The sequence below is a fragment of the Dendrobates tinctorius genome, unplaced genomic scaffold (assembly GCF_039654945.1).
Source record: "Dendrobates tinctorius isolate UK_male_01 unplaced genomic scaffold, ASM3965494v1 ptg000003l, whole genome shotgun sequence".
Lineage (NCBI taxonomy): Eukaryota > Metazoa > Chordata > Amphibia > Anura > Dendrobatidae > Dendrobates > Dendrobates tinctorius.
The window spans coordinates 68119113-68263291 of NW_027361671.1; the positions used below are offsets into that span (position 1 = coordinate 68119113).

General features: G+C 44.7%; 1 protein-coding gene and 3 long non-coding RNA genes across 6 annotated transcripts; 3 read left to right on the forward strand and 1 right to left on the reverse strand.

Annotated features, from left to right (window-relative positions):
- Positions 1-21761: 21761 nt before the first annotated feature.
- On the forward strand, positions 21762-25202 carry LOC141091169 (uncharacterized). The gene is made up of 6 exons (XR_012232445.1): positions 21762-21829; positions 22070-22126; positions 23005-23026; positions 23643-23661; positions 23906-23962; positions 25128-25202. It is a non-coding gene; the product is annotated as an uncharacterized lncRNA (long non-coding RNA).
- Positions 25203-33504: 8302 nt separating this feature from the next.
- On the forward strand, positions 33505-43041 carry LOC141059829 (uncharacterized). The gene is made up of 3 exons (XR_012222610.1): positions 33505-33585; positions 36708-36754; positions 41825-43041. It is a non-coding gene; the product is annotated as an uncharacterized lncRNA (long non-coding RNA).
- Positions 43042-52060: 9019 nt separating this feature from the next.
- Positions 52061-85852, reverse strand: LOC141059753 (uncharacterized). 2 transcript variants are annotated; one of them, XR_012222596.1, is made up of 3 exons: positions 85716-85852; positions 52989-53208; positions 52061-52607 (listed from the first exon to the last, which is right to left on the reverse strand). It is a non-coding gene; the product is annotated as an uncharacterized lncRNA (long non-coding RNA). The 2 variants fall into 2 exon arrangements; XR_012222601.1 differs by lacking the exon at positions 52061-52607 and adding an exon at positions 52623-52843.
- Positions 81702-119850, forward strand: LOC141059633 (zinc finger protein 474-like). 2 transcript variants are annotated; one of them, XM_073555741.1, is made up of 4 exons: positions 81702-81820; positions 95470-96544; positions 110267-110447; positions 119516-119850. In XM_073555741.1, exons 2-4 carry the CDS (start codon positions 95651-95653, stop codon positions 119665-119667), a joined length of 1227 nt encoding a protein of 408 aa, XP_073411842.1. In that variant the 5' UTR covers positions 81702-81820; positions 95470-95650; the 3' UTR covers positions 119668-119850. The 2 variants fall into 2 exon arrangements, with proteins under 2 accessions (XP_073411842.1, XP_073411921.1); XM_073555820.1 differs by lacking the exon at positions 81702-81820 and adding an exon at positions 85748-85863.
- Positions 119851-144179: the final 24329 nt, after the last annotated feature.

Consider the following 144179-nt stretch of genomic DNA (forward strand, 5'->3'; position numbering starts at 1 on the left):
GGCACATCGCATATCAACCTGTTAACTGCCATGGACAAAGACCTCTGTATCGATGCAAGTCGATGACCTGAGGGGTACGAATGGCATAAGTGAGCACACAGCTTCCGTGCTTTCTGCAGCAGCATAGTCAGGCCAGGATAGTGGTGAAGAAAATGCTGTATCACCAGGTTGAGGACATGAGCCATGTGTGAGCTTGCCTCGCTGTAGGGCCCCCCACTAAGTTCGCATCAATATTGGACAAGGCCTTCCCTGGATGCAGGCTCAACGGAGACAGCCATTGCTCAAACTTGGTCTGGAGAGCTGTCCACAATGCTTCAGCTGTATGACTGTGATCTCAAAGGCATATCAATTTTAACACTGCCTGATTGCGGTGAGCCCTGGCAGTGCAGTAAGGATGTGGTGGGGATTCGCTCTGCACTTTTGGAACGCATGTCTCATTAAGGCAGAGGTTGAGAGCGCAGGTGGAGGCCTTAGGGGAGGTGAAGGAGGCAGAAGCAGTTGAGGAAGTATGAAATAGAGGCTTGTTCTGCAAGCCTTGAGGATTCTAAGACTTATAGAGCAGCCCCTGCCCCCACAGCCACCAGAGTCACCCAGTGCCCAATCAGCGAGATGTAACGCCCTTGACCATGCTTACTCATCCAAGTGTCTGTGGTGAAATGCACCCTGGCAAAGACTTAGTCAAGGAACGGTTGATGCTGTCTGCCACCTGAGCGTGGCTGAGCATGAAAGCAGGTTGAGCTGTTGCATGTGGTATCAGGGCTTCCAGCACAGCAGGTCTACACCGATCCCTTACCCACCTTGTCTTACTTTGACGTTAAATTCAAAGCTGTAAATGCTATCCCAGACCTCGATACCTCATGCACGGCTGATTGCTGCTGTGCAAAGCTACAATTTGCACTGTGGCTGTAATGAGGCCACTTTCCTGGTGTCTGTCCCTCATTTGATGTGTTTTGGCAGCTTTTGGGCCCGTTCGAAGGTGTTTAGCATGCGTTTCTTTTTGCCTCCCATTGATGCATCTTTGTGCTCTGCTGGGGATCAATTTCCCTTATCATTTGCAGTCTGCAGGGATAGCAGAACGCATGAACAGGACTGTAAAGTCCAAATTGTCTAAAATGATTCAGGGAAAAAGCAATGATTGGAATAATCATTTACGGGCTATTTTGTTAACCATCCGATGCTGTAGAATCCAAGTCCACCAGGATTTCCCCATTTGAATTAATGACAGGGAGACAGATGCCAAGTGACATTGTACTTTCTAGTCTGCAACAAGCCACTGTACAGAGGGAGCAGAGGTTGCAGCAAGTACAGCAGCACATTAGGCACCTTCAGCAGTATGCTGCTTTTCAGATTGGAAAGAGCTGTGCAGATCCTACTGAAAAATTCCTGTGAGTCTAAATTTGTTAGAAGAGCTCAGGTTAAAAATTTCAGAATGGTAGGACCCTAGGAAGCTAATTGGGAAGGTCCCTTTGTTGTTACTCAAATAACTGGTCCCACAGTTTTGGGAATACGTAGAAGTAGCAAACCAAGGGGCAAGGATGTTAAAATTGTTCACATTGATCAATGTAAGCTTCTTAAGAATTCTAGTGTGAAGTACAGTATTCAGATGTACGGTACATCTTGTTCTCCAAGACTCCATTTTTGTGCTTGCGACGCCATTTTCTTGTTTACCAGATAAATTCTGTAACTAGGGTAAAATTCACGGCTGTAATAAAACCAGACTGTTCCAGTCTGTACAAGATATAAGATATGAGACCCTGATGAATGTGCTATTGTTCTATTCTCTATGCCACATAACTAGGGACATAAATGTAGTTTCCGGTTTTCTTGCAATACTATTGGCTTATAAAGTAAACGTGTTATGATGCTATTGGTAGCTGTATACTTTATATAACTAAGCAGAATGCTATGTAATGTGTGACTCAATAAACGGGGTTAGTGATCTGCCTTGATCCTCCCATACAGAGACTCATCTCCGTCTGGTCATTCTCAGTTGCTAGCAACACCCTGTGGATTAATTTAGAAATCACTTGGTCAACCGTGAAGGATCACTTGATCCTCCCTGACATCTGGTGTCCAACGTGGGGCCCCCAAACAGGGACGCCTCTGCCCCCGGAGGACAACAAGACAAAGGACCCTCGGACCGGACACAGGCGCTGGAAAATTGGGACTGATCATCCCCCATGACAACCACGGTAAGTTGGCAGTTACACTGTTCAGACTGACCATTTGGTGTGGGTTTTTCCTGTGCTTGTTACTGCAAAGAGGATCTGAGGTTTGTCCTTGATGGTGGGGTTATTCTTGGGTGGAATCATATAGAGTTGCAGTCCCATTGGGGGCCCAGTGTTCGAACCGTACCTTATAAGGGACGGACACCCCGGATTGACCAGTGATTGTGGCTCTCTTTATAGTCAAAATATCCTGAAATCCTGATCACTGTTAGAATCAGGCGTGGTGATGTGATTGAAGATTGGGTAGGATACGTAACTCAGGAATAGATATACATATATATGTATATATAACCCGAGGTGTCCGGAGGGATAGTCTGAGACACCCTCCTCCTTTCACTGAGTACCGTGTTGGAATTTTGGGCATCCCAGAGGGAGATAGACCCGGTGGAACAGACTGTACGGCCGCTCCAGTACTGTGAACAACTGAAGTAAGGATATTTAGCTCTAAAGGAGAGAATCATGTTTCCATGGAAGAAAAAGAAGAGTTTGGATTTGTGTGTAGGATCGGATACTGTTAGTCTTATGATTCAAAGATGGGAAAAGAAATCTGTCAGGAATACAGAAAAAATATTTTCAATTATGGGATTCCCTAAGAGCGGGAGGCTGCAGCCTACGCTATGGGACGAAGGTGTTAAAAAGAATAAAGGGAGGTTGACTGATGGTGGATTACTTAAAGACGCTGAAGAATTCCGTGGCTTGGCACATTAATTATGTGATGAAGGTTATGTGGAAGTTGAAGAGGAAGTGAATTCTGATTGTTTCTGTTATTGCCATGTTGAAAAAGGAAAATTGTCTACCACTGTGACAAAGACTGGATGTTTTGTGGTGCAAGAAAGAACTGAGATTGAGTGTAATATGCCAGGAAGACAAACAGTTAAAAATGATGATCTGAATCAAGAGGTCTCCCTGCTAGATAAGGTCCCTCCCCAGGAAATCAAGCCTCTCCTCCCGACTGTAAGCTCTGTGCACCTTAACCCCAGGGCACCAATATATCCTGGGCTGCCAAAACTCAGTGCGCCCCCACCCTTTGATCCTGCTGAATGGATTTGTGCCGTATGCAGAGTTATTAATCCTCAGTGGAGAGAGATCTGTTACAATTGTGGAGCAAGGAGACCAAGAGTCGCAGCCCCCACCTTTCCCTTGTTAAACGCTGACGGCATCTATTATCAGCCACCGCCAGCCTCAGTCACTGCTATGTCTAGTATTGTTAGTGGTTATGAGTATCCACCCCCTCCTATTTTAGTCACTCGGTCAGAGACAGGATACACAGAGGAGATAGATTTCCAGGAAATATATTCCAATGTTATTCCTGGACCCCACTGTTATGATGTGCTCTTTAGGATAGGGACAGGGGATCTCACGAAGCAGCACGTTGGGGCCATAGTAAATGCCGCGAATAATCAACTCCACCATGCTGTAGGGCTGGCTGCAAAAATTTCACAGAAAGGCGGATCCATGATACAGGAAAAATCTAATTCGTATATACAAACGTATGGCCAGGTAGAAACAGGACAGGTCGCAGCAACCAGAGCAGGACAGCTGCCGTGTCAATATGTAATACATGCAGTGGGACCACGATATAATCCTACCAACATTCCTAGGTCCCAACAATTGCTTACTGAGGCTGTCCAGAACGCAATCCTGTATGCCTCCTCTGTCCCCCCCCGGGACGATGCCTCAACGTACAGTGGCCATACCATTAATCTCTGCCGGTATCTTTCAATATTCCAGGAATGATGCCGCCATGGTCATAGTATCATCAATAGAGTGGTGTATACAGGAAAACCCCATAAAATTGGAGGAGGTCGGATTTGTCCTCGACAGCCGCCTAACGGCCCATCAGGCAATACAATCTCTAACTGTAACAGAGCCTCTTGCCCCGCTTCTGCAGCAGATGCCTATTGTGCCCGTACTACCACCACTTCCTCCTCCCGCCCCCAAGTCAGTAATATCTGAATTTGAAGAGGATAATGTGGAAACTACTCTTGACAGGCCAAAGTATACCCCCTTTACCCCATTCCAAATAGATACCCTTTGCAATCAATTACCTGATCCAGAGACTTCCCCCATGGCCTTCTACAGGCAAATGGCAGCAAATCGAAAGATTTATTCCACTTCCTGAAGAGATCTATTACACATACTTCGAGTAAAAGCTGGGGAGGGGTATTTTCCAATAATTGAGGGTGGCATAATGTATAATGTGAATCTGGATGGGGGAACCCTTGAGAGTGGTGTCGATTTCTGCAATGCTTTAAAGGTTTGGGCACTAGACTAGCGGATCAAGCTACCTCTCTCACAGATGTCACACAGGACAAGGGGGAGACTGCCAAGAAGATCTTTGGGCATCTTATGGTGGTATTTAAAGATCTGGGATTCTCATTGTATAATAAAGCCCATACACACCTTTTTGTGGCAGCTTTGATGTCCAGCCTTACACCCGAATTGAAAGAGGCAATAATGTCAGTTAGACCTGACATCGAGAATTCCACTCCGGACGATGCATTAAAAGTAATAAAAAGTTTTCAGAAGAATTTAACCCGCTCTGTATCAGCAGGAAAAAAAACAGCAGCTGCAGAAGCTCCCGCCCCCACCGCAGCTGCAAGCACACAACTTGTTCCTTATCAGTGGACCACACAGCATACTCCAGCTCCCGCCCTCCAACCATACACAAATTACAGTCATCGACCTTGCCAATGCCTTCTTTAGCATTCCGCTACACCCAGATTGCCAGTTTCTGTTTGCATTCACTTATCAGGGTTGACAGTTAATATGGACAGTTATGCCACAATGGGCCCAAAACAGTCCCAACCTGTCATGTGGACCCGTCCTGTGTGACGCGACTCGCAGGCCGGTAACTAAAACAAGACAATGGGAAGGGAAAACAATTACAACGGTGGCCCCTGCGAGGGAAAGGGGACGAGAAGACCTCCTGCACTCCCCTGAGTCAGTGTCCCTAACGCTCCAAACGTTTCCTATGCCGGTTCCTCACCGGGCGCCGATCAGGAACCTGTCGCCCTAGCACACCCTACACCTATCCCTTGCTAGGGAGCTGGGTAGCGCAGGCACTGGCCCCACCGCTGTACCATTACACACTAAGGAAAAACACAAACAGGGAAACACCACTTAGCTTTACTCTGTTGCACTTGCTCCTGGCAACAGAGTCCACCACCAGAATGCAGCTCTCCTCCTGAAACGCTGCCACCAAGCTCTGTCAGAGCTACAAGGAAATCCCCTATGACTCCTTCCACACCAGGGCTAAGACAGTGCTGCAAGGAACGCTCTCCAGCTCCTTCCTCCACCAAGGATGGTTGAAATGAACACTATCACCAACACTGATTGCAACACCTGTGACTCTTTTATAGCTGAGTCAGCAATCACACCTGCATTATAATCATGTGCACTTAACTAAAGAAACTAGAGTGCAATGACGCTCAACACCACCGGAGAACAAACGACACCACTGTGCAATAATCCTAATGGCCACCGGAGGAAAAAACCAAACCTAAGCACAGCTTAGGGAAAAAAAAAAAGGTTACCTGTGCTTTTATCAGTCCTGATCCAGCATAGATCATGACACAACCAGTTTGCAAAAAATATGAGCGAGTGTCTCTTGCCCTGGCAGTTAAAACTGCTTCAGTATGTGGATGATCTTTTGTTGTGTGCACGAACGAAGCAGGAAGCCATTGCTGCCACTGTTAGCCTCCTCAAGTATGTGGCAGATCTGAACTGTCGGGTTTCGGCCTCGAAACTTCAGTTCTGCCTTGGTCAAGTGATATTCTTGGGTCACTGTCTCCTTCAGGGTGTCAGACACATCACAGAAGAAAAAAAAATAGCTGTCAGCTCCCTTCCTTTCCCAAAAGATGAACCTGAACTCCAGCGTTTTATTGGACTGTGTACTTATTGTCGTCAGTGGATACCGGATGCATCCCGCATAGTGCAACCCTTTTACAATGCCTTGAAAGACGGCATAATGAGCTCCAAGGAAAGATCACCGGTTTGTATGGAAAGCCTTTATCATGCCATCTCTGAATTAAAGCGGCTCATTGCTTCCGCCCCTGCCTTGGGCATCCCGGACTATACTCGACCGTTCCATTTGTATGTGTTTGAGAATGAAGGACACGCAGCAGGGGTACTTACACAATCAAATGGCAATAGGCAATGACCAGTGGGCTATTATTCGGCCAGCTTCGACCCCGTGGCCCGAGCATCACCAAGTTGCATGAGGGCAGTTCACGCCACTCACTCGTTGCTTGACAAGACTGCAGACATAATTCTTGGACATGAAACGCACATTTTTGCCCCGCATGACATTGCAGCAATACTGACACTTCAGCAACCAAGACATTTGACTGTGGAACAACACTTACGGCTGCAGTGTTCACTCCTTTTGCCTATGTCAAGTTACATCACTGTACTACAATCAACCCCACTACTTTACTGCCGGTCCCCAAGAAAGATGGCAGTGATGAAGATTACCTCCAACATGATTGTTCCCAACTTCTGACTGAAGAAACAGCTACTCCATCAAATGTCAGCGAAAATCCACTTCCAAATCCTCATCTGGTGTTATAAACAGATGGTTCAAGATATGCTGATGAGTTTGGTAGATTCCACATCGGATACGCTGCTACCACAGAGGACACTGTAGTGTACGTAGCTACGCTCCCGCCCTCACAGTCAGCACAAGAGGCAGAACTTCAGGCTCTGTCTACTGCATGTATTTTGGCCAAGAACAGATGGGCTAATATATACACGGACTCACAGTATGCATTTGGTATTGATCACGATTTTGGGGCTCTATGGGCCAATCGAGGGTTTATTACTACTGCCGGAACCCCAGTGAAAAATGCTGAAGCTGTTAAAACCCTCATGGATTCGATCAAATTACCTACTCAGGTGGCCATTATCAAGGCGCACAGTCCTAGGAACAGTCCACAGACTGTTGGTAACGCATTTGCGGATATGCAAGCAAAAGCCGCCGCTCTTTTACCCATTGAACCAACCATACTAGCTATGGTGACCACACGCTCTCAGCGTAATCAGTTACAAGAAGCATTGACCCTACAAGAACCTGATGATCTACAACAGACTGAAGTTCTCTGTTGGACCCTGCGAGACCGCTTAATGACGATGCAGAGAATGTCTCCAAAGGAAGAGGTGAAGCAATGGAAGACTGATGGGGCACGAATGGATAATGGTCTCTGGAAAAAGGACCAACTCATGTGTCTCCCTAAGCGGATGTACCCTGCTATTGCCACATGGGCACATGGAACTACTCATCGAGGAAAGAATCAATCCCTTGCACTGGTGCAAAAATTCTACTGGGCCCCAGGAATTTCCAGTTTTGACAGCGCTCAACCGTGCCTGTAATATCTGTCAGACCTGCAATCCCGGTCAACTTCAACGTGTACCCCCGAAGCATCTTGCTAAGCCCGACTATGCTTTCCAAAGGCTCCAGATGGAACATATTACGTTACCCAAGTCTGGAAGGTATGAATACTGTTTGGTTGTTTTGACATGTTCTCCAGTTGGCCAGAAGCATTTTCTGTTACCAACATGACTGCAAAAACCACAGCAAAGAAACTGGTGATGGAAGTCATATGCAGATATGGGGTTCCAGAAGTTGTTGAAAGTGATAAAGGTCCGGCCTTTTCTTCTCATGTGTACCAAGAAGTTCTGACAATGCTTGGATCCACTGTAGCCCTCCATACTCCATACCATCCCATGGCCTGTCCCAATATGAGATATTGTTTGGTGCTAGGCCCCCAGTTGCAAATTTCCAGCCTCAGTAGTTATCAGAAGAAACTGACCGTGCTGTTCAATATGTTATTCAGCTTAGTAAAAATCTTGCTAACACCCACGCTCTAGTTTCTTCTTCTCTTCCAGATTCAGCAGAAACCGACACCTGTCATAACCTGAAGCCTGGTGATTTGGTAGTCGTGAAAAGGCATGTCAGGAAGCACGGACAAGAACCCTTGTATGACGGTCCCTATCAAGTCCTCCTCATCACAACTACATCAGTGAAACTAGAAGGAAGACCCACTTGGATCCACGTATCGCACTGCAAGCTGGTTAAACAAGCCAATAGCAAATAAAGGGGGCATAATGTTTTGGTTTTTCGCATTTTCCATATTACTACTGGTAACCGCATGGGACAGCCTAAATTCCCCAACGTCCTTGAATAACAAGTTTATATAACATCATGAAAAATTACTGAGAGATTTGTTGGACATTTCCTAGTCTCTGGAAGACTGTTGGATCTGCACGTATTCACCAGTGTCAGCCACGAGCATCCCCTTTTTGGCTATCCCTGTTCCACCTGAGGAGTTATTTGCTTGGACTAACTGTTCTGACACACTCGCTAATAATGCCACAAACAATGCTAAGTTATGGAATATTGCTGTTGGTATACCTATTGTGGGATGGGTGGGATACCTCTGGTTGCAAGGTAACCTTTCAGGAAGCAGTACACACCTTCAATATTTGGCCTATAAAGGAGGGGCTTGGGTACCTAAGAATAAGACTAGTCTAACCAATCTAGGGCAAGTTCCAACGCATGGTTTACAAGTCAGTTTCAATGTAACTTCACACTCTACTGATGCCTTCAAACCAATGTTGTTAGAAAGAAGGTTACATAATATGTCATGGAAATTTTCTAATTTGTTTCCACATGGTTCTAACGAGACGTGTGCCAGTATTCCTGGCAATATATCTTGTAATGAGTCCTCTGAATATGTACCAGGAACCCTCACTTGTGGAAATCCTGATGCAGGTTATTGTAGTCCTTTAGGACAATCTCCAACTTGGTGCATGCTTCAGAATGCATCTGCGTTCATAGACTTAGTTCATAGATTGGTACTGCAACATTCAGCCCTATGGGAGTTACCTAATGATATGTTCTGGGCTTGTGGAGACAATGCTTATAAATGGTTGCCAGTAGGGGTAAGAGGTACTTGTACTCTGGGTCGCTTGACCCCAGCCACCTTTGCTATTCCAAACAAACAGTTGGATACACAGGCTATACCCAAACATACATTATATAAAAGAGCTGCGGACAATTCACCCCGCCCTTCAGGGAGACCACATATAGTACAGATGAGTGTGGCCAATAAAATTGTCAGTTCTATTTTCATTTACCCTATGATTACACAAATGTGGGATAAATTGGTTAGGGCCACAGACTATCTAGATGATCAAATTTGGGATATATTGGACATACTGTTGCTGTCCAAAATCAACTTATCATAGTCACTAATCAACATACTATAGTGATGTATTACATAAAGCAGCACAAGGTGGCATGTGTCAGGTTATTGGACCCGCTTGCTGTCATTATATAGATCCTAACAGTACCATGAAGTTAAAGTTAAAAGACATTCAAAGACTCAGAGATCAATATGATAAAGACAATGATCGTAATAAGGACAGTGGTGGTCAGACACCTTCTCCTTTCTCAATCCAGCCAATTGGTTTAAGGGAATTGGGGGTTGGATAGCTGGGTTCTTTCAAAGCTTGTTACACATTGCTACCTGTATCCTTGTTGTATATGTGATCCTAAAACTTGTTCTTTGGTGTATTTCTGTATGTATTAGGAAATTCTGCACTAGGACAGCTAATGAGGATACCAAAGGCGTAGTCACCCCTGCTCTTCTCTACACCGATCTCAAAAGGTTACTTGATGAAGATGTTGAAGCCAAGCGCATGGCTACCTTCAAAAGATCTCCACCACTGTCATCAAAAATTGTTAGTCGTAAATTGCAGCATACAGGAGGGATGGGTGCGCCGCAACAGCCATGACTGATAGCACGGCATCAGCAATGTGAAGACCAGTACCCCTCAAGCTTATGGCTTGGGAAAGCACCTCTGATGCTGCATATTAGTTAACAAAATTTATCTAGGGAGATTGTGAAGTACAGTATTCAGATGTACGGGACATCTTGTTCTCAAAGACTCCATTTTTGTACTTGCAACGCCATTTTCTTGTTTACCAGATAAATTCTATAACTAGGGTAAAGTTCACGGCTGTAATAAAACCAGACTGTTCCAGTCTGAACAAGATATAAGATATGAGACCCTGATGAATGTGCTATTGTTCTATGCTCTATGCCACGTAACTAGGGACATACATGTAGTTTCCGGTTTTCTTGCAATACTATTGGCTTATAAAGTAAATGTGTTATGATGCTATTGGTAGCTGTATACTTTGTATAACTAAGCAGAATTCTATGCAATGTGTGACTCAATGAATGGGGTTAGTGATCTGCCTTGATCCTCCCATACAGAGACTCATCTCTGTCTGGTCATTCTCAGTTGCTAGCAACACCCTGTGGATTAATTTGGAAATCACTTGGTCAACCGTGAAGGGTCACTTGATCCTCCCTGACACTAGCAAAGGCTACAGGTAAGAACTGAAAATTCACTTTTTTTGTTTTTCACAGATCCTTGACTGTAGCCATGGATCCAATGGAGTATCTGGAGATGAACTCTGATAGTGTGACAGAGGGAGAAGAATCCAGAGACTAGCAGAGATGAGGAGCAGGAAACATGAACCAGAAGATTCAAGGACTCTTTTGGGAATCTTTATTACTTTGGGACTCAAACCTTGATGAATTCTATTGTACTTTCATGTCTTTTACTTGTTTGTCCTCCCTATACATGCCTAGCAGTCGGTCTTTCACTACAGTAGGCGAGTTATGGAAAAAGATCTATTTTTTGATGACAGGGCATTCCCAAGAGGAAAGGAAGGCCTTGTTTCTTTACTTGCCCAGGACACTTGTTTCTTTGTTTTTGGTATTGATGGAATAGCTTCTAGATGTGTAGGTCTTTCAAGTAGAAGGGATTATGTTACCTCAGTATCCGTATGTGTTAAAGAGTGTTATACAGTGAATAGAGCATTAAGTATTAATATTGCAGTGTCTCTAGACAACTCTACATTGACCCTACACCTAGGAAGACAAAGTGGGCTACTATTGTAGACATTCTGACCCCATGGTGAGTTCAAATGCTTACTCCGTTTATAAATGAGTCTACACAGGGTAATTGTCGTGTCATGATTGGAAAAGAGTGGAGGGATCCCTTTGGTGGGGAAATGCCCTGGATGGGAGAAATGGGAAAGAGAGACATCATGGAGCTGTGCTGCTCATTTTACAGTGTACCCTCTACACCCCAAGACCTTGTTCCCAGAAAGTACTACAGACTACCTTGATTTTTTTTTGTATTGTTTACCGATTACACACGGTCCCACAAAGATCCACTATATCCAGCGTGGATCAGTGTAATATGCCCTCTTAGAATTAAAACTCCAGTACCATAACTGGACTAAGGCTAGCTTCACACTAGCGTTTTGGGCCGCAGCGCACGGGCACCGCTAAGCCCCGCCCCCTGCCCGCCCCCTCCAGTAATCTCCGCCTAGTATCGCACACTGCTGCATGCGATCTGCACACCCTAATTGTAGCATAGGGTGCACAGACCATGCGCTAACCATGCGCTAGTAGGATTTTGCGTGCGCTGCGCCATTTTGACGGTGCTCTGAGCGCACCAAAATGCAACATGGTGCGTTAGATGCACATCGGCGTACCGTCAAAAGGGCGCAGCGCACGCAAAATTCTACTATCGCATGGTCTGCGAACTCTATGATAAAGATAGGGTGTGCAGATCGCATGCAGCCGTGTGCGATACTAGGCGGAGATGACTGGAGGGGGCGGGGCTTAGCGCCGGCCGTGCGCTGCGGCCCAAAACGCTAGTGTGAAGCTAGCCTAAGACCTCAGGAACTAGTCCAATATGTAAAAAAAAACAAGAGTTTTCACCCAAGTATCAAACCCTATCCATATGATCAATACTGGCCCTTTTGTCTCTCTGAATACTCAGTATGGCTTGTATACATGGCACCTCAATATGTCAGTCAGGGATTTAGCAAACCATATTCCAGCATGTGCCCCTTATCTACATGGGTTTATCATGAATTTACAAAGATTGTTGACAGCTAGGCCTGTATCCACTTGGAACTCCAGGGCTTCAAGACACAGCATGATTCGTAAATCAGGAATCAGCTTTGGCCCCGAAAATGGTTCACAAAGAAAGAAAAGAGAATGGTATGATACTCTTCTTTTTTTTTTTTTTTTTTGGGGGGGGGGGGTAGGGACAGCATCAGGTGTTCTTAACACAATAGATATCCAGACCCTTAGCTGTAGATTGTATTCCCTTGCAGCGCTATCCTAGGCTAAATGATCCTTAACAATCAAAAGTACCCAAGCCCGAGTGATGGTTTATCTTAAAAGTCAGAATAGAACTTTGTTCCAAGTCACCTGGGAAATTAGTAACGTAACCCAACATGCCCTTGCTTGTATTGCTCTCCAGGGGAAAATGCACACTAATACCAAGATACTTCTCCAAACTATCCTTAATGGTCACTGGCCACGGAAAATGGGCCATACATGGCCAGGTATAACTGAATTTGCAAAGAAACATGCTGACTGGTGGAAAATTGAATGGATGGGATGTCCTAACCTTGATATGGAAGATTGTACCTTCGGTGCCCTAATACCCATCCGAGGTACCGTCCACCCTTTCCTGAGCCAAATTGATATGGGCCTAGTCCACCAGATCTCACGAGTTAGGACTCAGACAATGCCTCTAAATACGTTCAAACTCCAGGTGGTATTGTAAAAATTTCTACCACCTTATGTGGACAGGAACGCTCTGATTTGGTGTGTCCCTATGGGGTCACTAATATCATCCCTCTTGGGAGAATGAGGAAACTACTTGCCCCTCATTCTCTAGGAGCTTAGATGCCCTTTGTTTTGGCAGTTTAACAATGGAAGTTTTAAACATCAATAATTTATAAGAACATAAACTAGAAATTTATCTCTGATTTAAATGAGTTTTCACCTATATTAATCACCCAGGATCAGACAGAGTAACTGGCAACTTAGAGAAGCAGACATTGAACATGGTTTTTAACAAATGTAACAAGAGTTCTAGACCATAGCAAAATTCTTATGCATTTTTCCCCACTTCTCCTTTCCTATACTATATCCTACATGTCGGATTATCATAAGATGTCATGTACTTTGATTATGCCCTAGACATATTTGTATCATTTCTATGATATACCTAAAATAAAGAATTTAAATTGAAAAAAAAAAAAAATTCTTATGTATTTTAACTATTTTTGAACTTTTAATCCCTTTTGAACCATTTTAACAAACACTTGCAATTTATTCTATGTGAATTTGTATTTATTAATCTTGCATATACGATACAATAAGACCAGATACGCTTACATTGAACTTTGCAGCAACCTGAACTATCAGGTGGTGTCTTTTTGCCACCTAGATTCAAAAAGTGCTTCTATAAGAATCCACCGTTGTAGCTTCTATGTACATGTGACATAGTAACATACATAGTAACATAGTTTTGAAGGCTGAAGGAAGACCTTATGTCCATCTAGTTCAGCCTATTTTTAGTGCAGCTGTTCTGCATTGTTGATCCTGGGGAAGGCAAAAAACTCACAGAGTAGAAGCCAATTTTTTCCATAGGGAAAAAAATTCCTTCCCCTAAGCTGGGTCAACCATCTACCTATAATATTATGTTATTCGTAACCTTCTATACTGTTACTCACAAGAAAAGCATCCATTCCTTTCTTAAATTCATTCAGTGAGTTGGCCATCACCACTTCCTCAGGAAGAGAATTCCAGAGCCTCACTGCTCTTACCGTGAAGAACCCTCTTCTATGCTGGTGCAGAAATTGTCTTTCCTCAAAACGAAGAGAATGCCCCCTTGTTCTTGTCACAGTCCTTGGTACAAACAGTTCATTGGAGAGATCTCTGTATTGCCCTCTGATATACTTGTACATATATATATTGTACATATATATATTATTATATATATTAAGTCTCCCCTAAGTCTTCTCTTTTCTAGAGTAAATAGACCTAATTTTGATAACCTTTCTGGGTATTGTAGTGTACCAACTCCATTTATCATTTTAGTAGCCTGCCTTTGAACCATTTCAAGTTTAGTAATGTCTTTCTTGAGCACCGGTGTCCAAAATTGCACACAATACTCCAAGTGTGGTCTGACGAGTGATTTGTACAGAGGGAGAATTATGTTTTCATCTCGTGTCCCCAGACCTCTTCTAATGCATCCCACGACCCTATTCGCTTTGGTGGCATCAGCCTGACACTGGGCACTCCAATTTAGCTTCTTATTGACTAAGATGCCTAAGTCTTTTTCCATGTCTGATTTCCCCAGCAGTTTCCCATTTAGTAGGTAATTGTAGCATCTGTTTCTCCGTCCCATGTGCATAACCTTACACTTATCTGTGTTAAACCTCATTTGCCATTTTTCAGCCCAGTTCTACAATTTACTCAAATCTGTCTGTAGTTGCAAACTGTCCTCCTTTGTGTTAACTACCTTACATAGTTTTGTATCATCTGCAAATACTGATATTTTACTGTGTAAGCCATCCACTAGATCATTAATAAATATATATTAAACAGTAGAGGGCCCAATACAGAACCCTGTGGTACCCCACTAGTAACCCTGGCCCAATCTGAGTATGCATCATTAATAACCACTCTTTGTTTTCTATCACTAAGCCAGCGACCTACCCATCTACACACATTTTCCCCTAGCCCAAGCTTTCGCATCTTACTTACCAATCTTTTATGTGGGACAGTGTCAAATGCTTTAGAGAAGTCGAGATAAATGACATCCAATGATTCTCCTTGGTCCATTTGAGAGCTTACATCCTCATAGAAGCTGATCAGGTTTGTTTGACAGGAGCGATCCTTCTTAAATCCATGTTGATATGGAGTTAAACATTTATTAACAAGGAGATATTCCATAATGGTATCTCTTAGAAACCCGTCAAAAATTTTACCCACAACAGATGTTAAGCTTACCGGCCTATAGTTTCCAGGTTCCCTTTTACACCTACACCCCTTTTTGAATATTGTTACCATATTTGCTTGCCGCCAATCAAAAGGAACAGACCCTGTTTCTATAGAGTCTTTAAATATAAGGAATAGAGGCCTGTCTATCACATTACTTAACTCCCTTAATACCCGAGGGTGAATGCCATCAGGGCCTGGTGATTTGTCAATTTTAATCTTGCTAAGGCGGTTCTGCACTTCTTCCTGGGTTAGGCAGGTAATACTTAATGGGGAGTTTACATTATCACTCTGCATTTCCCCTGCCAAATCCTTTTCCTGTGTGAACACTGTTGAGAAAAAAGTATTTAAAATATTTGCTTTTCCCACATCGCTCTCTATGATTTCACCCTCATTGTTCATTAAAGGGCCAACACCATCAATTTTAATCATTTTACTGTTTATATAATTAAAGAATAGTTTGGGGTTTGTTTTACTTTGCTTAGCAATGAGTCTCTCAGTTTCCACTTTTGCTAAATGTATTTGTTTTTTACACATTTTATTTTTTTCTCTATAACTTTTTAATGCTTCTTCATTGCCTTCTTGTTTTAGCTTCTTAAATGCCTTGTTCTTGTTATTTATTGCCCTTTTTACATCCTTATTTAGCCACATTGGTGTTCTCCTGTTCCTAGCCCTTTTATTTCTGTACGGTATGGCTAGCTCGCAGTGGGTGTGTAAAATTGATTTAAATATTTCCCATGTGGTATTTCTTATTCCTGAAGAAGTTCGTGTAACATCAAAACACGTAGAATAAAGCCACAATTTATTAAAAAACCATCCACGGACTGATGTCTCTTCAAATCATCCAGCAGCGCAGAGGATCTCCACTAAACATTTCTTCTGGATAAGATGTTTCTATCAATATTACTGAATTAAACTGATGTTTGTGTCATCTGAGTGTGGTTCGATTTAGAAAAAAATTTGGAGGTTTTGCTTGAGGTATCAGGTCTCCCAGCTAAGAAGGCTTACACTGCTCTCTTAACCCCCAGGTACTCATTGAAACTTCAATTCCAAGCTGTAAATGCTGGGCCGGACCAGGATACTTCATGCACGTGCAGCGCCCGCTAGGGCCGGGGTTACTTGGCACTGGGCTGGTCAGTTCTTAAAGGGGATGTCACGGCAGCAGTGACCTAGTCCGTAGCCCTGGGAGTTCAATGAAAATAAAGATGATGATTTTTAGGGAATAAAGATGGGGAAAATTTGTGATGCCACCCGTAGTGTTCGGCAAGAAAGGTGATAGCCGACGCTGCAGTTCAGAGCCACTGGGGCAGTTGGTAATGCAGCAAAGTTGGTACAGCTCTCCACGGGTAGAGCTGGGCCCCAGGGCAGTTATAGGTGTTAGAGATGTGATGATGGTGGATGTAGTCATGGTACAAGGCAGGTGACGCTGTAAATAAGTCAGAGGACACAGTGGAGTGCAGTCTCCACACCTTTACTCACAGTTCTTCCAGTTACAATCCCCAGCCAGGGTGCTGTGTCCTCAGGGTCGATGGTCCAGCCAGTTCTCAGGTAATTAGGGGTACACCGTGTCAGAACCCCCTTCAGATGTTCCTTTCCTGGCCGTCTCACTGTGCTGGATCCCTCCTCTCCTGCCCTGCACCTTCACACACAGTCTTCCAAGCCAGCAGCCCCGGATCTTGTTGGGCGATGTGCTCTAGGTTCCCTTGATCCTATCAGGCTGCCTTTTCAGCGAATGTGTTAGATGTGGTTGCAGGACATGCAGATACTGCAACCTCCTCCGGTTAGCTAGCTGAGTCCTTAGTTTCTCCACTAGTCCCCTACTGCGAACCGATCCCTCCACACGACTACGGTATGGATGCGGGCCCCATGGGTGGATTCCTCACTACTCGTGCCCCTAGGACCCCTTCTTTCTCCCTTTCACTGAAGCTTATCTTTCTGTTCTTCTGTCTTTCCTTTCTCTCTTTCTACTGTCTTCTGGTCTAGGAATGAGCTCCTCTCTGCTTTAACTGTCACTTCCTTCAGCTCCCCCTGCGGCTTTTTCCACCCACACCCTGTAACCAGTCCCTCCCTGTGCCTGAGAGGTCTGGTGTTGGATGCGAGTGTATGAGTTCTGGGTAGTGCTCCCTCCTTACCTGAAAGCAGAATACCACACCTCTGGATGAGGTGTAGTACCTCTGTGGCTACTGAATCCTGAGGGGCACCACACGTGACCCATGGCTGACTGCTGCTGTGCTATTTGCAAATTTCTACTGTGGGTCAATTGATAATACTTTTCCTGGTGTCTACCCCTTATTTTAGCTGTTTGGGAAGCCTTTTGTCACCCCTTAAGGTGTTGTGTTATGAATGGGTCACCGAGGAGAATGGCAGGAACAGGCTAAGCCACCAGGAAACCAGAGGGGTTGGTAACTGAGCAGATTGCAGACCCCTGATCCTATCAACACAACTAGCAGTAGCCATCGAGCGTACCTACGTTGCCCTAGACGCCTCGGCACAGCCGGAGAACTAATTAAGCCTATAGCCAGAAAGGTGAAATCTAAACTGCCCCGCAGCAGATCCCCAAAGGAATAGATAGCCCCCAAACATATATTGTCGGTGAGACAAGATGAAGCACAAACACAGGCAGAAAAATAGACTGAGCAAATGGTGGGGCCCACGCTGTCTAGATAGGACAGGACAGAAAAGATACTGTCTGCAATCAAGCAAAAACCGTGAAAAATCCAACACATCTGATATACGAAAACCCTGAGGCCACATGACCTCACCCCCACTATATCAGCACTCTGGTGTAAACTGGGAGCAAAGCAAAGAGATACCAATATAACAGGGGACTGAACAAACTGACACAAGCTGCAACATATGGAGTGGGGCCCAGCGCTGCCTCCAGCAGGGAGTACGCTGAACCTTAGCAGCAAAGAAGAAAGCAAACAAAGGTACAACCAAATTAGATGCAAAAGATTAGCAAAAGAATCACTTAACTGAAAATGCAGATCAGGCAGGAGACAGAACTCCAAAAGCACAAGGAGAAAAAATCACCAGCAACTACCAAGGGCAGTCTGCTCAATTATATGCTCCCAGCCAGTAATCCCAGGTTCCCAATTATCAACGTCAGGTGGGGAACTTCCATCAACCTGGCCAGCTCCACTACTCCCAGTAACCACCAGAGGGAGCAGAGAAAGCTCTGGCTCAGAAGTCCGAGCAAGGGAATTCACAACAGTGTTGTCTATGTGTTTGGTTTTGCCTCCCATTGAATATAATGGTGTTCAGGTATGTTCATCGAACCGTTTGGCAAACAGCGGTCCGTTCGGTGAATCTGTATCGAACCGAACCTTGAAAGGTTCGCTGATCTCGCAAAGACCCCCGGCGGGCAGGGACTGCTGTTCTTCTCAACTATTATTAGACAATTATTTGATTTTGCAGGGAGAACAGCTTTTTCACATGCAGAGCTGAGTTTGAATGTTACAGCTATGTGGTTTTTCGGGTGAAACAGAGCTGCAACAATCCTAAGAGCCAATATGGACCCTTTATCAAGCCTTGCTACATGACTTAGGATAATAATCATATCTCCTGCTTTTCACTTTGGAAGGGCAACACCCTGAAACATGTGTCTGCAAATGGATTTTCTGCTTTGACTTCTTATCCTAAGTCATGCTGGCAAGGGTTGATATTGACTTTTAGGATTGTTACATTCAATAAGTGGTGCAAGAGATCAAGTTCTCTTTCGTCTAAAGAGGCTCTAAACAGATTTAATTTCTCAGAGGAGCATTGCATGGCCTATTAGTCTACTTACACTGCATGTCAGCGATGTCACTCTCCACAAGGAGAATTGCTACATTTTAGACTCTTTGGTCACTGTCATAGAAAATATTAATATCCATAGGCCTCTCACATAGAATTTCCAGAAGGAAAAAGAGCGGACATTCCAAACCTATTTTGAAGTAGAATTGCAAAGCAAAGATATGGGAAGTGAAAAATCTAATTAAAATTATTTTTGAAGCCCACTTTGGCAAAAGATTTTATCACTATTGCTGCATACACAGGTTTGGTGAATGCCAGAACATTACCTGCCTGACTTCATTGTGGCAGCTGTAAAGTTTGGCGGAGGAGGATATTGCTGTGGGGTTGTTTTTCAGGGTTCGGCCCTTGGAATCATAGCTCCAGTGAAGGGAAGTCTTCATTCTTCAGCATAGAAGACATTGTGGAGAAATTTATACTTCCAACTTTGTGGGAACAGTTTGGAGAAGGCCTTTTTCTGTCCCAGCATGACTATGCTTCAGTGCACAAAACGAGGATCATAAAAGGTAAAGTTGCGTGAGTTTGGTGTGGAAGAACCTGACTGGCCACACAGAACCCGGACATCCACCCCAACCAACACATTTGGGATGAAGACTGCTAGTCAGGACTACCCATCCAGCATCTTTTTAATGAAGGAGGGGGCAAAAATTCACACAGACACTTCCAAAATTTTGTAGAACGAGACCAAATCCAAATTTATGACTACGGTTTTAGAATAGGAGGTTATAAAATTCTGTATCCCGATACTTATTATACATATACACCATATGGGCATAACAATCTAAGAAAAATATTGGATTATAAGATGCTTCTGCGTATATTTTGTTATGGGTACTGTGAGGTAGCGCTGTCATTCAGTCAGGGGATTCTCGCTTAGCCGCCAAAAAAACAGATCCAGCACCGGTTTGCATAAACTCAAAACAGTCCATGCGGTTTATTCAGCAGCATAAACCCATAGAAGCAACATAAAGTTCTTATAACAGTATAGCGTCCATGACAGAGTTCAGCTCTGTAATCCCTGTGGTCACACAGGTTAAACATACACAGGCTTTCTAGCCTCCGTTATCTTACCCACGTCAGGGTCACTCATGGTTCCTTTAACATACTGCAGACGTCCATTCCCTCCAGGGAACTCCCAGGCACGTGCAGCCATTAACACAGCATTCACTTGCTGTCAGAAGGCAGCCCCCATCTCTCTCTCAGACAGGGCCTTCCACACTGGACCAACCAGGTCCCAGCATTCACCACATGTGACCTACCCTGGCCACATTATATGATCCATAGCCACGCCCACCGGGTCACATGACTATGAACTCATCACAGGTCCTTCACACACACATATACACTTTACAATAGCGTTATTAAACACACCCCGTGGGTGGGTTTGTAGGTAACTAGTCCCTGACACATTGAACCAGCACCTCAGCAGTAGTACTGCCTGAAGAAGGAGCCTCTGTTCTCTGAAAGCTTGCAAACATATATTATTGTCTGGTTAGCCAATAAAAGTATCACTCCGAGAATACTGTTGTCATCATTGGGCAGAAAATTATTCACATCGAGTACCTAATGTGTAACTCATCTGGACCAGGAGATTCAAATGAATTTGAAATAGCCAAGTGTTCCCAAACCATCTCATTAGATGATTATATTTATGCATAATAATTATATTTATTATATGATTATATTACATTATATAATTATAATATTATAACCATTATAATAATATATCATACGAATATATTAGATTATGTGTTTATATTATACTAGATGGTGGCCCGATTCTATCGCATCGGGTATTCTAGAGTCTCTGTTAAAATAAAAAAAAGTTATATACTCACCTTCCGACGGCCCCCGGATTCTTTCTCTCCTCTCCATGCTCCCGGCATCTTCCGGTCCCAATAATGCTTTGCGCGAAACACCGTTGATGACGTCGCGCTCACGAGAGAGTGACGTCATCTCCGGCCCTTCTCGCTAAGCATTACTGGGACCGGAAGATGCCGGGAGCGTGGTGAGAGGTGCGACAGAGTCCAGGGGCCGTCGGAAGGTGAGTATATAACTATTTTTTATTTTAACAGAGACTCTAGAATACCCAATGCGATAGAATCGGGCGACCATTAAGTGTATTATAGCCCAGTTACACCCAGAGCTGCTGTCACTGTTCTGCTTTTATCTAATGCATTGTACTCCAGCTAATCCCAGAGCTGCAGTTACTGTTCTGCTTTTACCTAATGTATTGTAGTCCAGTTACACCAAGAGCTGCAGTCACCGTTCTGCTCTTACCTAATGTGTTATACTCCTGTTACACCCAGAGCTGCAGTCACTGTTCAGATCTTACCAAATGTATTGTACGCAAGTTACACCCAGAGCTGCAGTCACTGTTCTGCTCTTACCTAATGTATTGTACGCAAGTTACACCTAGAGCTGCAGTCACTGTTCTACTGTTACCTATTTACCTAATGTATTGTACTCCAGAATATGTACAGGACTGTGCCTGTGTAATGAGCAACGCAGCAGTGATGCCTTTAACGGCTGTAATTTGCCTGTACAATAAGCAATGCAGCCGTGTTGCCGCGACGACTAAGCAACTGTCACTGATTGGTAGCGGCAGTTAGGCCGTGACCAATCAGCAAGGAGGGATTTCCATTATAGACAGACAGAATTAGACAATTATACAGTAGATGTATATTATAATAAATGTATATTATATTATATGTATATCATATTATATGGATATGGTATGTATATTTTATCATATGATTATATTGAATATCATTGGCTGCAGGGCTTGTTCTAAGCTCATTCTATAACACTGTGACATCACAGGATCGGAGCTCTGCAGGGATATTATGACATCATGAAAACGATATAAGCGGCCGCTCACCCGGAACTCCTCTGAGGGTTATAGTGAAGGAGTTGAGAGTGAGTATGCGTTTCTTCCACTCCTGGTCTGTCCTTATTATTTCCGATTTCCTATCTATATAAGTTTCTCATTTCTTATGACAAGCTTCTGATATTGCCCAATTCTCATATTCCATACATTTTTTAATGACAAAACCTTCGATTTGATAATTAGCTCGTCATGGCAATATTTACTATTGATACAGTTGGTATTTAAGATCAGGATCTGTATAAGGAAACTTCTCTCTTTCTCCAATTCAGGATTTTGCGTTTATTTACGTTTGAAAAATGATGAGCAAATATCGGAGAGGAAATCATGTAAGTCCGAAATAAGAGAAGTCCTGTAATTCAGAGGAGTGGCTGTAATGTTCTCTCTGTACGTGTATATAGCAAGGAATTTCTGTGTCTGATGATGTGGGGACTTGTATCTGCGGCCGTCGGATCTCTTACCTGACGCCATATAAACACAGCAATATTGCGGTATATAGCAGAAATCACTGACTTCTATGGCGCCAACCACAGGCAGAACGTCACAGGAGAGGTAACAGGACAGACACGGGGGGTTTACCCGGCCCCCAACTGTCATAACAGCACCCCGGTTCCTGGGGTCACGTCAGGCTTCAATGCCGCTGTCACCAACTGCCAGTTTACCCCGATCTTTACCAGAAGGAATTATGGAGAAAATGGAGATTCACAATACACAGCCCTGAGTTGTCGGCAGATGCCGCCCTCGGTTGCCGGCAGATGCCGCCCTGGGTAGTCGGCAGATGCCGCCCTCGGTTGTCGGCAGATGCTGCCCTCGGTTGTCGGCAGATAGTTCTTCTGATTCGCTATGTCACTTTCCCCATGTGTAGGACATTGCAGTAGCTTAGGTATCCAGGTTATAGCCACTCATATAGTGACAGTTGCTAGTGGTTGTGACTATGGATACCAAAGCTACTGCAATGCCCTGCACAGGAGGTAAGCGACATAGCGAATCAGAAGAACTACACTACATTTCTAATTGGAGGTATTTGCTAATATTATTACAACTACTATATATTGGGATAGCATCTCGGCGATAAGAATACCCCTTTACCTTATAAACCCATTCATTATCCATGTAATGGAAGCCTATGAGTATGTGATGCACACTACAATGTAAGAAGCTGAACTGTTTCATGGACCTTTTACACTTCTCTGTTTTCCTCTTTCAGCCTGCACACAGTAACATCACATGTAAGTATGGACTTTCTCACAGGCATTTTTAGCATTTATCCCGGCCGTGTCCCCCCAGCGCCGTCCTCCGGTCTGTGCAGTGTGGGACCTGAGGCTTTCCACAGCAGGCGCTATCTAGTGACGTAATTGTGTATTATATAGCGTGGCACAACTATAGGGAGCTTAAGTAGGTTACCCAAACCAAAATCCAATAATAAAGAAAAGCGTAAGTAGAAGATAATTTGTATTTGCGCAGTCTGCAAACGTTTGGGCCTACATGGCCTTCATCAGTCCGACTGTTGTGGTAATATGAAGGTCAAGCTTAGGACCCTGTTTATAGTAGATTATCGGTGAGCGGTCCGGCTCCCTATAGTAATGGGATATTGTGTCCCAGCCGTCAGCTTTATCACTGGCCTCATATGGAGCTGGTAACAGGTCAGCACTGGGGGAATTGGGGATCACACTCACCACTGACTGACCACTGGGAAACACTTGGGAAATTTCCATCAGATTTTTGTTGCCTACAAGAGAAATGAATGACACAATGATGGTAAAAATGGACTAATAAAAGATGAAAATCGGAGGCCGCGCACTGAGGAAAAGTCAATCTAATCCTAAACTGTTGTTTGTTTTTCAGCTGCAGGTGACAATCACAGGTAAGAGTCTTTCTTCTCATTGTACAGTGTGTGGTGTGCGTGCGCCACCTCGCTCCATCCTACAGGGGGCGTCTCAGAGCGGGAGGGTCCGATCCCCGGGATCAGCAGCCTATTCCCTATACTGTGGAGAGGGGCGGGCTCAGTTAAGACGTCTATTTTAATAGTTCCAATCAATTCCTAGTTTTGGGGAAAGTCCTAGTGTAACCCGTCCTAATCTCTACATTGCTGTTTCCTTGTTCTATAGGGAGCACACGAGATTTATATCTCAGAAGTGTAAAATGCTGGAAGAGATCACAACTTTGTAAGTGAAAAAATGTAATGATCTAATAGAAGAAAACCTTCTAGATGCCATAATGATAGAGATGTTTCCGAATCTCTGACGACTGATTCATGTTGGTCAGGTAGAGGTGATACAATGTCACCTGCACACAATTCTCTGTCTATACATGTAGCCGCCATTTATCAGATCCCAGTCATGAATAATAAGCATGCCGCGATTCCAGTCTGAAATCAGATGCCACTCACCCATTCAAGTCTATGGGTGCATGGAAAACATCGGACTGCACTCGGATGACAGCTGAGTGCAGTCCGACTTTTGGACTCACAATAGAAAAAAAAGGAAAAATCTTGTTCTCCATTTTATGCTCACAGTGTGATCCAATTGTTTCATTCAAGAGAGTCAGATAACACTATGCTGACAATCAGATCAGAGCTTAATCAGAGTGTCATTAGCATAATCATCCCGATTCCCATGTGGCCATGGCATTAATGGGACTATATCACCAGATGTTTGATACCCCATCTGAAAGCAACTATTCCAGCAATTTGTCACTTACTGGCCTGCTTGATGCAGTTTTAATACAATCACTGTTTTATCTGCTGCAGATCTAGCAGTGCTCTGATTGCTGAGCTCTGTATAACCTCGTTCACACCATAAACTGTCCGCTTTCTGTGTACACTATGCATAGGCAAAAGACTGCTAAACAGGGGTGGGTACAGAGTTACACAGAGCACATGAGTATGGAGGACTATATGGCAGCAGGTTTACTCTTCTTTTATTGATAATCTCCTGCTGATAAAACCGTGATTTTAACAAAACTCCGCAAGTAATCCAGCAAGTGACTACATGGTAAGTAACAACTAGTCCTCTAGTGATCATCTCCTGCTGTTAAAACAGTGATTTTACTGAACCCACAGCAAGCAGTCGCGTAAGAGGCATAGCTGGAATCAGGGTCTCTGACCCTATATCATTCTGCTTCCATATTAAATAGCAAAAATCCTGCTGACAGATTCTCTTTGACCGTTTAATAAAGTAAGTGTAAAACTGTTGGCAAAGAAAGCACCTAGAATGGAGGGAGAAGGGGAGGAATTGGCCACATTTGCCATGGTCACTAATACTGGGAACATCTTAATAATTACTGTTATTTGTATATTTGAATATGAGCTATATTTTCCATGTACAATAGGCAGAAGAACATAAACTTCCTGCAAGAGCAAATTGAAGAGAGGACAATCGACCTGGAGAACCTAGAAGCGCCTCAGTAAGTGCTGAGATTTATTGCGCTAATTACACCAAGCGATATAGATGAGAAATGATCTATATCATTCCAGTGTCTCCCCTCCCACTGTGGACTGTGACATACTGGGGGCTTCATTACACTTACACTGAGTAACATGGAGAATCTGACTGGGGAGAACCACAGTTACCAGCAAGATTCAATGACCCCCTCCCACTATACAGGGGGCTACAACAGCGCTCCATGTAGGAGAATGAGGCAGTGCTGCCCCCAATACAGACATGGCTGAGATATCCTGGAATAATAGAGGGGATGCGACACTAAACCAGCACTGCGGACCCTCACTCTCAGGAGCTGTGGGGGGAGCACTGGTAGATGCGACTCTCTGGTAACAGGGCTGGTGCCACAGGAGTGGAGGATGGCTGACGTGGCACCGTGGCAGCTAAATAGGAAAGGGGTCTTTACAGTTAGAGCAGTCAGACTGTGGAATGCCCGACCCCAAGAGGTAATAGTGGCAGGCAGTATAACAGCTTCTATAAAAGGGCTGGACGATTTCCTCAGTACACAGAACATTGTGGATTATGGATAATTTAGTGACAGTAAATGTATAATTGGAGGAGAAAGGCTGAACTTGCTGGACCTGGGTGGTTTTCCACCAATGTAACGATGTAAATCAGATGGATGTATTGTAATATAGAGTATAATGGGTGATTCATGATACCAGGCCTCATGTATTAAAGCTGTTTTCTATTACAGACCAAGAAAACCTAAAATATTGAGATGGTTCAGACGGTTCAGCTTGCGTCGAGCCTCCAAGAAGATAGAATTCACAAAGAATTCGATAGAGAAAATGTAAGTGCAGAGAATGACTAATCTAATAGAAGTAATCCCTGTAGATGACATCATGATGTGGAGGTTTCTCCAATGTGTGATCACTGTGTATGTCTGCACGTCATATATATTACATATAGGGTTAATCTAATAATAATAATAATGTTTCTTTATATAGCGCCAACCTATTCCGCAGCGCTTTACAATTCAGAGGTTCATATACAACGGTCTTTTGTAACACAGTTAAAGAATACAATAATTAAAGCCAGCCATCTTGAGGGAATGGAGGACAGATAAAGGCTCCATGAGATAGTCACCAGCCAGGATGTGTGTAGCTTTTGGGTGCGGTGGAGTTTGAAGGAGAATTATATTCACAAAATTAGTGAATGGACTACATATATGAAAGGACTTCAATTAGGGAATGTGATACGCCGTCCTAAACGGATGTGGTTTTATGGAGCACCTAAAACTGTGCAAGTTGTGGTTAGTCCTAATTTCTTGGGGTAGAGCATTCCAGAGGATTGGTGCAACTCAAGAGAAGTCTCTGACCAGAGAGTGGGAGGTATGAATTAGTGTGGATGTTAGTCGAAAGTCGCTTGTGGAGTGTAGAGAGCGGGTAGGCCGATAGAAATGAGGGAGGAAAGGAACAAGGAGTTTAATTTAGATCCTATAATGTATTCTTTAGTCTGCAGATTAATAGCGCTATGAACCCAACTGGCGCCGGCACTTGGGGCTCAACTGCTGAGAAGAAATTAACTTTATTCCCCTTGGCATAGTTCAGCTTCCTGTCATAGGGGAGGCGCTGTCGTGTTTAAGTCCCCTCTCTGTGTATAGTGAGCGAAAGCTGTAACCGAGCCCCTGGCCCTGACGGACAGCCGGCCCCAATCCTGAGCCAGCGTCAATCAGTGCCAGGGGAGCCGTTACAGCCGCAAATTTCTTAACACAGAGCGGTGACTGATCCCCCGCTGGTGCCGCTCCATCACTGAAAGCTGCCGGGGGGAATAAAGTGAATTTCCTTTCCGCAGCGGGGCTCTAAGGCTGGTTTCACATTTGCGTTTTTTTTCGCGGTAATTTAGCGCTAAATAGCGCATGCGGGTTTTTTTCCTATACTTTGCATGGGATGCGCTTATGTGCGCATACACATGCGTTTGTACGCGTTTTACCGCGCATGCGTTTTTTTGCGGTATGCGCTCGGGCGCACAAAATGCAACCTGTTGCATTTTTTGTGCGTCCGACTTGCCTCAAAAAAACGCATGCGCTCGCAATGCGTTTTTTTACAGCAAGACACCCAATATAAGTCTATGGGTGCGCATATGTGCGCATTGGCATGCTTATGTATGCGTTTTTTTGCACATGCGTTTTTTTTTGTTAACCATGGAATTTAGGGATTCGGGTTAGAGTTAGGGTTAGTTAAGGGGGTTTAGGGTTCGGGTTAGGGTCAGGGTTAGGGTTGGGGTTAGGGTCAGGGTTAGTTGGGGTTTAGGGTTTGGGTTAGGGTTAAGTATGGTTTGGTTAAGGGTTAGGGTCAGGGTTAGTTAGGAGTTAGGGTCAGGGTCAGGGTTAGGGTCAGGGTTAGTTAGGGTTTAGGGTTTGGGTTAGGGTTAAGTATGGTTTGGTTAAGGGTTAGGGTCAGGGTTAGGGTCAGGGTTAGTTAGGGTTTAGGGTTAAGTATGGTTTGGTTAAGGGTTAGGGTCAGGGTTAGGGTTAGTTAGGGTTTAGGGTTTGGGTTAGGGTTAAGTATGGTTTGGTTAAGGGTTAGGGTCAGGGTCAGGGTTAGGGTTAGGGTTAGTAAAGTCATGGTTTGGGTTAGTGTGAGGGGCCACCTAATGTTGGAAAAAACCGCAAACGCGGTAAAAACGCACTAAAAACGCTGCGTTTTTTTCATGCATGCTCATAAAAATGCTTGAAAAAAACGCAGCAGTTGTATGCTTTTGTATGCGTTTTTTCAATGCGTTTTTTTGCGGGAAAAACGCGCTGCAAAAAAAAGCAAGTGTGAAACTAGCCTAAGTGAGATAATCCCCCTGCTTGTAGATGGACCAGCCCAGTGCAGGGGGATGTCTCAGACTTCCCAAGCCCACTGACCAGATGACAACGGCACGCGGTGGCACCATGCCAGGTGGATGCACAGCAGTCCTCTGCCTATAACAGCCGCGGCAGGTGTCAGCTCCACCTACAGCCTTTTATCTGTTTAACCCCTTAACAACACAATCATTTTATGTTTTTGTGTTTTCTTATTTTTCTCCCCTTCTTCCTAGAGACCTATTATTTTTTTTCCGTCTACAGACATATGAGAGCTTGTTTTTTCTGGCACGAGTTGTCGTTTTGAATTAACTATTCAGTTTATCATGTGATGTACTAGAAAGCGGGAAAACAATCCAAGTGTACCAAAATTACAAAAAAATTGTAATGCTGCACGTATTTTGGGCAATTTTAAACTTAGAGTATGATTCTCCTATAATTCTCCAGGTCATTATGATTATAGATAAATAAAATAAAAACTATGAATGTTTTTGTAAGTGGTAGAAAAAAACAAAATCGCAAATTTGGAAAAAAAATTCTGCTTTTCTCCATTTTCTAAGTCAGGGTTCCCCAACTCCAGTCCTCAAGGCCCACCAACAGATCATGTTTTCAGGATTTCCTTTGTATTGTACAGGTGAAGCAATTATCACCTGAGCAATACTAAGGAAATCCTGAAAACATGACCTGTTGGTGGGCCTTGAGGACTGGAGTTGGGGAACCCTGTTCTAAGTCACTTTTTAAAACATATTTATAAAAAAATAAAATGTTTCAATAGTTCCCCTTTTCATATTTTAAAAAAAGAATAAAAAACACATTTGATATCACTGCACCGAAAACACAAGAATATATTTTTTTCAGTGGTTGGACCTCCCATAAAAAACGCAGGAAAATAAAGTGAAACGTCGCATGTGCGCCAAAATGGTATCCACGAAAATCAGCGCTCAGGTCTCAGCACATGGGGACACTAACCACATTTTTTATTTACAAAGTTTTAAATTATTTTTAACCACTAAATGTAAAAAACGCCTTATAATTTTGCTGTCGCCGTATTCTAACTGACCTAAAGCAGAACACCGCCGGCCATTTATACCAGATAATGAATGCTGGAATGAATTGTGGCTTTCTTTCACCATTTTACCACTTTTGGAATTGTTTTGCGGTTTTCTCTATATTATATGGTAAAGTGAATGGGGGAAATTAAAACTACAACTCGATCCACAAAAAAATCAAGTGCTCGAATGACTATGTAGACCAAAAAATAAAAGGACATGGCTCTTGGAAGACGGGGAGTAAAAAATAAAGGCTCACAAATAGAAAATTTCCCAGTCATTATATCATGAAGTTACTCTGGGATAGGTGAATATGAAAAGGAAATCATTCGGGCAGATGGACCATGAAGTCTATTTATGCCACCAGATTTCTTCTGTCCATGTACAGTGAGCGCCCTCTAGTGGTGGCTCCACATAGACAAAATTGTGTCATTTGTGTGATGTAGTTGAAAAATATTGGCCAAGTATTTTGTATCTAGTCAAAGGGGCGGAATTTGTTCACTAATGCTCCTCAAACTGCTGATAATGATACACTTACATATGAGATGATGATATATGTTCCATGTACAATAGGGAGGAAAAGAAAAAATCATTGGAAAACACCCTGGATGAGAAGAACCGAGAACTGGACGAAATAGATGACATTTTGTAAGTGTTTTTTTCAGGTATAGATGATATAAACCTGTCTGCACATATTATATATCTACACCGAGAGTTGTCAGTGTGTGAGCGTCATTTCTCAGTTTAGGTTTAGAGGACACATGATTTAGATGGATTTTATTTATTTGACTCTTTAATAAGGATACCAGGAAAAATGAAGCCTGGCCTAGTATTATTCTATGGCTCCTTTAGGGTATGTGCACACTTTGCGGTTTCTGCTGCGTTTCCGCAGCGTTTTTGGCTCTGCAGAAACGCTGCAGATTCTGCTGCGTTGTACAGTACCTTTATTTCCTATGGAAATAAAAAAAAAAGCTGTGCACATGCTGCGTTTTTTTCCGCGCGGTTTTGCTGCGGTTTTCAAAACGCAGCATGTCAATTGTTTGGTGCAGAAACGCTGCAGTTTTACACCTCATCCATTATGAGGTGAAAACCGCAGGGCAAAACCGCAGCAAAATCCACAGCGTGTGCACACAGCCTAAGAAACAGTAACTTTTGTTAATAGAACAAAAAACTATCGGAGATATATTAAGAAAGATAAACTAAGGCCCTGATAGATCTGGCTGGTCTTGATGAGGGGACGTGGTGGGGTCAGACTCTCCATGAAGGGGTGTCTGCCTCTTCATGAACCAGGAGCATCTGACAAGTGGCGTGCACTTCTGTGCAACACACCAGAAACATTATCCCAGTCTCAGACCGGAGTAAGAGTTCTGGAGTAGGGAATTTCATGGCATGTCATGTATTAGGAAAGCTGTGATGTCACGCCCCCGCTGCACCCCTATCTTGTCACAGCGATGTCCATTTTGGTGGAGCTGGGAGAAACTGATGTGAAAATGCCAAAAGTTGCACAATTTTTGTGGAACTCCAATTTGTGCCAAAGTTTTGCAACTTTTCAAAGCAATTTAAGCCAAAATTCTGGTTACATTACTTGGAAAAATTTTGGCCTTAGAGTCTATAAAAAATTAAATGGTCCAGTAAAAATACACATTACTTAGTTCTCCATCACCTGCGCTGAGAAAGAAGCTGCCGGTAGAGGAAGCTGCTATTAGATCGTGGCGCCCCCTGAAGTCACACTACACCCTGATTGGTGCAGTCGCTCCGATATGTCACCTTTGTCGGATCATTGTGGGTCTGAGGTCACTGTGATCCATTCGCTGCTGTGTAATCTTTGTCACTACTTTTCTTTTCTTCACTTCTCCAGAAGATGGATCTACAAAATTAAGACGACACCACCAGCTTTCAGGCCAAACAGATATAGAAAGAATATCTGGCGTCCATCCCTGGAAACCATCCGGTACGTATGTTATTCCTGGAAATATAACGCTATTTGACCAGCCAGATCTACTCTACAAGCTTGTGTTTTCACTTGAGTCACTGGTGGAGTACGGCTATTTACTGCTCCCACCCGATGGTCCAGTGCTTTCTATTACGCTCTATTCAGTAGTGTCACCCCCACAGGCGATCCCCCTGGTTATTTCTAGTGGCTCAACTTAATAATAGCATGTCCGTTCTCTCGGGAATTTATATTAAGGGCCTGCTTTGTAAAAAACACTTCCAACTGTAAGTAGAGATGACTGATATATATTATTCATATGGAATAAATATTCTATATCAATCATTTTTATTTTCTTTCACCCAGGGGTGGACAATACAATTTTCCAAGGGGTCACAGTATGTAGAGTACTTAGCCATACAGTGTATAGAATGTGTATGTATATATGTAGTATATAGTGTGCGTATATATATATGTATACAGTATGTGTATGTTTACAATGTGTGTATACTGTATGTACAGTATATAGTATATAAGTGTGTATTTGTATACAGCATTTAGACCACTTATGTATACAGTATTTCTATATATGTAGTATATAAAGTGTGTGCATATGTATATAGGGTGTGTATACGTATGTACACAGTCTATAGTGTATGTATACAGCATGTAGAGTACTTATGCATACAGTATATATTGTGTGTATAATAGAATTACACTCCATTGATCAAAGATCAGATAGCTTTCACGCTGCTGCAATGCAGGTAGGTGCAGGCTCCACTAGATGGCAGTGGAGTGGAAGCAGGACTGCACCTAAACAGAGCAGGCCTGCAATGCAACAGTGAGGCTACCACCAGGTGGCAGCAGAGAAGTCAAACAAGCCGGGTCAAATCCTAGACTGTAGCGCAGTACCAAAGGAATAAGCAAACTCAGGGTCAGAGACAAGTCAGGGGATGAGTAACGGTCAGGAGCGAATATGCCACAGACAAGAGACAAAAGCAGGTCAGGATACAAGCTAAGTGAAAACCAGGAAGTCTGCACACTGAAGTAAAACACTGAGTCAAGACGGGAATAGGGGAAAACAGAGACACGGGTTCAGACAGCCAACGCAGCAGTACAAATCAGAGCAATCAGAGTCAGATACAGCAGCCCTAGGCGAAAACTATACCTAACATCGCCTGCAGGAAGCAGCGGCGATAAAAAGCCAACCTGAACTCAGACTGAGGCTGGGAAAGATTAACTCTTGACATGACCAGACTGGGAAAAGGGGAAAACAGGACTCAAAACCCGGTCTGGATCATGACAATAGCAAAGTCCAAAGGTGTACAATTATAGAAATAGTAAAATAGAGTGACACTAAATAATGCATTCAGCCAGAAGACATACTCCCAAATCAGGGCATGATATAAAGCACACTGAATCACAGGATATGCATAGATTTATAGTGCGTACACAATAAAGTATTACAAGAGCTGGAATGTGATGCCATAGCACCCATAGAGTATAATGCTGCCACATATATTATACTGGGGGCTGCAGTATACTCTAATGCAGCCCCCGTAATATATAATGCATCCTCATATAATATAATGCAGCCTCATATAATGTAATGCAGTCTCAAATAGTATAATGCAACCCCCTAGAGAACAATTCAGCCCCCATAGGCTATAATGCAGCCCTTAGAGAAAAATGCAGCCCCATAGATTATAATGCAGCCCCTTAGAGTATAATGCCACTCCCATAGAGTATAATGCAGCCACATACAGTAAAAGGCAGCTTCCATCATTGCTTTCAATTGTGTCGGCATCTATGATGCCAATGGCTAGGAAAATGCCTAGTTTGCTTGCACCTAACACTGGCTATTCTGGTATTGGGGGCTTATCCTAATTGGTCATCAGTATTTTAATCCTGGGAAACCCCTTTATCTGTGTGATGTAGGAAATGGACAAATTTTGGTAAGAAAGTATTTGGGTTGAAGAAAATGAGGAATTTCCTCTGTCTTCCCTGCTCCTCAAAATATACCTCTAATCCCCACCATTACTTGCACATTTACATGTTATGTTTCATGTACTTTAGGGAAGAGACCATCGAAACCAAAGCACAGAAGACCAAGAGCGGGTAAGAGCAGAGATTACTGAGCAAACCTGTAAATTGTATACCTGTACTGAGCAAAACTGTGCATACCTGAATGCACAGATAGTGCCCATTTATTGTTACCACTCATGCATCTTATATGCCTGATTTTTAAGACATTCTGGAGGAGTTTTTTCCCTAAAGGTTCTTTGATGCCTTCTAATTGGACAGTGCCCAGGGCCGGCGTTAAGGCAAGGCAGACTAGGCCGCTGCCTAGGGCCCCAGCGTCTACAACAGAAGCTCCACTGATAATCTATGAAGCTTGTGGTGTACAGACTGGTTGATTACCTATAGTGACATCACAATCATGTGACCTGCCATGTGATCGTGATGTCACCACAGGCAATGTACTAATTGGCCAGTGTGTCTGTCCTCATGCATGGAGCCTCTGAGGGAAAGAGAGAGCTAAAGACCTGACACCTACCAACCTGAGCTGTGAGATACTGTAAGTAGTACAGCACCCATTGTGTGTGCTGCTCCTGGTGATGGTGGCTCCTGGCCTGCTGTAAGCTCCTCCTGCTCTGGTGGGCACTCACAGCAGAGGAGACGGTAGGGAGGTGTCTGCTGGGAGCAGGAGAAGCTGCAGATCATAGTGTGGAGCATCTCATTCCCTCCAGCATAAAGCAGTGTGTGTGTCTGAGGTGTGTGTAGTGTATGTAATTGATGTGTGTGTGTAGTGTGTGGTATGTGTAGTGTGTGCTCTCTGTGAGCTATGTGTATGTGTTTATATGAACCACATGCATTAAATGAGCTTTTGTTGTGCAGCATGTGTGTGCCATGTATATGTGTATATAAGAGTGTGCCGTGTACGTGTGTACGCGCCGTGTACATGTGTGCCGTGTACATGTGTGTGTGTGCCATGTACATGTGTGTGTGCCATGTACTTTGTGTGTGTGTGCCATGTACTTGTGTGTGTGCGCCATGTACATGTGTGTGTGCCATGAACATGTGTGTGTGTGCCATGTACATGTGTGTGTGTGCCATGTACATGTGTGTGTGCCATGTACATGTGTGTGTGCCATGTACTTGTGTGTGTGTGTGCCATGTACATGTGTGTGTGCCATGTACTTTGTGTGTGTGTGCCATGTACTTGTGTGTGTGCGCCATGTACATGTGTGTGCGCCATGTACATGTGTGTGTGCCATGAACATGTGTGTGTGTGCCATGTACATGTGTGTGTGTGCCATGTACATGTGTGTGTGCCATGTACATGTGTGTGTGCCATGTACTTGTGTGTGTGTGTGCCATGTACTTGTGTGTGTGTGTGTGCCATGTACTTGTGTGTGTGTGTGCCATGTACTTGTGTGTGTGTGTGTGCCATGTACTTGTGTGTGTGTGTGTGCCATGTACTTGTGTGTGTGTGTGTGTGTGTGTGTGTGTGTGCCATGTACTTGTGTGTGTGTGTGTGTGCCATGTACTTGTGTGTGTGTGCCATGTACTTGTGTGTGTGTGTGTGCCATGTACTTGTGTGTGTGCCATGTACATGTGTGTGCCATGTACATGTGTGTGTGTGCCATGTACATGTGTGTGTGTGTGCGCCATGTACATGTGTGTGTGCCATGTACATGTGTGTGTGTGTGTGTGCGCCATGTACATGTGTGTGTGTGTGTGTGTGTGTGCCATGTACATGTGTGTGTGTGTGTGTGTGTGCCATGTACATGTGTGTGTGTGCCATGTACATGTGTGTGTGTGCCATGTACATGTGTGTGTGTGCCATGTACATGTGTGTGTGTGTGCCATGTACGTGTGTGTGTGTGTGTGTGCGCCATGTACATGTGTGTGTGCCATGTACATGTGTGTGTGTGTGTGTGCCATGTACATGTGTGTGCCATGAACATGTGTGTGTGTGTGCCATGTACATGGGTGTGTGTGTGCCATGTACATGTGTGTGTGCCATGTACATGTGTGTGTGCCATGTACGTGTGTGTGTGTGTGTGTGTGCCATGTACATGTGTGTGTGTGTGCCATGTACATGTGTGTGTGTGTGTGTGCCATGTACATGTGTGTGTGTGTGTGCCATGTACATGTGTGTGTGTGTGCCATGTACATGTGTGTGTGTGCCATGTACATGTGTGTGTGTGCCATGTACTTGTGTGTGTGCCATGTACTTGTGTGTGTGCCATGTACTGTGTGTGCCATGTACTGTGTGTGCCATGTACATGTGTGTCATGTACTTGTGTGTGTGTCATGTACTTGTGTGTGCCATGTACATGTGTGTGTGTCATGTACTTGTGTGTGTGTGTCATGTACTTGTGTGTGTGCCATGTACTTGTGTGTGTCATGTACTTGTGTGTGTGCCATGTACTTGTGTGTGTCATGTACTTGTGTGTGTGCCATGTACTTGTGTGTGTGTGTGCCATGTACATGTGTGTGTGTGTGCCATGTACATGTGTGTGTGTGTGCCATGTACATGTGTGTGTGTGTGTGCCATGTACATGTGTTTGTTTATTCATTATTTCAGTGGTGAGATAAAAAAATCAGATATTTGTAGAAAAAATAAATGTGGAGAATTGTGTCACCATTTTTCAAAGCTCATAATGTTTTAGTTTTCCTGTCGATAGAGCTGTGTGAGGGCTTATTTTTTGTGGGGTGAGACTACGTTCTTATTGATACCATTTTTTGATCGATATGACGTTTTAATTGCTTCTTACAGCATTTTTTTTACAGTTTGTTTTTGAAAACACAATTTTATCAGTTTGAATGTCGGTTTGTTTATGGCGTTTACTGATTGGGTTAATTATTTTTATGCTTTGATGGATTGGACATTTATGGATGTGGTGACACCACACAGGTACCGTAGATATATTTTTTAATTATCTTTCATTTTAAATGGTGGATAAAGGCAATGATGCAAACATATTTTTTTCCATGTTTCCTTAAAACTTTTTTTTTTTTACTTTTTACTGTATTTGTTAGTCCACTAAGGGGACTTGAACATGTGATAGTCTGATGGCTTGTACTATACTCCGCATTACCACGGTATTGCTGCATCGAGTAGGCTCACGCTCTCCTTTGAAGCTCGGCCACTAGCTGTGTCACAAAGGATCTCCATGATGACAGGCATGGAGATCTTCATTGGCATCCTGCGATCACTTTACCTGGACACATATAATGATACGCCCCAATGCTGGTTTTTAATGTCGCTGTCAGAGTATGACTGAGGCGTTTAATAGAATAACAGTCTTGGCTCTTAGAGGTAGGTTCCTGCTGAGTGGCACAGCCATTATTTGCCAGATACGCGGTGGGATCACTCCGTGGACCCGCTACCAATTTGAACCATACATGTATAGTGAATGTCGATAAAGAGTTAAATGGTGGCGGTTTTATTCATTTGAATGGTGCGAGCTGCAGTACCTGGCACTTCCATTCATTCCGTCGGTGACCAGGACTAAATATAAACTGTGCTACTTGCCTACTGTCCCGGGAGTTCAGTAGATCCCTCATATTTCATGAGTCTTCTGGGCATATTTGTAGAGTAAGCGAGTGTACTCAATATCATCAGATCTCTGGAAATGGAGGATGGCTTTCTTAGCACTCATGTTACCTTGTTTCTATCTATTATTTTAGGCTTCAGAGCTTTGTTTCCCTGATCTCTTTCGTCAGAATCTAAAACAGTGAGTATACAAGATTCTTTCTTTACATGTCACTCCCGGGTCTTACCTTCATTCTGTAATATATTTAAATTTCCAGAACGGTAAATTTTTACTAACTTATTACTATAGTAGCTGGTACGATTCATGGTAGTCAATATGGCCTCTGAAACAGTTTTATATGTCTGCTGTTCTCTGTCTGCGTTTTGGCATTTAAAACATCATTCCCCCAATGGCCACAAAGTTACAAGTCTGTATAATTACTGTTAATATACAGGGTGGGCCATTTATATGGATACACCTGGGTGGGCCATTTATAAAGTTAGATCCAAAATGGCCAACTTCAAAATGGCCAACATGGTCACCACCAATCTTGAAAAGTTTTCCCCCTCCCACATACTAATGTGCCACAAACCGGAAGTTGATATCACAAACCATTCCCATTTTATTTAGGTGTATCCATATAAATGGCCAACCCAGGTGTATCCATATAAATGGACCACCCTGTACAGACCAGCCCAACATGATAATTCTTTTTTTCATCTTTTTGCATTTTTTAATTCTCCTTCAGCCCTTCTGTGTATCCAGCTTAAGGCCTCATTCATAAATCAGTATTTTTGCCTCAGTATTTCTATACCAAAACCAGGAGTGTCTCCGAAACACAGAACAGGTGTCAATCTTTCAGTTATAGTTTTTCTCTGTAAGTTCCAGTCCTGGCTTTGGCACACAAACACTGATGCAAAAATACTGACATGTGAATGAGGCCTAACAGGGCTGAGTGGCCCATCCTATTCTTCCAACGTTTAATTTCCCAGAAGCACACGGCTTCTCCTTGCTGCTTCAGGTCAGGTCACTATTCACACTTGGCCAAAAAGCCTATGGAAAAATAAAGAGAAAACAGGGCACATGTGAATTTGGTGTGCCCTCTAAATAACAAAAAACAGCCATTAATGTGTAAACCGCTGGTAACAAAGGTGAGTCCACCACTAAGTGAAAATGGCCAAATTGTGCACAAAGTGTCAATATTTTGTGTGGCCACCATTATTTTCAAGCACTCCCTTAACTCTCTTGAGCATGGAGTTCACTAGAGCGTCACAGGTTGCCACTTGTGATGAGAGAACATGCTCGCATAACGTATCATTGGAGCATGCTTGGGTCTTATCCGAGCATTTGGGAGTGGTTGCATATTATATACAAGTCCCTGCGGCTGCATGATTTCCAGCTTTTAGAAAGCCTCAACACATGTGGGGACTGTTTAACAAGCAAGCAATCTCCATGTGTGTGGAGGCTGTCTAACAGCTGCAAATCAAGCTGTCGCAAGGACTCAAACATAATATACGAGCACTTCCAGATGCTCAGATAACACACGGGCATGCTTGGATAAGACGTTATCCGAGCATGTTCTCTCATGACTAGTTTCCACTGGAATCCTCTTCCACTCCTCCATGATGAAAACATGGAACTGGTGGATGTTAGAGACCTTGGGCTCCTCCTCCTTCCATTTGAGGATGCCCACAGGCTTTAGGTCTAGAGACATGATTGGTCAGCCAGCACCTTTACCCTCAGTTTCTTTAGCAAGAAAGTGGCCGTCATGGAGGTGTGTTTGGGGTCGTTATCATGTTGGAATACTTCCCTGTGGCCCAGCTTCCGAAGGGAAGGGATCTTGCTCTGCTTCTGTATGTGACAGTACATGTTGACATTCATGGTTCCGTCAATTAACTATAGCTCTCCACAGACAGCAGAACTCATGCAGCCCCAAACCATGAAACTTACACCACCATACTTGACTGTAGGCAAGACACCTTGTCTTGACACTGGTATTGTCAATGTTTCAGTGGAATAACCCCAAATTCCTTTCTCAAATAACCTCCCCTAATTACGACCGCCTAAAATGAAAATGATGACACTGTAAATTTGGATAATTTTGGCCACAGCAGGATTTACTTAACCCCTTCCTGACATTGAACGTACTATTCTGTCCATGTGCCTTCGGACTTAATGCCCATGGACGGAATAGTACGTCATACGAGATCAGCCGTGCTCACGGGGGGAGCGCGGCTGATCGCGGCCAGGTGTCAGCTGACTCTCACAGCTGACACCCGGCACTAAGTGCCAGGAGCAGTCACGGATCGCTCCCGAAACTTTAACCACCGGAACACTGCGATCAAACATGATTGCAGCATTCTGGGAGCAGGCAGAGGGGCTGTCAGCTCTGACAGCCCCTCTGCTTTTGGATCGGAGACCCCGCAACACGACGCAGAGTTCCGATTGCTCCCATGGTAATGTGATGTCGTCATGACGACATACGGTTTGCCAGAGCTCAGAGACTTCCTGTCATGCGGACTGCATGTGAGGAAGTCTCTGATGTCAGTGTGCACAGAGTGCAGCGCTGATAGCTTATATGGCATGCAGATCTGCATGTCATATAAGCGATAAATCTGCACAAAATGAGTGTCCCATAGTGGACCACAGTGTAAAAGATAGAATGAAATAAAAAAAAAGTTGTAAAAATATTTTAAAAAATAAATAAAAAGAATAAATATTGATTTTTTTTTTATCATTAAATCAATATTTGAATTAAAAAAAATCTAAACTATAAAAGTACATATATTTAGTATCGCCACGTCCGTAACGACCCGACCTATAAAACCGTCCCACTAGTTAACCCCTTTAATGAACAGCATTAAAAAAAAAACAAAAACAAAAAAAACACACAAGGCAAAAAAAAAGCTTTATCATCACACTGCCGAACAAAAAGAGGAATAACGCGCTATCAAAAAGACGGATATAAATGAACGTGGTACCACTGAAAACGTCATCTTGTCCCGCAAAAAACAAGCTGCCCCTTATAGTTTTATCACCAGAAAAATATAAAAGTTATAGCTCTCAGAATAAAGCGGTGCAAAAATAATTATTTTTTCTATAAAATAGTTTTTATTGTATAAAAGCGCCAAAACATAAAAAAAGATATAAATGAGGTATCGCTGTAATCGTACTGATCCAAAGAATAAAACTGCTTTATCAATTTTACCACATGCGGAACAGTACAAACGACCACCCCCCCCAAAAAAAGAAATTCATGAAATGCTGGTTTTTGTTCATTCTACATCCCAAAATTCGGACTAAAAAGCGAACAAAAAAATGTCATGTGCCCGAAAATGGTACCAATAAACACGTCAACTAGTCCTACAAAAAACAAGAAATCTCGAGTCCAGACGTCCATCAGTTTCTTCCCAATGGACCCTCAAGTGCCTGAGGTCTGAATCCCGAGGACCCTATAGAAGCAGACATTATGGCCCTGGGAGGCCGCACCACACTGGAGGGGACTGATCCGTATACTCCCCCTTGACCAGCAGGCTGAAGCTGAGAGGGTGACCACCCCCAGCAAACAACCTACTGCCTGATACACTCCCTGGCAGCAGGAGCTGAGTAGTACTAGTCGAGGGCACTGATGATGCAGGTGGAACTACCCAGGGGTTACTAACAGGGCCGATAGCACTGCAGGCAGGGACATACCGCCAGCCGATGGGTCATCGTGGCATATCCCAATATCACACTTGCTTGATATCATCTGAACCAAATAAGTTTATCATGGTCTCATCAGACCACAGGACTTAGTTCCAGGAACTCATGTCTTTAGTCTGCTTGTCTTCAGCAAACTGTTTGCGGGCTTTCTTGTGCATCATCTTTAAAAAAGAGGCTTCCTACTGGGATGACAGCCATGCAGAAAAATTTGATGCAATATATGGTCTGAGCACTGACAGGCTGACCACCCACACCTTTAAACTTTCAAATAATCCTGGCAGCACTCATATGCCTATTTTGAAAACTCAACCTCTGGATATGACGCTGAGCACGTGCTCAACTTCTTTGCTCAACAATGGCAAGGTCAATTCTGAGTGGAACCTGTCTTGATAAACTGTTGCATAGTCTTGGCAACCGTGCCGCAGCTCAGTCTCAGGGTGTTGGCAATCATCTTATACCCTGGGCCATCTTTATGTAGAGCAACAATTCTTTTTTTCAGATCCTCAGAGAGTTTTTTGCCATGAGGTGTAATTGTAACAGTGGAAGGAGCTGATGGATTACTGCCTGACACTCAAAGGTTAAATTTATTTGATCCACGGGTATATGATAAAGGTATTACACCCACTGGGGCTGCTGTTAGCTGGGACAGGGTTAACTGTAGTGGCCGACCCAGTTTGCGAGGGGAACTGACTGCTAGTGGCAAGTGCAGGAAGTGACAGTCTGTCAGCATGTGGACAACAGAGAGTCTACTAGCAAGCTGCAGTTAGCTGCCAGGGACATAGTGAGCCTAATAATAGGGACAGTGGTTTGCCTCAAATACCCTTCAGTATGAGTCTGAATAAATGGCCTGGGGCAACCTCAAGATGGATGTTCGGGGCCAGAGGCCCACTAATCTTGTGAATCTACAGGGAAAGATGGACTCAGACTACATGGGGCAGAAGGTATTGCAAACCTAGAAAAAAACAGAGAGGGGAATATGCCACCTAAACAGAGAACCAGTACAGAAGTTGTATCCAGTACCTGTGGGAAAGATGCTTTATCCTTTGCATCTGCTTGAAAATATTGTACAGACTGCCATTCACAAAGAAAGAGTTTGGTTTTTATGAACCACGTGTTTCCTGGATTAATTGGTGCCCTGGTTCCAGAAGAAGGATTCCTGGAGTCAGAAGAGGTCTGCAGGTCAGAAGTAACTGGAAAGCGCCACATACTTAGCAGCACACGAGGACTGAGACACATCTTGTCTGTAGGATGCCAGAGCGAGTGGGAGCCGAAGCTCAGCCACGACTACCTCACTTGGGCAACTTACACCATGTTGAACTTCCACTGATCAATATGAGAGAGTGTGAGAGAGAGAACACCAAATTTAACCCACCTGTTCCCCATTCACACCTGAGATCTTGTAAAATTAATGAGCCACATGACACACGGGAGAGAAAAAATGTTTAATTGCACATAATATGGCCATTTACATTTGCTTACTTTTGTGACATACTGTAGGTCCTCAAATCATCAATATCTTGTGAGTAAAATGCGCTTTAACATTGTTTGTTGCATCTCCATTCTACATAGGAAAAAGCCACCTATCACCTGGCAACCAGCCCCCACCTACCACCGGGCAACCAGTCGCCACCTACCACCTGGCAAAAGCCGCCACCTACCACCTGGCAACCAGCTGCCACCTACCACCTGGCAACCAGCCACAACCTACCATGTGGCAACTAGCCGCCACCTATCACCTGGCAACCAGCCGCCAACCACCAACCAGCCGCCACGTACAACCTGGAAACCAGCCGCCACCTACCAATCAGCCGCCACCTACCACCTGGCAAACAGCCACCACCTAGCAACCAGCCGCCACTTACCACCTGGCAACCAGCCGCCACGTACCACCTGGCAACCAGCCACCACCCACCACCTAGCAACCAACCGCCACCTACCACCTGGCAACCAGCCGCCACCCACCAACTAGCAACCAGCCGCCACGTACCACCTGGCAACCAGATGCAATTTATGACCTGGCAACATCCACCACCCACCAACCAGCCGCCATGTACCACCTGGCAACCAGCCGCCACGTACCACCTGGCAATCAGTCGCCAATTACCACCTGGCAACCAGCCGCCACCCACCAACTAGCAACAAGCTGCCACTTACCACCTGGCAACCAGCCGCCACCCACCAACTAGCAACCAGCCGCCACCCACCACCTGGCAACAAGCCGCCACCCACCAACTAGCAACCAGATGCCATCTACCACCTGGCAACATCCGCCACCTACCACCTGGCAACATCTGCCACCTATCACATGACAAACCAGCCCCCACCAACTGCCTGGCAACAGCTGCCACCTATCATCTGGCAATCAGCCACCACCTACTACATGGCAACAATCGCCCCTTACCACCTAGCAACCAGCCGCCACCTACCACCAGGCAATGGGCCCCACTTACCATCTGGCGACCAGCCGCCACCTACCACCTGGCAACCAGCAGCCATCTACCACCTGGAAACCAGCCACCACCCATCACCTGCCAACCAGCTGCCACCTACCACCTGTCAACCAGCCGCCATCTACCACCTGGCAACCAGCCACCATCTAGCATGTGGCAACCAATTGCCACTTACCACCAGGCAACCAGACCCCACATACCATCTGGTACCCAGCTGCCACCTATCACCTGGCAAGAGCCGCCACTTACCACCTGACAAACAACCACGAGGTTGTCCAAACAATTTTATTTTTTATTGAAGATAATTTTGTAAGACACCCCAATAAATTGTTTTTATTCTCAACCTTTCCTTCCTGTTTAATTTCACTTCATTTCCTGCACCACTTTCGTTTGCATGGTACTCTCCAGACTGGGCAACTCCATGTGCTTTCTTTTCTAACCTCACCCCCAGAGTTAGCACTGCCTGACTCAGTTGTCCAGCGCTGCATTCTGCCCTTCAATACACAGCATTGGCTGCTAATAATCTGCCCCAGCACTGACCTCATTCATTCAGCATTGGGGCTGACTGAGCAGTAATCTGAGGCAATGCTGCACCGATCATTACACCTCATACCACATCCACAATGGAGATAGTCATCACATGTCCTCTACATTACCCAGGGGTCGTAATATTTTTGGTTGCAGAAAGTGCGACTGCCCATGCTGATGCAAGTGCTTATGTCAGTTGGATGTGCACCCGAGGACCAGGGTGGATAAAAATCAATGTTTTTTTAAAAAAAATAATAAAAAAAAAAAAAAAAAAAAAAAAAAAAAAATCGGATTTTTTTTTATTTAAATCGGATTTTTTTCAATAAACTGCTTTTTGAGGAAAATATTTTACCATCCAAAGGTTCTTCCACCATGAGATAAAGCCGAGTTGTTTAACTCAGTAGAATAAAGGCTGTATATGTGTAACATTCACAATGCCATGCTCTTCCAGAGGTTTCTGTAGGATTAGTGGGCAGTTTCTCTCCTATATTATCACAGACGCTCGCTTTACTTACGCAGTTCTCAAAACTGAATTTGACTCCGCAGAGGTCTCAGCCTCTTCTTCACGGCAAAAATGTTACAACATGAACAGAGTTGAGAAAAAGACCTTAATCCTATTGTTCTACAAACCTATGAATACAGAATCACCCCCTTCAGTGCCAAGTCCAAGAAGTTAGACAATATGTTTCTGATTGTTTGGAGTGGAATAGATCTGCACAACACAAGAAGAATGTGAATCTAAGTGTGAGGAGGAGGAAGGGCAAGCAGACAAGAAAATGAAAGTGAAACTTTGAGCACAATACTGCAGCATAGCCACAGACAGACAAGTCTGGATCTGTTTGTGTGTACGATCTGAGGTTTATTACATTCTTTCCTTATAATGGCAGCAGGCCGTAAAAGAGACCCAGTTTGGGAATATTTTAATGAAGCTCCTTCGCCTATCGGTAAGGCTGGCATGCGTGCAAAATGCAAACGATGCAACAAAGAGATGCAAGGCCTGGTGGCGCGAATGAGGCAACATCATGAGAAGTGCGGTGATGAAGATGACCAAAGAAACACTTCTGAACAGGCAGGATCTTGAGGTTGGTAAACATTTTTATTGAATCCTATTTCTAAAGACTGAACTGTCATGTGTGAGAAAAATTATATTTCTTATTATTACTGCATGTTACTGTCATTTGGTACAGTTATGAAGAAAAACAAATATTCCTTTTGGGGCAGGGGCAGTGATGTGTTGTGTACAATAAGCAAAAATTGTATAAACAATAAAATAACAGCATTGACTTTTTTTGTTTAGGGGAATTCATGGATTCTGGAAACTATCCACCTCCAAGATCACCATCATCCTGTTCTACAGTTTCAGAGTTATCCATCCAGGATAGTGCTTCATTAGCAGCATCATCATCAGACACCCACAGCCACATATCACCATCACCCAAAAGGAAGAAAAAACCTTTACCTCCTGGAACCACCATAGATAGGTTTGTGATAAGAACTAGCAGATTAGAAAAAGAGTTGATTGATGAAAAAATTGCCCAGTTTATTTATGCAACGAACTCTTCTTTCCGTCTGACTGAGAACCCACATTTCATTAATATGGTTCATTTAGGCTACTTTCACACATCAGGTTTTCGGCGTCAGGCGCGATCCGGCGTCGTGCCGGAATGCCGGATCCGGCAAATGTTTTGTAAAACCTGATGTGCCGGATCCGGTTTTCTGCCGGATCCGTCTTGTTCTTGACAGACAAAACCGGATCCGTCTCATCCGGTTCATCCGTTTTTCTATCCGTTTTTCGACGGATTACGCCGGATCCGGTTTTTAAAATTGACCCTTGTGGCCTTCCGAACGGGATTGGCTACTGGAAAACTATATATAGCATGTTCCTACAGCCCTTCTTTGACAGGTTGTAGAGAAGAAAGTGCAGGTTGGAGAGAAGAGCAAGTTACTGGCGAAGATGGATGTTGTCATTGGAAATATTACCACTAGAAGTTCTGTGACGGTTTCAGTAATGAGGGACAATTTTGCACTATACTTTATGTCACCTCAAGGCAGAGTACACTGGCAGGATGACAGAGTGTGAAAGATTTGTGCCCTAACCAAACTTGTGTACCTTCTGGACCAACAGTATATACCTTTGCCAACCAAAGTTGGCTATCTTGTCATGGTCTTACTATTTTTAGCTTTAGGCCACAGGTGTGTACCTGGTTGTGTTTTATGCAAAGTATTTCACCTTTTAACAAAAGTTGTGTACATTGTTAGGAAATCACCAACAATAAACACAACTTTTTAGGTGAAATACTTTGCTTCAAACACAACCAGGAACACAACTGTGGCAAAAAGCTAAAATTTACCCACAGTTATATACCTGGTTTTGAATACCTTTTTACCTTTGAAATACCCTGTATTTAACCTTTTTTTTAAACATAGTTCGCCGCAGAAAGAAATGACAGACAACCATTGTGAAACGATAATTTAACTTTTATTTAAAAAATTTTTTTTATTTTTTTTTTAAATGTTTTTAAAGTGCAAAAAACTTTTTTAATAAAGGTTTTAAACCCAATGGGCATTTTTATTAAAAAACACACATTACAAATCTGTGTAGTGTGGGGTGGAAATACTGCTGGAGGGGCTGCGGGACACTTCGACACTGGGTGTGTGGAGAGAGGACTGGGATCGTGGTGGGGAAGGAACAGTTAGAGGTGAAGGTGTGGAAAAAGCTACAGAATGGGTGGACATGTGGGAGGCAGAAGAGGTGGTGGGCGGTGGAGTGGAGGGTTGGGCAGGGACTGTAGGAGCAGATGATGTTGATGGAAAGTGGTACGGGGAAGGAGTTTGGTACGGGGAAGGAGTTTGGTACGGGGAAGGAGTTTGGTACGGGGAAGGAGTTTGGTACGGGGAAGGAGTTTGGTACGGGGAAGGAGTTTGGTACGGGGAAGGAGTTTGGTACGGGGAAGGAGTTTGGTACGGGGAAGGAGTTTGGTACGGGGAAGGAGTTTGGTACGGGGAAGGAGTTTGGTACGGGGAAGGAGTTTGGTACGGGGAAGGAGTTTGGTACGGGGAAGGAGTTTGGTACGGGGAAGGAGTTTGGTACGGGGAAGGAGTTTGGTACGGGGAAGGAGTTTGGTACGGGGCAGGTTGCTGGTATGTAATAGGAGGGGAGGATGGAAAGTGGCTGGAGGGGGTGCAGATGTAATAGGAGGGGGAGGATGGAAAGTGGCTGGAGGGGGTGCAGATGTAATAGGAGGGGGAGGATGGAAAGTGGCTGGAGGGGGTGCAGGTGGAGGAACTACAGTGGTGGGAGGTGGAGGTTGGGAGGTAACCTGCTGTAGAGCACCGTGGCACGAATGCATTACATGCATCTGCTGGGTAGGAGATAGTGTTGCCATGCGCTCCACAACAGACCTGAAAAAGGTGTGGTTTGGCGAAGATCTTGCTTCTGAATGCATGGTTTGCAGAAGTGTCTTCACCTCCAGAATGCTGGATTTGATCTGCTGAAAGCCTGCGGAGATTTGCTCTGACAAGACTTTTAGACAGTTCTGGAAAGATGCATTCAGATGCAAGAACTCTTGCGCATAACTCTTTTCCTGACCCCTCTGCCGCTGTCGCCCAGTACCCGCAGGTGTACTAGAGGTGGCAGGGGCAGAAGGGTGGGGTAAAGGGAAAGCGATCTCCTCACCAGCAGCTTCATGTAATGTAGGCGGCCACGATGCTCCTGTGCTGGTGGATGGGACAGATGGGTCGAATGTGTGGGAAGGCTGGGAAGGTGCAGATGTACCGGGGCGGTCGAAGTGTCACTCGGTGCCGGTCTCCTCAGGGATCGCCTCAGAAGGGTCCAATCGTGCAGGCTCCCGAGTGCTGCTCACCGTGCTGTGGAATAAAGAGAAAAAAAAACAATTAAAATACTGACATGGTATGGCCCTGGCTGAAAAAAAAAAGTTACATCTAACATTTTTTTTCACATGTGGTGTGTAATATTTACCTTCTAGTGACCATTGTTTCCCGGAGGAACGACAGGGCTTCTGCGTACTTGTACTTGCTCCTGCGTCCTCCAGATCCACTCGGGGCCCGCATCTCTTTACTGAACTCCTTCTTGAAACGATCCCTCACAGACCGCCACCGATTCACAATTCTGTTCCCTGAAACGAGAAAGGAGTGGTTAGTATACAACATCAGTGTTTCACAAACTCCAGTCCTCATGGTCCCCAGGGGTCATGTTTTCAGGATTTCCATAGTAAATAGAAATCCTGAACACATGATCCGTGGGGACCACGAGGACTGGAGTTCGGGAAACACTGGTTTACATCAAGCAACCGGTACTGTATATACTTACGCTCTTTAATCTGGGCCCGAACATCGAGGTCCTCCCAGCGGCCCACAAGGAGTGAACAGATTTCCTCCCAGAGTCGTTGGGTAACGATAAGGTCAGCGTGGCGGCGGTCAGCCATATTCCAGAGCGGCTCCCTTTCTCTGACGAGATCGATGAGGTGGTCCACATCGAGTCCTCCATCCTCACCGTCAGAGTCGGGAGCACGCTGTGAAGGCTGTTAAAGAAAAAGACAAAAATAACATAATTAGGCTCCACAAAAGAAATGAAATAAAAAGTGCAAAAAAAAAAAAAGCAAAAATATTTATACTTACACGCTGGTGACCGCCGCGTTGCTGTCGCCGACGACCCTGGGAGGCACTGCGAGGACCTCTTGGCCGAGCACCAGATTGGGAAGACTAGAGAAGAAAACAAAAAATGTTATGTCTTTGGATGTAGGCATTTGTTTGCTGTGTGTGGTCTGCAGAACATTGTTTTCTATGTGTTGTGTGTAGTGTGATGTTGTGTTTCTGCGTTTGATGCAAAAAACTTACCAATTGTGAGCCCACTCCAGGTGTCTGTCCACCCCTTCCTTCTTCTTCTGGGAGCTCCTCTTCATCTTGTGATTCCTGTTTTGAAATAAAAGGCAATGAATAGACATATATTACAGAGATGATGGATTTTGGAAATAAAAACTTACCGTCAAACGCTGACGATGCGAGGGAGGGCTCCCAGAAGAAGATGTGCTGTCCTGTTGATGGCCAGACTCTATGGCTGTGGGTATTGCTGCTGCTGTTGCTGCTGCCAGTGATGCCATTTCTGCTGCTGCTGCTGCATCTCTTGGGCGGCTGTTGAATAAAGAGAAACAAAGGGCCAATGAATATCTTGATATTCCATGGCCCTAGTTTGGAGGAATGGGGGATTTGATAATTACTGTCTCTCATCTGCTGCTGGACTCCCCTCCTCAGCATGTTCGCTTTGCTGCTCCATTTGGGGTGGTGGTGGTGCTGCAGTGGTCTCCTGCCTTCTCCTGCTGCGCTTGGTTGCTTTCTTGGGTGGCATGTTGGGTGTGGCTGTGGGTCCCACTGTCTTGCTTTTATATATGTCTTGTGGGCAGAGCTACTGAGCATGCTCAGACCAAAAAAAACGGATCCGGCCACCGGATCCGGCTTTCGCCGGATCAGGCGCATTGCGGCGCTCATAGGTTTTCATTGTGTGAAAAAGCTGGACCCGCCGGATCCGGCGGGTCCGGCTTTTTCGCCGGAGACAAAAAACGTTACAGTAGCCGTTTTTTCCAGACGCCGGATCGCGACACATTGCCGGATCCGGCGAAAACCGGATGAAACGCATGGCCATCCGGCGCAAATGCAAGTCAATGGGGGGGAAACCGGATCCGGCATTGCATTTCGCCGGATCCGGTTTCTGTCAAAAGCGCCGGATCACGCCTGACGGCGAAAACCTGATGTGTGAAAGAGGCCTTACTGAGACCAGGATACAGTCCACCCAGCAGAGCTGATGTTGCAGGGAAACTGCTGGATCAAGTGTATGACAGAGAAATGGAGCAATGTGCAACAGCTCTGGAGGGTAAAATTGTTAACCTAAGTATTGATGGGTGGAGTAATGTCCACAATGATCCTATTGTATGTGCTTGTATAACAACAGAAGAAGGTAAAGTCTTCCTTGCACAAACAACTGATACGTCAGGAAATGCACACACAGCAGAATACTTACAAGAAGTGGCAGTAAAAGCTATAACGACATGTGAACAAAAATTCAAATGTCTAGTACGCAGTTTGGTCACTGACAATGCTGCAAACGTATCCAAGATGAGAAGAGATTTAGAAGAGCAGGGAGGGAATACAAAGCTGCTAATAACATATGGTTGCAGTGCTCATTTGCTGCACCTCTTAGCCAAAGACTTAAGTGTTCCAGAAATAAAGGCTAATGTTGTTGAAATTGCTAAATACTTCCGTAATAATCATTTTGCTGCAGCAGCTCTGAAAAGAATGGGTGGAACCAAGCTAACGCTCCCACAAGATGTTAGATGGAACTCTGTGGTGGACTGTTTTGAGGAGTATATCAAAAACTGGCCTATTCTGATGACACTTTGTGAAGAAAATCGAGATAAAATAGATGGCACTGTCACGGCCAAAATCCTCAACATTGGGCTTAAGAGAAATGTTGAACATATGCTGAGCTTCCTGAAACCCATCTCTCAAGCTTTAAACAAAATACAGAAAAATAGCTGTTTTATTGTGGATGCTGTTGAAATTTGGAAGGAACTGAGTGAACACTTAAAAACAGAACTACACATGGACAGAATTAAATTAAATTGTTAGGAAGTTATAAGGGTTAAAAGTTGACAAGCGATTTCTCATTTTTACAACACCATTTTATTTTTAGCGACCACATCACATTTGAAGTCACTTTGAGGGTCTATATGACAGAAAACACCCAAAAGTGACACCATTCTAAAAACTGCACCCCTCAAGGTGCTCAGAAACAAATTCAAGAAGTTTATTAACCCTTCAGATGCTTCACAGGAATTTTTTGAATGTTTAAAAAAAAAATGAACATAACTTTTTTTCACAAAAAAAATACTTCAGCTCCAATTTTTTTGATTTTACGAAGGGTAACAGGAGAAACTGGACTGCAAAAGTTATTGTGCAATTTTTCCCGAGTATGCTGATACCTGATATGTGGGGGCGGAACCACTGTTTTGGTGCATGGTAGAGCTCGGAAGGGAACGAGCGCGGTTTGACATTTTCAACACAAAATTGGCTGGAATTGAGATCGGGCGCCATGTCACGTTTGGAGAGCCCCTGATGTGCCTAAACAGTGGAAATTCTCCACAAGTGACCCCATTTTGGAAACTAGACCCCCCAATGAACTTATCTAGATGTGTGGTGAGCACTCTGAACCCCCAAGTGCTTCACAGAACTTTATAACGTAGAGCAATACAAATAAAAAAAATTATATTTTTTTTCCACAAAAATGATATTTTTGCCCAAGGGTTTCAGGAGAAATTGGACCCCAAAAGTTGTTGTGCAATTTGTCCCGAGCACGCTGATACCCCATATGTAGGGGTAAACCACTGTTTGGGCGCATGGCAGAGCTTGGAAGGGAAGGAGCACCGTTTGACTTTTTCAACGCAGAATTGGCTGGAATTGAGATCAGATGCCATGTTGCGTTTGCAGTGCCCCTGATGTGCCCAAACAGTGGAAGCCCCCAAATTCTAACTCCAACCCTAACCCCAACACACCCCTAACCCTAGCCCTAATGGGAAAATGGAAATAAATACATTTTTCTAATTTTATTATTTTTCCTTAACTAAGGGGGTGATAAAGGGGGGTTTGATTTACTATTTATGGCGGGTTTTTATGTTTGGCAGCTGTCACACGCTAAAAGACGCTTTTTATTGTAAAAATAGTTTTTGCACCACCACATTTTTGAGAGCTATAATTTTTCCATATTTTGACTCACAGAGTCATGTGAGGTCTTATTTTTTGCAGGACGAGTTGACGTTTTTATTGGTACCATTTGGGGCATGTGACATTTTTTGATCACTTTTTATTCTGATTTTTGGGACGCAGAATGAACAAAAACTAGCACTTCATCAATTTCTTTTGGGGGGTGCGTTTACACCGTTCCGAGTGTGGTAAAATTGATAAAGCGGTTTTATTCTTCGGGTCACTTACAGCGATACTTCATTTATATCTTTTTTTTATGTTTTGGCGCTTTTATACAATAAAAACTATTTTATAGAAAAAATTGTTATTTTTGCATCGCTTTATTCTGCAAGCTATAACTTTTTTATTTTTTCGCTGATGATGCTGTGTGGTGGCTCGTTTTTTTGTGGGACAAGATGACGTTTTCAGCGGTAGCATGTTTATTCATATCTGTCTTTTTGATCGTGCATTATTGCACTTTTTGTTCGGCAGTATGATGATAAAGCATTGTTTTTTTCTTTGTTTATTATTTTTATTTTTGAAGGGGTTCACTAAAGCAGGGTTCACCAACTCCAGTCCTCAAGGTCCACCAACAGATCATGTTTTCAGGATTTCCTTAGTATTTCTCAGGTGATAATTGCTTCACCTGTGCAGTACAAAGGAAATCCTGAAAACATGATCTGTTGGTGGGCCTTGAGGACTGGAGTTGGGGAACCCTGCACTAAAGGGGTTAACTAGTGGGACAGTTTTATAGGGCGGGTCGTTACGGACGCGGCAATACTAAACATGTGTACTTTTTTTTTTTATTTAGAAAAAAAATTTATTAGGGAATATTTTTTTTTTTCATTTAGGATTTTTTTTTAGGAAGCCGCCTCCCTGCAGGACCCCGAAGTACCCCATGGCCATATTGGATCCGGGAGCCTGCAGGGAGGAGATCCTTGGAGCGATGCAGCACATCGCGTCGCTCAGGGGGTCTTAGGGAAGCACGCAGGGAGTTCCCTCCCTTCGCAATTCTTCCCTGTGCCCCCGGTACACTGCAATCATGTTTGATCGCAGTGTGCCAGGGGTTAATGTGCCGGGTGTCAGCTGTGATAATCAGCTGACACCCGGCTGCGATCAGCGGCGCCCCCCCCCCCGGAGCGCCGCTGATCGCGTTGGACATACTATTCCGTCCTAGGGACTTAGGTCCCAGGTCACATGGACGGAATAGTATGTCCAATGCAGGTAAGGGGTTAAGCCATGAAGTGTATAAACAAAGTATATATAAGTATACTCTGTAATCAGTGATGGATCACTATACATCAGGAAAGCAAAGTGCATATGTATAGAGTGCAGGAATATCGGCCTCCTCATGTGTTATTGTGGTATAGCAATCATTCATTTTTATTCTGTGCCAGTTCACTGTATTGTGCATATAATATTAGGCTGGTTTCATATTTGCGTTCAAGAGGGCTGCGGATGGCAGCCTACTTCCTCCTTTCTTCCTCCCTGAAGCTCCGCCTACTTCTGTATGCGTCCTGTGTTTCCCTGCGGACCTATCTTTAACATTGGGTACGCAGGGACATGCGTTGTATGCGGAATGCTGTAAATAAGCCCCTGATGGAGGTGAAGGTGCCGGCAGCCTATAGGCAAAAAAATGGGGTGACAGATTCCCTTTAATGATAAAAAACAAGACAAAAGAGACCTCCAATTACAGGGGGAGGTTAACCAGCATTAACAAATACACATATGTAATCACAGATGATTTGACTGCAATGCAGCCATAAATAAATATATAAGTAAATAAAGTGCATAGTGAGAGTATGCTGCAGAAGAAGAGAGAGGGTTTGGATCCAAATGCCACAGATTTCTAAACTCCCTAGGAGAAAGGTCAGTAGGTACATGCTATTTAATACTGGGAAGTGATCAAAGCACACACACACATATATATATATATATATATATATATATATATATATATCTCACAGTCCAAGCAAATGAATGAAGTTAATATAGAGTATTACCTGCTGTGAAGCAGGGATAGATGCAGGTGCAGCGGGTCTGTGCACTGTATGTGGAGTGCTGGTGGAGCCCTCCTCCACACCTGGCGAGCGCCATTTCGCAGTTGCTTCTTCCAAGGGGCGTGGATATCTGGATGGATCTGAGAGGAGAGCCTTGGTCAGCCTGGGGTAGAAACTGGAGTGTCCAGAAGGATCCAGGACAGGGAACTACCAGCAGAGGATTCTGAGGAGACAGAGGTATTAGTATAAAGACACACTAGCCTTAGCATGCAGAGCTCAACAGAGTGTGGCCTAAATGGGAGACAACAATCCCACAGAATAAACACGTTGCTCAGGCACCTCCCTCAAGGAGAGGATTCCTTTTATGCACAGAACATCACAACACAGACAGCCCTAATAGAGAACAGGATCACTGCTGTTTTAAGTATGTGCAGGAAGAGGGGCGTGCCTCCCAAGAGCATTACCAGGAGACCCGCCAAGAGGATGCATGTTTTTAGCAGAGAAAGGAGCCGCTGATCGTCTGGAGCCACGGACAGGGTGAGTAGTAGCAATGGAGCTGGAAGACAGGAGCTGGTCTCCCTGCACAGCGGAGACCGGGCCTGCGGCTGAGGGCATGACATCTTCTAGGTTATACAGACGTCACCCACACTAACAAAAATGTATTCAGCTACTAACGTTGTAGAGTAGAGGAGATCTCATTTTGAAATTATTTGTAGCATCTACTGTATGTTACACAGGCCTCATTTACAGACCCCAAAAAAAGTATTCAATTACTAATGTCATATAGTAGAGGAGATCCCACTTTGAAATGGTTTATACAGACGTCACCCACACTAAAAAAAAAAATTATTCAGTTAATAACATTGTACAGTAGAGGAGATCTCATTTTGAAATTGTGGTATCTAGCCTATGTTATACAGGCCTCATCCACAGGCTAAAAAATATTTCTTCTGTTACTAACGTCCTACAGTAGGGGACATCTCACTTTGAAATTGTAGCATCTAGTCTATGTTAAAAAGGCCTCATCCACAGGTCCCAAAAAATTTCGATTACTAATGTCATACAGTAGGGGAGACCTCACTTTCATATAGTTTGTAGCATGTAGTCTATTTTATACAGTTCTCATCTAACAAAAAAAACATTTCTTCTGTTACTAACATTCTACAGTACACTAGGGGAGATGTCACTTTGAAATTCTTTGTAGTGTCTGGTGTATGTTATACAGGCCTCATCAACAGGTCCCAAAAAATCTGTCAGTTACTAACATCATACAGTAGGGAAGATCTCATTTTAAAATTGTTTGGAGCATATCTTTGTAATACAAGCCTCATTCACACTCAAACATTTCTTTCTTCTGTGACTAAATTAACTCAGCATGATGTATTTCACCTTGTCATACTGCCACTGAAATTCAGCTATTTGCAGAGCTGGTGCAAAGTTAAAAATCTAATTTTTTATAGCTAATACTGTACTTCTACCACACTATCTGAGCTACATGATGCTGGAAAAAACCGAGGTCGTGGTGGAAGTGGGATTAGGCTTGGTGTTCAAGGTATATGTGGGATAGGTGGTAATGTTTATGAAAGAACTAGTGAACCAACAATGTCACGTCCTATACAAAGACAACTGACAACTTCTGTTACTGGACAGGCTACTCCACTGCCTTTCTTTGGCAGACGAACTGCAGTATGCATTGTTGATGAGGCCCAGAAAGAGTATGCGCTCAAACAGATGACAAGCGCAACTTCAAGTGGCCTCTCCTTTTCCTTCACCTCAACATCACACCCAGTATAGTCCACAGATTACTCTTGTTTCCCCGTGTCAAATCTCTCCAGCCATACAACTGACTGTAGGGAACCACAGATGGGCGAATTTGAAGTGCTGTTCACACCTTCTACACCATGAGCATCAGAAGTGTACTCAAAAGCTTCACAGAGTCAAGTGGAGGAAATTTGCCCAAACTTTTTTGAGCTTGGATCCGGAGCAGGACAAAGTAGGGTCCAAGCAGCATGCTGACTCTCATCACCAGTTAATCCCTGAGGAGTTGATCCTGAGGAGACTCAGATATCTGAGGAGACTCAGATATCTGAGGCTCATGCGGACTGTACTGTGCTGTCAGAGCAGGAGGAGGGTGACTCAAAGGGCGAGGAATGTGATAATACAGAGGATAATGATGAGGAGGTAGATCACAGCTGAGTAGGTCAACTGAGGAGGAAGATGAAGAGGTTACGTTGCACCGTACGTCGCAGACACGTAGTGATGCAGTCACAATGAGTAATGAATCCTCAGCCACAACTGTAGCTGTGACCAGCAGCATTTGTGGGTCTGCAGCTCGCAGGGGTGGCAAGGGTGGCCTAGCCTGGGACTTTTTGGACATTGCAAAGGATTAGCCAACTCACATAACCTGCCAACTTTGTAAAAAAAAACTGAGTAGAGGGAAAAAGTGCAATAATTTGACTACTACATATACTGTATGAACCTTCACATACGCAATCAACATGCGTTACTGGGAATCCTACTGCGCTAAAAAGCGGACCTCAACAGCCATCAATCGCTTCTGCTGATTGTTCCTCTTCCTCTATTACGCTGCCAAGTGTTGTGATGCAGGTCTCCAACTGCAGAACCTCAGGTTCTTTACCCACTCCTGTCACGCAGACTGCCTCTTGATTTTGACAGATTTGAGAGAACGAGCACGCCACAATTTTTTCAATCCACCAGAACATCTCCGCCTGCACCTCCATCACAGTCCAGTAGTTTGTCCAGTTTACCGTACGCCGCCCTCAGCACTGCATTCGGTCCACAGTCCTGCAGTTGTGGTCACGTAAAAGACTGTTTCCTCCTACACATGACAAAACTACACCATCTCCAATATGTTGGCCACCAAAATGCTGCTTTTCTGCCTGGTAGATACAGACGGTTTCCAAAAGCTGATGGCCGTCACAGTCCCACAGAACCAGTTGCCCAGTCGCCATTACTTTTCTAAGAAAGCTGTGCCTGCATTACAGCATTACACCAGCATGTCGCAGACATCACCACCCATTCCTTGACTAAATCTGTTTGCTATTGTGCGTTTCACCAGAGACACTTGGACAAGTAAGAATGGCCAGGGGCGTTAAATTTTGCTGACTGGGCACTGAGTGACTCTTGAGGCTGTGGGGGCAGGCGCTGCTCCACAAGTCTTGGAATCCACAAGGCTTGCAGGACAAACCTCTATATTTCACACTTCCAACATCTGGCACGTCAGTTCATTAACGCCAAATCATTAGCAGCAGTAGTGTAAGTGGAAGAAGCAATTTCTGTGAGTCCTTTGACACTTTTGTTAGCCAGCTGTGCTTCCAGCACAAAAGAGTCCAAGTCTGACACTTGGTGAACGAATGGAGGATGGTGCAGGAGAATGTAGAACTGAATATCAATACCATCAAGGATGGTTTTGACCCTTTCACATTTTGGTCTTCAACTATGGATGAGTAACCTAAGCTTGCCTCTCACGCCTTGGAGGTTCTATCATGTCCAGCATCCAGCGTTCTCTCAGACCGTCTCATCAGCACTGTTGTTGATGTCCTGATGGATAAGAGCAGCTGTCCCCTGAAAGTGTAGACCGCCTAACCTTCAAGTTGGAAAAGTCATGGATCTCCAAGGACTTTTGCACCCCAATCGCAGAATGTACAGACTAGGCGATGTTAGTTTTTAGCGTGCTGCAATAATCTCGCATAATTGCAGTCTGCGATATCTTTAGTGTGACTTCTGTCCCTACTGTGGCAGATATTAACACAAATTTGTGGAAATGTGAAGTCACGGTTGGTCTCGATCTGCTGGGCTGACTGTAGTGGAAGATGTGTTGGTCCCTATTAATTAGTGGCATCACTTTCTACTCTCTTGAAATTGATGCCACTTTGGTGGAGTCAGGCACTCAACTTTTGAAATGTGAGAAACCCTGCTTGGGTGTCCATCTGCTGGATTGACTGTAGTGAAAGATGTGTCTGTCCCTAGTATACTGGTTGGTGTCCATGTGGTGGGTTGGATGTAGTGGAAGAGATATCGATCCCTATTATACTGTTTCTACTGTGGTGAAATTGATGCCACTTTGGGGGTGTGTGTCAATAATTGTTTGAAATATGAACACTCCTGGTTGGGTGTCCGTGGATAGCGATCGATATCTCTTCCACTACAGCCAACCTATCATACTATTTCTACTATTGTGAAATTGATGCCACTTTGTTGGTGTCTGCCACTAAGTTTTGTAAATGTGTAGATTCCTGGTTGGGTCTCCTTCATGCATGTTGCATGTAGCAGGCCGTCAGGCCTAGAATTCCTTTGAGTCAACTACCCATGTTACTATCCTTAGATTTTTCTGACAATAGTAGTCTACGAAACTGATATTTGTGCCACCTGAGTGTGGTTGAGCTGTTGAATGTGGTATCAGGGCTCCCAGCACAGCAGGCCTACACCAATCCATTACCCACTTTGTCTTAATTTTAAGTTCAAATCAAAGCTGTAAATGCTGGCCTAGACCACAATACCTCATGAATGGCTGATTGCTGCCATGCTACAATTTGTGCTGTAGGTGAATTGATGTCACTTTCCTAGTGTCTGTCCCTCATTTGATGTGTTTTGGCAGCCTTTGGGCACTTTGAAGGTCTTGTGTATGCATTTGTTTTTGCCTCCCATTGACTTGAATGGCGTTTGGCTATGTTCAGTGAATATTGGAAGAATAAATAGGCAAATATTGCAAATTCAGCGATCGTAATCCGAACATTGAAATATTCGCTCATCTATCGACCAGGAGGAAAGGCAGCATTTCCGTGGAAAACATTGAAGATGGGGGAGTTTAAGCTCTTAGCTTTGGCATGTGTAGGAGGAAACATTCTTTTACGTGAATACACCTGCAGGACAGAGTACTAAGCATCTCTGGGAACTCCTTTAAGACTGTTGGAAGACCATTTCCGGTTTCTACCTCTTGAAGCTCATCAAGAGAATGCTAAGAGTGTGCAAAGCAAAAGGTGGCTACTTTGAAGAACCTAGAATATAAGACATATTTTCAGTTGTTTCACACTTTTTTGTTAATTATATAATTCCACATGTGTTAACTCATAGTTTTGATGCCTTCAGAGTGAATCTACAATTTTCATAGTCATGAAAATAAAGAAAACTCTTTGAATGAGAAGGTGTGTCCAAACTTTTGGTCTGTACTAATTATATATATATATATATATATATATATATATATATATATATATATATATATATATATATATATCTCACTATGACTTACCTCAGCTATGACAAAGCCTAGATCCTCAGGCTACATTCACACCATGGGCGTAGCCAGGATCAAACCTAGTGGGGGGGCAGAACCTCATACTGTTCCGCAGAACCTCATACTGCACACCCCTACACTTGAAAATAAAGCCTGCACCTTAAGAAGATGTGGTGATGAATGCAGTCTATTTATTCCAACTATCAATTGATGTTCATATGTTACTGAAGATGAGCAATGCCTGTCCTGGGCGTCCTTTTGGGCAGCTATGAGGTGTACCTGCCTGGTGCTTAAAAAAAAAAAAGTAGTAATAGTCTGTATGCTACCCGGCTTTCATTCTTTTTGGTACAGATAATATATGGATAGACAGATATGGATAGATAGAGAAGATTTCTAATCTGCTTTTGCTATTGAAAACATTATCTATGAGCTCAAAAACCTTTCAGGTGATGCAGTTTTGTAAAAAGCTGATCTGCTTTTGCAGCTGAAAAACGTATCCTCAAAATAACGCAGGAAAAACGCTGTGTGTGAATGTAGCCTTAGATCAGGAATAGAACAGCCATTTATAGTACATTTCATAACTTTCCCAAATTCCTATGAAAAAATATTCAGCACATTCTGCATTGAATTACTGTACCCAATTTATTATATATTTTAGGAGTCGGAGTCGGTCCATTTTATACTGACTCCACCAAAATGAGCACCGACTCCGACCACGACTCCACAGCCCTGCTTGCTAGTTCTCAGGGCTCTGTCCATTTGTACCCTCAAGTTCCGCTAGTGTCTGCCCTATTCCAAAATACGTGCTGGTTCTTGCCTTGTTCCTGTCAGCCCTTGCTGGTACCTGTCTTGCCCATCTGTGTATCAGCCGGACCTGCCTATACCTGCCGTACCAGTCTGTATTTCAGCCAGACCCGTCGGCACCTGCCAGTGATCATCTGTATAGCAGCCGTACCTATCAGCATCTGTGGTTCCTGTGTTCCTGCTGTGCCTGTCTGTATCAGCTGAACTCTCCTTCTGTGCCAATCCAGCTACCTGTCCCCTGGGATGCAGCTGCCCTGTATCCTTGGTCTGTCCTGGAGTAGCACCTGGTGTCCATCAGGAGCCAAGCCTAAGGCCAGAGTCAAACTAGCGAGAAATACAGATGAGTGCTATGCGCAAAAACAACGCATTGCACTCGGACCAATGTTAATCTAAGGGGCAGCTCCCATCGGTCGATTTTTTTCTCAGCCGTATTATACAGGCTGAGAAAATCGCAGCATGCTGCGATTGTCAGTGTATTATGCCCGTAATACGCCAATGCAAGTCTAAGGGGGCAAGAAAAAACAGATTACACACGGACCAGACGTGTGACATGCGAGAAATACGCACCGGTGTCCTTTAACAAAAGCCAGCAATTAATTTGGCGATACAGTAAAATCACACTGACATGTTTAATAAAAAATAGAAAGAATAAATACTGTATATACACTTGAGACCGTGAAGAAGGCGGCAGTCTTTTTCTGCCGAAACGCGTAGTCTGTTCAGCACTATGTCTGCATCTTGTTACTGAACTCTGAATACATTTTAATTCATCTACAATAAATTTTTGGAATTTTTAAAATTACCTGAAGTTTTCATTTGCTGGGAGTTTCTGCTTTGATTTCTACATTGTTGGACTAGTTCCCAGCCCTGGCCCGTGCAATACAGAGAGAATAGGTATTTATCGTCCAGAGCTCGAAGGACAGCTGGTCCAATTTGTGTTTTATCACACACTATATTATATATATATATATATATTATATATATATACACACACACACATCAAAAATTGAAAGCAGCACGCCTTTTGAAGACTATGAAGATGATTTATTCAGGCTGAATAAATCATCTTCATACTCTTCAAAAGGCGTGCTGCTTTCAATATTTGATGGATGCTTTAAAGGTTTGGTATATGCCTAGGAGCGTGCACCCCCTTTTTTCTTATTTTGTTTGTGCTGCTTTTTCATTTTTTCAATATATATATATATACACAGTAAAGACCAAAAGTTTGGACACACCTTCTCATTCAAACAGTTTTCTTTATTTTCATGACTATGAAAATTGTAGATTCACTCTGAAGGCATCAGAACTATGAATTAACACATGTGGAATTATATAATTAACAAAGAAGTGTGAAACAACTGAAAAACGGAGATTAGACCTACCGGTAATGTTATTTCCAGGAGTCCACCCTGACAGCACCATGGGGTTGTCCTTTCATCCTTCCAGGGACAGGAAATGCACGAGAGGTTAAAAGGTCCCCTCCCACACCACACTCCATTGATTTTTCCAAGTACCACACCAGTATGGATGCAATTAAATTTTATTTAGATTTAATACAAGCATAATGATACCAATACAAATCCTAGGGAGGGAACTACCAGTGCTGTCAGGATGGACTCCTGGAAATAACATTACCAGTAGGTCTAATCTCCGTTTTCCAGGACGTCCTATCCTGACAGCACCATGGGGAATACCAAAGTAGGAATTCGCTTAGGGTGGGACTACTGCTTGTAGCACTCTGCGACCAAAGGTCGCCTGGCTAGCTGATAGATTGTCCAACTTATAGTGTCTACAGAAAGTATTTGGTGTAGACCAGGTGGCGGCCCTTCATATATGTTCTACTGAGGCACCCGCCCTCTCTGCCCATTAAGTCGCTATCGCCCTGGTGGAATGAGCCCTAAGCCCCTCAGGTACCGGCAAGCCCTCGGCCTCGTACGCCGAGGAGATTATTGTTGTTATCCACCTCGCTAGAGTCTGTGTAGCCGCACTTCTACCTTTATTTTTGCCGCCGTACTGGACAAATAGTTTTGTGTCCTGTCGCCAGTCCCTGGTGACTTCCAGGTAACGGGTGACCGTACGTCTAACATCCAGAGAATGAAACAATTTTTATCATTCTTTGGGGCTGGACAAAACGAGGGCAGGATTATTTCTTGGTTTAGATTCTGCGGCGACACTACCTTAGGGAGAAACTTTGGCTCTAGTTTGAGAGTAATGTGATCCTCGAAGATCTGAATTAGGGATTCTGGATTGAGAGGGCCTGGATCTCACCTAAACATTTAGCTGAGGTGATAGCTACCAAAAAAGCAGTTTTTTGTGTGAGCTTTGAAATGTCTATCTCCGAAATTGGCTCATAAGGGGGCCTACACAGCGTGTTGAGTACCAGATTTAGGTCCCATGGGGGGACAGTTTTTCTTAATGTGGGTCTTAACCTCTGGGTGGCTTTAATAAATCGCGCTATCCATGGATGGAGGATAGGGTGAAATTAAAGAAGGTACTTAAGGCCGCTATCTGGACTTTGAGTGTGCTCGGGGGTCAAGCCCTTATCGAATCCGGCCTGTAGGAAGTCCAGGATCCGAGGGATATCAGGCCGAGATAGGTCAAAAGGAGCACTACCACTTTCTGTACAGAATCTCTTCCAGATTTTACAATATATTGCTCTAGTCACCGTTTTCCGGCTGGCCTGCAATGTGGAGATCACCTGGTCCGAGAGGCCATTGGACTTTAGGATGTCCCTCTCAGCATCCATGCTGCCAGGGTTTGGGTGTAGCACTGGACCCTGGGAGAGCAAGTCTGGTATTATTGGTAGGTGGAGTGGCCCCCTCTGAGCCATCTTTCTGAGGAGGGGAAACCAACTCCACCTGGGCCAAAAAGGTACGACCAGCATCACCCGAGCTCCTTCCTCCTGGATCTTCCTGAGGACCCTCGGTATTATGGCGATCGGTGGAAAACCGTATAGGAGTCCCCGTCCCCAATTCTGGTCCAGGGAGTCGATTTCTTCTGGATGGTCCGCCGGGTTGAGGGAGTAGAACCTCTTCAGCTTGGCGTTTTTTCTTGTCGCGAAGAGGTCCAGCTGGGGTGTCCCCCAGCAATGGCAAAGATCCTTGAAGATCTCTTCTTTTAGCTCCCATTCGGTGGTTCGGACTTCTTGTCTGCTTAGATAGTTGGCTATCCTGTTTTGGGAGCCTTCCAGGTGCACTGCTGACAGGGAGCGAGAATTGTTTTCCGCCCAGGTGAGGATGCGAGCTGCTAGCTTCTGAAGTTTCCCATGCCTTGGGCCCCCCTGGTGGCGTAGGAAGGCTATTGTGGTCACGTTGTCCGACATGATCTTTATATGTTGGTTCTGTAGTCTTGACCCGCTTCTCTTCAGAGTTTCCCAAACTGCTCGCAGCTCTTGGTAGTTTGAGGACTGTAAGCTGATACTCTTGGGCCACGTTCCTTGTAAGAATCTTCCTACTAGGTGGGCTCCCCATCCTTCCCTGCTGGCATCTGTAGTGATGGTCATGCATGGAGACAGGATCCAAGGAACCCCCCGGCTGATGTTTCTGTTGCTGATCCATCATTTCAGAGATGATCTCAGCGCCGGAGACGGTCGGAACTTCTTGTCCAGCGAGGACTGCCGTCTGTCCCATTTTCTAAGGATCTCCTTTTGTAGGATTCTTGTTTGAGCCTGGCTCCACATGATACAGGGTATGCATGCGGTTAGGGTGCCCAGGACTTCCATCGCGGTCCTTATCGAAACCTGGTGTTGGCCGAGCTGCCGAACCTTGTCCATGATGGGCTTCTTCTTTACCTCCGGCAAGAACGAGACCCTTCTTCTGGAGTCTAGCATTACCCCTAGGAATTTTTTCTGGGTGCTGGGCCGCAGATCTGATTTTTCTCTGTTTAGGATCCAACCTAGGCTCTCAAGGCTGAAAATTATTGAGCTGAGTTGTTCTTTTAATTCGGACGCTGACTGGGATATTACCAAGAAGTCGTCTAAATAAGGTACAATAATTATGTCTCTTTGTCTTAAGTCTGCCACAAGGTTTGTAAAACACGAGGTGCTGATGCCAAGCCGAACGGAAAAGCCTGAAACTGGAAGTGGTAGTGTTTGCCTCCTTTCTCTAGGGCGAAACGCAGGAACCTCTGAGATTGAGGATGGATGGGAACGTGATAATATGCGTTCTTTAAATCTATAGTGCACATGGATGCGTTTTGGTCTATTAGCGGGATGGCGGTTTTCAGGGACTCCATTCGGAACCTTTTGTAACGAACCCATTGATTCAATGGCTTTAAATTTATGATAGTTCGGCTTTCCCCCGATGTTTTTTTTATCGTGAAGAGTGTAGAATAGTGGCCCTGACCTCTCTCTACCTCTGGGACAGGAATTACTACTTCTGTCTTTAACAGGTCTCTTATGTCTGCCCATATAGGGTCTATCATGGCCTTGGAACGGGGTTTTGTAACCACAAATCGTGCTGGAGGGGATCTTGTGAACTCGAGGGTATAGCCCTGGGCGATTGTATTGAGGACCCATGGGTTCTGGGAGATGCGCTGCCATGCCCCTGCAAAGTGTTTGAGGCGCCCCCCTACAGGCATGGCGTCATTGCCTTCTGCTCCTGGAACTTTGTCCGGAGCGAGACGGGGGAGCTCTACTTCTTCCCCCCCCTCGAGTACTCCGAGCGAGATTTCCCTTTCCCCTCTATATTCCTGCCTCTGGTATGGTCGGGATCTCTGAAAGGGAAATTGCCTCTTTGGTTTTTCCTCTGGAAAACCTTTTTTGTCGTCGGAGGCACTCTAGAATTTTATCCAAAGCTGGCCCAAATACCTTTCCGCCCGAGAAGGGTATGGAACATAACTTATTTTTAGATTGGTAGTCCCCCGACCAGGTTTTCATCCATATGGCTCGGCGGGCCGCGTTGGATAGGGAATTATTTCTGGCCGCAAACCGTACCGATTCTGCAGAAGCATCTGCCAGAAAACCGGTCGCGATTTTCAACAGGGGAATACTCTCAAGGATATCACCCCTAGGGGTTTTGTCCTTTAACTGTTGTTCCAAGTGGTCGATCCATAGGTGCATGGATCTAGCGACCGATGTAGCGGCTATGTTTGCTTTTATCACTGCCGCTGAGGCCTCCCAAGCTCTTTTTAAGAGCACGTCGGCCTTTTTGTCCATGGGCTCCTTGAGACTGGAAGAATCTTCAAAAGGAATCGAAGTTTTCCTCGACACCTTGGCCACCGGTGAATCAATCTTAGGCACCTCGTCCCAAGTGCTGATGTCCTCATGGTTAAATGGAAGTCGCAGTTTAAAGTCTCGCGGCACGATCAGTCTTTTCTCCGCATCTTCCCATTCTTCCAGGATCATTGCCCGGATATGGTCATTAACTGGGAAGACCTGACGAATCCTGGCTCTAAGTCCCCCGAACATTGTGTCCTGGATGGATTGTTCTTTCGGGGTTTCCTCGATCTGCATTGTACAGTCATGGCCAAAAGTTGAGAATGACACAAATATTAATTTTTACAAAGTCTACTGCTTCATTTTTTCTAATGGCAATTTGCATATACTCCAGAATGTTATAAAGAGTGATCAGCTTAACAGCAATTACTTGCAAAGTCAATATTTGCCTAGAAAATTAACTTTATCCCCCAAAACACATTTCAACATCATTGCAGCCCTGCCTTAAAAGGATCAGCTAACATCGTTTCAGTGATTGCTCCATTAACACAGGTGTGGGTATTGATGAGGACAGGGCTGGAGATCAATCTGTCATGATTAAGTAAGAATGACACCACTGGACACTTTAAAAGGAGGCTGGTGCTTGGCATCATTGTTTCTCTTCTGTTAACCATGGTTATCTCTAAAGAAACACGTGCAGTCATCATTGCACTGCACAAAAATGGCCTAACAGGGAAGAGTATCGCAGCTAGAAAGATTGCACCTCAGTCAACAATCTATCGCATCATCAAGAACTTCAAGGAGAGAGGTTCCCTTGTTGCCAAAAAGGCTCCAGGGCGCCCAAGAAAGACCAGCAAGCGCCAGGACCGTCTCTTAAAAGTGTTTCAGCTGCGGGATCGGGCTACCAGCAGTGCAGAGCTTGCTCAGGAATGGCAGCAGGCAGGTGTGAGTGCATCTGCACGCACTGTGAGGCGGAGACTCTTGGAGCAAGGCCTGGTCTCAAGGAGGGCAGCAAAGAAGCCACTTCTCTCCAGGAAAATCATCATGGACAGGCTGATATTCTGCAAGAGGTACAGGGAGTGGACTGCTGAGGACTGGGGTAAAGTCATTTTCTCTGATGAATCCCCTTTTCGATTGTTTGGGACATCTGGAAAACGGCTTATTTGGAGAAGACCAGGTGAGCGCTACCACCTGTCTTGTCTCATGCCAACTGTCAAGCATCCTGAAACCATTAATGTGTGGGGTTGCTTCTCAGCCAAGGGAATGGGCTCTCTCTCAGTCTTGCCTAAAAACACAGCCATGAATAAAGAATGGTACCAGAATGTCCTCCGAGAGCAACTTCTCCCAACCGTCCAAGAGCAGTTTGGCGATCAACAATGCCTTTTTCAACATGATGGAGCACCTTGCCATAAAGCAAAGGTGATAACTAAATGGCTCAGGGAACAAAACAGAGATTTTGGGACCATGGCCTGGAAACTCCCCAGATCTTAATCCCATTGAGAACTTGTGGTCAATCATCAAGAGACGGGTGGACAAACAAAAACCTTCAAATTCAGACAAAATAAAAGCATTGATTTTGCAAGAATGGACTGCTATCAGTCAGGATTTGATCCAGAAGTTGATTGAGAGCATGCCAGGGAGAATTGCTGAGGTCCTGAAGAAGAAGGGTCAACACTGCAAATATTGACTTGCTGCATTAACTCATTCTAACTGTCAATATAACCTTTTGCTACTCATAACATGATTGCAATTATATTTCTGTATGTGATAAAAACATCTGACAAACACACATAAAAACCAGAGGCCAGCAGATCATGTTAAAATATAATATTTGTGTCATTCTCTAAACTTTTGGCCATGAATGTACTTCTTACTGCCCTGAGCAGCTCTTCCGTGTTCTCTGATGTAAAGAGGTACCTCTTCCCTGTTTCTAGGGGTTCCGAGGTAATCTCGCCCTCTTCCTCCGACTCCGTGCCCCGTATCTCTTCTTCCGATGATAGGTCGGACTCCCATCTAGGTCTTTTGGACTGGGACCGGCCGGAAGACTGAGTAGGTAGCATTCCAGAGACCGAGGCTTGAACTTCGTCTCTGACTACTGCGCGCATCTCCGTGAGAAAGGCTGCCTGCTCGCCTCTGACAATTCGGAGTGTGCAATCCTCGCATAGGGGTTTCTTCCATGCGCTCGGCAGTTTGCTGGCACAGATGGGGCATTTGGGTTTGCCTGATGTCCTGGCTGTTGCTGGAGCCGGTGTCGCCTTATTCTAAAAGACAGGAGTCCTCCCTTTACAAACAAGCTCCTGTCTCTGGCCATCTTGCCCCTGTGCCCCTTTACTCACGGACGCTGGTTCTGGCTGGTCACTGGTCCTGGCGTCCATGCTGGCGGCGTCTGTCACTCTCAATCTGCCGCTGGTCTCCCGCTTCCCCCCGCTCTTATCCTACCTTGTCTTGCGCAGGAACGCTCCTTCTGCCGCCCTCTGACGCGTCCTCCGTGCCCCGACCGGAAATCGTCATCTCTGGGCGCCCGGAAGTGACGCGCCGCCGCTCTGATGCGTTCTGGCCGGGGAAGCAGGGATGGGTCCCGGAGCGACGCTCCACGGGACACCCGGCGGGGAACCCCCCTTAGGGGGGGTGCCGCTTACATCGTCCGACCCGGAGGAGTTGGCGGTTAGGACCCCGAACCTCCTGGCCCCGGTAAGATCTTTGTATGCTGCGGCTGCGGCGCTCTCGTGCCTGTCCTTACAGGGACAGGAAAAACACTGGAGTGTGGTGTGGGAGGGGACCTTTTAACCTCTCGTGCATTTCCTGTCCCTGGAAGGATGAAAGGACAACCCCATGGTGCTGTCAGGATAGAACGTCCTGGAAATATGTCTTATATTCTAGTTTCTTCAAAGTAGCCACCTATTGCATTGATTACTGCTTTCCACACTCTTGGCATTCTCTTGATGAGCTTCAAGAGGTAGTCACCAGAAATGGTCTTCCAACAGTCTTGAAGGAGTTCCCAGAGATGCTTAGCACTTGTTGGCCTTTTTGCCTTCACGCTGCGGTCCAGCTCACCCCAAACCATCTCGATTGGGTTCAGGTCTGGTGACTATGGAGGCCAGGTCATCTGGCGTAGCACCCAATCACTCGCCTTCTTGGTCAAATAGCCCTTACACAGGCTGGAAGTGTGTTTGGGGTCATTGTCCTGTTGCAAAATAAATTATGGTGCAACTAAAACGCAAACCGGATCATAGCATGCCACTGCAAGATGCTGTGGTAGCCATGCTGGTTCAGTATGCCTTCAATTTTCCAATTTTGAATAAATCCCCAACAGTGTCACCAGCAAAGCATCCCCACACCATCACACCTCCTCCTCCATGCTTCACGGTGGGAGCCAGGCATGTAGAGTCCATCCGGTCACCTTTTCTGCATTGCACAAAGACACGGTCGTTGGAACCAAAGATCTCAAATTTGGACTCATCAGACCAAAGCACAGATTTCCACTGGTCTAATGTCCATTCCTTGTGTTCTTTAGCCCAAACAAGTCTCTTCTGCTTGTTGCCTGTCCTTAGCAGTGGTTTCCTAGCAGGTATTTTACCATGAAGTCCTGCTGCACAAAGTCTCCTCTTAACAGTTGTTGTAGAGATGTGTCTGCTGCTAGAACTCTGTGTGGAATTGACCTGGTCTCTAATCTGAGCTGCTGTTAACCTGCGATTTCTGAGGCTGGTGACTCAGATGAACTTATCCTCTGCAGCAGAGGTGACTCTTGGTCTTCCTTTCCTGGGTTGGTCCTCATGTGAGCCAGTTTCTTTGTAGCGCTTGATGGTTTTTGCCACTGCACTTGGGGACGCTTTCAAAGTTTTCCCAATTTTCCGGACTGACTGACCTTAATTTCTTAAAGTAATGATGGCCACTCGTTTTTCTTTACTTAGAATTTGTATTATGGCAAGAAAAAAGCAGCTAACAGTCTATTCAGTTGGACTATCAGCTGTGTATCCACCAGACTTCTGCACAACACAACTGATGGTCCCAACTCAATTTATAAGGCAAGAAATCCCACTTATTAAACCTGACAGGGTACACCTGTGAAGTGAAAACCATTTCCGGTGACTACCTCTTGAAGCTCATCAAGAGAATGCCAAGAGTGTAGTAATCAAAGCAAAAGGTGGCTACTTTGAAGAACCTAGGATATAAGACATATTTTCAGTTGTTTCACACTTTTTTGTTAATTATATAATTCCACATGTGATAATTCATTGTTTTGATGCCTTCAGAATGAATCTACAATTTTCATAGTCATGAAAATAAAGAAAACTCTTTGAATGAGAAGGTATGTCCAAACTTTTGGTCTATACTGCGTGTGTGTATGTATGTATATATATATATAATTTCATGGAGTCCTACATAGCATAATAGCCACTAAATCAGTTGCCGGCTTCTGTAAAATCATTACAAAACCCGACATGAAATGACACATGGTTTACATACAGTAAACCATTTCATTTCGTTTTTTATATGTCTTAGACAAATATTTGGATTAGTGTATGTGTGTAAAATTTTGCACATGTAGGTGTTAAATTAACAGGTAAATTCATTGAAAAAAAAATTGTGTGGGCTCCCGCAGTAATTTCTCCACCAGAGAGGGAAAGACAGTGATTGAGGGCACAGATTAACAGCCTAGAGAGGGACCATAGTTTTTGCCCCCCCCCCCCACAGCTAAAAAAAAATCTGCCCCCAGCCACCCCTATTAGGGTACGTGCAGACGCTGCGGAATGGGGTGCGGATTTGGCCGTGCGGATTTTGTAAAATCCGCAGGTAAATCTGCAGGTCAAAAGACCTGCGGTTTTACCTGCGGATTAGCCTGCGGTTTTTCATCTACACAATGGAGGAGATTGCAAACCACAGCGGAATCTGCAGAAAGAATTGACATGTCAATTCTTTCTGCGGTTTTGAAACCGCGCGGAAAAGTCCGCACCGTCTGCACTGCGGTTTTTAATATCCATAGGATATTAGGGTACTGTACACCGCAGATAAAACTGCTGCGGATCTGCAGCGGCCAAATCCGCTGGGGAACCGCAGCAGAATCCGCAGCGTGTGCTCACACCCTAAGATGCGTCTTTTCTGGCACTGAGCCTCTCTATTCCCATTGCCTTTAGTGATCGCTCATGGGTTAATGTCACCTTGCTATTGAAAGATGACATTAAGCCGGGTTAATAATGGAGAGGTGTCAATAAGACACCTCTCCATTATTAATCCTATAGTAGTAAAGGGTTAAAAAAGACATTAATTAAAAATTCTTTTAATGAAATAATCACACAAAGTTTTTCACCAAATTTATTATTCTGCTAATCCAACAGAATCCCTTGTTATCCTGAAAAAAGATATAAAACCAACAATATCCATACCTCTCCGACGGTTCAGTCAGGTCACCTGTTGCAATCACAAGGGGTTAACTAGTTTACAACAGGAGCCGATGCTAATGCTATCGGCCCCGCTGTAAACCACTGCAGAATGAATGAAGTCATGCCGACGCAGGCGCCCCAGCTGACCGGCAATAAACTGATTAGCATGGGAAAGTTTCTGGACTTTTTCCCACGCTCCTGAGTTCACCTCAGGTCAGCTGGGGACTCCGTGCAGCCTCACTGACATCACTGAGGCTGCGCGAAGTCCTCGGCTGACCGGAGGTGAATTGACAGTGTGGGAAAAAGTTCAGAAACTTTCCCATCTCCGGTCAGCCGGTGCGCCTGCGCAGACATGATTTAATTAATTCTGCAGTGGTTTACAGCGGGGCTGTTAGCATTAGCACCGGTCCCTGTTGTAAACTAATTAACCCCTTGTGATGGATTGCAGCGGGGGACCTGACTGAACGGCGGAGAGATATGGACATTGTTGTTTTTTTTATTTTATTTTTTTTTTCAGGATAACAAGGGATTCTGTTGGATTAGCAGAATAATAAATTTGGTCAAAAACTTTGTGTAATTATTTCATTAAAAGAATTTTTAATTAATGTGTGTCTTTTTTAACCCTATACTACTATAGGATTAATAATGGAGAGGTGTCTGTCTTACTGACACCTCTCCATTATTAACCCGCCTTAATGTCACCTTTCAATAGCAAGGTGACATTAAGCTATTATTATTATTAACCCATGAGCCACTGCTAAAGGCAATGGGAATAGAGAGGCTAAGTCCCAGAAAAGGCGCATCTTATAGATGCACCTTTTCTGGGGTGGCTGGGAGATTTTTTTTTAGCCGGGGGGGCCAAAAACAATGGTCCCTCTCTAGGCTATTAACATCTGCCCTCACTCATTGGCTTTCCCTCTCCGGTGGAGAAATTACCGCGGGAGCCCACACAATTTTTTTCAACGAATTTACCCGTTAAATTAACACCTACATGTCCAAAATTTTACACACAAACACTAATCTAATTATTAGTCAAAGACATATAAAAAAACTCTATGAAATGATTTACTGTATGTCAACCATGTGTCATTTCATGTCGGGTTTTGTAATGATTTTACAGAAGCCAGCAATTGATTTAGCAGCTATTATGCTATGTAGAAATCTATGAAAAAAAATAAAATTATATATATTGTGAGGTAGCGCTGTCATGTAAGTAAGGGGTTCTCGCTTGCAGCGATCGAAAAACACATCCGGCACAGGATTTTCCAACAAATCATAGTCTATGAGGTTTATTCATCCTTCATAAACCTCCAGCAGCAATATACACAGCATTACAGGAGAGCGTCCATTATACAGGCTATTTAGCCCCAGGGTTATCTCACCCACGTCAGGGTTCCCACTAACAGCAGTGACAGTTTTGGTATCCACTCCAGAATCGACTCCCACGTTTCATCGTCCAAGTGACCCAGGTCTCTTTCCCACCTAGCCCTCGCATTGATTGGATATCCAAGTAAGTGAGTATGTATTAGGTCTCTATATATGGAGGAGATGACCCCCCCCTCATAGTCACACACACACACACACACACACACACACACACACACACACACACACACACACACACACACTCCAGCATTAGGTCGCCCTGAATTTTAAGGAAATCATCTCTGTTTTGAGCTCTGTACGCATGCCGCATCTGAGCATATTGATATTCCCCGGAGGCCTTAAGACCATATTCCGACTGCAGCCTGGAAAAAGACTTCAACTCCCGCTGCTCTAATATCTGAAAGACATAACGTATCCCCCTGGCCAGCCATTCCGACAAACATCCCAACTTCATAAACACCCGAAGATTGTTATTATGCCATAACGGAGAAAACCTAGAATCATAGAGTTGGAAGGGACCTCCTGGTCCATCTGGTCCATCCCCCTGTTCAAAGCAGGATTTGCTAAATCATCCCAGACAGATGTCTGTCCAGCCTCTGTTTGAAGACTTCTATTGAAGGAGAACTCACCACCTCCCGTGGCAGCCTGTTCCACTCATTGATCACTCTGTCAAAAAGTTTTTGGCTGTTTCTCCAGGCTGCAGAAGTCCACTCACTCCTCAGGGACTCTCAGATACTGGCCGCCATTACACACACAGCCGCTCCACAGGCTGCTGTTAGTGAGGAGATCCTTCTCCTCACGGGACCTTCCAAACTGGACCAATCAGGTCCCAGCATTCACTCCATGTGACCTAACCTGGCCACATTATATGGTCCATAGCCATGCCCACCGGGTCACATGACTATGACCTCACCACAGGTCCTTCACACAGACATATATACTTTACAATAGCATTCATAAACATACATATGTCTCTATCTCAAGGTCACCCACCTTGAGATACATAATGGCTCTTCAACCACTCACACTCTTGGGACATCCACACAGCGCCCCCTCGTGGACACAGTGGTCATTACACCACTATATATATATAACGCTGTAAGCGTCACTCTGTCTGAAGACTATATAGACTGCGCAAGCGCGACGCGCCTGCGCAGTCTGGCTCCAGACAGAATGAGGCATCCAGCGGTGAGGAGTGTGTATGGCGTCGGAGATGGCGGTATGCGTACACACTGCATACCGCGATCTCGGGCGCCATACTTACCTGACCGGGAGTAGCATTGCCATGGTGCTTCTCACCACTGATTACAGTCAACATTGTAATCCTGGCTAATGTTATGTCCATGTAAGTCATTTAATATATGAAATCCAGTTGTGCTTTTTTTATTTTTTTAACTCAAATAGATTTTTATTAAGAAGAACATCACAGTATTCATACAACAGTGGTACAAGCATTTTTGATTTTACCATAAACCCCCCCCCTCAACAATGCAAACTCACCCCACCCCCAGCCCTTCCCCCCCTTTAGACAGCTCGTATTATCCCTTTAACACCACCTGTACACGTATATAGAATTGCATTATACAACATCGTCTGTTATAGCAGTGTAGACAAACAACCGCAATATACAGTACTTACCCCCCCTAGACCGTTCATTCACCTATCCACTCATCCCAATTCCATCCAAGGTGTCCACAGTTTGTCATACATCACCAGTTTTCCCCTTTTTTTGTAGACCCCCTTCTCCAGCTTAAGGACATGCTTCACATAGGCAAAGTATTCTCCCCTTGAAGGTGGATCCTCCTTTATCCAATTCCTCGCTATTACCTTTCGAGCCAAATATAGTAATCTAGCAATTGCCACCTTCAGATTGTTTTCGACTTATCTCCTCCACATATCCCAGCAAGAAAACCACTGGCTTTCTTGGGACCACACACCTATAAGCCACTTCCACACTCAGGATCATTAACCAAAATGCAGCCAATCTTGGACACGTCCACAGCATATGAAAGAATCCAGCATTTTCGTTCTTACACCGAGGACACTCAGAGTTAGACCGTAATCCAGTCCTATACATGACTTCCGGAGACCTATATACTCTATGTAAAATATAAAGCTGAGAGAGTCTATACGGCTCACTCAGTGACAGTTTTAGTATCCACTCCAGAATCGACTCCCACGTTTCATCGTCCAAGTGACCCAGGTCTCTTTCCCACCTAGCCCTCGCATTGATTGGATATCCAAGTATGTATTAGGTCTCTATATATGGAGGAGATGACCCCCCCCTCATAGTCCCCCACACACACACACACACACTCCAGCATTAGGTCGCCCTGAATTTTAAGGAAATCATCTCTGTTTTGAGCTCTGTACGCATGCCGCATTTGAGCATATTGATATTCCCCGGAGGCCTTAAGACCATATTCCGACTGCAGCCTGGAAAAAGACTTCAACTCCCGCTGCTCTAATATCTGAAAGACATAACGTATCCCCCTGGCCAGCCATTCCGACAAACATCCCAACTTCATAAACACCCGAAGATTGTTATTATGCCATAACGGAGAAAACCTAGAATCATAGAGTTGGAAGGGACCTCCTGGTCCATCTGGTCCATCCCCCTGTTCAAAGCAGGATTTGCTAAATCATCCCAGACAGATGTCTGTCCAGCCTCTGTTTGAAGACTTCTATTGAAGGAGAACTCACCACCTCCCGTGGCAGCCTGTTCCACTCATTGATCACTCTGTCAAAAAGTTTTTTCTAATATCTAATCTGTGTCTCCTCCCATTCAGTTTCATCCCATTGCTTCTAGTCTTTCCTTGTGCAAATGAGAATAAAGATGATCCTTCTACAATGTGACAGCCCTTGATCCCTTGAGATATTTGTAGACAGCTATTAAGTCTCCTCTTAGTCTTCTCTTTTGCAAGCTAAACATTCCCAAATCCTGCAACCTTTCCTTATAAGACAGGGTTTGCAGACCGGTCACCATTCTGGTCGCTCTTTTCTGAACTTGCTCCAGTTTGTTGATGTCTTTTTTAAAATGTGGCACCCAAAACTGGACACAGTATTCCAGATGAGGTCTGACCAAAGAGGAGTAGAGGGCAATAATGACTTCACGTGATCTAGACTGTATGCTTCTGTTAATACATCCTAGAACTGCATTTGCCTTTTTTGCTGCTGCATCACACTGTTGACTCATTCAGTCTGTGATCTATTAGTATGCCCAAGTGATTTTCACATGTGCTGTTGCTTAGCCCTATTCCTCCCATTCTGTATATGCTTTTTTATTGCCCAGATGTAGTACTTTGCATTTTTCCCTGTTGAAAACCATTCTATTAGTTACTGCCTCTGCTCCAGTTTATCTTTTTGAATCCTCTCTTCTCTAGTATTAGCTATCCCTCCTAGCTTTGTGTCATCAGCAAAATTAATTAGTTTACCCTCAATTCCTTCATCTAAATCGTTGATAAAGATGTTGAACAATACAGGGCCCAGGACAGAGCCCTGTGGTACCCCACTTGAGACATTCTTCCAACTAGATGTGCAGCCATTTACGACCACGCTTTGGGCCCGATCACTAAGCCAGCTATGAATCCACCTAACAGTTGTCTTGTCCATTCCATACTTAGCCATTTTTTCAATAAGGATTGTGTGAGATACTTTGTCAAATGCTTTGCTGAAGTCAAGATATACTATATCTACAGCATTTCCCTAATCCACCCAATCAGTGATTCTGTCATAGAAGGAAATTAAGTTAGTCTGAAATGAATTATTAGTTACCAACCCATGCTGACTGTTTAATCACTTCATTCTTATCCAGGTACTTACATACATGCTGTTTAATAATTTGTTCAAAGATCTTTCCTGGTATGGAAGTCAGACTCACCGGCCTATAGTTGCCTGGGTCCACCTTCTTCCCCTAGTTAGACAGGTGACCCCCCGAATTTGTTTGATCCTCCCCCATATTTTATGAATCAGAAATAGTGTTGGGTAGATTTTCCCAAGCGCCCCCAGGGACCCATCCTCCAAGCACTGAACTGCCGGTCTTCTCTTCATCAGCCCCTCTATCAAATGCTGTACCACACTGGAGGTCTCCTCATCCGCCCAACCGTGGAGATGCTGGCACTGTGCCGCAATAAATATTTCACGGTTAGGCAAAGCCAATCCCCCCCCCCCTCTTCCTTAGGCCGCTGAAGCGTCTCCAACCTAATACGGGGATGCTGCTTCCCCCATACCAAACTCCTAAATAAAGAGTTGATCTGTTTAAATTTCCCACGGGGTATCCAAATAGGTGCATTGTGAAGTACATATAGTATCTTATGCATCAGAATCATTTTGATGAGATTGACCTGTCCAACCACCGACAAGTGTAGCTTAGTCCAGGCCCCCACCTTCGCCTTAAGAACCCCCAGTACAGGAGTCAGATTCTTATGCAGATAGTCTGTAACTGGCATAGAGACCCATATCCTTAAGTATTTAAACTGATCTACCACTTTAAGTCTGCCCCCACCTACAGCGTCCCTCACCTTATCCACTACATCATCGACCTTAAACAGAATTGATTTATTCCAGTTTATCCCCAGCCCCGACAAGGATCCAAATTCCTCAAGAAGCTGCATGGCATTCCCCAGAGAAGTGTGTGGATCACCCAAGAACATTAGTATATCGTCTGCAAAGAGCGTTATCTTTTCCTCTATTGACCCATACCTGAACCTAGACACCCCGGTAGACTGTCGAATCTTTGCGGCAACGGTTCCACCGCAAAAGCAAACAAAAGAGGGGAGAGTGGACACCCCAGTCTCGTCCCTCTGTGCAACTTTATAGTTTGGGATAGCTCCCCATTCACCCTGATTTTTGCTAACGGTTGCGCACACAGCAGTTGAACCCATGACAGAAATTGCGGACCAAAGTCCAAACAGCACAGAACCTGCCACAAATATCCCCACTCCACACTATCAAAAGCCTTATGAGCATCTAAGGATGCAATAACAGTCTGACCGCAGTTGTCGGCCCGCAGCTGCATATTCATAAAAAGCCTTCTCAGGTTACCAGCCGCAGATTTGTCGGGCATAAAGCCGGACTGATCCGGATGTATCAACTTCGAGACAACACCCGTCAGCCGGTTCGCTAATACCTTAGCCAGAAGCTTAACATCCGTTGTGAGCAAAGAGATTGGGCGATATGACTCAGGCTGCTGTAGATCTTTATCCTCTTTCGGTGTTACCACTATTATGGCTTCTCTCATTGAAGCTGGCAAAGTCCCTCTACACTTAGCATCCTTCAATACCACTCTCAATCTGGGCACTAACACTTCCTCCATACCTTCATAAATTTCAGCTGGTAACCCGTCTACTCCTGGCGCCCTCCCCCTTGACATTGACCCTAGTGCCCGGCTCAGCTCTTCGTCCGCTTTGCCTGTCAGCATCTCCCAGTTTAAGCAGCCCAAGCCCCCTCCAAGAATGCCACAGTGTCTCCCACCGATGCTCCCACCTGAGAGGAGTATAAGTCTGCATAAAAGTCCGTGAAGACCCCTAAAATGTCAGGGGTCTCCAACACCCTCGTGCCATTTCCTGAAACCAATGAATGCACAAACAAGGTACCCCTCTGGGCAGAAGCAATCAGCGACAGCATGCGGTCCACCTTCTGCCCTTTCTGGTAATAAGCCAGTTGCTGAAACTCTCTTTTCCTCTCAGTCTCCGCCCTTTCCAAAAGAGTTTTATCCATATTATTCTGAGCTTCCTTTAACCGTTTCCCGGCCTCTGGGGTACCAAGTAAAGCCATCTCATGTTCCGCTGCTCTCAGTCTTTCCTCCACTACTTTCTCTGCCTGTTTTGCCCGCCTCTTACACCTATTGATATCTCTAGACAGCAAACCCCTCAAATACGCTTTCATGGCCTCCCATATAGTGGATATATCTGCCCTCACATCATTAAATTCAAAAAACTCCTCTACCTCCCGCTGTATACTCTTAAGATATATACAATACAACCAATTGGGGTGTATTTTCCACTCTCCCCTGCACATGGCATGCGTACCCGCCGGCTGCAGCTCCACCTCTATCGGACTGTGATCCGAAACAGCCCGTGGCAGTTACCTCACATCCCCCACCATCGTGTCCATCATTCCATTGCTGAGCACCATATCTATTCTAGATAGGGTATCATGGGCAGGCGAATAACAAGAATATCCCCTCTCTCCAAGATGTCGCACTCTCCATAAATCATGCCAATTTCCCAAACATATGTACCAAATGCAGTAGCGTGACCTTCGGTCCTACTCTGTGTGTTTTTGTTTTTGTCCCAGAAATCATCACAAATATTATTAAGGTCCCCAATAATTAAGGCTATGTACCCACGTAGCGATTTTTAAGCGTTTTTGCCGCGATTTTCGGCGCGAAAACGTTTAAAAATCATGCACAGAACGCCCCCCATGCATTCCTATGGCATTCCGCACATTCTGTGCTAATGCTGCGCTTTTTTCCGCGGCGGAATCGCATCGCGGAAAAAAATCGCAGCATGCTCATTCTTTTGTGCGGAATCGCAAAGAATTGCCGCGATTCCGCACCCATAGGAATGCATGAGAATCGCTTACTTCCCGCATGTGGCTATGCCCACCATGCGGGAAGTTAAGTGTCTCATGTGCGGTTGGTACCCACGGTGTGGAGGAGAGGAGACTGTCCTCCAGGCCCTGGGCACCATACCCCTGTGAAAAAAAAGAATAAAAAAATCGGGGTATATTTACCTTCTGATGTCCCGCGCTGCATTCCCGGCCTAGCGTTCCCAGTATTGCCTTGCGGCAAGGCCCTGTAATGACGTGGTCTCGCGAGATCGCTATAGTAACGCGAGACTACGTCATCACAGGTCTCGCAAGGCATTACTGGGAACGCTGAGGCCCGGGAATGCAGCGCGGGACGCCGGAAGGTAAATATACCCCGATTTTTTTTATTTTTTTTTAGCATTTTAACATTTTATCTTTTACTATTGAGGCCGCATAGGCGGCCTCAATAGTAAAAACCTGGTCACACTTGTCAAACACTATGTTTGACGAGTGTGACCAACCTGTCAATCACTTTCCAAGCGATGCTTCAAATCGTTTGGAAAGTGCTTGAATATCGCACGCGAAAATCACGGCAAAATTGCGATCATAATCGCGGTAAAATCGCGGTGAAATCGCGCGGGAAAAAACGCGCGATTTCTGGGAAGGAGTCCGGTTTTTAGTGAGCGTTTTAAAACGCTACGTGGGCCCACAGCCTTAGAATGGCATCGACCCCCTCCCCCAAGTTTGACCAACTCTAACACTTTCCTAATTTTCCTGCTGGAATAGGGAGGCGGAATGCACATGGCTGCCACACACATCAACACACCAAACACTCTACATTTCACCACCACATATTGTCCGTCCACATCCACCTCCACTTCCTAACGTGCCCCCGCAGAGATCAGTACTGACACTCCCCTCGAATAAGTAGAAAAGGTAGAATGATATGCTTTTTGTATCCAGTTCCTACGTAAAATGTCAGCCTTCTCACGCACCAAGTGTGTCTCAAGCAGGCATATCATTGAGGCCCTCTGATCGTGAGCGTACTGTAATACCGCCGCTCGTCTGGTCCTATCTGATAGGCCTCTTACATTCCAACTCAATATTTTAATACAGTCCCCCATCACACCGCTCATCATTTTTCAGAATATCCTGTCCCCTTAATACTAGCCGTCTAATCTCTCTACCCTTATAAATCCCAACTCCCTCCCCTGTCCCCCCATATCTAAAGCTTTTTCCTCTCATTGAGAGCGCGGCTCCTCTGACCATTGCAAATACTCTCCCGTAGTTAACCATCTCTTCTCGCCTCCCGCCACCATTACAATACCAACAACAAAGTAAAGAGATTACAATATACATTCGCAGTGCACCATTTTAAATCCTCCTCCTCCCTCCATATTATCTATTACTGCACCCTCTGGCAAAGCAAGCCACATGGACATTCACAGCGCTTCCAAAATTGAGAGCCGCACAAAAAAAGGAACAGGTATAAAAATATACACAATTCTCCTATTCCAGATATATAAAAAAGATTTTCCCACGCATCCAGCACACTGCGGAATCGCAGTCCCCTTTGGCTTGCATTTTCTTAGCATTAATGTCAATCCACTGGGTAGCTTCCTCTGGTGTCAGGAAAAAAATGGACTCTGTCCAAAGCTACCACCCGTAGCCTCGCAGGGAACAGAATGGAGTATTGCACCCCCAATCGTCTCTTGACACCAGTAAACTGCATCCTCTGTTTCTGAATCGCAGCAAAATAATTCGGATAAATGGCAATCCTCTGTCCATCGACCGGGAGATCCTCCATTTCTCTGGCCCTCCTGAGAATAACGCCCCGGTACCTATAGTTCAGTATTTTGGCATAGTACGGGGATTAGCTCCAGGGGCAGGGGGCTGTGGTAGGACCCTGTGAGCTCTCTCTCAACAGCAAAAACTTGTCAGCGTCTCGGCCCCAATTTTCTCCCTCAGCCAGCTTTCAATAAACTCAGGAGGCTTCCTCCCCTCCGTTTTTTCTGGCAGACCAACTATATGGAGGTTATTTCTTCTGGATCTGTTCTCTAGATCCTCATTTTTTGCGGCAAGTTCTGACAGTGCCTGAGCAAACTTTTTCTCCGCTTTACTACATGATCCTCTGCGGTGCTAACACTCACCTCCACTGCACCCATACGTTTATCATGGTTCATGCAGGATGCATCTGGCCCATTTTTTAAATACCGTAAGCCTTTTATCTTGCAGAGTAATATTTTTGTTGCATAGTGGAACTTTAAATGGTCGCCATCATTTCAACAAACTTTGCATAAATCAATCATACAGTAGATTAGTACACTGGTACTTATGAACCACTTCTCCCACTTTCTCCTTCATCCTAAACCTATTATTCGGGGGGGGGGAAATAGAAACCATTTCAGTCAAAGCAATAGGTACCACCAGTACAGTGAGGTGTCAGGTTACATCTCCAATTATACTCTATGGAGAGAGAGTGAGGATCCACAGGGAGTGAGGTGCACACAGTCTGGTGCTGCAGTGTCAGACAACTGTAATACTCAAGTCAAAGCAATAGGTACTGCTAGTAGAATGAGGCCTCAGGTTACATCTCCTATTATACTCTATGGAGAGGGGAGGAGTGGGGAGCCCTGGGGAATGAGGCACACACAGTCTGGTTCTGCAGTGTCAGACAACTGTAATACACAAGTCAAAGCAATAGGTATGCCAATACAATGAGGTGTCAGGTTACACCTCCTATTATACTCTATGGAGAGTGGAAGATTGGGGAGCTCTGGGGAGTGAGGCACACACAGGCTGGTGCTGCAGTGTCAGACAACTGTAATGCACAAGTCAAAGCAATAGGTACCGCTAGTACAATGAGGCGTCAGGTTACATCTCCTATTATACTCTATGGGGAGCCCTGGGGAATGAGGCACACACAGTCTGGTTCTGCAGTGTCAGAAAACTGTAATACACAAGTCAAAGCAATAGGTATGTCAATACAATGAGGTGTCAGGTTACACCTCCTATTATACTCTATGGAGAGTGGAAGATTGGGGAGCTCTGGGGAGTGAGGCACACACAGGCTGGTGCTGCAGTGTCAGACAACTGTAATGCACAAGTCAAAGCAATAGGTACCGCTAGTACAATGAGGCGTCAGGTTACATCTCCTATTATACTCTATGGGGAGCCCTGGGGAATGAGGCACACACAGTCTGGTTCTGCAGTGTCAGACAACTGTAATACACAAGTCAAAGCAACAGGTACCGCCAATGCGATGAGGTGTCAGGTTACATCTATTATATGCTATGGAGAGGGGAGCCCTGAGGAGTGAGGCGCACACAGGCTGTTGCTGAAATGTCAGACAACTGTAATACAGAATAATGAGCTGGATTCACTGCTATAATCGTGTCCCATAATCAATGTGAAAAAAGTCTCTCTGAACAAATGCTTATTAGGCCTGTTTCACAGTTAAGTTATTTGACGTCAGTCCAAATCCGCCAGCTTGTGGAAAAAACGGATCCGTCAGCGTTGTGACATCGAATCCGTTTTAAGAGGTAGTGACCGAAATTTAAAGGAATAGAGAGATAGAGAATTTTTTTTTCTGTGTACGGCTGTTCCGGAACGCTACTCAGGGGGTTAAGAGCCCTGCTCCAGCAAATGTACCGGCCACGCGCAATCTAAATTGGCGGACCATCACTCGGAAAAAACGTTGCAGAGTCCGTCCCATCCGCCTGGGAGACATTAAAATTTTGACGGATCCGTCAAAAAACGGGTAGGACAGATGACCGTCAGTCAAGATCCGCAGCTAATGTAAGTCTATGGGGGAAAAAAAAAAACGGATCCGCCCATTTTTTGGCAGATCCGTTTTTTTTCCCAAAATTGGCAGATTTTGACTGACGTCAAAAAACTGAAGTGTCAAACAGGCCTTAGGATATTGAAAAAAGTATCTGCATTAAAACCTTACAATAAAAAGCAGCTTAGTAATACATATAGCTATTTATATGCTGTCCATCTTGTGACCCGATACAACATTACGTCGTCCTTTATTGTCTTTTTATCTAGTACAAGTCCATACAAGTTGTGGCTTCACGGAATGATCCCAGCGCTCTTGTTACAGCATTAGCACTATTTGCTGAAGTACCTAGAAGCCATTAGTCTGGATGCAGTTTCATCAGGTTTGTTGACATGTTGCTTGGATACTAGGAGACAGTGGCTCCATGCTAGTTACTGCAGCAACACAGAGCTGACATTCCTCTACAACGGGAGGCAGAGGATGAGTAATCCTGGGATAGTTCACGCTAATATCCAGAGTCCTGGAAGATACATCACAATGGTAAGAGAAACGTGCACGCGTCCTCCTGCCCTGCTGTATACATGTAGGCCTTTGTGTGTGTGACACTATATATCAGCATTGTTTATTGGACAAGCGTTGTGGGTTTCCCTCTGAACATACCAACAACGTCAAGTTATATTCACTTGCTAGAGGGGCAGCTTGTGACCTAGTTCTTAAACTTGTCATGAGACACAGCAGTGAAGTCCAAATTTAAAGAAGCGCTCCATCTATACATTTTTATTAAAATGTGTGTATATATGCATCATAGCTAGGGGTTTCGTTCAGGAGGGGGGGGGGGGGGGGGCGAAACTTCCTAACCAGGTAACCTTGATTACAGCTGTGGTGACACACCCTAATAGTGGATGAAAGAGATGTCTGCGCTGTTACTGAAAATAATCTCTACACAAAGACAGTGATATTACCGCCATATGGTCAGTAGTAGATACCAGTTCTATGGAACATATAAGTGATTACTGCACAGATCTAGTTGGTGACTTGCTGCTGATGTTCTTTCTGATGGAATCGTTCACTTTTCCCGTTTTTTCCATCTGGCCCAGACTGACATGACAACTTCTCCACCCAGGACTTGGCTACAGAGAATACAACAAAGACGCATTTCACTTCTCATATTTTCAGCACCATCCCCATCTATCCCCAACCTGCACAAACTCCTTATCCGGCTGATACCCCAATGCTGAGCTGTATGTATCCCTATTACTGCACCTGTACTGTGGTACTGTGTGTCCTCTAGATGGTAAAACAACCCTCTAGAATATGCAGGGCTGACACCAGGAATTTCAGGGCCCCATACTGGCAAAATTTTCAGGGCCCCTTGAGACTCAGCCCAGGCTCCACCCCTTGAACCTTCCACAGTCCCACTGTCCGCCCTTGGAAAAACTCATTTTCTGCACCACGTCCCCACCAATCACACATTAATAGTTCTCATTGAACACTAGATCACATACATAGCCAGCAGCTTTTGTTTTGGCCAAAAGATTTTTTCAGCTGCCACCACAAGGTAGACTCTTTGGGGACTGTAATACTCTGTTCTAACCTATTCAAAATGCAATACTCTTTTTAGGTATATTTTTATTTATGTTTCTTCAAGGGATTGTGTCCCATACTTCTTTTAAATGACCAATAATTCCACATACAAGGGACAAATACAGTCATGCCATGGACAGACCACATAATGACCTATAACATCACATTCAAGGGACAAATACCATCATGCCATGGTCAGACCACATATTGCCACCACAGTGACCTATATTACCACATACAAGGAACAAATATCACCACACCATGGCCGGACCACATATTACCACCACATGGTGACCGTATAATACCACATACAAGAAATACCGCCACACAATGACCAGACAAAATATTAACACCATATAGTGAACGGATAATAATGATGAACTGAAAGGATCTGCCATATAGTGTATGTCCGATTAATGTTCCACTGTTAAATGGAAAAATTGAGACCCAGTGGTGGCTTCAAGAAAAGGAACGGTAACAGCGCATTTCCGGCTCTCTCCATTCATTTGTATAGGAACTCAAAAAAAATTTCTGAATGACCCTGGTGGGACCTTTATGTATGTAACATAGATGATATATCCCAATCAATATGCCATAAATATCCCTGATGGGACAAACCTTCTAATTATATGGTCAACATGTACAAATATATACCTATACTTTAGTCAGAGCCAAGTATACACTAATATAACCTTATACCCCCAGAAGTTGGCCATACTGGGCACAGATAACAGATCTGTGCAGTCAGCAGAGGATTATTACGCTCTGAAATGTACACAAGTCTACAGCACTGATCAGACGATACTGGGGGATGTAACAAGGGCCTGTCTGCTGTCTTCACTCGTCTTTGTTAGTGGATGCTTGGAAACAATTATGAAGCTTTTTTTTATTTGCATTATGCCATTCCTCTGTTATTTCTCCTGAAAATATATGAATAAACTGACAGATGACGGACACTATTCCTCTGCGCTTCCCTATCCAGTCTAACCTTGGCTGATCACTGCCGACAGCATCAGACTGTATGGACGCATCTTATATAGGAGGTGAATGGTAATCCCTCGTTGTCAGTTAGGCCTGGGGTACAGATTTTGCAATGCGACTGACTGAGTGTAACCATTGAGTGAGAATTGCACGGCACGCAGTAAACTGCTTTGTTCAGCATCTGTAGCGCTATAGGTAACATAAGGTTGTGTCTTCTTAGGCCAGGTGATATATGCACTTTTCCAGGAGTAACAACAGAGGAACTGCACAACAAAGGGTCCACAGGCATTATATATTAAAGGGGTTATCCACCACTAGGACAGCCCCTTCTTGGTCAAAATGTCGGCCCTGATAAAATAATAAAGCCTGTACTCACCTCTTGTGCAGGCGCCACTCCAGCGGCGTCGGCAGTCGCTCTCCCCGAGACTCCCGTGCCATGTTGTGTCACACATGTAATAGTTTGGGAAAATATAAAGAGACACCTCAGAGACCATATAAAACAGACATGATAATCAGCGCGGACCCTGACTGCACTCATCTCTAACATATAGTGAAATAACTGCTGTCTAGCTGCATGGACTATTCCATCCATAATGATAAATATGAGAATGCAGAAATAAATACTGGATCCCGCCTGTGCTCTGAACTTGTTCACACACTGCTTTTTTGGATGACAGTTTTCTGCTAAAAAAAAAAAAAATGCCGAATGTTGGCAGGATAAATGCTGCGCACATTATGGGCATTTTTTGTTGCATTCATTTAAAAAGGTAAAAGAAATGCAGCAAAAACACTGGAAGAACTGACACACTGCAATTTTTTAAAAGAACGCACAAGGGCTCAGAAACGCAAGGAAAACATTTTGCAGTTACTGCAAAATGCTCACTTATATATACAGTGTACAGGTATAGAACGTCTGCTCACGTATTATAGATGAGGTGTTATTAAAGGTAAGACTCAGAGGATGATAAATCATGGACATACACACATTGTGTGCTGGCATTGGGGCACAGAGGGCATCGCTCATCTGCAGACATGTACACCGATAGCACCACATATACCAGCACCCTGCAGGAGATTATTCATCAGGGGGGTCTATTACACCAGGCGTCCAATGGGAATCTGCCAGGAAGGGTTAATCATCACTTCAGGCCTGTGATCACACATACACTAGAACCACAGACAGTATAGGCTCACCCTGATTTATCAACAGGAAAATACATATACATTACATACAATATATACTACAGGTACAAGGATCATACATATACTGCACACTATGTATTATGTACAATATATACTACAGATACAAGGATCATCTATAATATAACGCTGTAAGCATCACTCTGTCTGAAGCCTCTATAGACTGTGAAAGCGTGACGCGCCTGCGCGCTGCGCAGTCTTGCTCCAGACAGAGTGCTGCATCCCCCCCAGATCGCAGTATGCGTAAGCACTGAACGCATACCGTGCTCTCCGCAACACCTTACCGATCCGGTGTTGCCGCAGTGTCTTGCGTCTTCATGTGACGTCAGGAGAGGGCAGGTTGTGGCATCGGAATTGGCACATGCGCAGTCTGCGCTTACCGCCGCCATTTTATAGAAGACACTGCAGTGTGTCTTCAAGAAAATGGCGCCGGAAAGCGAGGGCTGCACAGGCGCCTAGTATATATATACTGTCCACTATACATTACATACAATATATACTACAGATACAAGGATCATATACACTGTAAACTATACATTACAAAACAATATTACATATACAAGGATCATCTGCCGTATACCCATACACACTCATTTACAAACAAGAAAACACATATACTGCACACTATATATACACATACCGCCATACTCACACTATTATATATACTTACCTGTGCAGCAGGGCCTTCACCACCTGCCCCATCATCCCAGGGCAGACATCAGTAGGAAGAGTCCACAGCACAGCAGAAGACTATGATGGCTGCTTCCTCTTCCAGGGCAGACACTTGTGACCCCCACCCCCGGTCCCGACTGCAGCAGGTGATGTGAATACAGGATTTGTGTTAATGAGGGGGCAGTGTAGTGCTGTACTGGCAGCTTGTTCCCCCAGGAGTAGTGGGGCCGGGGGTCCCTCCTGCAGCCCAGTGAGAAGCCCTAGTTCTGGAGCCACTAGGAGGCAGCACCACCTTTTCTGGCTCCTCCAGTCTCTTCCTGCTATCACTGCTGCCTTTATGTTCAGGAGCAGGAGGCTGAGAGAAGGTGGAGGCAGCACCTGCTCTGCACACAGAACCAGTGCAGTGAGCAGGGCCATATTTAGAGTTTATGCTGCCCTAGGCACTTTTAGTGCTGCCTCCCCCATTGGTGAGTATGACTAAGGCCGGAATCACACATGTGAGGAACACGGCGGAGTCTCTCGCATCAATACCCGGCACTGCCGCCGTCACTCAGGAGCGGAGCGTGTGGCTCCATGTATTGCTGTGCGGCCGCACACTCCATTCCTGAGTGCCGGGTATTTACACGCGAGATTCAGCCGTATTCCTCGCATGTGTGATCCCGGCCTAATGCAGACACTGTCAGCAGTGACTTAGGCTACTTTCACATCAGTGATTTTTGCCATTCACGGCAGATCCGGCAGTTTTTCCGCATCTGCTGCGTAACAGATCACTTACGGCAACGCTGCATTCGGCCTCATTCATTCCTTATGGGACGTGCGGACATGTGCGGCACTTGCGGTTTTGCCGCGATCCCTCAAGTGCGGTACTTGCAGTGACAGAAAAAAAGCGCAGCTAGCAGTGTTTTTTTGTCTCACCGCAAGTGCCACACATGTCCGCATGTAGCCATCAATACCTGTCCCTGCACCAATGCTAGCTCATCCCTAACCATCCCTCTCTGACCTAAAACTACACTATAACGCTTTAGAAATACAATTAAAGGGAACCTGTCACCCCCCCAGGCATTTTTAACTAAAAGAGCCACCTTGTGCAGCACTAATGCTGCATTCTGTCAAGGTGGCTCTTTTATTTGGCGTCCCACCGCCGAAATAAGGGATTTTAAAATGTATCAGTCATACCTGTAGTTTGTCCGGGGGGCAGGTCTTTCCCCCCCGGACAGAGGCACCTCACATCCATCAGTCATGTCCTCCTTTCGAATTTGGTGCCGCCTCCTCTGCGTTCTTTTCTTTTCATGGCGCCTGTGCTGTAATATTGTTTCTTGGGCATGCGCAGTTAGCTTTGCCCGTCCTGCGACATCACATGATGTCTTTCTTATCGCGCCTGCTTGGGCGCGGTCCCGAGATCCCACCTCACAGTCTCTTCTAATTTATTCACACTGTGGGGCTGGGAATCTTGGGCATGCACAGTAGATCTCTGCGGCTCTCCCTCAAATCCCTCTGCCTCTTTCCTACTGTGCAGCGTCATAGGAATTAGTGATGAGCTGACGATTCCTGTGATCCTGCTTACAAGACATGAGACAATTATTACAGGCCGGGGGATGTAATTACAGGTCGGGAGACTTTTATTACAGGTCAGGGGACGTTATTACTCGACTGGGACATGTATATGTATCACACACAGATACACTGCACTGGGGGGCACAGCATACATGGCCATGCAAGGCCGATAATAATTCAAATACAAATAAATGACAACTGAGACATTAATCGTGGATGAAAAGTGGCCATGCGTTTATTTAGGGTTAATATAAATAAATATTTAAAATCCATTAATAAATACAACCATATAAATACCGGATATTACCAAAACCAAGAAACAATCCGCCCCTTATCGGGCGATTTTCCCACAATAAAGCGCACGACATTGAGTTTAACAAAGGGGAGGGAGGGAGAATCTTCTTATCTTAAGTGAGACTTGTTGACTGAGGTGATAACAGCTCGCACCTGACCTTATATATTGCAAAAAAGACCGCCAAGATGCTTATCTATCAATCACAGCCCGTTTAAAACGGCGCCAACTAAGATAACATTAACCAGTTAACACCGGTTCAAAACCCATTAACCCAAGCTTGGCCTTATTTTCATTTTTCATGAGGAGAAATGTAATAAAAACACGGTCTGCCTGGCCATAGGACCCCCCTTTCTTTCTGAATGCTTTTTGCGGGGGGGGGGGGGGATTACACAGATACACTGCACTGGGGGGCATAGCATGCACACAGATACACTGCACTGGGGGGGTACAGGATACACACAGATACACTGCACTGGGGGGGTACAGGATACACACAGATACACTGCACTGGGGGGGTACAGGATACACTTGCCTTTCCAAGCTGCTTTTTTTTCTCTCCTCCTTTCTCCCCCCTTTTCTGTTTGGCTGTCAGATCGCAGGACCTGGACCTCCCTAGCCGGCTGCGATCTGGACTGGGGGTGCTGTGCAGCTCTGGATCTCCTCTTTCCAGCCAGGTGAGTTTAGCAGACACTGACTGCACACAGTGAGGGCATGTCTGCAGTGCAGGGATGCGGCTGCCGGCACCCGGCCTTTAACCCAGCAAACAGCAAGCGGCCTGAAACTGCTGCTGGGGGACCGGCCCGGGGCATCCACACACTGTCCAGTCCGCCCCTGGCAGGATCCGAAACCACAGCAGCCGGAAGACTGAGTCTCCAACCCCGGACTGTCAGGCAGGAACTGAACTTGGCACCTCAGTGAGGAGGGGGCGGGGCCTGTAGTGTGACATGTTTCTGTTTCTTGCTCCCTGTGCAGTACTGGACAGAGCTGGTCCGAGACCCCCACAGCAGCCAGAAGACTGAGGTGGGTGGGCGGGAGGGCCACCGGACTATTAAAAAAAACCCCTTGCCTTGCTCAGGTGCCCCCCCCGCATCCTTCCGCCCTAGGCACGTGCCCTAAAGTGCCTAGTGGCAAATACGGCCCTGGCAGTGAGGATCTTGTGCATCGCGTTTGCTGCACTGAGTGCAGTGACATCAGAGAGGAGCGATGAAGTTGGCCCATAATGCCACTGGCCCAGCAGGAAAGTGCCACCCCTGTACCTGGAGCCCGATGAGCAGAAGGAAAAGTGGTGGAGCCTAAAGTGTGTGAGCCATGCTGCCAGCTGTGTCATTCAGTAAGGGCCCTACCTCCTTGCTTCTACTGACCGGGCCCCATACACAAGTAAGGGTAGTAATGCCCTGATAGCGGCCCTGAGAATATGCAAGTGCCCTTGAAAACAGTGTCCATATTTTACCACCTAGAAAGTAATAATGTCCTCTGTATGCCCCTTTGACAGTCACAGTTACCTGAGTTTCCCTATAACAATAAGTGCCCACTTTACATTTAATAGCGTCTCAAGTCTCCCCCTGTACAGCTCCCCTATACACAGTATGATGCTTTCTTATACACAGTATAATGCCCTCTCATTGTATATTACCACTCACACAGTATACTGACCCCTTAGTAGCCCCCAAATTAGTTGATGGTGCCAACACTATGAGGCCCCCTTACTGTAATCTCCATACTATATGATGACCTCCATATAGTATAATGCACCAGATAGTCCTCTATAGTATAATGCATTCCCTAAGGCCTGTATAGCATTATATGGTCCCAATAGACATACTCTTTTTAGTATAATGCACCCCTATAGGCAGACTACATATAGTGTAATACACCCCCCATAGGCAGACTCTATAGTATAATGCATTCCCCATAGGCAGACTCCATATAGTATAATACACCTCCCATAGGCAGACTCTATAGCATAATGCACTCCCCATAGACAGACTCCATATAGTATAATGCACGACCCATAGGCAGACTCTATAGTATAATGCACTCCCATAAGCCGACTCCATATAGTATAATGCACACCAAATAGGCATACTCTATATATAGGATAATGCACTCCCCATAAGTAGACTCTATATTATAATGCAGTCCTCATAGGCAGACTCTATATTGTATAATGTACCCCCCATAGGCAGACTCTATAATATGTTCTCCACATAGTCAGTCTACATATAGTATAATACACAGCCCATAGGCAGACTCTATAATATAATGCACTCAACATAGGCAGACTACATACAGTATAATGCACACCCCTTAGGCAGACTATAATATAATGCACTCCACATAGGCAGACTCTATATTGTATAATGCACCCCTCCATAGGCAGACTCTATAGTATAATGCACCCCCATAGGCAGACTCTATAGTATAATCCACCCCCATTCAGCTAGTCAGTTTTTAATCATGTGATGTCATAGACCTAATGGAAGACTAAAGAATAGTAGCTGTGTGGAAAGCCAAAATGAGCAATTGTAAGTGCACAGTGCCATATAACATGACGATTGCAATATATGAAGAAGATAAACATTTTGAAGGGTAGGAGTCCTTCTTTAGAAAGTTGGGAGGTATGCCTTTCTGTGACTGTGACTTCTACTATGGTGCTCCGCTTATTTATATATACACCCCTGCTCATGAGCATTATTAGAATAAAGGTATAACGCCAAGTGAGTTATCATTATTGAGGAATCAAAGGAGGAATAATAACAAAAAAAGCACAAGGGGTCTTTTCATTATTATAAAGTGGTATAGGGTCATTATTATAATAGAGAGACTACTCCCGTACACAACAAAGTAAACATAATAGATCTTTATTGCAACAGAAGTTTAAGAAAACATGACTAAAAAAGGGGAGAGATACTGCAAAATGGAGATGGTTGGCATAACATATATTACATACAATTTATGAAATGCTTAGAAGCTGAATTGATCCATCTGGAGAGTAGGCAGATACAGACTACAGACGTATCATCAGTAACACTAGTTATCACAGAGTAGCGCAATAGTATATTATTAATATATGGTATAACACTACCACCTAGTGGTTATCAGGGGTATAAATGTCACTGAAAATACAGAGAAGGAAATAATTATTTGATCCCTTGCTGATTTTGTAAGTTTGCCCACTGACAAAGACATGAACAGTCTATAATTTTAAGGGTAGATTAATTTTAACATTGAGAGATAGAATATCAAAAATAAAATCCAGAAAATCACATTGTATAAATATATACATTTATTTGCCTTTTGCAGTGAGAAATAAGTATTTGATCCCCCTGAGAAACAAGACTTAATACTTGGTGGCAAAACCCTTGATGGCAAGCACAGCAGTCAGATGTTTTTTGTAGTTGATGATGAGGTTTGCACAAATGTCAGGAGAAATTTTGGTCCACTCCTCTTTGCAGATCATCTCTAAATCATTAAGATTTTGAGGCTGTCACTTGGCATCTCGGTTCTTCATCTCTCTTCATAAGTTTTCTATGGGATTAAGGTCTGGAGACTGGCTAGGCCACTCCATGACCGTAAAGGAAATCTGTCACCCCATTTTCGGCCTATAAGCTGCCACCGCCATCAGTGGCTTATCTACAGCATTCTATAATGTTGTAGATAAGCCCCTGATGTAACCTGAAAGAGAAGAAAAACAAGTTAGATTATACTCACCTGGGGGTGGGGGCGGGTGCAGTGGGTGTCGCGGTGCGGTCCGGCGCCTCCCATCTTCTAGTGATGTCGTCCTCCTTCTTACTTCTGCCACTGCTCCTGCGCAGGCGTACTTCTCTGTCCTGTTGAGGGCAGAGTAAAGTACTGCAGTGCGCAGGCGCTGGGAGAGGTCAGAGAGGTTCGGCGCCTGCGCACTGCAGTACTTTACTCTGTCCTCAACAGGGCAGAGAAAGTACGCCTGCGCAGGAGCCACGGCAGAAGTAAGAAGGAGGACGTCATCTCTAGAAGATGGGAGGAGCCGGACCGGATGCTGGGGTGAGTATAATATAACTTATTTTTTTTTATCTTTCAGGTTACATTGGGGGCTTATCTACAGCATTACAGAATGCTGTAGATAAGCACCTGATGGCGGTGGCCGCATCTTATAGGCCAAAAATGGGGTGACAGATTCCATTTAATGTGCTTCTTTTTGAGCAACTCCTTTGTTACCTTGGCTGTATGTTTTGGGTCATTGTCTTGCTGGAAGACCCAGCCATGACCCATTTTTATTGTCCTGGCGGAAGAAAGGAGGTTGTTACTCAGGATTTTACGGTACAGGGCTCCATCCATTCTCCCATTGATGCGGTGAAGTAGTCCTGTGCTATTAGCAGAGAAATACCCCCAAATTATAATGTTTCCACCTCCATGCTTGACAGTGGTGAAGGTGTTCTTTGGGTCATAGGCAGAATTTCTCTTCCTCCAAACATGGCGAGTTGAGTTATTGCCAAAGACATCAATTTTTGTCTCATTTGACCACAGCACTTACAAAATCATCCAGATATTCATTGGCGAACTTCAGATGGGCCTGCATGTGTGCCTTCTCGAGCAGATGGACGTTGCGAGCACTGCAGGATTTTAAACCTTTACGGTGTAATGTGTTACCAATGGTTTTCTTGGTGACTGTGGCCCCAGCTGCCTTGAGATCATTATCAAGTTCCCCCGTGTAGTTTTAGGCTGATCTGTCACCTTCCTCATGATCAAGGATACCCCACGAGGCGAGATTTTGTATGGTGCCCCAGATCGATGTCGATTGACATTTTGTATTTCTTCCATTTTCTTACTATTGCACCAACAGTTGTCTCCTTCTCACCCAGCATCTTACTTATGGTTTTGTAGCCCATGCCTGCTTTGTGCAGGTTTATGATCTTGTTCCTGACATCCTTATAAAGCTCTTTGGTCTCGCCTATATTGTAGAGATTAGAGTCTGACTGATTGAGTCTGTGAACAGGAGTCTTTTATAAATTTGAATATGTAAGACAGCTGTCTTTAATGCAGGTAACGAGTTGATTAAGAGCGTCTAACTGATCTGTAGGAGCCAAAACTCTTAATGATTGGTGGGGGATCAAATACTTATTTCTCACTGCAAAATGCAAATAAATTTATATAATTTATGCAATGTGATTTTCTGGATTTTACTTTTGATATTCTATCTCTCAAAGTTAAAATTAACCTACCCTTAAAATTATAGACTGTTCATGTCTTTGTCAGTGGGCAAAAATCAGCAAGGGATCAAATACTTATTTCCTTCACTGTAAATAATTAACATAGCATGAAACATAAGTAAAACAGAAAAAAACAACAAGTATATGCATATGAAGGATATTAATAGTAATATATAATTTCTCTGCATGAATTAAGACTATCTGGAAATCTGGAACCAGAAATCTGGAACCAGAAATCTAAAAAGCCTCCCTTGTCAGTAGGCATCTGGTCATATCACCTCTTCATGCCAATGTAACTTTTTCAATGCCGAAGGCTTGGAACGATGAAACTTGTTCTTGATGGATATAAATAAAATGTTTAGTAGCAGAAGAAACATGGCAATTGGAATTGCATACATTAGCAATATCAATAAGATGCTTATTAATACGGACCTTCTTTTTACACACAGTGCAACCAATATAAAGTTTCTGGCATGAGGTACCGTATTTTTCGGACTATAAGACTCATTTTTTTCCTCCAACATTTTGGAGGAAAGTGGAGGGTGCATCTCATAGTCCGAATGTACCTTATATAATTGTACCCTGTTGCTGTGGATGTAAGAGGAATGGCAGCGGAAGAGCAAGCTGCTGCGGCTTACACTGTGCCCACTATTAAAAGAAAATTAATATTCACTGCTCCCCACGCCATAGTCCAGCCCACCTCTATTCACTGAATCTGGCGCGGAGAGGTGGGAGGGACTATGAGCGTAAGGAACAGTGAATATTCATTTTCTTTAATAGCAGGCACACAGCCACTGCCTCCGGGCGATCACGTGTGCCCACTATTAAAGAGAAGGAATATTCACTGCTCTCCACTCTCATGTACATGGAGAGCAGTAAATATTCATTCTGTTTAATAGCGGGCACAGTTCTAGCAGCAGCCGCCGGCTACTGCAGCGGCGGTGCACTCACATGTGCCTGCTACTAAAGAGAATGAATATTCACTGCTCGCCATTCCCATGGGTGTGGAAAGCAGTGCATATTCAGAATCTTTAATAGCAGGCACACGTGATCACCCGTCAGCTGCGACTAATACTGTGCTCGCAATTAAAGAAAATGAATATTCACTGCTCTCCATGCCCATCATCCCAGGCATGGAGCCCAGTGTGTATTCCGGCAGCTGACCACAGCATGTGAAAAGGACACCTCTGTGAGCGAGCAGAGAGAAGGTAAGTAGAATTATTTATTTTTAAATGTATGCAGCATGATGGAGGTCATGTATACCAGGATGGAAGGTCCATGTTTATCAGGATGGGATGAAGGGACCATGTATACCAGGATGGTGGATAGGGCCATGAATACCAGGATGGAGATGGAGGCTATATATACTGTAGCAGGATGGGGATGGTGACCATATATACCAGAATGGGGATGGTGGCCATGTATACCAGGATGGGGATGTTGGCCATATATAGCAGGATGGGGATGTTGCCCATATATAGCAGGATGGGGATGGTGGCCATATATAGCAGGATGGGGATGGTGGCCATATATAGCAGGATGGGGATGGTGGCCATATATAGCAGGATGGGGATGGTGGCTATATATAGCAGGATGGGGATGGTGGCCATATATAGCAGGATGGGGATGGTGGCCATATATAGCAGGATGGGGATGGTGGCCATGTATACCAGGATGGGGAATGGGGATGGGCCATATATAAAAGGATGGGATGAGGGCCATGTATAACAGGATGGGATGGGGGCCATGTATAACAGGATGGGGATGGTGGCCATGTATACCAGAATAGGGATGGTGGCCATGTATAGCAGGATGGGGATGGTGGCCATATATACCAGGAAGGGGGTCCATGTTTACCTGGATGGGGACAGATATATCAGGTTAGGGGGCATATATACCAGGATGGGGATACTGCCCCTATAGCAGTGTCAGCAGCAGCCACCCACCCCCCAATAACAGTGTGTCATGACAACATTTTTTTTCTATTTTCCTCCTCTAATTCCTAGCTGCGTTTTATGGTCTGGTGTGTCTTATAGTCCGAAAAATACGGTACATCTTATGACACAAGCCATGTTCTCAGAATGACAGTTAATACACAATAAAAATACAGTTAATATATTTACGGTATTATAAGAAAAATAAATATTGGGTGTATTGTAATGCATGTTTACAGGTTTTATATCTGCTGGCCCATTTGTAAAAGTCCTTGTATTTGAGCCACATTTTATGATTACCAGAAAAGCTGTAAAGAAACTTGGTGAGATAATATTACCCAAATATGGTGCTTTCTTAGCTACGTGGCATTCACTATTCAATAAAGATGCCAAAATATTGTCTTCAAACAATATTTGGAAATATTTATTGCTAATATGTTTGATGGAGGTGAACTGTAAACTCTACAGCAAAGACAAAACTGATTTTGGATTTTTTTTTAATGATCGTGTTCTGCTGTAATTGATGACATCAGAGTGTTTTTAGCCTGTGCAATACATTTCCTCCTGTACAACATAAATTGGGGATAACGTGATCCATTAATATCGCACATACCTGTTGGTGAATTCACTAGAATTGTTAGAAATTGCAGTGATCCTTCCAAGGATACATCCAGGCTAGGAAAACTTTGCGTTAGATTTGTAAAGATATTATGATTTTTCTTAAAATTTATACAATGATAATTTCATATGGGACTAATAATTTTATCTGTTATATTTCAGATTAAAGTCAGTTTTGAAACATTTATTAAATTGTAAAAAAAAAAAAAAAAAAGGTCCTGAAGTTAAGTTTACAAAAGCTACTAAAATGCTGACAAATCTTGCCATTCTTAAGAAGCAAAGAAAACATTAGCATAGAAACAAGCAAGATTGTGAAAAACCAGATGTCAAGTCAATATCTCATATGCGGAGAATTATCAGGCCAAAAACCACTACATTAGTCAAAAGATCAACAGAAAACATGTCAAACAGAGAAGAAAAAAGACCAGTTATTCCTCCTCGAAGACAAGCTTTAAAAGTTTGCTACATTTGTGGCAGAGAATTTGGCTCAAAGTCAATTGACATCCATGAACCCAAATGCCTAGAAAAATGGCATGTAGAGAATGAAAATCTCCCAAAACACCTCAGAAGAGCAGCTCCAATCAAACCTCAGGCTTGTAGAGGAGTCTCAGACGACGCTGTAAATGAGGCCGCCTGGCAAAGTTCCCAATCTCAACTTTTACCTTGTGAGAATTGTGGTCGTACATTTCTTCCAGATCGACTTCTTGTGCACCAAAGAAGTTGCAAACCAAATGGTAAGAATTCAGGATCTAAGCATTCCACAGCTAACAAGACATTAACAAATCCAAATTCTGTTCCAGAATCTAAAACAGCAAGTGAGTTTTCCAGTGCAATGAATCCTCAAAATCCAGTGAAGCCAAGGACATTAATTTGTTACATATGTGGACGAGAGTTTGGAACTAAATCTCTCCCAATACATGAGCCAAAATGCCTTGAGAAATGGAAAATTGAAAATGACAAGTTACCTAAAGGGCAAAGAAGACCTGTTCCTCAGAAGCCTCAAATAGATTTGTCTAAAGGAGCCACTCGAGAAGTACAAAATGAAGCTGCTTGGCAGAGTTTTAAGGAACAACTGTTGCCATGTTCAAACTGCGGAAGAACCTTTGCAAGTGACCGCCTCATAGTCCATCAAAGAAGTTGTAAACCTAAAGCCGGAGGTTCAAGCAAAAAAAATACAAATATGCAAAGTACTAAACCAATGCCCAAAAATGAGGATGCTGATGTTCCCAATCAAAAGGTAACTTGAAAGCTCTTTAATATACCTAATAAAGGGAATCTGTCACCAAATTTGACCTATGTAAGCTATTAATATGGGCATACAGGATATAGACTGCTGAAAAAAAGTCCTATATAAAGTATCTGTATGCCTCATATCAGATGCCTTGTTGCTGAGAAATAATCTCTTATGACTTTATATAAATGACCTCTTCCAGTATGGTGCCTGGAAGATAACTCTTAATTGTATATATGCTTAGATTGTTGTGCTAGTGCCTTTACTAATAAATGACGTGCACAAAGGTAAATACCTCTTTCTAGACAACGTGAGTTGTCACTAGTGGTTCTACAAAATCAACAAAACCCAATATGACGTCAGACTGCTGGGTGTTATAACCACCTCCAGAAAATGATAACATTAATAAAAAAAAAGGGGATGAGTTATACAGCCATCTGACAATGTATATCCTCACCAATGTACCAGATAAGTGCACTTGAGATTGATGCTATTAGCGTGAAGGACATACTACTGTACACAATATGCTATCCAAGTGAAAAGGGAAAAAGGACATACCTTCAGTAGACAGCTAATGCAAAGATCTGTACAGTCCCATTAAATAGTAACCTACCCTGCTGTAGCCCTATGTCAGTCAAAACGGCATGGAAACCTCTCTGTTTCTGCAGCCGTGGCTAATGAGTTGCTAGGAGGAGATCCAATGCAGGATGTAGCTGTAGGAGGAGATCCAACGGTGGCAGGAAAAGATCCAATGCAGAGCAAGTGCAGAGTGGATCGGAAGCGCTCACGTAGAGCCAGGTACGCCCCGGCTGGTGGCATCTCTGGTTACTCAGCGGGAGAAAAAAAAATGGCTGACAAATGCTGAACAGCGTGTGATGTCACTGGGCTACGGAATGCCTGTAGAGCCAAAAGCAATCTGACGCGTTTCGGGGAATACATGGTTCCCCTTCCTCAGGGTGTCTGTGCGCACACGCACAAGACACTGCTCGATAGGCTCGCACTCCATTCATCTTTATTTCTCCTATTGGATTCTCTCTTGATCCACCAATGTTAATCCAGTGCCACAAGATACAGCACAATAAAATGAGATAGAATAAACTGTGTCTAGTCTGAATGTTTAATAATAAGAATATTTAAAACTTATAAATATATTTTATTAGTGAATAATGTTAAAAACATGATAATATCAAAAAAATTGATTAAAAATCTGAAAGATAAGTGGATAGAAAATGGGAATGTGAATTAAAATAAATATACAGCTCTGGCAATAATTAAGAGACCACTTCCAAATGTTCAGTTTGTCTGATTTTTCTCTTTATGGGTATATTTTTGAGTAAAATGTAAATTGTTCTATTAGTGTACAAACTTTTGAGAACATGTCTCCGAATTTCCAAGCAATACATTTTTTTTTTTTTTTCTGATAAGGAGATTGGTCACAATTTAAAAAAAAAAACACCCAGTGCTTTCAGACCTCAAATAATGCAAAGAAAACAGGTTCATAAAGATTTAGAAACAACAATACTAATGTTTTAACTCCGGAAGAGTTCAGAAATCAATATTTTGTGGAATAACCATGATTTTTAAAAACAGCTTTCATGCGTCTTGGGATGCTTGCCACCAGTCTTTCACACTGCTTCTGGCACAAAAATATAAGCAGTTCTTCTTTGTTTGATGGCTTGTGACTATCCATCATCCTCTTGATTACATTCCAGAGGTTTTCAATGGGGTTCAGGTCTGGAGATTGGGCTGCCCATCACAGAGTTTTGATGTGGTTTTCTCTTAATTTACTCACAATAGTTATACCCTATGTCCCTAATATAATGGGTATATATTATGGATTAATTCATGTTTTAATCTTTTAATACGTTAATTAAAAATGCATATGTAATATTCCGTAGGCAAAAATGAAGGTAGTCGGAAATTAAATTTTTGTGGGGTTAGGAAAATAGGAAGGGGTTGGAAAGTGAGGACATAGGAAAAAAGTGAACAAAGGTCAATTAAAAAGGAAGAAAACGAAATGAAAAATAAAGTGTCAGGATGGAGAGTGTGGAACAAACATAATAGGGGGGAATTCTTTCAAAGGCGTGTAGTTCCAAATCATAATTTAAGCCCTTTGGGGCTAAGCTATTAAGTTAAAAAATCCATTTAGATTCCACCTGTGATATTTGATCTGCGTAGTTTCCGCCTCTCCAATTTTTACATACAATTTCAATACCCTAAAAGATAAGGCCTTTACTTGATTGGTTATGGCATTCTTTAACCCCTTTACCCCCAATGGTGATTTGCACGTTCATGACCGGGCCAATTTTTACAATTCTGACCACTGTCCCTTTATGAGGTAATAACTCTGGAACACTTCCATGGATCTTGGTGATTCTGACACTGTTTTCTCGTGAAATATTGTACTTCATGTTAGTGGTAAAATTTCATTCATATAACTTGCGTTTATTTGTGAAAAAAACGGAAATTTGGCAAAAATTTCGCAATTTTCCAACTTTGAATTTTTATGCCCTTAAATCACAGAGATACGGCACACAAAAAACTTAATAAATAACATTTCCCACATGTTTACTTTACATCAGCACAATTTTGGAACCAAACTTTTTTTTTTGTTAGGAAGTTATAAGGGTTAAAAGTTGACCAGCGATTTCTCATTCTTGCAACACCATTTTTTTACGGACCACATCACATTTGACGTCACTTTGAGGGGTCTATATGATAGAAAATACCCAAAAGTGATACCATTCTAAAAACTGCACCCCTCAAGGTGCTCAAAACCACATTCAGGAAGTTTATTTACCCTTCAGGTGCTTCACAGGAATTTTTTGAATGTTTAAAAAAAATGAACATTTAACTTTTTTCACAAAAAAATTACTTCAGGTCCAATTTTTATTTTAGCAAGGGTAACAGGAAAAATTGGACTGCAAAAGTTATATGTGGGGGGGAACCACTGTTTCGGCGCACGGCAGAGCTCAGAAGGGAAGGAGCGCCATTTGACTTTTTCAATGCAAAATTGGCTGGAATTCAGATCGGACGCCATGTCACATTTGGAGAGCCCCTGATGTGCCTAAACAGTGGAAACCTCCCACAAGTGACCCCATTTTGAAAACTAGATCCCCAAGGAACTTATCTAGATGTGTGGTGAGAACTTTAAACCTCCTAGGGCTTCACAGAAGTTTATAACGTACAGCCGTACAATTAAAAAATCATATTTTTCCACAAAAATGATCTTTTCACCCTCAATTTTTATTTTTCCATGGGTAACATGACTCCAAAAGTTATTGTGCAATTTGTCCTGAGTACGCTGAAACCCCACATGAGGGGGTAAACCACTATTTGGGTGCATGGCAGAGCTTGGAACGGGAAGCAGTGCCATTTGACTTTTTTGGCTGGAATTGGGATCGGACACCATGCCGCGTTTGGAAAGCCCCTGATGTGCCTATACAGTGGAAACCCCCCACAAATGACACCATTTTGGAAACTAGACCCCCCAAGGAACTTATCTAGATGTGTGGTGAGCACTTTGAACCCCCAAGGACTTCACAGAAGTTTATAACACCCGGGCGTGAAAATAAAAAAAGTTATATACAACCAGTGGCGCTGCGTGGAGGATATAACAGCCGCAAATCAGCAGACAACACCACCTTATCGTCTGAATAATAAAACAATTAAAACTATATAAATATTTGCGCTAATAATGTCCACATAAGATCACTCACTACAAAAATCAGTTGATAACCATCTGAAAGGTATAATAAATCCCTCTCTTTTAGGGACCTTGCGTGACGTCACAGTCACGTGATGGGTCACGTGATCGGCTTAAGGAAAGCTGACAGGACCAAAAAACCAATCCAGTGGATTGGTTTTTTGGTCCTGTCAGCTTTCCTTAAGCCGTCATCACGTGACTGTGACGTCACGCAAGGTCCTGCACCTTGCCGGCTCTAACCACATTCCCGGCGCATCATCCGCTTCTGACTGGTGGTACAGCATCGGAGAGTAGGGCGATTGTTACCGGCCGGAGCGTCGCCCGCCACTTTGGATCATATCAGAGGTGAACATTTTCATTTGCCTGCCCTTTTCTTTTGATTTCTATCATCATCGCTACTATTGGCATCAGGAAAGGAACAATCACCCGAGTGCATAGAAGCAAAGTAGGAGAAGCATCACCCTTTGCTGAATTCCAAACCGGCAATACCGTGTATGGTATGAACAGTGACTCAGACGGTTAGTATAATTGGCTCCTTGTAGTGAGAGATTTAATCTACGTGGATATTATTTGAGAACCCTAAAAGAGAGGGATTTATTATACCTTTCAGACGGTTATCAACTGATTTTTGTAGTGAGTGATCTAACTTATGTGGATATTATTAGCGCAAATGTTTATATAGTTTTAATTGTGAAAATAAAATACTCATATTTTTTCCACAAACATGATCTTTTAGTCCCCAATTTTTTTATTTTGCCAAGGGTAACAGGAGAAATTGGACCGCAAAAGTTGTTGTCCACTTTGTCTTGAGTATGCTGATACCCCACATTTGGGAGAAAACTACTGTATGGACACACGTCAGGGCTCGGAAGGGAAGTAGTGACGTTTTGGAATGCAGACTTTGATGGAATGGTCTTCGGGTGTCATGTTGCCTTTGTTGAGCCCCTGATGTATTTAAACTGTGGAAACTCCCCACAATTGACCCCATTCTGGAAACTAGACCCCCCAAGGAACTTATCTAGATGTGTGGTGAGCACTTTAAACCTCCTAGGGCTTCACAGAAGTTTATAACGCCCGGGCGTGAATAGAACAAAATCATATTTTTTCCACAAACATGATCTTTTAGTCCCCAATTTTTCTATTTTCCCAAGGGTAACAGGAGAAATTGGACCCCAAAAGTTGTTGTCCACTTTGTCTTGAGTACGTTACCCCATATGTTGGGGTAAAACCCTGTTTGGGCGCATGGCAGAGCTTGGAAGGGAAGGAGCACCGTTTGACTTTTTCAATGCAGAATTGGCTGGAATTGAGATCAGACGCCAGGTTGCGTTTGGAGAACACCTTATGTGCCTAAACAGTGGAAACCCCCCAATTCTAACTCCAACCCTAACCCCAACACACCCCTAACCCTAGCCCTAATGGGAAAATGGAAATAAATGCATTTTTTTAATTTTATTCATTTTCCCTAACTAAGGGGGTGATAAAGGGGGGTTTGATTTACTATTTATGACGGCAGCTGTCATACGCTAAAAGACGCTTTTTATTGTAAAAATAGTTTTTGCGTCACCACATTTTGAGAGCTATAATTTTTCCGTATTTTGACCCACCGAGTCATGTGAGGTCTTATTTTTTGCGTGACGAGTTGACGGTTTTATTAGTACCATTTTCGGGCATGTGACGTTTTTTGATCACTTTTTATTTCAATTTTTAGGACGCAGAATGAACAAAAACTAGCATTTCATTAATTTCTTTTGGGGGGGTGTGTTTACACCGTTCCGCGTGTGGTAAAATTGATAAAGTGGTTTTGTTCTTCGGGTCAGTATGATTACAGCGATACCTCATTTATGTCGTTTTTTTACGTTTTGGTGCTTTTATGCAATGAAAGCTATTTTATATAAAAAATAATATTTTTACGTCGCTTTATTCTGTGAGCTAAACTTTTGTATTTTTTCACTGATCATGCTGTATGGCTGCTCGTTTTTAGCGCGACAAGATGACGTTTTCAGCGGTACCATGATTATTTATATCCGTCTTTTTGATCGCTCGTTATTGCACTTTTTGTTCGGCGGTATGATAATAAAGCATGGTTTTTTGCTTTGTTTTTCATTTTTAAAGGGGTTCGCTAAAGGGGTTAACTAATGGGACAGTTTTATAGGGCGGGTCGTTACGGATGCGGCGATACTAAATATGTGTACTTTTAGCGATTTTTTTTTTTTTTTTTTTTTTAATTATTTTTACACTTTTTTTTATTACTTTATTACATTGTCCCGGGGGGGGGGACATCACCGTCAGGTGTCAGATCGCTGATCTGACACATCACACAGCGCTGTGACAGATCAGTGATCTGACAGGCGCTGTACAAGGCTTCCTCATGCCTGCGCTTTGCAGGCAGTGAAGAAGCCGCCTCCCTGCTGGCCCCCGAAGGTCCCCGCAGCCATATTAGATCCGGGGACCTGCAGGGAAGGAGGCCCCCAGCGCAGCACATCGCGCTGTGCTGGGGGTCTCAGGGAAGCACAGAGGGAGCCCCTCCCTGCTGATGCTTCCCTGATCCTCCGGTACACTGCGATCATGTTTGATCGCAGTGTGGCAGGGGTTAACGCGCCGGGGCTGTCCGTGACTGCCCCTGACACATAGTGCTGGGTGTCAGCTGTGACAGTCAGCTGAGACGCGGCCACGATCAGCAGCGCCTCCCGGAACGCCTCTGATCGCGATAACGTACTATCCCGGTCATAGGGGCCCGTGGACGGGATAGTATGTCACATGTCAGAAAGGGGTTAAAATGTCTAGACAATGGATAACCTAAAAAACCTTTTCTTATGTTATTCAAATGATCCTTTCTGTTAATTTCCTTATTGCCCTCCCTACATATATCTTATTATATCTCTATTACAGAGGATGCTAGTGTTTATTTTTGGAAGATAACTCTGCCTCCAGAACTTGTTTTAAATATAAGGAGGAATTAACAGTGTGATGGATGTGTAATGGTTACCAGTGTTACCAGTGTGATGTGTAATGGCCGCTCTCTGCTCTCCTGATCTCACTGCAGAGCTGCGTGTGATTGATTATACCTGACACATCTGCAGGTTCCTCTTAGCTTCAGCTTCCATCTCACAGGTAGAAAGGGTTGTAGTATTGTTACAATACAGCAGAGCACAGAGAGATGCAAAAAATATGTTTTCAAGAAGACAAATTTCATTTCTCCTGTTCTGTGTTAGTTACTTGTCTCACGCTGGTAACTCCCCGTTCATGTAAAATAATCTCTGGAGGCAGAGTTATCTTCCAGGTAACGTCCTCTTCCTCATCTGATAGGCAAACAGGCATCACTCTCCACAGCTGTCTACAGCCTGTATGCCCATATTAATAGCTTAGATAGATCAAATGTGGTGTCAAATTCCCTTTAATAATTCAGATATCCATAAATTCAACATCCCACATAGTTAAGCTGTAAGCCATATACATATTTTTATGTCACTTAATTTGAAAAAATGTGAAGTGAGCTCCTTCTAGTATTAACTGCAATAATTTTTTTAGGAATCTATAACTTTGTGAAGTTAAGCCGACGACCTGAAACTCTCAGCTCTGACAATATAACTTAGAACTTATCTGATTTTATGGAGGAAGGACATTCTCTAATCTTTAGTATGGGCACTAATGGAAACCCACCACACTCTTTGAAGGAGATCAGTCACCAGATGAAAGGTGGTCAGTTTCTGCTCTTATTTTATTCCGCTTCTCCTATAAGTATTCCCTTTTTTGTATTGTTACCATTTATTTATTTTTTTTAATCCACTATACGATTTCAGAGATATGGGCGTTTTTATTTAGAGTTTATTTTTATGCTCTTTAAAAAAGGAGGTGTAGCTCACAGGATAATCAAGAGCAGCCAATAGACACCTCCTTCTCCCCAGAGAATTCTGTGAATATCGCCTCTGTGGTAAGGATAAAAAAAATAGCTCTAAATACTAAGATCTGTATGTCTAGGACTATATGGTGGAATGGAATATTTAGGGGGGCAGAGGAAATAAATGAAGAGAAAAGCTGGCCACTCTTGACCTAGTAACAAGTCCTTGTTCCATATTCTTTATTTGTCCCTGGTTTACTTGCACTGATTGAACATACAGTCTTATTCGTTTTAAACATTATTAAAGTCCAGTTTGCTAAGGTCCTTTGAATTTCTTCACATCTTGATCACAATAAACATCTTCTGACTCTTTTCAGCACTTGTTCTGGTTTTTATTACTTTTCTGTCTCACTTTTGAGTCTAATCTGTTATGTATCTCAGGATACTTCTTTGTCTCTTTGAAGCTGATATCTACCACAATGACATATGTTCCACATTCAATTCTTTAGCATTTCTTTATTCTAAATTGATCAAATATAAGCTCTTTGGGTGGAGATGAAAAGTGGAAGATTCATGTAAAAATCTCTCTGATTAGCAAAATTATGGTTTGCCAATGCCTTGATATTTTCACATTTTATACTTTTTTGGCATATTGTTCTAGCAGCAATGCTCTTTACTGTTTGATTAAAAATATGGACATTTTCTTATTAAATACATGTAGTACTTCTAAACAGAGTCTGATGAATTATTTAGAGTATGAATCTATGCTACAATGGTTCCACTTTATATATTGATTTCTCTCTTATAAGATTCAAGACTTCAATAGTCACATAGGTTTAAAGCCGATTTGCCACCAGATTTCACAATACTAACTACTTATATCAACAATGTGAGTATGTAACCCCCCAAATAACAATTTACCAGTAAACTAAGCACAGTCATATATAAAAATCATACCTTTACGGTACAAATCTTGTCCTCCAATGTGCAAAAAAACCTTTATTTCCATATGCTAATTAAGGTGCTTAGTACACCCTTGGTGTGGCAGAGCAGCTTCAGTACACCATTGAGTTCCCTGAATTTGGGTACCCCAGCCTACAGTATCTCTTTGGTGATTAACAGTACTGGCTTTCCTAGAGTCAAAAGAACATTGTGTGCATGTGTAGGGAGGCTGGGATGACGAAGACGTCGTGTCAACAAAGGGGAAGTTTTATATATGTTAAGAGTGTGCTAAAAATAGTGTTATATTTTAACCCTATGGCCAGTGTTGTGTGTTTGGTTCTCTTTCAAGCTAAGCCTAAGGGGTACTTCACACTAAGCGAGATCGCTAGCGAGATCGCTGATGCGTCACCGATTTTGTAACGCAACAGCGATCTCGCCAGCGATCTCTCTGTGTGGCACGCTTCAGCGACCGGCCCCCATGCCGGGTATCGCTGATAGAGCTCGAACGTCCTGGGCCATTTTTTGATCGTTGGTCTCCCGCTGGCCATCACTCATCGCTGTGTGTGGCAGCGGGAGACCAACGATCAGCGAGCTCCCAGCGCGGTAAGCAGACGCTGGGAGCTGGTATCCAAGGTAAATAGCGGGTAACTAAGCGCGTGTGCTTAGTTACTCGCTGTTTACCCTGGATACCAGCACGAGCACGCTGGTATCCAAGGTACACAGCGGGTAACTAAGCGACGCGTGCGCTTAGTTACCCACTGTTTATAATGGATACCAGCGTCCTCGCTGGTCCTGATCGCTGGTGAGATCTGCCTGTTTGACAGCTCACCAGTGATCATGTAGCGACGCACCAGAGATCCTGACCAGGTCATATCGTTTTTGGGATCGCTGGTGCGTCAATTAGTGTAACGGGACCCTAAGGCCATCACTATGAGTGAGGGAGGTCTGTCCACTAGGGGAACCATACAGTAGATAGGGATACAGTTTGCAGTACACTAGGGATTAGATGATTAATGGAGTTGGGATTGGCCGGGTCGCAGAGTGTGTTGAAGATGGTGGGTCTCAGGACAGTACAGGGACAAGGACTGATGGGACATAAAATCAAGGGAACATTACTAAAAAGAGTCTTTGTCTTAATCTGTATGCTGCAGGTATGTGTAAATGACTTGCACAGTAAAGTCAGATCTGTTAACCTTGATCCAAGGTCTTCTGTCTTATTTGTAGTCAAAACCGTTCCCATAGATGGGAAGGTAACGATGGCTTCCGAAGTAAAAGTGAGTAAATAACGTACTCCACCATACCACACACTCTGCCCAGACATCCATTTAGAAGAGTTGCAGGGCAATCAGAACTCAGTTCCAGCACACAGTATACACATACTCTCGTCCCCCGACCCGATTCAAGTGGCGCCGTGAGTAGTTCAGGCCCATGAAAATAAAGAAAGCAAGGAAACTGAAGAAAAAGAGAAAGCAGGGAAACAAGAAAAGAAAGAGTTAACTACCTTATAAGCGAACAAAATGGAGGACAGAGACTTGAACTCCAAAATAACAGATGGTGGGTCTATTCCCAAGATGGCAGATAGCAGTGTGAGTCCCAATGAATAGGGGATCTCCGGCCCATTATGGAAGTGGTCAATGTCCTATGGCACAAAAATTGTAAGCCCGTTACACCGAAGAAACGGACTCCAAGAGGTGTTCTGGATCCAGGATCCAGCCCAGAAAAAGTGGAGCAGCACAGAATAAGAAGGCATGAACTAGGAAGAGAGACACCTCACCTGGTAAGAGACAATGAGGTCAGAGGGTGCGTCTAGTTGCGTAGTCCAGAGGAGTGACAGCAAAGCTGTCGGCCATGTCATTAGTGCGACCACCGAAAGGGTGAAGCCTATTGGGGGGAAGCTAGCGCCAGTTTGCTTCCAGCATTGCATGATGGAAGAAGTCCTGCTTACCATGCTGAAGATGAGCTGTACCAAGTACATGTCCTTAAAGGCTGAGAGTGTGGACTGCTCTTCCAACGAGAAGGTGATCCTCCTCACAACCGCAGACGCCACCGCCGAGAAGATCCTTCATGAAGCTCAAGAATACCCCATGGCGGCCACCGCACACAGGTAGGCCATGCAGCGTCCAGAGCTGGTCCTCATTCAGCACGAGGTCTTTTACTGGAGTCAAATGAATGGAGAGGAGAAAATGCAGGCCTTGGAATGTCTGCCAATGGAAGGTCAGTGTACTCCCCCTGGGCCGTACGTCTCTCCTCAAGGAGAAGGAAGAAGCCATTCCGCTACCTGCCCCCCGGCCTGCTCTCATTCCCTAATGAGCTCCTGTGTCTTTGCCTGATCCTGTCCACCGGCCGCGGGCTCAGCCTGACATCTTTAACTGGGACTAAGGAAGGTGGAACCCCCGACCTCCGCTGTCCACGAGAGCTTCCTAATGTGGAGGAAAGGATGCAGGCAGGCGCTCTGGCCCAGGAATGACTAGTGGGTTCTAAGTGGGCCCAATTTGAGGAGCAGTGCATGGAGGGGAAGTTTGTGGACTTCAACCATATAAAGGGGTATAGTTTTATAAAGGAACAGGGCACAGGCAACGAGGTGTATGTAAACCGCTCTATGGTTAAGAGGGAGACTCTGTCCTATCGCCTACATAGTCTCTATGTAGGCAAGGAAGTCCACTGTTGTGAACTCATTTTCTGGTCTACCAGTTGTGAGTTCTCCTTCCGGGCTCCCTCTGGTGGTAACAGGAGGTAGTGAGGTTGATTTAATTAGTAGAGATCTGCCACCTGATGATGAGGATAACGATTGGATCTCTGGAATCTCAGACTGGATATAAGACAGCCAACACCCTATTCTGGTGATTCCTTCTGGCTTTTCAGGTCTTGGTTTTCAGCTCTGTTCCAGTCTTCTCAAGATAAGTGTTTCTGCTAATGTTCACACTTGATTTTGTTGGTCTATTCAGTTTTTTGTGTGATCAGCCAGCCTCGGCTGGGGCTGTGCTGAATTTTCACTCTTATTTATCTGTATTTGCCAATTTGCTTTTTGTCGCTTATTAGATTGGCCTCTTTTTTTACTCTGTCTCAGAATATTTCAGAGTGCTGATATAATGGGAGAAGTCTAGTGACTTCAGGGTTAATTTTGTTATCAGAAGTGTTGGACATTATTTTTGTAGGGTTTTTTGGGCAGATTGCAGACAGTGTCTTTCCTTTCCTGTCCTTTCTAGTTAGTTTGGGCCCCATCGTTTGCTCAACCTATTTTCCTGCCTGTGTTTGTGTTTTCATCTTGTTTCTCCGTCAATACATGTGTGGGGGCTGTCTATTCCTTTGGGGTCTCCTCTGGGGCAGTTAGTTTTCCCCTTTTCTTGCTTTAGGCTTATTTAGTCCTCTGGCTGTGACGAGGCGTCTAGATTCATCGTAGGAACACTCCACGGCTGCTGCTAGTTGTGTGGTTAGGATCAGGGGTCTGCAATCTGCATAGTTACCAACCTCTCTGGTTTTCTGTGACTTAGCTTGTTTAGTTTTCCTCCTCGGTGACCCATTCATAACAGTCCACTCTTGTAAAAGGTGTTATGTGGTGGGTGTTAAGGCCCAGCTACTGCTGAAAAGGTTGTTGGTTCTGAGGAGGAAGCCAACTTCAAGTGGGAGCATCGACATTAGCAGCGACACCCACGGCCACCTGCACAACCCATGATTCGGGTATCAGAGTTGCCTAATCCACCAGATTAGGTCAGTGCGGGAACCCAGACCTCCATAACAGAAACCCCTGGGCATGCCGAATCGGCTGAGAGTCCTGCAGCTACAGCTCCCTGTGCGGCTGTCCCGAACTTCTCGTTCACCAACCAAAACTCGATGACCCTTGTGGTAATCAGGACTGAGTTTCCAGAAGTAGACAAGGTGAAGGAGTATCCGAACCGTTCCTGCATGTGGAATCCTACAATTGAGTCTCTAGGTAGTGAAATAGTAGGTGAACTCATACAATGATTAGCTGCTGTACTTATAAACCTTCCCTGCCGTGACACATTGTCTGTCTATATTCTCTGTTAGTGTTGTATGCACCTCCAGCATGTCCTATTAGATGCAGCATCAACCTGTCTACTTGTCTCCTGCTTGTAAGAGCTGACAGAGAGAAAGCTATCACAAGCAGTTGGTAGGGGATACAGGCTGTAGCTACATCTCATAGAATACACAACTGGCTGCAGCATGAGTCAGGGGAGTGCATTTCTATGTCACTGATCTATCACTTGCTGCCTTTAGATAGAACTCAGGGCAGAGTGAGTGCACTGTCATGAATATTCCATTTCTCTGCAAAACTAAAGTTATCGTGGTGGATTTAGTCTTCATTAGGGAAATCATATTAGTGAGGAAAAAGAAATCAACTTGGCAGAAAACCCAGAAATTGCACATCAACTAAAACAGGTACAAAGAATACATACATGAGAACATCTACATTGTTTAATATAATCCCTTCTGTGACACAGATCTCACTTTAGTGTAATCCTGCAAAGAGTAACTGGTTCCTTAGAATTAATAACATTTTATAAGTCTGTACAAATGTTCTTAGTTACAGTATATATTATGATGATGTTGCAATCATTATGCTCCACTGCTCCAGCCCACCATACACTTGAATCAGCTTTCTTTTTCAACAACATCTTTTACGAAACCACCCAATGAATGTACTTTTGTGGTAACCAGCTTGAACTTGCCTTTTGGAGTTATCTTCTACTCCTTTACCCACGTGTAATACTCCTGGGCTATCTCAAAGTGCCTAAGGTGTTGTAATAATGTCAGCCTTAGTGCTCTTTTAATGTTCCACTATGTAAGTGTTAGCCATAACCCCTCTGTAATAGGGCTAGCAAAAGTGTATGATGGTATAATGACTGTAAATACAAAGATAAAAAGATAGACTGCAGATTTGTTGCTGAAATTTCTGCATTGGTTCCATTCATCTAAATGACTATTGCAGAAATCCATAAACATTCGTCAGAAACAGCCAAAAGGAGGAAACAACAAAAAGGCACAAAGGAGACATCAAAACGGCGCAAAAGCAATGATGAATCAGGGTGATAGAGAAAAACAAATGTGAATCACGCTAGTGACAATTACTGCTTAAAGTGATGATATTCCTTGCACAATGCTAAAGAATATGTTGGAACTATAAGAATATGTGTAATTTATTATTAAATAAAAATTATTGTTATTGGCCAGCAATCTAACTTAAAATTCTTTGTTAACTTTACTTAAATTATTTTGTTCACAGCGACCAGTTGTAAAACCACCCCCAACAGTTGTGTGCTATATTTGTGGACGTGAGTTTGGAACAAAATCTATCAGCATTCATGAACCTCAATGCTTGAAGAAATGGCATTTGGAGAATGACCAATTACCAAAGAATTTGCAAAGACCTGAACCAAAGAAGCCAGAAGTCAGACAGATTGGAGGTATGGGAGGGCTTTAATCGGCAAAAAAGCAATAACCTACAGTAGAATTAAAGGGGGTTTTCTGCGACTATAACAGTGATACAAATTAGGTGATTGTTGGCCAATGGATGTTTATCCTGATAATTCGGCCAACAATCATATCAGCTGACACTCCCATACACAAGTGCGCTCACTCAGCCAAGCGCTCCTGTGTTATCTATGAGAAAGCCGCCAACTGAAAGGTCGACGGGCAGCTTGTAGAACGGTGCCATTGGGAGTCCAAAATCAGACATACACGATAGAGATCTCTCCCACCATCAATCATCCAGCACCCCCATACATATTAGACTATTGGCCGAACCTGTCGATATCAGTGGGTTCAGTCAACATTAGTTTAATGTGTACGGGGGGCACTTACTCTCACAGATCTGATATTATTGGTTTGTCCTAATGAAATCAGTGGCAAAAGAAGCTCAAGAGTAATATCACTTCAAGTGAGTTCACTACTTTTTATGTTTGCAGATCTCAGATGAGGCACAAAATCAGAATGCTTAATTACAAAGTTAATCTTTTACCTCCTATCCCTGACTACTGCTTGCTTCACTGGGATCATTTAATGTCTTATCTCCCACTGACTATTAAGTGGCTGTCTAGACCCCAATGAATTCCTACCTTTAAAGGGCTCTAATCCTTTTAGACATCCCAAAGTATAACATTCAATATTCACTTATTTATAATACACTACACAACTAACGCAGCCAGGCCACTTCTCAACTCCTCAGGCCGCAAGACAACTAGGGCTTTGTGGAGGCTCAGAGTAGTTGCGTATCACAACCTAGAGACACTATGGGTATGGTCACATGGTCAGTAAACGCTGCAGGTTGAATGCTACATACGTCCACAGAGTACAACCCACAGTGGTCAGATGTTACAGCTTAGTGGATGGGATTTCAAGAAATCCCATGTCCACTATGCATGCTCTAACACCCATGGCTCACCCACAGAGACAGACATGCGGTGCGTCTTTCCAGACCGCAGCATATCTATTTTTTTGGTGGAGACGATCAGTCTCCGCAAGATAAATTTCACACGTCTAATGTATTCAGTGGACACAAGCGGAATCATCTGTTCAAAAGCCGACAGTGCTTTGGACGCAGTCGACATGTGCTGCGTTCAAAGTGCTGCCTATAACTGACCATGGGGACATAGCCTAATTGTCTCCCTCAATACGGAGCTCAGCCCTGCAGCAATGTATCCTTAGTTCCCCCCAGGCTGACATAACCCTAAAGGACACAGTAGGCGCACTTAATTTGTAATTAAGTGCACATTAAGCCAAAGAAACTAAAGTGCACTACCGCTCACCACCACCGGGGCAACTTAGAATGAACGACACCACGTGTAATAATTCTAATGGCCACCGGGGCAATCAACCCACTTTGGCACCAAGCTAAAGGAAAGAAAGTTCACTTTGTGCATTTAAACTGTCAGATCCACCTTGGATCGTGACAGTACCCCCTCCTTAATGAGGGACCTCTGGACCCTCAAGACCACTCCTCATTAGGGAAACACCTACAGCGGGGACGCCCAGATCCTGAGTTCACCCCACCACTACCTGACACTTCAGGTTAACGTCAAATGCACCGCTGGTATCGGCAATACATGTACGTCTTGGATGCACCACTCATCTCCACAGTACCGACCTGGGGAATGAGGTTATGTATGTGAATGTTTAGTATGCGCTGGTAACACTTCGCAACACACTTCCACTGATGCTTTTTTTTTTTTTTTTTTTGGTGGCCACCCATACACGCTTGTTCACACACAGGTCCGGACCTGAACGCTTATTGCACACATTCATTAGTCATAAATTTGGTGAACTCATTCTGGACTCGACAACAGAGGCGTCCCTCCACTGTCACCACACTCACACCCCCGCTATTCACCAAGGGACACCACCCTCCAACCCTTTCACCATGAGGTCTGCGCTTCCCAGGGTTGGCTAATGGCGAGGGGTGAGATTTGTCCCTACTCCCCCGCAGCACACCTGCTGCTCACACCTGGAGGTGAAGGGACCGGGATATGGAGGAAATATACACTCGCTGGTCGCCTCCACACGACCAGGAGGGGCGGCTTCTTCGGTGGTATTTGAAGATTTGGCGTAAGCCCCGCGGACTATCACACCAGTCTGCTCACTACAGGGACGTACCCCTTCACCTCGGGGAACCCCAGACAGAACCATGGGGATCACCAACTCCACCCACCTGTCTGGTTACGTCCGCCTGTATGAACAAGTCCCGCTCCCCAGCAGCGACTCTAGGGGGCTTTTACCAAAGCCGCAGGGACATGGAGGAAAAATACACTCGCTGGTCGCCTTCCTCCACACGACCAGGAGGGGGCGGCTTCTTTGGTGGTATTGAAGATTTGGCGTAAGCCCCGCGGACTATCACACCAGTCTGCTCACTACAGGGACGTACCCCTTCACCTCGGGGAACCCCAGACAGAACCATGGGGATCACCAACTCCATCCACCTGTCTGGTTACGTCCACCTGTACGAACAAGTCCCGCTCCCCAGCAGCGACTCAAGGAGGCTTTTGCCAGACCCGCAATTTGCCAAAGCCGCCATTTTGATTTCCTGGTTGCCTGAGCAGAGGCCCCAGACCCTGATAACTGCTGCTGCAGCGGCTCTAACACACCTTGCCACTCCCCACTCACCTCAGTGAGGCCCGGCAGCAATTACTCACAGGTCTCCACATGGCCAGAAAAAAAAATGTAGGGTTGGTGATAATGTCACGGTCACGTGTGTCTGGACGCAGCGAGTACCGCAAGGTGAACCCATGTGACGCACGTAACCCTGGATGCACCGCCTCTAGTGGGGCAAATTTAAATAATAAACACGTGCAGCTGGATACACCGCCTCCAACTGGCGAATTTAGACATTACACGTATATACAAGTCTGGAAACCCCGCCTCCAGTAAGGCGAATTTAAACAATAAGGGAAACCTGGGAAACATTAACAATGTTGGGCCCTGCTATAGGGAATAGGGAAGTGGAGACCTCCTGAGCTCCCCTGGCCAGTGTCCCTGCACTCCTAACGTTCCCTATGCCGGTTCCGCACCAGGCGCGCAACAGGAACCTAAAAACCCTAGCTCGTCCTGACCTAAACCCTCACTAGGGAATTGGTCGGTGCAGAAACTAATCCCACCACTGCACTAAAACACACATGAGGAAAGATGACAAAACAGGGGAAACACTACTTAGCTTTGCTCAGTTGCATACACTCCTAGCAACAGAGCCCACCACTTGTGTGCATCTTCTCCTCCACCCGGATCCATCACCATTACTGGATCCTTCACCATAGTGCAGCCTTGGAGCAGAGTCCACCACCAATTGCAGAAGTCCAGTAACAGAGTCCCAAAGATGAGTTCAGCTCCTGCCCAAAAAGTCAAGCATGCTTGAGTCAAGCTCTCAGCAACCAAGTCCCGCATGCTGAGTGCAACTCTCTCCATAGTCGTCACTCCACCAAGTCTTGCAAGCACTTCCTGCCAACACCATAAACTGGGACTCCACCACGCCATGCCAGCCCTTCTTGCAGACCACCTAGCTGCCACTTGTCCCCTCTGGCTGGACTGCGCAGGACTCATGTTCAGCTCCTTCATTCACCCAGGCTTCCTTGTGAATGACTAACACACAATATCACCAACAGTGATTGAACAAACCTGGCTCCCTTTTATAGAGCCTAACACCTGATTTGTAATTAAGTGCACATTAAATCAAAGAAACTAAAGTGCACTACCACTCACCACCACCGGGTCAACTTAGAATGAACGACACCACGTGTAATAATTCTAATGGCCACCGCGGGCAATCAACCCACTTTGGCACCAAGCCAAAGGAAAAAAAGTTCACTTTGTGCATTTAAACTGTCAGATCCACCTTAGATCATGACACTATGGTGACATTTCATCCCTAGTCATAGCTGCAGCCAACTTGCTGCTGCAGACTTCCCTGTGGAGTCTTGGCTTAAATTCACTATAAAAACGCAATATTTTGGTGTTTGTTGCAGGACCACAGACGCTCTGTTAATGAAAAAAAGGTTATTCTCCTTCACTGGTAATTACAAGAATCCCAGCAGGGCTTGTTTGCTGGTCTCAGGGCAACCCGACTTCTTGTGGAGACATTGCACCCCGTGTGACAGCTACCAGCTATTGCAGACTTCCCTGTAGATATTGTCAAATTTGCTGTCGAAAGTAACTAGTGCAAATCCGCAATGTATGAATTGATCCCAATACAAACTGTGACTAATAAGCGACATGCGTATAATAAAGGCTTTCAGTTATAACTGTAATATAGTCTGTGACTCATAACCTATGTGATCATAACCCAGGCTTTGATTCATAACTAATGTACTGATAAAACATTATGTGACTCATCATAACCAGTGCCCCAATAATACAGTCTGTCACTTATGTCCAATGCACCGGTACTACAAGCTGTAATTCATAACCAGGGCATTCGCCTTAACACGTGCAGTAACCCTTAACTAATGCACTCATAATACAGGCTGCAATTTATTACCCCAATGGACTCATTAGAATACATGCAGTAACTGTTCACTAATGCACTAACCTTACAGGCTGTGGCTTATAATCAATGCACTTGTAATAAAGATTTACATTAATTATAATCGCATGAGCACAGTACACTATAACCATTTCTGCTATATTCTTTGCTATTTTTTGTACCATTTTGGATAGTAATACAGCAGATCTCAGTAATATGGCAGCATATTAAGGTGATAGATCCACTTTAAAGATGCAAGAAAAAGTTCTGATTATCAAGTATATGTTGGATGACTTGACAATCATGACAGAATTGTGACGTTTGAGAGAGTTAGTACAGCAAGGTATAAAGTATTTCTAAAAGATGTTTGTTATGTACAGAAGCACTAGATAGCACCTGTGACAGCCTAAGTATAATATGAGAACTAAATAGCCTGGGAAAATCAAATGTAATCCAACAGATTACTAGTTCTGAAAATCTAATAATCTACCGGTACTTTCCTTCTGATTAGCTACATTTTACTGTATCATGAAAACAATAACACTATGTTACTGAAGCATTTCTTTATCATTTAACATTTGCTTTATATTTTACTAACATCTGAGGAAAACGGGTTCTGCCTCCAAAATCGCATGTTGTAACCCAATGAAAAATGAAAAACACATACAGTAAATGATCTTGGCAAAAGTTTGCGCTCATATCAAAAAATATGTTTCTAACAGATCCAGCAACCATTGCTTGTTGTTATAACATAAACTGTGGAATATGAATCCCATTAAAACTGGGCAGAATAGATGTGGCCCTTGTGCCAGCTACAGAGGCATCGTAACATGGTAAAAATGTGGAGACCAAGCTTAAAATGAACCGGTGTCTGCTCCTTTACTCTGAAAAATAATGTTCAATTCAGCCAAAAGAATTTCATTGTCTAGCTTGCCAATGTTAGATGCTGGCAAGAAAGGAACAAACTAAAAAGAGTTTAGTACAAACAAGGCTTATATAGACAGGGCGAATACTATAGGTCTCTGAACGTATTGTAATAAAACTATTTGGTGATATAGACAGACAGACAAATAGATGATAAATAGATAGAACAAATTCAGCACATTTTGGAATCCAAATGATCAGACTTCTTCCAGCTTGTCCCCACGACCTCCTGAGTGCTCTCTGACCCTGTCCCCTATAAACCTATAGTACTTTTAAGTGAATCAAACCCTGGGAATTTGAATTTTGAACTTTAACAGTAAATATTTTTTCTTCAATGTGTACCTCATCTCTTCTTTATTGCTAAGGGCAATAATACTAATTCTTTTCGCTAAACGATTATGATAAATGAAGTCCACTATGTTTTAACTAGTTCAAGGTCTAAATGGGCAGACCATGACACAGAGCTTCTCTGTTTAATGTTCTTTGGTTCCCTGAGTCATGCTCCTTCTCCTCAGGCCCTGCACCTGGTGAAGGGGGGCACAGCGCCGGTGTGCTCTGGGCCGGAACTGAGTTCTGGTTGCCCTGAAACCTTTTCTCTAAACGGGAGTCAATCAGGAGAGTATGGTGTGATGAAGTTTGGTCTTTACTCACTGTTCCTTCAAGAGTCCTTTCTACCTGTCTGTCCATGGGATCGGGTACAGTTGTAGCTTCAGAAAAGACAGGAGAACTTGGGTCCGGGTGAAAAGATTCACATTTACTGTGCAATTTGGTTACACACAGCTGCAGCATACAGAAGAAGACATAGTCCCATTTTAGTGATGTTTCCTTTGTTTCCTGGCCTGTTAGTGTTCATCTCCTTTCTGACCCTTCTCCTGGCATAACAGATCCCCTGAGGATAACCATTCTTTCCTTTCTCTGCGACCAGGCCAACATCTTCCTCACGGGGGGGGGGACAGTGGTATGGCTCTCAATATCCTTTCAGACTTCAAGCCCAAGACATTCCTGGTGTCCAAACGAATCTTAGAATGTGTCCTCATGCTGTGGGGAAACCTTGACTCACAGCATCTGTCTTGTCCAGCTTTACTCTCCACTCCACTCTCCTTCACTGACTATACTCCACTCTGGACTTGAACTTGTACTTGACTCTAACTAACTGCCTGTTACCCAGAAACTTGTTATAAAACTGGTCTAACCCCTCCCAAACTGTGAGCTAATCTCAACTCTGTTTTTGGATTATAAGACGCACTTTTCCCCCAAAAAAGTCAGGTAATGCTGATGAGAGTATTCATCAGCAGGTGCTTGTGAAATAAATATATAAATAAAAAATGACATGTGGTCCCCTCTATTTTTGATGACCAGCGCAGGTAAAGCTGACAGCTGCAGGCTTATATTGGCTGGTATTTTGACAACCAGTCAAGCTAAAGCAGACAGCTGGTTGCTGGTATTTCAAACTGGGAAGGGAACATGATATAAAAAATAGCAGCCCACAGCTGCCCCAGAAAAGGCACATTTATTAGATGTGCCAATTCTGGCACTTTGTCTGGCTCTTCCCAATTGCCCTAGTGCAGTGGCAAGTGAGATAATAGGTTGGGGTTGATGTCAGCTGTTTTACGGCCGCTGACATTAAGCTCAGGATTTAGTAATGGAGAGGCATCTATAAGACACTCCCATTACTAATCCCATAGTTAGATTATAAAAAATACACAGCCAGAATAAAGTCCTTTATTTTAAATAAAAACTCCTCAACTTCTTTTACCAATTTAATCACAAAAAATAAATCTAAAAAAGCAAAGTTGTACTCACCTTTCCACTGATAAGCCACTGATTCCCATGTCCCACTGTAAAACAGAAAAAATAATAAAACACCATATTCCTCACCCGTCCAACGATAATCTATTAATGGCTAAGTCCTATGACCATCCGGATGATTTGGAGAGCAGTCACATCAGTGATGCAACCGCTCACCACAATAGCCGGAATACATTGAGCAGAGCATGAGAAGCTCTGACTGCCTGTAACCGGCAGTGACATCATTAATGTTTAGTTAGTCTGCAAGCTGCTAAGTCAGCAACTTCCTGTTCCTGTACCTGACCTGTTATTCAGAACCTGAACCAGTTCTTCCTCCCTTAACCTGCCTTGTCTGAACCAGCACCAGAATCTGCCCTGTCTGGTTATCCAAAATCGACACTGTCTGAACCAGCACCAGTGTCCGTCCTATCTGACACTCTGAGTCCATGTCTACAATCCTGACCCATGGGGTCAGCTGCAGCAGTATCAGGAACTACCCTGAAGTAGTACCTGGTGGCTACCTGCAGATCAAATCTAACTCCACCATCAGGAGATCTAGTGTAAAACCAGGTAGCCACTTAGTCACATCACTCCAGGGTATGCCCAACCCGTGGCATACTGGGTCTATGATCCAAAAGCATGTGGCTAGGTCCCCCCAAAAATTGATATCCCTTTTTTCATGTTATCTGCCCACCTGGATGACCAGCGGGAGATATTAATGCCATATTTCCTATCATGATTTTAGTTTTCCATAAATAAGAAACATGGCCTATATATCGTTTTATCCATCTGTCTGATATTGACCTGGGAATGATGTGCTGGCCACCCAGTGATGTAAGTAAATATGTTATCTTCTTCATGATGCAAAAATATGCCTTCCATAACTATAGTGACTATGCCTGTCACTAAAAACAGTATACATAACTGGACTTCGGTGTCATAGTGTCTGATATACGGTAAGGCGCCTCCCATAGAAGCAACAGCGAAACGCGCGTCGGGGCGGAGGAATGCCTAGGGGACTCCACGTTAACCATGCGGTATGAATTGCCTTTTGTTTGGTATTTCTCCATGTACCTTTATTACTTTATAGCCCTGCATGTGTTACGGTCTCATTTTGATGATGCATCAAGAATGGTAGATACTTTGTTTGCCGAGATTGCTTAGGCAGCCTTTTGATAGCAGGTCTGGATAGAGGTAACACACACATATGTGATAGCAGGTCTGAATAGAGGTTTCACGCACACATGAGCAATGCCATTAATTAAGTCTATGCATTATTTTGCATGATATGAATAGAGGCTGGGTTTGTTGTAGTTACATGTTCAGAAGCAATTCATATAGCCACCTTGTTTGGTGACGCTTTATAGTTTTTCAGGGGTTGATATTGTTTTGAGATACCCTATTGGTGATTGACATCCCTTTTTGTATTGATATGCACATCTCTTTGATTATATGTTTTTAATATTTAAAGGTGAATTTTTATGAGTATCATCGTCTTTGGAGCCCGTTTTTTCATGGGTTCGACATCGTGACTTACTATTTTTGCTGTGTCTGATCAGGATAACAGCAGAATGGATGAAACATATTCATATGATCAAGTAAACAAGACATAGCTAAGTCTGGTGTAGTGTTCGGTCAGACATAATGACCCGAGTATAACTTTTGTCAGTGCACTCATGAGAGAATAACCAGAACATCTTGTACAATCACAATGACTGGGTTTAGGCTAATGCTAAGTCTACAGGTATTTCCTGAAAGTGTTTTCCTACTTTGCGTAACCAAAATGAAATGCGATATTCTGTCTTTTTTCCCCAGCAAAAGGTTCCTATGATCTTGCTGTCTTAAATGAGGCTGCTTGGCAGAGTGCCCAGAGCCAACTGGTTCCATGTGATATTTGTGGACGGACCTTCCTGCCAGACAGACTTCTCATCCACCAGCGGTCCTGTAAAGTGAAGAAAACATTGTAGTGTGATCGCGTCCTGTCTAATATTGTAATACTGGACTTGTGGGAACTGTGAAGTCTCTGCTCAGTAAGTGTGCCTTCAGGATAACACATTATATCATTATATTGCCATTGGATGCCACGAAAATGGTGAGAATACTTTTGTGTGTTAAAATCATTATATTTTTAATAAAGATATTAATATTCATGTCTGGATTTTGTGTTCACGGAGTCACCGGTTTTGATTTTCACAGATAACTCAGCTATTCAGACATGTGCAGGTAACAGGTGTCTATGAAATGCAGGATATGTTAATATTTGATCATTTAAAGACTATGTAAGATATAATCTATATGGATTTACACTTTTTGGTTATACTAAAATAAAAAAAAAGTGGCCATATTGTATATGGACAACTCACAGGGGTCTTAAAGGCAAAGGGCCCCACTGCAGCCTTAAAAGGGTAACAATAGTGCCTCTTACAGATCGCATAATGTTATAAAGGGAACTATGACTATTTTAATGCACATCTAAGGAACAGTCACAACAATAAACAGTTTTTCAGAGATCCACAAATTGACTTTCATCTCTATATTATCAAATTCAATGTAATAGTGAAAAAATAACACACAGGGGATGATTCATCAAAGCTTTTACAGCAAAAAACTGATGTTAAAACTTTGAAAAAGTCGAAAACCTTTTAACTTTTTGCATATTCTCTCCGGTTAGAATCTGTTTATCTGAAATGGCTGGGGATGAGTCGGGGCAAGCCATTTTGTACACCAGAAATGCTTCTAGAGTCACTGCAAAATCTCCAACAGGGTTCCCAATAATCTTTAAAAGTATTTATATTGCCATCTGGGCTAAAGGGCCCCCTATGCTCTAATGCAGGGTTCCCCAACTCCAGTCCTCAAGGCCCACCAACAGATCATGTTTTCAGGATTTCCCTTGTATTGCACAGGTGAAGCAATTATCACCTAAGAAATACTAAGGAAATCCTGAAAACATGATCTGTTGGTGGGCCTTAAGGACTGGAGTTGGGGAACCCTGCTCTAATGCACAGGTACAATTTTAATCCCTGCACACACTATAGTTACTCCCCTGGTTCTGACCCTCCAGTTACTTATACGGTTAGTCTGACACACTCCTTCAACCAACAGTTACTACATACTGAAGAGAGAAGGTGAAGTTTATCAGCACATCTCAGTCAGGTACTAAAATAAAGTATTTATTAAATCCATTAAAGGGAACCTGTCACCTTTACTGCAGTGCGCAGGCGCTGGGCCTCTCTGACCTTTCCCTGCGCCTACGCACTGCAGTACTTTGCTCTGCCCTCAACAGGGCAGATCAGTATGCCTGTGCAGGAGTGCGGCACCAAGAGCAGGTTGACGACATCGCAAGAAGATGGGAGGCGCTGGACCTGGGACCTGCGACACCCATCGGACCGGACCACCCCTGGGGGAGTATAATAAAACTTGTTTTTCTTCTCTTTCAGGTCGAACCGGGGGCTTATCTACAGCATTATAGAATGCTGTAGATAAGCCCTGAAAGGCAGTGGCCGCATCTTATAGCGGCAAAATGAGGTGACAGATTTCCCTTTGTGCGATAACAGGTGAAATCTCATAGCAGCTCAGGACCTAGCTGGTTTGACGCACATCCCTTACCTGGTGTATGCAATGAACTCCAGAGCTTCCTGAAAAACTACCCATACATGTCGGAGCTGCTGCTGAAAGTGCGAGCTGTGTTTGCACACTTTTGGCGTTCTCACCCTGATGCTGCTGGCCTGTCTGCGCTGAAGCTTCACTTCTGCTTTTCCGCTTACTGCTTCATATGCGACATACTAACAAGGAGGAACTCCACCTTGCATATGCTGGAAAGACTTTGCAAGCAGCAGCCCATGATAGTGGAGTTTAAGCTGCAGCACGCGCTGGTAAGTCAATCTCCGAAACAATACCACTTCAAGACCAATGAGTTGGTCTCCATATGGAATGTTTGTGCCTTGTGCTGCTTTGAGTAATCCACGAACACGATCAACGCTGATGACGCCATCATCACCATTACTATCCCACTTCTATTCCTCCTAGAAAAAGAAAGCTTCAGGCGATGATGGATGTGGTGGTGGCATAGGAGGAAGAGGAGGAGGAACAGGGACCATTTTCACCATTATCAGGCCAGGCATCCACACATGTCTTGGAGAATGGGTTCTTGTTCCAAAAGTGGCCAGATACACAAATATCCTGCCAGGGGACAATTTTGGAAGATGAGGAGGAGTATGAGAAGGATGAGGAACAACTGTGTCCACAACAGGGTTGCATTCAATCCAGCTCTCGGGCATCACTGGAGTGCGGCCGGGGGGATACAGACGATACACCTCCCACTGATGACAGCTTGTAGTTGCCTCTGACCAAACTGGCACACAAGAGGTAATACATGCTGCTGTGCCTGCGCATTGACCGCCGAGTTGCCTGGATTGTTACAAGTGTTGGTTACTGGTTGGCCACCCTGCTGGATCCCAGCTGCAAGCACAATGTGTCATTACTTCATCCTAGAGTAAGATCGAAAAATGCAGGAATACATGCGCACACTGATAGACACACTACTGACAGCATCCTCACCTGTCAGCAGGGGCTCAGTGGAAGCACAAGGTAGAGAAGGATGAAGTCACTAACACAGCTGGGAATCTGGCAGCATCTCACAAGGGATGGTTAGCATGGAAGAAATGTGGAAAAGCTTACTCAGCACATCTCAAACTCCAGCACCACCATCTGATATTGTCCCTATTTTGGTACAGTACAGACAGATGTTTTTTGCTACAATACAAACAGAGGCTTTTTGGCACAGTACTCCCAGAGGTTTTTTGGTAAAGTAGAAACAAAGGCTTTTTGGCACAGTACACACAGAGGTTTTTTGGTAAAGTAGAAATAGAGGCTTTTTCACTCAGTACTCCCAGAGTCCTTTTTACAGAATATAAACAAAGGCTTTTTGGCACAGTACTTTCAGAGGCTTTTTGATACGTTACAAAGAGGTTATTGAGCACACAAATGGGAAAGACACAGCTGCATACTATAATTTTTTTTACATACGCCACTCACAAAAAGACGGCTGCAGTGTAGAACTTTTTTTAAACACTACTCGTATAGAAACGTATAGACAGAGGTAGAGTAAAATAATTTTTTTAGAAACACTACTCCCAAAAATCCAGCTTCATAGTACAAACATTTTTAGAATTATTTGCTTGGCGTACAAATGGCAAAGAGACAACTGCTGAGATTTATTTTTTTGCCACACTACTAGAAAAGACACAGCTGTTTAGAAAAATTATTTATTTGGCCTACAAATGGCAAAGAGACAGCTGCTCAAATGTATTTATTTGCCACACTGTTTGAAAAAACACAGCAGTCGAGAAAAATTATTTGTTTGGCCTACAAATGGCACACAGATGGTGGCTGAAATCTATTTATTTGCCAAACTACTGTGACGTCCGTCTGCGAGTCTGGGCTGCAGTAAGACAGCAACCCGAGCAACCCCGATACCCTTTACCCCTATACAGGGATCTGGATTTACAGCGGAGCCCAGGAGGTAGCTGTCTGAATAAGAGCAGTGGACCAGAGCAGGACGGTCGCCAGAAAGGGGTTAAAAAACGGGACCAAAAGCGTAGTCAGGAATCCAAGTCTAAACCAGGCGGGCAGCAGAGGTACAAAAACAGCAGACAGTAGCAGAGTCAAATCCAGGCCATGGTTAGAGTCATAAACCAGGAGGGCGGCAGAGGTACAAAATCGTCAGGCTGGAGCAGAGTCAGAAATCCAGGCAAAGGTTAGAATCAAAGATAGCAAATAACAAACTAGCACACTGGGGAAACCAAGACTATATCTGGCGGCCTGCAAGCCCAGCCCAAAGGTATTTGAGGGATCATATCATCCCTCACAGGTTCACGGTCTGATGACATCATTAGGACCACCCCCAAGACCAGGCCAGATGGTGATGCACCAACCCCTTCATGACCGTAAGAGGAGCGCAGCCTGCGGCCGCCAGATGCCTGCGGAGGAGACTCCTCCCTGTTAGCAGTACCCACGGGCGGACCACAGCGCCTCCCAGTGGCCGAGGCAGGAACAGCCGTCCCCGAGTTTGACCGTGACATGACAGTCCGGCGCCTCCCAGAGGCCGAGACCGGAATAGCAGAGCTCGGGTCTGACAGCGACGTGCCAGTCTGGTGCCTCCTAGTGGCCGAAGCAGGAACAGCAGTCCCTGTATCCGATGGCGACGTGACAACTACTAGAAAAAACACAGGGGTAGCGTAAAATTATTTGTTTGGTCTACAAATGGCAAAGAGATGGCTGCTGAGTAGAATTAATTTTTATGCACACTGTTCATACAGACACGGCTGCAGAATACACAAAGCGGCTTAAAGGCACAGTACTCCCACAGGTGGGGTTGCAGACTACACACAGTGGCTTTTTGGCACAGTTCTCCGACTGAGACAAGTGCAGAGTACACACAGCGGATTTGTGGCAGAGTGCACTACCTAACACTTTCCCTCACTCCGGCTGTGTCCCTTGGTGCTCCAGCCAATCAAAGCCATGCATATACGTGGCATGGCTATTATGACTTAAGTGCCCACAACCTAAAACCTTGTGGATTGGCTGTGGTGCAACCTTTCAACAAACTTTACTAGGCATCCAAACCTGTGTAAGGGGATGGACAAGGCAGCAGGTACCTGTGTGCTGGGTCAGGAACTAGAGAGGCTGCAACCACTGTTCCCGGGGGTTAAGCCTGAGTGAGCCGGACCTTCCCCTGGTGCCTAGGGGAAGCTCTGGAGAGGAGCGGCTTCCTGCTGTCAGAGGGGGGCGGAAGTGGAAAAATAGAAAGCGCACGAAGGAGGTCAGTTTGGCGCCAGGGCAGAGCAGCGCGCAGACAGGTAAGTGCTGCGCTTCATTCCCCATCCTAATAGAGTACCGGTGCTGCGACAGGCCGGACTGCATGCGATCAGAAGGGCAGGGACTGCTGTGCTGAGCAGCAGTAATCCAGTGTATCCAGCAGTAATCCAGAGAGAGAGCCGTGCAGATCAGAGCTGTGCAGAAGAGAGCCGTGTAGAGCCATGCACATAGAGCAGAGCCGAACCGGGTGTTGAAGCAGCCACAGAGAGTAGTGCTCCCGTCGGGAGCACCAACGCTAAGCAGATCAGCCTCACCTGCTGCCAACAGCAGGGACCAGGGAGAGCGGGACGTGCGGTGTGTGTCCAGTGACTGCCAGAGAAAACCAGGTGCCGTACATTACGTGACCGTGAGCACTGCACATGCACTGCTCAGGAGGAACCGTATATTAGACGGACACTTGCACCCTGACGTTGCCCTGACACTTGTGAAGATAGTTTAGGAGCCACTTTGGGCTGTGACCCGTGCCTTTGTTAGCCACCTGCAGTATATGGACTAGGGGCAGTGGAAGGTACTGGAGACTGACCACTGCCGCCAGAAGATGGATTATCGTCTACAGTATACTTCTGTAAAAGGCACTGCACCCGCCGTTGCCGGCGCTATTGAGTTCTCAGCAGGAGCTGCAGTTTAAGAACTTCCTGACACACGTGCTAACTAACTGCCGTTATTGGAAACTTTGTTCTCCACTTCACCATATCCTTTGCCTTTTATCCCTTGACCCTTTACCTCCCTGCATAGAGTATTCACTGTTATTAAACCTGTTAACCCTTGCTCTGTCTCCTGTCCGTCGCTGCAACCCGCGTTCCTGATAGCACCTTACACCTGAACATTAAACCGGACATTCTGTTAAAAATCTGTGTTCAGGACCAGACACTAGGTGTCCAGTATGACGAACCTCAAAATTTATAGTTTGGGTTCACTCATCCCTATTTGCTACATTTTACGAATGTACAGAATTGTTTCTGTCATGTCTCTATAATTGGCTTGCTCTTCACTTTTCAGCCTAATAATGGTCTACTTTGCTTGCATTGGCAAATCTTTAGAACACATATTGAGAGTTATAATGATCCAAATGCAAATTTAAGATTTAATCCCTAAACATAAAATGAAGTAACAGATACAAAAGAAAATTTTGCAGTGGTCTCTTAATTTTTGCCAGAGATGTATCTAATCTTGTCATGTGTGATAAAGTCTACATAGCCTTGTATCTTTTCCTGTCATGTGTGATATAGTGTGCTTAGCTGTGTATCTAATCCTATCCTGCATGATACAGTCTACTGAGCAATGTATTTATTCCTGTCATGTGTAATTCGTCTGCTGAGCCATGCATCTAAGCTTGAAAACTTAAATTAAAACTTTTTAATTAATTTTTCAGATTTTATACCATTAAAAAAAAGTAAAAAAAATACATTAATACTTTTCACTTTTTGAATTGTTGAAAAAAATGTTGATAACACATTCTCATTAATCATTTTTAGATTGGAAAGGAAATTATTAGAGCTATACAGACGCACTGTATATGTCTTCTATAAATGTTTTGTGTTTCTTTGAGCAGCACTTTTTAACTTCTTTGAGCCTGAGCAATCAGAAACAGAATCACAGGAAAATATCACAGTTGTCCCTAAGCAGCCGCAAAAAAATGAATTTTCCATTCCAGAAGATTGTGAATGCAGACCACATGGCGAGTCATACTTAAGTTATTGTGACCCTTCATGTTATGCTTTTTGGATTTATAAGATTAGATCCAGAAATCAGTGTCTGACCTGCTTTATTTTTGCCATATGCCCTTTATTATCTGGTAGTAATGATATATTCAATATTTATTGCTGTAGTCTGAATATATAGCTCTTATTAATATCTAATATCTTAATTGGAGTGCCCTTTAGTGTTGGAAAATATGATTACATGTCATGAATGGCACAGATGTTTACTACGCATTTCACCATAAGATAAAAAAAAGGAGGAAAAAAATTAAGTGTTTGTAAATCATGCATGTGTGAATACCATCCTATTACAATCTATGATCAAAGTGACACCTTGGGTTTATTGAATTTTTTCATCATTTTTACTTTTTAAGATACGTATATGATCACAGTTCAGAAGAAATTGGTGTTGCCTGCAGCGTTTTCTTGCTAAATAGTTAAGAGTTGAGTGTATTCTGTCATGAGAAAAACAGTTGCATTTTATCATGTCCATTTGTGCCACAAGCTAGTTGAATATATGCTTAACTTGGCATTCTTATGTTGTTAAATTGCTTTAGTTAGTTAAACTGCATGAAAATAAGCAAGCTTGCAATTGATTTGCTTTTTCTACCTGCTGTCATTTTCCTGAAATGAGAGCTTTTATATTTCATAGTGTAGAGCTTGTATGCATGGATCTTGGCCGCCAGAGACTGCTAGAGCTATGCATAGTAGTTAAATTCCAGAAGAGGAGTTAACTTCTAAGGCTGGAGTCAGACACAACGTATAAAAATACGGACCGTATTTTACGGTCGTAATACGCAGAAATGTTCCCTGAACAGTGATCTGTATGTCATCCATTGTCAAGGCGTAGCTGTGTTTTTTGCGCATGTAAGCATCCATATGACATCCGTATTGCATCGATATGCCGAGATTTTCTCGCCGGCTTGCAAAATGGACATATAATGGATCCCAATGACAGGTTTTAAACCACAAATGAAAGAATAGATATAGACACATAGAATACATATATATGTATATATACATGTTATTGAGTCACATACACACACATATATATATATATATATTTATATTTAATACAGTTCTACATAGTAGAATAGCCGCTAAATCAAATGCCGGCTTCTGTAAAATCAATACAAAACCCGACATGAAAGGACACATGGTTTTCATACAGTAAACCATTTTATTTCCTTTATTTTTTTTATATGTCTTTGGCTAATAATTAGATTAGGGTATGGGGGTAAAATTTGGGACATGTAGGTATTAAATTAAGGGGTTAATTCGTTGAAAAAAATTGCATGGGCTCCTGCAGTAATTTCGCAACCAGAGAGGGAAAGCCAGTGAGTGAGGACAGGTAATTATAGCCTTGAGAGGGACCATTGTTTTTGCCCCCCTCGGCTACAAAAATCTGCCCCCAGCCACCACAGAAAAGGCGCTTCTATAAGATGCTCCTTTCCTGGCACTTAGCCTCTCTATTGCCATTGCCCTGTAGAGGTGACAAATGGGTTAATAATAATGGGTTAATGTCACCTTGCTATTGGAAGGTGACATTAAGGCTAAGTGCACACGTAGCAGAAAATTTCTGCTGCAAAACCTGACTCCCTTCCCAGAAACCGCGCGTTTTTTTCTGCGCATTTTCCGCGGTTTTTGCGCAAAAAATGCACTTTTTTAAATCGTTTTTTCCGCGCGTTTTCAAAACGCATATAACTAGCTAGAAACGCGGAAAAATCTGCGAAATTAATGAGCATGCGGCGTTTTTTACCGCAATGCGTTTTTTTCGCAGTAAAAAATGCATCAATACGCACAAAAAGTGCAAAATGCATAGAAATGAATGGGAAGCTTATTTTTAGCGGTTTTCTAGTGGTTTTATTGGAAAAACCGCTAAAAATACCACTGAAAAAATGGTGTGTGTGAACACAGCCTAAGCCGGGTTAATAATGGAGAGGTGTCAATAAGAAACCTGTCCATTATTAACCCTAGAATAGGAAAGGGTTAAAAAAACCGCACACAGACATTAATTAAAAATTCTTTTAATGAAATAAACACACACATTTTTTGACTAAATTTATACATCTGCTAATCCAAAAAAAAGCCATGGATCTGTAAAAAAAAAAAGAAAATAAAAAAAACAATATACATACCTCTCCGCTGTTCAGTCAGGTCCCCCGCTACAATCCATCAGAAGGGGAGCGATGCTAATGCGATTGGCCCCGCTGTAAACCACTGCCGAATGAATTAGTTCATCTCTGCGCAGCCTACCTGGCTGACCGGAGATGAAGTAATGAGCGTGGGAAAGTTTCGGAACTTTTTCCCACGCTCATCAGTTCACTTCAGGTCAACCAGGGGACTCCGCGCAGCCTCACTGACGTCAATTGCATTGGCGTATTTTTGGAGGAATATGCTGACAATCGCAGCATGCTGTGATTTTCTCAGCCCATAAAATACGGCCGAGAAATATATGGCTGATGGGAGCTGCCCCATAGAGAAACATTGGTCCGAGTGCAATGCGTTGTTTTAGCGCCTCTCACTCGTCCGTATTTCTCTCTAGGGTGACGCCGGCCTAACATATCAGTCAGCACTCTCAACGCATACATTTCTATGCAGTAGTTACCGTATTTTTCGGACCATAAGACGCACTTTTTTCCCCCAAAATTTTTGGGGAAAGTGGGGGGTGCGTCTTATGGTAGCAATATACTCACTTCCGACCATGGCTGGAGGCTGGTGCGGGTGCCGCGGGGCTCTGTGGTGTGGTGGTGGCAGCGGGCTGTGCTCTGGTGTAGGGGCAGCGGCTCTCTGTGCTCCGTGGGGGGCTCTGCCGGCATTTCCTCAAAGCCCAGAGGCCCCCGCACATCCGTTGCTGGCTGCTGCCATGTTGCGGTGGCCTCTGGGAACATGGACGCCGGGAAGATGGCCGCCGGTCCGGGGACGGCGCATGCTCAGGTTTAGATCTCATCCCGAGATCTCGGGAGACGAGATTCAAATCTCGGCAACGAGATCTCGTCCCGAGATCTCGGGACCAGATCTGAACCTGAGCATGCGCCATCCCCGGACCGGCGGTCATCTTCCCGGCGTCCATGTTCCCGGAGGCCACCACAACATGGCGGCAGCCAGAAACGGATGTGCGGGGGCCTCCGGGCTTTGAAGAAATGCTGGCGGAGCTACTGCTCCTGCATCGGAGCACAGCCTGCCGCCACACCACAGTGCCCACCTGCCCCAGCACAGCCCAGCTTCCCCAGCACAGCACACCTGCCCCAGCACAGCCAACCTGCCCCAACACAGCCCACCTGCACCAGCACAGCACAGCAAACCTGCCCCAGCACAGCACAGCACACCTGCCCCAGCACAGCACAGCCCAGCTGCCCCAGCACAGCCCAACTGCCCCAGCACAGAGCCGCCTCCACCACACCAGCCTGGACCACTGAATGAGCCCTGTGACCACTCCTCCACCTGTGCCGGATCCCTTCCCTGGTAAGCTGAATTCGGACTGTAAGACGGACCCCCATTTGACACATTTTTATTTTTTTCTCTATTTTCCTTCTGAAAATTTGGGGTGCGTCTTATGGTCCGGTGCGTCTTATAGTGCGAAAAATATGGTAGCTGCTCACATCCTTCCCTTTCATTCTCAGCTCCTGATAAGTCTCTCTTATTACTCCTGTAGAATCACAATCCCCTGGCACCCAGACCAAGCATCAGTAGTTTCCAGAGCAGTTTTCCTAATCACAGTTCTCATTTTCCTTAGCTGTGTGCTTATTGAAACTCCCTATTATCTATATACTCTATGTAGGTATAATGATAATTCTGTAGACTTAAAACAAACATGGACAGGCCATTAACCCCTTCACGCTGCAGCCCATTTTAGTTTTTGCATTTCTGTTTTTTTCCTCCCCTTTTTCTCAGATTCATAACATTTTTATTTTACCATAAATATGGCCATGAGAGGGCTTGTTTTTTGCAGGACGAAGTGCACTTTTGAACGACACCATTGGTTTAACCATATAGTGCACTGGAAAATGGGGAAAAAAATTACAAGTGCGGTGAAATTGCAAAAAAAGTGTAATTACACAAGTGTTTTTTTTTTACCATGTTCACCAAATGCTAAAACTGACCTGCCATTATGATTCTCCAGGTCATTACGAGTTTGAAGATACCAAAAATGTATAGTTTTTTTTTATTTAAGTGGTGAAAGTTTTTTTTACAAGCCTCGTAGTATCTCCATTTTTTGAGATCTGGGGTAGGTGAGGGCTTATTTTTTGCGCTCCGAGCTGACTTTTTTTATTGATATCATTTGATGTAGATACAATGTTCTGATCACCAGTTATTGCATTTTAATGACCAAAAAAAGTAATTCTGGCATTTTGAGTTTTTTTAGCGTTACACTGTTTACCATTCAGATTATTTCTTTTTAAATATTGATAGATCGGGCGATTCTGAACACGGCGATAAAAATGTGTGTTTTTTTAAATTGTTTTATTTTGAATGGGAGTGATTTAAACTGTTATATTTTTTTTATTTTTTAAAACATTTTTTTCTTACTTTACATTGGCCTCAATAGTCTCCATGGGAGACAAGAACCTGTGATCATCCGATCACTTGTGCTACACGGAGCAGGGCTTCAACCCTGCTCTATGCATGAGAAATGCTCACTTGCCATGAGCGCCGACCGCTGGGCAGTGCTCATAACAGTCCAGCAATGACAACCACAGAGGTTTCCTGAAGACCCTGGGTTGTCACGCCAACTCATCGGCGACCTGCAGTCATGTGACACGAGCACCGATGGGCGGGAGTAGTTACTCTTTACGGCAGGATCATGTTAAATGCAGCTGTCAGAGGTTGACAGTGGCATTTAACAGGTTAACTGCTGTGGGTGGATCGCGATCTGGGGGGAGACCCGACATGCATCGTACATGTATGACACATGTCATGAAGGGTTTAATGTGTAGAAGCAGAATAAAGCCACTCAGTAGAACTGCCACTCAAAAAGGAGCACATACCACCCAATCAACCAGGAAATAAGGAGACTGTAATAAGACTGCAGAGCTAGGAGCTCTTCAAGAGACATCTTGAGAATAATCCTTTAAGGCCACTTTCACACGTCAGTGTCTCTGGTACGTGTGGTGACAGTTTTCTCACATACCGGAGACACTGACACACGTAGACCCATTCAAATGAATGGGTCTATGCACATGTCAGCGTGTTTTCATGGACCATGTGGCCATGTGCAAAACACGCAGACATACCCGTTTTCACCTGGACACACGGGCCGCAAAACACGCCCCACATGTGCACACGGAGAACAGTGCACACTGTCCTCCGTGTGCACAGACGGCCGCCGGGGAAGAAGCGCTACTATGTATTCCTCCAGGAATTCCCGGCACAGAGCTCAGCGAGTCGACGCCCAGCCCTGCTCCCTGTCTGCGGGACTCCATGACCCACAGCAGCCATGGAGGAGCCTGGCTCAGAGCTCCTGCAGCTGGAGCCCTCCTGGTTTCCTCCGCTGTGTGTTCTCCTCTCACCTGGTGCCAGACACCAGCCCTGTCCTCCAGCCCCACCCACACTCACCCAAGGACTTCCCGGTGCCCGCTTCCTTCTCAGATGGCCGCCGGCAGGGCAGCACCTGACGCCAGGGAACAGCGCTTGCAGTATTGCTTCTTCCCCGGCGGCTGTCTGTGTGGTACTGATGAGGCACAAGGGTGGCACACGGTTGCCCTATATGTGCCGCACGTAGTACACACACGGACACACGGACAGTGATATCTCCGGTACCGGTTTTTCCGGTACCGGAAATATCAGGATGTGTGAAACCGGCCTAAGGGTGAGTTTACACCACCCTAGTTTGTGTTGTTAAATGACTGCTGATTAGCTACTTGTTTTAATAGCCTGTTTAGGCTGTCATTAGATTGGTTAGAAATTGATGGACACTGTGCTGCGATTGGCTGCTATGGGCAGAGAATATATTCTTAATCCAGCTTACAAAGAGTAGTGTGGTGCCCATAGCATCCAATCATAGCATAGCTTTCATTTTACCTCAGCAGTGGAAGAAATGAAAGCTGCGCTGTGATTGGCTGTTATGGGCAGTAAAGACAGAATTTTTTTTAGTCACAGTTTATAACAGCGGGGTTGTGTCCATAGAAACCAATCAGAGGACAGCTTTCATTTTACCTCAGCAGTATAAGAACTAAAAGCTGCACTGTGATTGGTTGCTATAGGGAGAAAAGGCAGATTTTCTTTATTAAGAGTTTCTAAGTATGTGGTGTTGTGCTTATCATGATTCCTTTCAGTATTTAGTGGTTGGGGTGAATTAAGCTTCAGTTTCTAACAAAGTGAATGAAATGGCCACAAGTTGTTGTAATTCACCTGACAACTTTTGTTACATTTGTGGTTGTTTTGTAGTGCAGAAGCAAAGAAGGAACATTGTAGCATAAAGTGTTTTATGCATACTTTGGCATATAACTAGGTGATCAGGACAAGTTGTGGCTCATCACTGGAGCAAAAATATTTTACAATGCTCCTTCTTTGCTTCGGCACTACAAAACAAAAACAAATGTAACAAAAGTTGTCAGGTGAATTACAAGAACTTGTGGCCATTTCATTCACTCTGTTAGAAACTGAAGCTTAATTCACCCCAACCACTAAATACTGAAAGGAATCAAGATAAGCACAACATCACAGACTAAAGGGCATGTCACACTAAGAGATATTGCTAGCAATATCGCTATGTCTGATACTTACCTACAACCCGCTCCCCCGCTGGTTATCGCTGATCGCGCGAGAATGTCCTGGACTGTTTCTCGTCGTCAGCTTCCTGCGGCGCTTCCTGCTGTGATGACGAGCGACGCGTGGAGGCGGGTGGGAGGACGCAGGATCGCCTAGTGTAACAGGTAAGTAGCGACCCCCAACCCCAGCTGTTGTGAGTTCATTTTCCCCTTCACCGCTGATGTCTGATGAACTCCCTCTGCTGGTGAAGAGAGGTAGTGAAATTGATTGGGATGGGAAAAACCTGTCATCTGAACAGGCGGAGCGTGATTGGACACCCGGAATCACTGAGTGGATATAAGGCAGCTGATGCCCTGCAGGGTTGCTGGTGATCCTTTCTGCTCTGAGCTCTTGCAAATCAGTTCAGTATCTGTCTTCTGAAAGCTAAGTTTTTGCTCTCTTATTTTTTCCATGAGATTGTGTCTGTTTACTTAGTGTTTGTGTTCTTCCTGCCATTGTTGGTACAGGCTGAGCTCCATTTTTGTCACTGGTCAAGTTGATCTTTTGCTCAGTCTTCAGAATATACCTGAGTGCTGATATAGTGATTTTGAAGTCTAGTGACTTCAGGGCATTTTTTCTATCAGACGTGTTGGACATTATTTTGGCAGAATTTTTTGCGGATTGCAGCCAGCATCTTTTCTGTCCTATTTAGTTAGTTGGGCCCCATCATTTGCTCAACCTGTCTGTCTGTGTTTGTGTTTTCATCTGCTTTTCACCGACAATACATGTTGGGGGCTGTCTATTGCTTTGGGGTCTGCTCTGGGGCAGTTTAGATTTCCCCTTTCTTTCTTTAGGCTTATTTAGTTCTCCGGCTGTGAACGAGGGGTCTAGGGCACCGTAGGAACCCCCCACGGCTACTGTTAGTTGTGTGAATAGGATCAGGGGTCTGCAATCCGATAGCTACCAACCTCTCCGGTTTTCTGGACTTAGCTTGTATTTTTTGTTTTTTCTCCTTCGGTGACTCATTCATAACACCCAGCGATGTCGCTGGTGAGATCTGCCTGTGTGGCAGCTCACTAGCGACCACTTAGCGATGCACCAGCAATCCTTACCGCGTCATATCGCTGGTCGGGATCGCTGGTACATTGCTAAGTGTGACAGAACCTTTACAGTGGGGGAACTAAGTATTTGATCCCTTGCTGATTTTGTAAGTTTGCCCACTGTAAAAGACATGAACAGTCTATAATTTTAAGGGTAGGTTAATTTTAACATTGAGAGATAGAATATCAAAAATAAAATCCAGAAAATCATATTGCATAAATTCTATAAAATTATTTGCATTTTGCAGTGAGAAATAAATATTTGATCCTCTACCAACCATTAAGAGTTCTGGCTCTTACAGACCAGATAGACGCTCCTAATCAACTCGTTACTTGCATTCAAAACAGCTGTCTTACAAAGTCACCTTTATAAAAGACTCCTGTCCACAGACTCAATCAGTCAGACTCTAACATCTACAACATGGCCAAGACCAAAGAGCTATATAAGGATGTCAGGGACAAGATCATAGACCTGCACAAAGCTGGAATGGGCTACAAAACTATAAGTAAGACGCTGGGTGAGAAGGAGACAACTGTTGGTGCAATAGTAAGAAAATGGAAGAAATACAAAATGACTGTCAATCGAAATCGATCTGGGGCACCATGCAAAATCTCACTTTGTGGGGTATCCTTGATAAAGAGCAAGGCGAGAGATCAGCCTAAAACTACACTGGGGAACTTGTTAATGATCTCAAGGCAGCAGGGACCACAGTCACCAAGAAAACTATTGGTAACACATTACGCCGTAAAGGTTTAAAATCCTGCAGTGCCCGCAAAGTCCCCCTGCTCAAGAAGGCACATGTGCAGGCCAGTCTGATGTTTGCCAATGAACACCTGGATGATTTTGTGAGTGATCATGAGAAGGTACTGTGGACAGATGAGACAAAAATTGAGGTCTTTGGCATTAACTCAACTCGCCGTGTTTAGTGAAAGAGAAATGCTATCTAGAATTGAGCGAAACAGGTCGGTCAGATTCAAAAATCGCCGACTTTCGCCAAAGTCGGGTTTCGCCGATCGAAACCCGACCCTAGCGTGAAGTCGGCCATGAGGTCGCCGATCAGCGAGCCAAAGTCGCGTTTCAAATTATGCTTTCAGCGCCTTTTCTCACCCAATGATCGAGGACGCACACTGTGGGCAACGCGATGACATGCGCAGCGGCCAGCACCATCTTAGAGAAGGGCACTTGTAACAACCCTGCTGGCATCACTTCATGGCCTCCCATCCCCCACACACCAACTTACTTTCTGCTTCAAGCCATGCTGTGAAATCTGTCTGTTGCCAGCCCTGAGCTCCATGTGCTATCCCTCTTGTTCTCCTGCTTGCTCTCCATGTTTCCTGACTGTGTATAGGGGGGCGGCGCCTGAACTCTCTGGTTCTTATGCAGTCTGGGTGCACCTGGGTAAGCTGTCCCTGACCAATCACCTGGAGCCCTTGACTATTTAGTTTCGCCACTCCCACTGAAACATTGCCTGTGCAATGTTTAAACTCAGTTAGCTCCTTGCTGCTGAGCCAGCCAGGCCCTGTTCTGTATCTTGCCTTCTCTGAAGGCTCTTACTGCGTACTCTTGTGTCTTGGTACCTTGCCTAGCATTTCTCTGTCTGCCTGCCAGGAGGCAGAATATCCTGGCCCTTGAGTCTTGGTCCTTGTGTCTTTGTCTGTGTCTCTGTCTGAACTCAGTCTTACCTTTGTCTATCAGTCTCCCTTTCTCCTTGTCCGTGGCTCCCTTCCTTGCTGTGTTTTTCCTTGTGTCCTCCCTGTCTGTGCATCTGCACTCTCGCAGCTTTATCTGTGCATCTGCACTCTAGCCACTCTGTCTGCACGGCTCCTGCTGCTGCTGCAGAACCCCTTACTTCAGCTTCTCTCCACAGACCTTGTGGTTCTGCTTTGCTCCATTCCTGCTGCCGCTGCGGAACCCCTTGCTGCAGTTTCTCTCCACAGACCTTGTGGTTCTGCTTTGCTCCAGTCCTGCTGCCACTGCAGAACTTCTTGCTGCAGCTTCTCTCCACAGACCTTGTGGTTCTGCTTTGCTCCATTCCTGCTGCCGCTGCGGAACCTCTTGATGCAGCTTCTCTCCACAGACCTTGTGGTTCAGCTTTGCTCCACTCCTGCTGCTGCTGCAGAACCTCTTTCTGCAGTTTCTCTCTCCACTCCTGCCTTCACCTGCACCTCCTGTGTGAACAGGTCCAAACCTGTTCCTTCTTATTTCACTCTTGCCTGCCTGCATCCATACCTGCACCTCCTGTGTGAACAGGTCCAAACCTGTTCCTTCATATTCCACGCCTGCCTGCATCCATACCTGCACCTCCTGTGTGAACAGGTCCAGACCTGTTCCTTCATATTCCACGCCTGTCTGCATCCATACCTGCACCTCCTGTGTGAACAGGTCCAAACCCGTTCCTTCATATTCCATGCCTGCCTGCCTGCATCCATACCTGCACCTGCTGTGTGAACAGGTCCCTACCTGTTCCTTCTCAAGCCGTGCCCGCCTGTCCTGTGTCTCAAGCCGTGCCCGCCTGTCCTGTGTCTCAAGCCGTGCCCGCCTGTCCTGTGTCTCAAGCCGTGCCCGCCTGTCCTGTGTCTCAAGCCGTGCCCGCCTGTCCTGTGTCTCAAGCCGTGCCCCCCTGTCCTGTGTCTCCAAGCCACGCCTGCTTGCCCTGTGTCTCCAAGCCACGCCTGCTTGCCCTGTATCTGTCGTACCTTCTTGCCCTGTGTCTCAGTCTGCCTGTCAGTCATATCTGTCCAAGTGACTTGTCTCCAAGTGGGATCAGCAGCCACAGTCAGACACCACCCTGGAGTGGCACCCGACAGCTATCTGCCGCACAAGCCTGACCTCACCATCAGAGGCTCCAGTGAAGACCAAGGTAGCTGTCGCAGTCACGCCCCTTCCAGGGTAGTCTGGTCTGTGGCACAGTGGGGCCACAACCCCCGGCTCGCGCCATTCAGCCAAGGTGCGAGCGTGACAGTTTGCACAGGCCATGGTCCCCGCTGAGTCCCATGTCCTTCCGCTCGCAGAGCGTCATGAATTCTCTCCCTGCCAGTGTGAGCCACCGGAAGAGTTTGTTCCGCCTTGTGTGGTTCCAATTGTGGAGACTTCTGAACCACTCATAGTCTCCAAGGCCATGTATGAGCAGCTCCTGGCCTACGAAAAGCACGACCCAGCAGATCCGCCTAGGTTCTTTGGGGACCCCAAAGAGTGCCAAGGGTTCCTGAAAAAGTGCTTGCACTACATCCTGCAGAATGCAGTTTGTTTCCCCTCTGACCGGGTCAAGGTGGCATATATCATGTCCTACCTAGCTGGTGATGCCTTGAATTGGATCTGTCCCCTTTGGGAAGTAGGGGACCCTGTCATCATGAGCCTGGGGGCCTTCCTGGTGGCCTTCCGTAAAGTTTTCGACATGCCTTGACCAGTTGCTCCTGAAAAGTCTTCCCCTCCAAGCTTCCAGAGACAGACTAGACAAGAGGAGCCTGTGGGTGAAACATCTCAACCACCTATGACCACCCAGCCATCACCTGTTCCACAGTCTGCCGATGTGGCCTCCCGTGCAAGATCCAAGAGGTCTAAAAAGAAGAAGCGGGCCAAGTTACAGCCGGAATCTGGCCTCTGCCCTGTGAAGCCTGTACTCCAGAACCCTGGGTCAGTAGAAGAGGCTGCCCCTGGCGAGAGTACTCCCTCTCCATTAAACTCTTTAACTGTTTCTCTGCCTTCAGGGAGCTTTGATGTGTTTAAGTCACCAGTCTTACAGAGTCAGTGTGTGGTCTCTGTTATACAGCTCCCGAAGCTGGCGTGGGCGTTGTCTCGAGGTGGCCGAGCCCTATTGGAGAACAGTCTAGTCCTGCAAGGACAACTACAGCTCCTGGTCGGATCTTTGTATACGAAGAAGTTCGTCTTCCATTGGCTGTCCGGGATGCCCATGGGTCATTCTGAACCAGAGATCCTGATGCCCATCTATGTTTGGAAACCCAGCAAGGCACCACACTTGAAACAACCAAGTGACAAGAGGTGCCTGGTTCCCTTGCGTCGCATTCAGTCAGCAAGGTCGTCTTCTTCGCCTGGTTTACTAGTCGCCGAGTCAAGGTGTGAGGATGCCTCTGAAGAGGGGGAGGCGGTCTCAGTCTCTTCACACATCCCCAGCGACTATACCAGTGTTCTGCTCCCAAGAGCACCCCTGCCTCTTGATGGTCTTCCCCAGGATAAAGGGCTGAAGATGGATCCTGAGTGTATGCCTTCAGCTCCCCTGTGGCCCAGGGGTGAAGGTCCCAAGACAGAGCTTCACCCATTATCTAACCAGGAAGATGTGGTCCAGTTTCTTCAGGGTAACAGGCTGAAGTGGCTCCCTGTATGTATGCCTTCAGCTTCCATTTGGCAGGTGGGTGAAGATGTTGGAGCAGTGACCTACCTATCCCCATTTCTCACTAACCGGGAGGAGGAGGTCCAATTTTTCTGGCACATCGGGCGGAAGTCGCACTCGGTGATGGTGTCTTCTGTTTCTAGCTGGCCGGCTGATGTAGGGGTCAAGTCTGAAGCTTCCAGGTCCCTGCCTTCTGCCAAACAGGAGGAAGAAGTCTTTGTACCCTCTGTGTTGGAAACTGACTCCCTTGGGCACCAAGAAACCGGGCAATCTGGGATTCCTGATGGCACACATACTCCACCCTACCTAAAGGATGTCGTGTCAACCTGGACTGTGTGTGGTCCCATACTCCTTCTTCAGGTCATTCTGGCAGGCTTGAGGAAGAGGGGCCGTAAAGGGGGGGTACTGTAACAACCCTGCTGGCATCACTTCATGGCCTCCCATCCCCCACACACCAACTTACTTTCTGCTTCAAGCCATGCTGTGAAATCTGTCTGTTGCCAGCCCTGAGCTCCATGTGCTATCCCTCTTGTTCTCCTGCTTGCTCTCCATGTTTCCTGACTGTGTATAGGGGTGCGGCGCCTGAACTCTCTGGTTCTTATGCAGTCTGGGTGCACCTGGGTAAGCTGTCCCTGACCAATCACCTGGAGCCCTTGACTATTTAGTTTCGCCACTCCCACTGAAACATTGCCTGTGCAATGTTTAAACTCAGTTAGCTCCTTGCTGCTGAGCCAGCCAGGCCCTGTTCTGTATCTTGCCTTCTCTGAAGGCTCTTACTGCGTACTCTTGTGTCTTGGTACCTTGCCTAGCATTTCTCTGTCTGCCTGCCAGGAGGCAGAATATCCTGGCCCTTGAGTCTTGGTCCTTGTGTCTTTGTCTGTGTCTCTGTCTGAACTCAGTCTTACCTTTGTCTATCAGTCTCCCTTTCTCCTTGTCCATGGCTCCCTTCCTTGCTGTGTTTTTCCTTGTGTCCTCCCTGTCTGTGCATCTGCACTCTCGCAGCTTTATCTGTGCATCTGCACTCTAGCCACTCTGTCTGCACGGCTCCTGCTGCTGCTGCAGAACCCCTTGCTTCAGCTTCTCTCCACAGACCTTGTGGTTCTGCTTTGCTCCATTCCTGCTGCCGCTGCGGAACCCCTTGCTGCAGTTTCTCTCCACAGACCTTGTGGTTCTGCTTTGCTCCAGTCCTGCTGCCACTGCAGAACTTCTTGCTGCAGCTTCTCTCCACAGACCTTGTGGTTCTGCTTTGCTCCATTCCTGCTGCCGCTGCGGAACCTCTTGATGCAGCTTCTCTCCACAGACCTTGTGGTTCAGCTTTGCTCCACTCCTGCTGCCGCTGCAGAACCTCTTTCTGCAGCTTCTCTCTCCACTCCTGCCTTCACCTGCACCTCCTGTGTGAACAGGTCCAAACCTGTTCCTTCTTATTTCACTCTTGCCTGCCTGCATCCATACCTGCACCTCCTGTGTGAACAGGTCCAAACCTGTTCCTTCATATTCCACGCCTGCCTGCATCCATACCTGCACCTCCTGTGTGAACAGGTCCAGACCTGTTCCTTCATATTCCACGCCTGTCTGCATCCATACCTGCACCTCCTGTGTGAACAGGTCCAAACCCGCTCCTTCATATTCCATGCCTGCCTGCCTGCATCCATACCTGCACCTGCTGTGTGAACAGGTCCCTACCTGTTCCTTCTCAAGCCATGCCCGCCTGTCCTGTGTCTCAAGCCGTGCCCGCCTGTCCTGTGTCTCAAGCCGTGCCCGCCTGTCCTGTGTCTCAAGCCGTGCCCGCCTGTCCTGTGTCTCAAGCCGTGCCCGCCTGTCCTGTGTCTCAAGCCGTGCCCGCCTGTCCTGTGTCTCCAAGCCACGCCTGCTTGCCCTGTATCTGTCGTACCTTCTTGCCCTGTGTCTCAGTCTGCCTGTCAGTCACATCTGTCCAAGTGACTTGTCTCCAAGTGGGATCAGCAGCCACAGCCAGACACCACCCTGGAGTGGCACCCGACAGCTATCTGCCGCACAAGCCTGACCTCACCATCAGAGGCTCCAGTGAAGACCAAGGTAGCTGTCGCAGTCACGCCCCTTCCAGGGTAGTCCGGTCTGTGGCACAGTTGGGCCACAACCCCCGGCTCGCGCCATTCAGCCAAGGCGCGAGCGTGACAGCACTGAAGTGATTGGCTGGCTTTGTGTGGCGTCACAGTGGGTATAAAAGGCTGTAAACGCCAACCGCCATCTTACTTCTGCCGATCTTACAATAGGGAGAGGTGCTGCTGCTGATTCTGAACAGGGAGACCATTAGGCAGGGAAGAAGAAAAAAACCTGCTTCTGCTGATAGCGCTTTTCACTGTACAGTTAGTGTGCAGTGAAAGGGGAGGATTTTTGTTGTGTGCAGCAGCGCTGGTGGTGATTAGGCTGCCTTTTAAGGCTACCTGCTAGCTGCATTGCTGTGTGCACACTGCTGTTCAAACTGCTTTTTTCAAAGCACTCCAACTTTTATTATTTTGTCCTGGTGAGTTACTGAGCGTTCATTTTTTCACAGACCATCTAGCGGTGTACGCTCCTCACACACTACCATGTACCGGCTGGTATCATGGACAAATAGAAGCTATCTGGGTGTGACTCAGGAAGAAAAAGCTGAGTAGTTTGTCCGTTTTTCCAGACCTACACCTTAGAGTCGTGTCCGTTTTTCAAACAGTTTCGTACATCTGCTGTTTGATTACGGTCAAAACTAGACAGAGACAGTGTGTGTCAGTCCGTATACAAATACACATAGCTTGACAATTTTCCATACAGACACCGTCTAGCGGTGTACGCTCCTCACACACTACCGTGTATTCCGGCTGGTATCACGGACAAATAGAAGCTATCTGGGTGTGACTCTGGAAAAAAAAGCTGAGGAGTTTGTCCGTTTTTCCAGACCTACACCTTAGAGTCATGTCCGTTTTTCAAACAGTTTCATATATCTGCTGTTTAATCACGGTCAAAACTAGACAGAGACAGCATGTGTCAGTCCGTATACAAATACACGGAGCTTGACAATTTTACATACACACCGTACAGTGTTTTTCGCTCCTCACACACTACCATGTACCGCCTTCTAGCACAGACAAATAGAAGCTACCTGTGTGTGACTCTGGAAAAAAAAGCCGAGGAGTTTTTCCGTTTTTCCAGACCTACACCTTAGAGTCCTGTCCGTTTTTCAAACAGTTTTGCATATCTGATGTTTAATCACGGTCAAAACTAGACAGAGACAGCGTGTATCAGTCTGTATACAAGTACACGGAGCTTGACAATTTTACATACACACATCGTATAGAGCTGTCTGATTCTCCAACAGTATTGTATATCTGCCGTTCGCATTACAGTCACTTTTATACGTAGTCAGCGTGTGTGTGACACTCCGTAAATACATATAAGGAGATTGTTAGTTGCATAAAAAACGTATACAGCTGTACACTTCTGATACAGTTCCGTATATCTGCTTGTTGGATTACGGTCCAGTACATACTGTGAGAGCGTCTGTGACTAACATAATATATACGTTGATTTAATTTGTTTAATACACCTTAAACAGCTGGACGCTCCTCATACAGTGCCATCTCTCTGCTGGTATTTTTGGTACATTTTCCCAAACATGAGGAAGTATGGTGGAAGAGACCGTGGACATGGGCAGGGGGGCGCAGCTGGTACTGATGGTGGTGGTGCATCAGCTTGTTCTGGCAAAAGCACAATAGCAGCTAAGGCAGGACGTGTTGAGCCTGCGTCATCCTCTGGCCCAAGAAGGCCTGTAAGGTTGCCTTTTCTTGGAGTAGGAAAACCGCTTTTAAAGCCGGAGCATCAGGAACAGGTTTTGGTGTACATTGCCGAAACAGCCACCAGCTCTATTGCCTCCTCTTCTGAACGGTCAACACCTGCAAGCACGGAGTCGTCAGTGCAGAGTTCTGGTCATAAAAAAACCCTTTCCTTGTGTCCTTCACCCCCACCAAAACTTAAGGATGCGGCAGCCCCCACTTCAGATTACTCTATGGAGCTCTTTTCACATACCATGCCTGGGTTATCCAGTCAAATCCTGAATTCCCCAGTCCAAGATGAATCTTACATGGAGTGCACTGATGCACAGCCACTGCTAGATGATTCTGCTGGTACATTGACCCACAGCACTACATTGGCCTCGCAGTCTATTGAGCCAGAATCTGACCCTGATGAAACCCAGGTGCCCTTTCCCGCATACTATACCACCTTACACGGTGACACAGAGGAAGGTAAAGAGGAAGGTGCAGATGACTTTGAAGAGGAGGTGATGGAAACCCAGTTCTGGACCCGGATTGGCATCCACTGGGGGAGGAGGGTGGCGCTGGCAATAGTTCAGATAAGGAGAAGGATCTGCAGCAGGCACTGACATCGCAGCAGCGGTTATCTAGCAGGCCCGTAGCTGTCCTAAAACGTGGAACAAAAACTAAAAGAGTTGCAGGACAGCTTGACCAGACGGTCAACTTAGCGCAGCGTGCAAGGCCAGAAAATGTTTACCATAGTAGGAAGAGTGCAGTGTGGCACTTCTTTGTCCAAAATCCTACTGATGAGGCAAAGGTTACCTGTAAGAAGTGCGGAAGGACCTTTAGCTGAGGTAAACAACTCAGAAATTTGAATACCAGTTGCATGCTTAGACATTTAATCAACATGCACTTGCAAGCATGGACGGACTACAAAACCTCAGGTAGCACATGTGCACCTGCTCCGACTGAAAGTAGCCAACAACGCTCCATCGCTACCCCCACTGTAAGACCACCGCCACCATTAAGCACACCACCAGCACTAAATGTGGAGGTGTCGTCGCAAGGCGAAAGCACTCAGGGAATCACAATGGTTTTGCAACACAACACTGAATCTAGGCCATCACCACCAATACCATCACCAACCCCCTCTCACTCCATCTGGTCCACCGCTACTTCCCCCATATGCAGCTCTCCAGTCCAACTCACCCTACCAGACACTCTGAGTAGGACAAGAAAGTACTCATCCTCTCATCCGCGCACACTGTGTTTGAACGCCTACATTGCCAAACTAATCTCATTGTGACGAGCGTCAGCTTACGCTGAGTCGTTTTTCTTTGAATGAGTGGACCCTCTGGGCCGTGGCACCTACCCACCTAGGGCGAGCTGACCTAGTGAGGAACCACCCCCTATACAGGGAGTGTCAGGGGCAAGACCAAGGGGGTGAGCCACCACGGCTGCTAGACCAGACGGCCGGCTCAGGAAGCAAGACGACACAAGGCATTAGTTCAAGTAAACTTCATTCAGGAACAATTCAGGGTACAACAGGTGCAAAGGTGAACACACAAAGAACACAAAGCAAGATGCATGCAAGGGCACGCCGAGATCCAAGGCATGAGGAACTCTTCAAGGTAAAACAGGTGCAAAATGTGAACACACAGAATCCATATAACAAGGTGCGTGCCAGGGCACGCCAAAGTCCAAGGCAGAGTGCGAGGAATCGGACTCCGGAAGACTGGCAAGGGTTGACAGGGTCCAGGCATCAGAGTGTAGACATCTGGCTCCAGACCTCCGGCAGTAGTCAGCTGGCTTCAGGAATCCGGCAGACAAACTAGGAGACAAAACAGGGTGCGTGCAAGGAGACACGCCAGGATCAGATTCACAGAACGGAGACCTGCGCATGCCGAGGGGCATGCCAGGGACAGGTACAAGTACGGAGGCCTGCGCGTGCGAGGGCACGCCAGGGAGGAGCACAAGGACGGTGGCCTGCGCATGCGAGG

Excerpts from the sequence above, each read along its gene's own strand:
- LOC141059633 (XM_073555741.1), top strand. The coding sequence starts at position 95,651 with ATGCGGAGAATTATCAGGCCAAAAACCACTACATTAGTCAAAAGATCA. Across the intron at positions 96,545-110,266 it reads CTGATGTTCCCAATCAAAAG|CGACCAGTTGTAAAACCACC; the intron begins GTAACTTGAAAG and ends TTTTGTTCACAG. Across the intron at positions 110,448-119,515 it reads AGAAGTCAGACAGATTGGAG|CAAAAGGTTCCTATGATCTT; the intron begins GTATGGGAGGGC and ends TTTTTTCCCCAG.